Source organism: Adiantum capillus-veneris, chromosome 27, assembly GCF_014529385.1.
Source record: "Adiantum capillus-veneris isolate H3 chromosome 27, ASM1452938v2, whole genome shotgun sequence".
Taxonomy (NCBI): Eukaryota; Viridiplantae; Streptophyta; class Polypodiopsida; order Polypodiales; family Pteridaceae; genus Adiantum; species Adiantum capillus-veneris.
In genome coordinates, this window is record NC_140957.1 from 31,407,851 (window position 1) to 31,552,029 (window position 144,179).

At 42.5% G+C, this 144,179-nt stretch overlaps 1 protein-coding gene and 1 pseudogene across 1 annotated transcript; both read left to right on the forward strand.

The window, feature by feature from the left end:
• The first annotated feature begins 27,019 nt into the window (after positions 1-27,019).
• LOC147421731 (nodulin MtN21 /EamA-like transporter family protein) lies at positions 27,020-85,511 on the forward strand. Its single transcript, XM_086502775.1, has 7 exons — positions 27,020-27,921; positions 40,856-40,903; positions 62,562-62,684; positions 62,925-63,134; positions 84,126-84,297; positions 84,382-84,442; positions 84,896-85,511. The coding sequence occupies exons 1-7, from the start codon at positions 27,022-27,024 to the stop codon at positions 85,014-85,016; spliced, it is 1,635 nt and encodes a 544-aa protein (XP_086358901.1). The 5' UTR covers positions 27,020-27,021; the 3' UTR covers positions 85,017-85,511.
• Positions 85,512-144,128: 58,617 nt separating this feature from the next.
• LOC147421732 (BTB/POZ domain-containing protein At1g30440-like) overlaps positions 144,129-144,179 on the forward strand; it is an 887-nt pseudogene continuing 836 nt past the window's right edge.

A 144,179-nucleotide genomic window follows, 5' to 3' on the forward strand; every position in this document is an offset into this window, starting at 1 on the left:
CATAAGAGAGGGCAGCCCTTTTGGCCTATAAAAGGAGGCCATTTCTACACACATTTCATAGTGTGAAGTTGATGCAACAAGCTGAGTGTGAGGTGGTGAGAGTGAAGCAAGGCGGGAGCTCCATTAAGGGTATAATCCCTTTGTAAACTACTTCTTGTTTTGAACTACTAAAGCCATTGAGTGGCTGCTTTCCCGTGGACGTAGCCCACATTGGGTGAACCACGTATATCGTGTGTACTCTCTCTCTCTCTCTCTCTCTCTCTCTCTCTCTCTCTCCACTCTATAATCTCGTGTATATAAATCTGTCTCTCTCCATTAAGTAATCTACTCAATTATCTATTTAGCTACGTCTTATTTCCTAACAACTGGTATCAGAGCAAGGTTTGCTCATAGCTAAATTATCTCAAGGAAAGGATTCCTTGAATTGAGTGGGAGCTATGGCGGAGGAAGGGAAGCTCAAGATTGAGAAGTTCAATTGCAAAAACTACCAACATTGGAAGATGCAGATTGAAGACTATCTCTACCAGAAGGACCTCTATTTGCCACTAGGCGGTCTTGCGAAGAAGCCCGCAACAATGGCAGATGAAGCATGGATTGTCCTTGATCGAAAGGCACTGGGAACAATCCGGTTAAGCTTGGCGTCAACGGTGGCCTTCAATGTTTCGGAGATGAAGACCACGGAGGACTTGATGAAGTCACTTGACGACTTCTACGAGAAACCATCGGCATCCAATAAGGTATTTCTTATGAAGCGCTTGTTCAATCTAAATATGGCAGAGAATGGTTCAGTTGCAGAACACCTAAATGACTTTATCACAAACCTAAGTCAACTTCGATCAGTGAAAATCAATTTCGATGACGAAGTGCGAGCTCTCCTTATACTATCATCTCTACTGGATAGTTGGGACAACCTTGTGATGGCTGTAAGTAAGAAGCACAGGAGAATCATCAAGTGTTGCACTATCAGTGGAAACAAGAGAAAGGCTTAAGGAGAGGTTCAAAAACCAAAAGGGTCTTGATCGCTCAAGGCGGAGCAAGTCACGCACAAAGTCAGTTCTTTAATGTTGGAACTGCGGCAAGAAGGGCCACGTCAAGAAGGATTGCTGGTCCAAGAAGAAGAAGGAGACAGAGTCTCAAGACAACAAGCCAACATCGGAGGCCAATGTGGCAGGTAAAGTAGAGCAAGATGCTCTAATTCTCTCATTAGACAATGTGTCTAATTCCTGGATAGTAGATTCCGGGGCTTCATTCCATGCGACACCACACAAGCAACATTTCCAAGACTACACCAAAGGTAACTTTGGGTATGTATACTTGGGAGATGATGAAGCTTGTGAGATTGTCGGCAAAGGTACAGTTTCTGTCAAAACTGCTAACAGAAATGAATGGAAGCTTAAAGATGTTAGGCATGTTCCTTCTCTTCGCAAAAATTTGATCTCTACAGGACAATTGGACGATGAAGGTCACAACATTGCATTCGGAAACAAACGGTGGAAGATCTCAAAGGGATCTTTGGTGGTTGCCAAGGGTGAAAAAGTCGGTACACTTTACTTGTGTACTGTTAGCATGCAACCTTCAGCTTGTGCAACAACTACAGAAGTTGACAGTGCGGTGTGGCACTACCGACTTGGGCATATGAGTGCCAAAGGAATGCAAATCCTTCAAACAAAGAAGGTTTGAAAGAAGTGGACTTAGAGTTCTGTGAAGATTGTGTTTATGGTAAACAAAAGAGGGTAAAATTTCAAAAATCAGGAAATGAAAGAAAAAATAAAAAACTTGAGTTGGTTCATTCTGATGTTTGGGGTCCTGCAAGTACACCATCACTTGGTGGCTCATTGTACTATGTAACATTCATAGACGATGCGACTAGAAAAACATGGGTTTATGTCATGAAGAATAAATCCGATGTATTTTCCATATTTCAAAGGTGGAAAGCCTTTGTGGAGAATGAAACAGGTACCAAGGTTAAATGCCTCAGATCCGACAATGGAGGCGAATATTGCAGCCAAGCTTTTGAAAGCTTTTGTGCTAGCAATGGCATTCGGAAGCAAAGGACAACCCCAAGGACACCTCAACAAAATGGGATTTCGAAAAGGATGAACAGGACAATCATGGAACGAGCACAAAGCATGCGGCTACATGCAGGCCTACCGCTTGAGCTTTGGGCGGAAGCTGTAAGTACGTCTGTGTACTTAATCAATCGGTCACCCTCAACGACATTGGATGGGGGAGTTCCAAAACAGGCATGGACAGGTAAACCGGTGAATTATGCATTTCTCAAAGTGTTTGGGTGTGAGGCTTTCATGCACATAGATAAAAGCCTAAGATCAAAGTTAGATGCAAAGTCCAAAAAGTGTTTCTTCATTGGCTATGGAGAAGGAGACTTTGGGTATCGCCTATGGAATCCTGAAGATGGTAAAATCTTAAGGAGTAGGGATGTAATTTTTAACGAACAAAATATGTACAAAGATTACTTGGAAAGAAAACAAACAAAAGAAACAGGTGATGAGTACATGGAGCTTGAGGACGGTGAAGACTCAAGGACTGCAAACGGTGACAATGTGCAACAACGTCAACCAAATAAGGAGCCTCAACTTATTCCTCGAAGATCTACAAGAGCAAGTAGACCTCCAGAAAGGTTTGTTCCTTCCTTCAACCATCTCTTGATCTCAGATTCTGGAGAGCCGGAATCATATGAAGAAGCTATGCAACATGAATCCAAAGAAGAATGGACGAAGAGCATGCAAGTGAAAATGGACTCACTACATCGCAACCAAACATGGGAGTTGGTTGAGTTGCCTAAAGGTAAGCGGGCACTTCAAAACAAATGGGTGTACAAGCTAAAGGAAGAAGAAGGTGGGAAGAAAAGGTACAAGTCTAGGCTTGTGGTAAAAGGTTTTTCTCAAAAGAAAGGTATTGACTTCAATGAAATATTTTCTCCTGTTGTAAAAATGAACTCAATTAGGCTTGTCTTAAGCCTTGTGGCTGCTCATGATCTAAATCTCGAGCAAATGGATGTAAATACGGCATTCCCTCACGGTGACTTAGAGGAGGAAATCTACATGCTTCAACCAAAGGGGTATGAAGTAAAAGGTAAGGAGAAAATGGTTTGCAGATTAAAGAAGAGCTTGTATGGTTTAAAGCAAGCATCAAGACAATGGTACTTGAAGTTTGATCGATGGATGTTGGATCATGGATTCACAAGATGCAACTCGGATCACTGCGTCTACACGGAGAATTTGGGAGATGGGAAATTCATCATCCTAATGTTGTATGTTGATGACATGTTGATTGCAAGTGCTAACATGCAGGACATCAAAGACCTAAAAGAGGAGCTGTCCAAATATTTTTCAATGAAAGATTTAGGTGTTTCAAAGAGGGTACTTGGTATGAAAATATCAAGGGACGGGACGAAGAAGACAATAAAGCTATCTCAAGAAGATTACGTCAAGAAGGTACTAGAAAGGTTTGCAATGCAAAATGCAAAACCAGTTTCTACACCTTTGGCTGGTCATTTTAAACTAACAAAGGATATGTGTCCAAAGACACAAGAGGAGATAGCCTATATGTCTAAAGTTCCATATGCTGCAGCGGTAGGTTCTCTAATGTATGCTATGGTCTGGACAAGGCCAGACATTGCACATGCAGTGGGAGTTGTGAGCAGGTTCATGGACAACCCAGGTAAAGAGCATTGGCAAGCTGTGAAGTGGATACTTAGGTATCTAAAAGGGACAACAACAAATGCTTTGTATTTTGGAGGAACTGATATTTTTCTAGAAGGATATGCTGATGCAGATATGGCAGGTGACAAAGATACTCGAAGGAGCACTACTGGCTATGTGTGCACGGTTGGAGGCACAACAGTAAGCTGGGCTTCAAAGCTGCAGAAAGTGGTTTCACTTTCTACCACGGAAGCAGAGTATGTAGCAATGACGGAGGCAAGCAAAGAAATTCTGTGGCTTCACAGATTCTTAGAAGAGCTTGGATTCAAACAAGACAATTGTGTCTTGTACAGTGATAGCCAAAGTGCTATCCATCTTGCGAAGAACTCAGCCTTTCATTCAAGGATAAAGCACATTGAGGTGAGATATCACTTCATACGCACTCTTTTGGAAGAGGGACAACTAAAGCTAGGAAAGGTGCATACAAGTGAAAATCCTGCAGACATGTTTACAAAGGTGGTCAACAAGGAGAAGTTGAGCTTTTGCTCATCTTCAATCGGCATTCAAGGATAAGAAGCCAGAATGGAAAGCAGTCACAGGTTTGGTTTGGAGATCAGTTTCCAAGTGGGTGATTGTTAAGTATGGAGCCTGATTTACCCTTGTAGTTTTCTGTGGTAAAAGCGCACATTTGTAAGGCCCCCATTATGAGGAGAAGCCATTGTGCGTGAAGGAAAATCAGTCACCGGAAACCAAAATTTTCACGGACAAGAATCAGGGGCAATTTTAAAGACCTCGGGGGCCTCTGCCCTCGAGACTTTTTTTTTCGCCGGAATATTCTTTTTTGCCGGAATATTATGGCCGGACGGCGGCCAAAAAGTGGTCGGAAAACAACCGGTCGGTTGGCCGGTGGCCGGTGGTCGGAAGTCAATGGCCGATGGCCGGTGGCCGAATTCAAAAGCGGACTTATCTTCTCAAGGGCGGCCACACATGGGCGGATTGGAGGGTCCGATTTGGACTTATTCGCACAAGGGCGGCTACACATGGCTGTCTCTCATAAGAGAGGGAAGCCCTTTTGGCCTATAAAAGGAGGCCATTTCTACACACATTTCATAGTGTGAAGTTGATGCAACAAGCTGAGTGTGAGGTGGTGAGAGTGAAGCAAGGCGGGAGCTCCATTAAGGGTATAATCCCTTTGTAAACTACTTCTTGTTTTGAAGTACTAAAGCCATTGAGTGGCTGCTTTCCCACGGACGTAGCCCACATTGGGTGAACCACGTATATCGTGTGTACTCTCTCTCTCTTTCTCTCTCTCTCTCTCTCTCTCTCTCTCTCTCTCTCTCTCTCTCCTCTATAATCTCGTGTATATAAATTTGTCTCTCTCCATTAAGTAATCTACTCAATTATCTATTTAGCTACGTCTTATTTCCTAACACTTCGAAGGTGTGTGAGGTCTTAGGTCTGAGAGCGTGAGGGAATTGATGTTGTGTTTTATAAGTGTTTTGCTTAGTGTTGGAAGCTTTCATCTTCATTGCACTAGCTAGGATTGAAGGAACACAAAGAATTGTATTGTAAAATGTCTATCTTGATTGGAGAAACCATAATACAAAGCCTTTTAGAGGGGGGGACCGGCTCCATGTAAATCCGATCCTCAACTGTTGTCAATAGCTTAATTTTTCTCTCTCTTTTAAAGTATTGATCATGTTATCTAACTAGATGTTATGCTTTTTGTTTCTCTCTCCACTCAAGCACTCTTGTTATTCTCATTAGGAATCTATTCTAATGAAATGCTCACTATGTTCATGCTATTTTCCGCTACACACAAGTTACTAGGCCATTAAATGTTACATTGGTATCAAAGCACAAGATTTCTCTTTTCTTCCTCAAAAAGGGAGATCCTCAAGCTAGCTATAAATGGTTGTTATTATTAATTGCAAATGAGTAAGTAGAATAGGGATTTTTCAGCCTTGCAGTGCGCCTACCTTCATGCAGATAACAAGGCATCACCATCGAGATCTATGGTCTTAATAGTGGATTCCTACGAGGCTTGCCTATGGCTAAACCACTATTGAGCTATTAGAAGCTTGACAGGAGCCACTGATGTTTTAGTGTTGAACGACCCTCTCTTCTATTCCTTGCAATTAATGGTATTCGAGCCACGGGTATGGTAGCTTGGGTGCTTTTCTAAAGGGGTAAAGAGGAGTAGCAACTAGGGCTTGAAGTGCCAAAGTACACTTATAAAGTTTACACATAAAAGTTGTTAGAATGTCTGGCAATAGTACATAGAGTAAAATTAATGTTTATAACTTTGATTTTGCTAATGAGCAGGCTACTAATGATGCCCCTATGCTTGTTAATTATCTTGTTTCTAGGCTTCAACAAGCCACGGGCAATCCATCCCTCCAAGTGAAGTGCAACGGCAGCTTCGTGCTCATGGGATTTTCCAAGCTCCCCACATGACGAAAGAGTACCTAGGAAGCCTCCTCACAAAACTTCCAAAAGAGGCCTCTCTCCGATTCGTAAAGAAGAAGAGGATTCATACGAAGGGCTCAAAAGTTTGCTTCTTGAAGACGCATCTCCTTCTCAACGGAAAACTCAAGAGCCCCCACCAAAGGAACGAGAAAGAAGTGAGTCTCCTGCCACCTTGACGGAGATGGCTCCACAAAGACGGCAGACTAAACGCTCTCCATCACCTCCAAAACAGAGAATACCATCACACACTTCTCCATACCATAATTCAAAGAGGGATGACAAAAAGCAAGGAAGAAAAAGGCAAGAAAGAGGACACCCTCTTCTCCATCTTCTTCATCCTCTTCCTCTTATGAAAGTGACGGTGCAGACAAAGAAAATCAAGGCAAGAAAAAGGCGAGAAAGAGGTCACCCTCTTCTCCATCTTCCTCAAATTCTCCATCCTCTGAAGAAAGCGATGGTGCAACTTTTTAACCATAAAAAAGAAGAGGCCATAGGAAATCCTATGCCACGTGGAAGATGTCATCCAAGCTCAAGAAGTTCAAAGAGGGAGGGAAGAGCATCTCTTTCCTTACCTACAATGGTACCTTTGGTGCTACGGACAAAGTCTTGGCCTTTATCCAACAATTCGATGCGGCGTTTGGAGATGAGGGCTTCACGGAGTCCTCTAAGCTACACCATGTAGCTATGCACGTTCAAAAGTCTACCAGACAATGGTGGTCTAGCCTACAGGCCAACGGTGAAGCTCCACGAACATGGAAAGCTTTAAGAGCTTCCATCATGAAGCAGTTTTTGGCCACCAATGCCAAAGACAAAGTACTCACCGAATGGCGAAGCTTGAAGCTCTCTCCTTATGAACCTGCTCACAAATATGTAAACAAGTTTTGGGATTTACATCTCAAAGCCACTGTCTTCCAAAAGATGGATTTTGGAGAGCAAAAGCAGCAATTTTGTGCGGGCTTAACTGAAGAAATGGCACAGTATAACTCCCAAAGGCCACGCACCATATCGGTGGTTATACACCATACTATGGTTGCTTCTCAAATCAATTCCAAACAGGGGCTAAGAGAAATTCTAAGCCCACGGAAAACAAGGGTTCCAATGAGCCTAAGGGGAAGGACAATGTCCAAAAGTCTCCTAAGGGCAATTCCAACAAAGCTAAGGAGAAGGGAGTTTACAAAGGCAAAAACAACTTCTCTCCTAAAGATCTTGAGCATTATTGCAAGGACAACCGCTGTTTCAAGTGCGGCGAGCAAGGGTATGCGTACCGCACTTGTCCCCAAAAGAACACCCGCCATGAGCCTCCTAGAGCTACCTTGGTCGAAATCCAAGAGGAGGAAACTCACCACAAAGGATCTCCTCTATGCCATGCTTGCGCAAAGAGTTGGCCACCAAGCTAGGCATACAAGCTTACGAGATGGGAGATGTCCTACCCGCAGATGGTGCTTTCAAGGGGTAAGAAGCTTCAGTCACTCCCTGAATCGAGAAATTGAGACTCTATGTCCAAAGCTATGTGGATAAAGAGGACTTCTTTATCTCTCCTCTCAAGCACGAGGATGTATGTTGGGGTATAAAGCCCAATGTGGTCGCCCAGGTAAGTGGGCGGGCCGCTAGGTATGTACACATATTCTTTTGTAAAAACCTAATAAGAACTCACTATGCTCTACACATTACAGTAGAGCGAGTTCACCATATCGTCGTGCTCTTCTTCTCGCACTCTCTCTCGCGTCGCACTTCCGCTCGTACTCCTTCAACTGGTATCAGAGCTCAGATCGAGGCTCGGGGCAGCACTGCAGGAGGCTAGAGTCACCAACTCAGATTGGAGTGAAATTCGACAGGCGAAGACACGGCCCCAAATCCTGTGGGTGGCCCGAAGGGCTTGGTGTTCTCAGAATTTCATTCTGAGGTCATCTCGGCCACCGTTCGGCTTCGACAAAGATCTGTGTAGGCCATTTTCGACTACGTGGTCTCGACGGGTGCAGATCCGACTCTGCAAATTTGGGGTTTTCGGCCTATGACTGCAGGTGCTGAGGATATCGACACTCCCAGAGTGTTGATTTGTGGCTGTCTACACATCGAAGGACGGCTCACAGTTCTTGGAGGCGTGTCACATACGACACGGGCGCATCTACACACAGACTGTAGGCGACATCCACTAGTTCATCAGGTAGCTTGTGTTTGTTGCTTGATATTCCAGATTTCATCCTGACATTGCAGGTACTTCCACATGGGATGTATTGTCAGAGATGATGTATGTTTGTTGAGGGTTTGCTGGCTGTGAATCACGCAGCAAACAACCGCCGCAGCGGTTACAGCATATAGTGGGAAATTTGTGGATGTATGACTTTGTGGGAAGTCTATGTACTGTCAGATTTACTGCAGCCTTTGTTGAGGGTCGAGTGAGGTTTTATTGAGCTGGGGGATTCTCGAATGTTGAGATCCTTTCGGTGATACAGGTCTTGGAGCGATCCCTCGAGCACCCTTAGATAGGCAGCTAGGATGTATTGACTGTGAGTTAGACAGTTGGGATTGCATCTTTGCTTTACTGCCGTTGAGGCATTGTCACAGTCTATGCTTACAGGACAGTGAGAGACAGTACAGGTGCAGGACAGGTTTACCCGCAGCTTACAGTGTCAGAGAGACAATGTTTTTTGAGCTGTTTTTTGGTCTGTTTTTTGAGTACACCAGAGCCATTTTACAAAGGAGACTCAGCCGAAATTTATGCAAAATCTGAAGTTTTCTTGGTTCATTTGACAGGTTGATATTGGTTCAGAGGTCAATTTACAGGGGAAACTCTGCCGAATTTTTCCCAGGAAAGTAAACCACTGTGAAGCGTAGCTATGGCTGGATCATAGGACACTGCTCTTTACAATATCAAGAAGCTGGATGGAACCAATTTCCCATTGTGGAAGAAGCAGATTTGGCACGTGTTGGTACAAAAGAAGCAGATAAAACCTATAAAGCTCAAGGGGATAAAACCAGAAGATATGGACGAAGATGAATGGAGCGAAATGGATGAATTGGCACTTTCTACCATTATGCTGACTTTGGCAGAAAGCGTTTACTTCAATGTAGCAGACGAGATGTCGGCTTATCAAGCATGGTTAAAGCTGGGTGATCTTTATGAGAAGCAGAGTGCAGCTTCACAGGTATACTGGCTTAAGAAGCTCGTTGAATTGAAGATGAAAGAAGGGACACCTATGTCCAATCATCTGAATGAATTCAACACAATCTACAGTCAGTTGTCAGCTCAAGGTGTCAAGTTTGATGAACCTGTTAGAGCTATGTTCCTGTTGATCACATTGCCGGAAAGTTGGGACACTTTTCGCACAGCTTTGAGTAATTCTGCACCTCCAGATGGTTTGAACATAGCAGGTGTAGAAGGAAGTCTGCTTACTGAAGAAACCAATAGAAAGACAATGGACAAAGGCAAAGGAACAACCTTAGTTGTCAGGGGAAGGACAAAAGAAAAGTACAAAGGTGGAAAGAGGAATCAGTCTCGTAGCAAGTCCCGCAGTGCTAAAGGCAAGAGTGACATAGAATGCTACCATTGTGGCAAGAAGGGTCACATGAAAAGAGACTGCAGAGAATGGAAAGCAGAAAAAGGCAAAGAGAAAGCTGAAGACCATGGTGAGAAGAACAAGTCCTCAGTGAAGATTCAAGAAATAAATGTGACAAACTTTGTTGCAGTGGATGACAGTCTAGTGTCAGGAGACATCTACTTCTTGAAGAATACAATGGACTCAGCTCTTCTTATAGCATCTGATGGAAATGCACTGAGTGACTGGATTATAGACTCAGGGGCATCACTTCATGTGTCTCCAAACAAGGAGTGGTTTACCTCTTATGTGCCCACTAAAGATCATGTTCGGCTAGGCAATGGGTGTTGGAGATGTTCAATTGAAGTTTCAGAATGGCTCTTCTTTCACGCTGAAGAATGTGAGACATGTTCCCGCAATTACAAAGAGCTTGATCAGCACAGGTTTACTTGATGATGCTGGCTACGTCACCACTTTTGGACAGAACATGTGGAAGATATCCAAGGGTTCTATGACAGTAGCACATGGAGTAAAGTCTGGAGGACTTTACATGATTTATGTATCAAATGTCTCTAAAAATGTAATCAATGTAACCGAGCAGCCGAACGTTTCTTTGTGGCAGAGCCGGTTAGGACATATGTCCAAGAAGGGAATGGAAATCTTGTCTCGTTCTGGTTATTTGCCTGGCTTTTCATTTAATGATTTTGAATTCTGTGAACATTGTCTGTATGGTAAGCAAACACAACAGCCACATAAGCATAGAAGCAGTAGAAGAGATACACAGTTGGCACTTGTTCATAGTGATTTGTGTGGACCTATGCCGAACCTATCTCTAGGGGGAGCTTCTTACTTTATGACATTTATAGATGATTACTCGAGGAAAGTATGGGTTTACTTTCTCAAGCACAAGGATGAAGCGTTTAGTGTTTTCAAAACGTTTGTGACACTTGTGGAGAATCAGAGTGGCAAGAAGCTTAAATGCTTACGCACTGACAATGGTGGAGAGTATGTTTCAAAGGCCTTTCAGGACTTTTGTGAGTCAAAAGGTATAAAACGTGAACTTACTGCTCCTTACAATCCTCCTCAAAATGGTGTTGCTGAGAGGATGAATAGGACCATACAAGAGAAGGTCAGAAGTATGTTGTCTAATGCACAGCTGCCAAATGGGTTTTGGGCTGAAGCTGTATCAACAGCTGTTCATCTTGTAAATAGATCTCCTAGCAAGGTTTTGCAGAAGGATTCAGTGCCAGAGATGGTATGGTCAGGCAAAATGCCCTCATACAAACATCTCAGAGTCTTTGGCTGTGAGGCATATACTCACGTTCCAAAGGAATTTAGGAACAAACTTGAGCCAAAGAGTAGAAAGTGCATCTTTCTAGGCTATGGTAATTCTGGTGAGATGGGGTACAGACTTTGGGATCCTGAATCCAGAAAGGTTGTCCGCAGCAATGATGTTTACTTTAATGAATCCAAATATCATTCTAAACCAGAGAGGGTTGAGGAGATTAGAAGAGTTGTCTTCCAAGAAGATGGACCTGCACGTGCAAGACAAAATGTCAGGGCTCAAGAGGAGCAAGGACAGGATAGAGTGGAACCACAGGTTGTGGCTGAGCCTGAACTACCTATTGTGCGTAGATCTGGACGTGTCACGCGACCTCCTGATAGGTTTGTTCCATCTATGAATTATGTCATGTTGACTGATTGCAATGAGCCTTCATGTTACAAGGAAGCAGTGCAAATGAAGGACTCCGGGAATTGGCAATTGGCCATGCAGTCAGAGATGACAGCTCTGCATAAAAACCAGACATGGAAGCTAGTTAAATTACCACGGGGCAAAAAGGCTCTACCCTGTAAATGGGTTTACAGGTATAAGATCACCGCTCATGATAGTCAGCCAAAGTACAAAGCAAGGCTTGTTGCCAAGGGCTTTAAGCAAGAACAAGGCATTGACTTTGATGAAGTCTTCTCTTCGGTGGTCAAGATGACTACATTGAGATGCTTTCTTGCATTGGTTGCCATATTAGATTTGGTGTTGCACCAAATGGATGTCAAGACAGCGTTCTTGCATGGTGATTTAGATGTGGAAATTTACATGCAGCAGCCAGAAGGGTTTGTTGAGAAAGGCAAGGAAGATTGGGTATGCTAGTTGTTAAAGAGTCTTTATGGCTTAAAACAATCACCGAGGGCATGGTACCATAAATTCCACAAGTTTATGCTTTCTCAAGGCTACAAACGTAGTGAGTTCGATCACTGTCTATATACAAAGAAGGCTAAGGATGGCAGTTGGCTGATCCTTATTTTGTATGTGGATGACATGTTGATTGCTGGCAAGCACTTGGAAGAGATTTCAGCTTTGAAGTCAAAGATGGCAAAATCGTTTGACATGAAAGACATGGGTGAGGCAAGTCATATACTTGGTATGCGCATTGAGAGAGACAGATCAAAGAAGTTGATTTGGTTATCTCAAACAGAGTATATTGACAAGGTTTTGCAACGTTTCAATATGGAGAAGGGAAAGGCATTGAGTGTTCCATTGCCACCATATGTGAAACTTAGCAAACAAGATTGTCCTGTGTCTAAGGAAGAACAGGCTGAAATGGATAAGATTCCATATGCGTCTGCAGTGGGTAGTTTGATGTATGCAATGATTGCTACTCGCCCAGACATTGCATTTGTAGTGGGAGTAGTAAGTCGATACATGTCAAACCCAGGCAAGAAACATTGGGAGGCAGGGAAAGGAATGTTGAGATACCTGAAAGCTACAAAGAGTATGCGTATATGCTATGGGAGTCAGGAGCTAAGTGTAAAGGGTTTTACAGACTCAGATTATGCAGGTGACTTAGACAACCGAAGGTCTACGTCAGGGTATGTCTTTACATTGGCTGGTGGAGCAGTATCATGGCGTTCTAGATTACAAGATTGTGTTACTCAGTCTACTACAGAGGCTGAATATGTTGCAGCATCAGAGGCATGCAAAGAATCAATTTGGCTTAATCGACTAGTAACAGATTTGGGAATCAAAGAAGAGATACCTGTGTTATATTGTGATAGTCAAAGTGCTATACAATTGGCTCGCAGTCCAGTTTATCACTCAAAGACAAAGCATGTGGATGTGAAGTATCATTTCATCAGGGAAATGCTCGAGGATAAGCAACTTTAGCTTGTCAAAGTTCACACCACAGAAAATCCTGCTGATCTACTTACAAAAGGACTTCCCTCAGAGAGCTTTGCGCATTTTCGCAAGCAGTTAGGTGTAGGGTAGTACATCACTTCTCTACATCTCTTGTATATTAGCTTGTATAGTAGCTTCCCTCACACTTAAAGTACCACATTGGACTTTAAGTGGGAGGTTGTTGGGGTATAAAGCCCAATGTGGTCGCCCAGGTAAGTGGGCGGGCCGCCAGGTATGTACACATATTCTTTTGTAAAAACCTAATAAGAACTCACTATGCTCTACACATTACAGTAGAGCGAGTTCACCATATCGTCGTGCTCTTCTTCTCGCACTCTCTCTCGCGTCGCACTTCCGCTTGTACTCCTTCAATGTAATCCTAGGGGCACCATGGTTTGATCGCATGATTGCCAATGTTAAATTCCCTGAAAGAAAAATCTACTTTAGGTTTAGGGAAAAAGATATGTACATAGATGCTAAGGAAATGGGTAACACCATACCCATTGTACATACTCAAGCTTTCAATAAGTCAATAAAGAGCTCTCTTTCCGTGTATATAATTTTCGTTGAAGATTCTCAAAATGAACTTAAGGTTTTGGCAAAAGAAAATATACATACTCACAAGGAATTAAAGTTATCCAATTTCCTCAAGGGGTTTCAAGATGTTCTTATTGACGACATCCCTTGTGAACTACCTCCTAAGCAAGGCAATGATGACCATGCAATTGAACTTCTTCCAGGAAGTTCACCGCCTCATAAACCTCCTTATAGAGTTTCTCAAGCTCAACAAGAGAAGATCATGCGGCAAGTGTATGAGTTAGCTGAGAAGGGCATGGTAAGGCCTAGCTCATCTCCATTTTGCTCACCTTTGCTATTAGTGGAAAAGAAAGACGACACATATTGTATGTATGTCGACTATAGAGCACTAAATAGGGTCCCTATCAAGAATAGGTTTCCCGTTTCATGCGTAGAAGATCTATTTAATAATCTACAAGCGTCCACCTACTTCAGTAGGATTGACTTAAAAAGTGGCTATCATCAAATAAGGATAGTTGATCAAGACATTGGAAAGATCGCATTTTGCACTATGTTTGGTCTTTACGAATATATTGTCATGCCTTTTGGCATCACCAATGCACCAGCCACATTCAACCGCTTGATGGAGAAGCTATTTAGGCCTCACCGAACCTTTATTGGAGTGTTCTTTCATGATATTATCATCTACTCTAATTCACTTGATGAACACAAGCAACACCTCCAGGTAGTATTTCAAGTTCTAAGAGAGAATAAACTTGATGTTAATCGAAAGAAAACTGAAATTTTCTTGCAAGAGATTTAGTATTTAGGTCACATTATCTCTCAAGATGGAATCCAAATGGATCCATCAAAGTTAGAGGTAATAAAAGGATGGCCTAATACAAGGAATCTTCATGAACTAAGAAGCTATGCAGGACCATTACATGACCTAACAAAGAAAAACATTAGGTATACATGGTCTGCCAAGAAGAACAATGCTTTTGAAAAGCTTAAACCTGTGCTTACACTATCGGATCTCTCAAAGACATTTGAGGTCCAATGTGACGCTTTTGGTGATTGCCTTGGAGCTGTCCTACTCCAAGAAGGGCACGCCATAGGCTATGAAAGTCGAATGCTCGACCCTGTTGAGCAAGCTCTAGGCATATATGAAAAGGAACTCCTCGCAGTTCTACATGCCTTAGACTCATGGAAGCACTATTTATTGGGGACTCCTTTCATTCAGCGAGAATGGATCACCAAAGCCTTAAGTACTTCATGACGCAGACCAATCTCTCCAACAAACAATTGAGGTGGGAAAATTTCCTTTCGCAATTTCATTTTCATATTGCTAACATTGCTGGCAAGCATCATCAAGTAGCCGATGCACTCTCAAGACGGCCGAGAGTGAATGTGGTGTCCATAGCAAGTCAATGATCTATCTTCTATGATAGATGAGTATGCTATTGATCCCGATGTTAGAGATGTGATTTCAGCCCTTGCATTAGGGAAGAAAGAGGAACCATTTACTTTGTAACATTTAATGGCGTAGTAACTTATAAGTAGCGGAAAATAGCATGAACATAGTGAGCATTTCATTAGGATAGATTCCTAATGAGAATAACAAGAGTGGTTGGGTAGAGAGAGCAACAAAAAGCATCACACCTAGTTAGATAGCATGAACAATACTTCAAAAGAGAGAGAAACTAAGCAATTGACAACAGTTGAGGACCGGATTTGCATGGAGCCGATCCCCCCTCCAAAAGGCTTTGTATTATGGTTTCTCCCATCAAGAGAGACATTTTACAATACAATTATGTGTTCTTTCAAAACTAGCTAGTGCAATGAAGATGGAAACTTCATGCACTAAGCAAAACACTTATCAAACATAACATCAATTCCCTCACGGTCTCAGACCCAAGACCTCACACACCTTCGAAGATGGTGAGAGTTGGCGGGGTATGAGAGTAGATTGAGAGGAAGAAGGAGTATTCTTACGAGAAAGATGTACATCTCCTCACATAATCACTCATATTAGCATAGCTTAGCTTATTAATTAGCATGGTAGAGAAGATGAGCATGCATTAAAGCTTGGCTCTTGGTTGTATTTGCATCACAAAGCCAAGAGTTGTTGGTGTAGGCCTCCCTTCTCACAAGCTTGGAGTAGGTGGTAAGCTTTCCATTAAAGCTTGAGAAGGAGAGAGAGAGAGAGAGAGAGAGAGAGAGAGAGAGAGAGAGAGAGAGAGAGAGAGAGAGAGAGAGAGAGTCTTCTTACTTCACACATACATTGTGTGAGTGTGTAAGTGCATAATGCCTTGAGAAAATCAGCCCCCTCTCTCTCTTGGTCGACCCCCCTTGCTAATTGCTCATGCTACAGCCCTATTGGACCTCCCAGGCCTAGCCAATGGAAATTAAGTAGCATAAGTGATAGCCTTCTGACATGTGTCACCCTTTCCCCTTTTGTCAGAGCTTTTGCTAGTTAATTAATGCAACTAAACACTCACTGGACCCCTTTGTCTCTTGGCCAATAGGAATCAGGCAAGCCATTGGGCTGCTGAATGATCATTGGACCCCTTGGAGACTATCCAATAGTCTTTTAGAGAGCTTAATTACTATTGGTTCTTTTATTAAGTGATTTTAAATTAATTAAATTAGACTTACTCTAGTCTAATTCTCAGTGGTCCACCTCTAAGGCCATCCAATAGGATTTGAGTACACCTTGTGGGCATCTGGGCTAGGGAGGTGACATGTGTCCATCTTTCCCCTTGTGTACAAAGAAAGCTTGTGTGTGTGAGAGAGAGTTTCTCTCTCATCCCCTACTTCTTGGGCTTGCCCCCTCCTTTATAGGCTTTGAGAAAGACTTTTGGGACAATCCAAATTTCCTAATCTTTGGAAGTCTTAATGGGCTGAACCCTAAGGTCTTTGGAGCCGCCCATTGTTGCACATAGCTCTTTTGCAGATGGCCTCCCCTTTGAATCCCTATTTTGCCTCCTTTGGATCCCTACTGTGGCCGGTTTGCCAGCTTAACCAATATTCTAGCTTTTTCTCCTATGGCACTTCCCCATATTAAATGGTGAGTCTAACATGAGAGAATCATTTAGGAGAATTAGATATTAGTTATTATGACATAACCTCTCTCTTGAAATCATAGTCATCCTCAACTATGGGTTAGAGAAGATAAAGCATATTCATTAGTCCTTTTGCTAGCGGGTAGAGAATCCCTATGTTACCCTACGACATCGTTCCAGAATGGATGACTAGCCCAGTTGGCGCTTGAGAGCCTAAGCTGCTGTAAGCATGTGTGCACATTAGTCCTATCAGTCTTCCATAGTAGAGCGACAAGCTCTACTTGGTGTTCGGGAGATGTCATCTCCGCAAACTTGATCTAAGCATGCATACTACTTTACATTTGTGCACAATAAAGAAAAAGAGAGTCTTATAAGACAAAACTTTGTTCATTTTTAACATTTGTACATTTGCTTACTGTTGGGAAGCATTGTAAGCATTGACAAGGTTTAGGTTATTCTTTAATTGTATGCCTTGCATCCATCTAGCATCTTCAAAAGGATAATTTTTAAACTTAATAAGATATCGTTGGATAGTCTTACCGCCTCTTAGTACCTTGTCTTCATGTCGGAGAATGGACTCGGGCTGCAGCACCTCTTCTTGGTCCTCGATCTCCGGTGGGTCTTCAATAGTTGATTCTTGAGGTGGCTCTCCTTTGTAAGGCTTTAATAGGCTCACATGAAAAGCATTGTGTATGAGCCAATGGCTGGGCAACTTGAGTTGATAGGTCATCTCATTGATTGGCCTAAGAATTTGGAAGGGACCATAGTACCTTTTTGCTAACTTAGCATAGTACTTTTGGTGTCCCGTAGGATTCTTGCCTGTCGTGTGGCTTAATCGAGCCTTGGGAAATTTGAGTAAGACCCAATCATTTTCTTTGAAGGCTTGGGCTCTTCTGTACTTGTCAGCAACACCCTTTTGCCTTTGTTGTGAGATAGAGATAGCATCCTTAATCTTTTGGAAAGATTCTTGTAGGTCTTGGCTATACTCATTTGTAGCGAAGATCTTCACGTGTACCTTAAGTAGCAAAGGACTTTTTGATCTTCCCTCAATTACCTCAAAAGGTGCTTTTCCCGTGGAAGTATGTACAATGTTATTGTAGGCATACTCCACTATGGGTAAGTACTTCTCCCATTGGGATCTTTGATCTACTTCCGTTACATAGGCTTTTAGTAGATCGAGAATTTTCAGGTTAGCTATTTCACTTTGGCCATCCGTTTGCGGGTGATAGGCCCAAGAGAAGTTTAGCCTTGTCCCTAAATTCTCAAAGAGACCCTTCCAAAAATTATTCGTCATTCTAGGATCTCTATCCGACACTATGGACATTGGCAAGCCATGGTACTTTAATAGTTGTGACGACATCCCTTGTGAGCTACCTCCTAAACGTGGTAATGATGACCATGCAATTGAACTTCTTCTAGGAAGTTCACCACCTAACAAACCTCCTTATAGAGTTTCTCAAGCTCAACAAGAGGAGATTATGCGGCAAGTGCATGAGTTAGTTGAGAAGGGCATGGTTAGGCCTAGCTCATCTCCATTTTGTTCTCCTGTGCTATTAGTGCAAAAGAAAGACGACACATATCGCATGTGTGTCGACTATAGAGCACTAAATAGGATCACTATCAAAAGTAGGTTTCCCATTCCATGGGTAGAGGACCTATTTGATAAGCTACAAGGGTCCACCTACTTCAGTAGGATTGACCTAAAAAGTGGCTATCATCAAATAAGGATAGTTGATCAAGACATTGTAAAGACCGCATTTCGCACTACGTTTGGTCTTTACGAATACATTCTCATGCCTTTTGGCTTGACCAATGCACCGACCACATTCAACCGCTTGATGGAGAAGCTATTCATGCCTCACCGAACCTTTAATGGAGTGTTCTTTGATGATATCATCATCTACTCTAATTCATTAGATGAACACAAGCAACACCTCCACGTAATATTTAAAGTTCTAAGAGAGAATAAACTTGATATTAATCGAAAGAAAAGTGATTTTTTCTTATAAGAGATTCAGTATTTAGGTCACATTATCTCTCACTATGGCATCCAAATGGATCCATCAAAATCAGAGGTAATAAAAGGATGGCCTAAACCAAGGAATCTTCATGGACTAAGAAGCTTTATAGGTATGTGTGCAAACTATAGATGCTTCATAGAAAAGTTCTCACTAATCTTAAAGTACCATGGCTTGCCAATGTCCATAGTGTCGGATAGAGATCCTAGAATGACCAGTAATTTCTGGAAGGGTCTCTTTGAGAATTTAGGGACAAGGCTAAACTTCTCTTGGGCCTATCACCCGCAAACGGATGGCCAAAGTGAAATAGCTAACCTAACAATTCTTGATCTACTAAAAGCCTATGTAACGGAAGTAGGTCAAAGGTCCCAATGGGAGAAGTACTTACCCTTAGTGGAGTATGCCTACAATAACATTGTACATACTTCCACGGGAAAAGCACCTTTTGAGGTAATTGAGGGAAGATCAAAAGTCGCCTGCTACTTAAGGTACACGGGAAGATCTTCGCAGCAGGATGAGTATAGTCGAGACCTACGAGAATCTTTACAAAAGTTTAAGGATGCTATCTCTATCTCACTGCAAAGGCAAAAGGCTGCTCCTGATAAGCACAGAAGAGCCCAAGCCTTTAAAGAAAATGATTGGGTCTTACTCAAATTTCCCAAGGCTTGATTAAGGCACACCACGGGCAAGAATCCTACGGGACACCAAAAGTACTATGCTAAGTTAGCAAAAAGGTACTATGGTCCCTTCCAGATTCTTAGGCCAATCAATGAGATGGCCTATCAACTCAAGTTTCCCAGCCATTGGCTCATACACAATGCTTTCCATGTGAGCCTACAAAAGCCTTAAAAAGGAGATCCACCTCAAGAACCAACTTTGAAGACCCATCGGAGATCGAGGACCAAGAAGAGGTGCTGCATCCCTAGTCCATTCTCTGACATGAAGACGAGGTACTAAGAGGCGGTAAGACTATCCGACGATACCTTATTAAGTTTAAGAATTATCCTTTTGAAGATGCTAGATGGATGCAAGGCATATAATTAAAGGATAACCTAAACCTTGTCATTGCTTACAATGCTTCCCTAGAGTAAGCAATACAAATGTTAAAAATGAACAAAGTTTTTGTCTTATAAGACTCTCTTTTTCTTTATTGTGCACAAATGTTAAGTAGTATGCATGCTTAGATCAAGTTTGCGGAGACGACGTCTCCCAAACACCAAGTAGAGCTTGTCACTCTACTATGGAAGATTGATAGGCCTAATGTGCAGACATGCTTGCAATAGCTTAGGCTCTCAAGCGCCAAATGGACTAGTCATCCATTCTGGAAAGATGTCATAGGGTAACATAGGGATCCTCTACCCGCTAGAAAAAGGACTAATGAATAGGCTTTATCTTCTCTACCCCAGAGTCGAGGTCGACTATGATTTCAAGAGAGAGGTAATGTCATAATAACTAATATCTAATTCTCCTAAATGATTTTCTCATGTTAAACTAATCATTTAATATGGGGAAGTGCCAGGGGAGAAAAAGCTAGAATATTGGTTAAGCTGGCAGACCAGCCACAATAGGGATCCAAAGGGGGGGCATCTGCAAAAGAGCAAGGTGCAACAATGGGCTTTAAAGACCCTAAGGTTCAGTCCATTAAGACTTCCAAAATGCTAAGGTTCCAAAATTCAAAGGTTGTGTCCAAAGGTCAAACACTAGGGAATTTGGATGCTTTGTGTGTGTACCAAAAAGTCTTCACAACTCCCACAAAGGAGGGGGCAATCCTTGCAAGTAGGGGATGAGAGAGAAACACACACACACACACACACAAGCTCCCTTTACACAAAGGGAATGAGGGACATATGTCAGCTCCCTAGCCCAAGGTGTACTCAAATCCTATTGGATGACCATGGAGGTGGACCAATGAGAATTAGGCTAGAGTAAATCTAGTTTAATTAATTTAAAAACACTTAATAAAAGAGCCAATAAGAATTAAGCTCTCTAGAAGACTATTAGACAGTCTCCCAAGGGGTCCAATGAGCATTCAGTAGCCCAATGGCTTGCCTGATTCCTATTGGCCAAGAGACAAAGGGGTCCAATGAGAGTTTAAGTTTGATTAATTAATTACCTAAATCTCTCACGAAAGGGAAAAGGGGGACACATGTCAGAAGGCTATCACTTATGCTCATCAAATCCTATTGGCTAAGCCTTAGGAGGTCCAATGGGGTGGTAGCATGAGCAAATAGCAAGAGGGGTCGACCAAGAGAGAGAGGGCATTATCCACACACACTCACACTAACTCATGTGTGAAGCAAGAAGACTCTCTCTCTCTCTCTCTCTCTCTCTCTCTCTCTCTCTCTCTTCTCTCTCTCTCTCTCTCTCTCTCTCTCTCTCTCCCTCCTTTTCAAGCTTATGGAAAGCTTATTACCTACTCCAAGCTTGTGAGAAGGGAGGCCTACACCAACAACTCTTGGCTTTGTGATGCAAATCCAACCAAGAGCCAAGCTTCAATGCATGCTCATCTCCTCTACCATGCTAATTACTAAGCTACGCTATGCTAATATGAGTGATTATGTACATCTTTCTCGTAATACTACTCCTTCTTCCTCTCGATCTACTCTCACCCCCTGCTAGCTCTCACCATCTTCGAAGGTGTGTGAGGTCTTGGGTCTGAGACCGTGAGGGAATCGATGTTGTGTTTTATAAGTGTTCTGCTTAGTGCTTGAAGCTTCCATCTTCATTGCACTAGCTAGTTCTAAAGGAACACTCTCTTGATGGGAGAAACCAGAATACAAAGCCTTTTGGAGGGGGGGACCGTCTCCATGTAAATCCGGCCCTCAAGTGTTCTCAATAGCTTAATTTCTCTCTCTTTTGAAGTATTGTTATGCTTTTTGTTGCTCTCTCCACCCAAGCACTCTTGTTATTCTCATTAGGAATCTATTCTAATGAAATGCTCACTATGTTCATGCTATTTTCCACTACACACAAGTTACTAGGCCATTGAATGAGAGAATGTAGAATCAAGCCAAGAATGTAGTACCATCTATCAACACCACCACTATTACACTAATAACGAAGACTAAAAGCACAATATCTACATCAAAAGAATCGAAGAATACTCCTAGTAAATGCTTGAGCTTGTAGAAAATAGATAAGTTTAATCGAGTTGCTTACAATTAAATAGAGTTGACGATCAAGCAATTGACTACACAGGTGCAATAGCAAGAAGAAAACATACATGAATCTAAAAGATATGAAAAAACATAAAGGACCACACTATAAAGCAAAAATTTATAGATATCTTATGTTCAAGAAGAGATTAACAAGTAGAAGGCTAACAGTAACAGCCTACAATACCTCTTTGATGAACAAGAAGCACAAGAAACAACAATATTTGTGTAGCTTGAAGCAGTCCAAGATACTTGCTATGAGTAGCAAGATGAGTTGGCCAAGGTAGAGGCATGATTGGACAAGCAAGCCATTGAAAATTTGAGGTTGAAGATTTAATTGAGTCTAAACAATACTCAATTGGAGATGGCAGAAGATAGATTATATGCCCAAGGCTCCCTTCTCAAGAAAATCCGGGAGAGCCTTACAATAATAGACTTGTCTAGCAGAGACAAAGCTTATGGAGCCCTTGAGAAGAGGGATAAAGCACTAGAGGCCAAGCTAAAGCTTGAACAGAGGAGTTGAAGAGACCTCACCCTTCAACAAATGATTCGAGAGGAACAAATGCAAAAAGAGAAATCAAAGGCTACAAACTGTATTATGCAAAATGTTTTTTTTTGTGGAAGATGCAATTCAACCCTTGCTAGTATGTACCAAGGAGACAAAGTTGAGGCCACATAATATATGTGGTATGTGGTTGAATCTCTTTAAAGATTGAACTATGAATGGAAGTCCTAAGGTGTCCTACTAAGGTGGCAGCCTTGGGACTATGAATGGACATTCTAAAGTGCTTAAAATGATAAGGCTAGAGGTATGTCAAAACGGATGGTGGAAACATGGTGTGACATTAAATTGGGTGCAACTTTGTGTACGCATACTCACTCATGTTCTTAGCATGCCGCTTAAGCTTACTCCCCTTTGTGGTAGGATCACATAGGGTTTGTCACTCTCCTATACATGAGTGTCTAGTCATGTTCATCGCATCACTCCCAAGGGGGATTTGTTACCATGCATGTTATGGTGATGATGTGTGTGAACACTTAGGCTCCTATTGGGTCGCTATTTTCCCTCACTAGGTGTTTTTTTTTTCCTTTGTTTAGGAAAGCCTTATCTTTGAGCTTCCTATAATGTGTGCACTTGAGCTTCTCCTTCATCTTCTCCATCTTAGAGTGTATTCTTGCAACCATGTTTCCAACATTAATATCTCTAAGGATTGATTTTTGTGTGATTGAAGTAATTTTCCAATGAATCATCTTGTGAGTGTCTGGGTGGGAAAATGATCAATTTTTATGTGAGATTGATAGCATAAGCTCATCATGACCTGTTATTGTCATTGGTATCCTTTGATTACGGATTTGGTTCCTTGTAGCCCAAAAATAATTTTTTTGGGGCTCAAACAATAACAATTTTTTGAGAGTATCCTTGTGTGCCTCCGGACCTGATGAATGTATCCCATGAGTTTGATGGCAATCTAAGCTAGTTTGCTCATTGATTTGTCAATTGCTTGCCAAGGCTAGATTGTAGTTTAGACCTAGTAGGTCCTACACCATTCAGACGGTTGGTGACCTTGATGATAGTGCACACAGTTAGTGATCTACTTAGGTATCACAAACACGAATTGGCTCCATGCCCTAGTCGGGTCTACTTTTTGAGTATTGAGATCGTATGTTAGTTGTCATGACAATGACCTAATAAGAAGTTTTACCATCATCCGTTTTATCTTTGCCCTTTTCTCCTTTTCCTCCTTGAAGTTACCCTTCTTGATATTGACTTTGTAGTTGCAAAGGTAGAACTCAATGTTCTGGCATACATAGGACTTGCCATGAGACTTGTTGCTATTGTGTGTCTACCACTGTATGTCTCATGTCAAGAGCATTACCATTATGAATATTTGAGTTTTCTATTGTTCATTTCTTTTGTAAGAAAATTTCTTTATGCTTTTTTGCATTTTTCAAACAACTGGTCACTTATGGGTATGCAAAATGCATCCCACCTTTTCAACAAAGTTAGGTTTAGCCAATATGGACTTGAATTTATAGTATATTCTATTTGAATGAGCTCCACAATTTGTGACTTTGAATTGAAAGCCTTTCTTTTCTTACCATAGATATAGCTGACTATGCCTCCCAAACTTGAGCTCATCGAATCTAAATCCAAATCAACCCTCACTTTTAGACATTTCGCGATGTTTCATTTACATATGCATTGCACATGTGAACTACTATCCTCACTTCACCATCCTGCATCAACCATTGTCATTGCTTTCTCTATAGACATAACATCGATTGACTTGTAATCAATTATCATTCCATCTTCTATCTTACCATTTACAACCTCATATGCATAGCAACTCATGGCATACATGGATGTCATAACACACCCTAACAATGTAATCCTTGGTTTCATGTTGCCCTCCTTTTGTTGATCCATGCATATCCAAAACACCATGTTTGGTTTCACTTTCTTCCTATTGTTACAACCATATATCTAGCTGATGTGCACAACTCTCTACACCAAGGGTAGCCTCATGCGGGCCTCATGTTGACCAACATACCCAACTGACTCACTGATTCAAGAGTCTGTCAAATCATTTTGCTTCCCACTTGCAATACGTTCGATACCCAGCCATGCAACTACTGTTTCACCTCCCACATAATCCTTGCATCATGGCCCGCCACGATAATAGCCTATGATCCTTCAAAATTAAGCCCTAGGTAGGATGTAGGAGGCAACATTGCCCTTCACCTCTGACACCCACGTCTCCAATAACCCAGGTCCCTTTGTTGACAATCCCAAAACAAGCTCTATAAGTATGGTCCTATTATCTTAGGACAAGATCACCTTGTTAACACAAGGCATACCTTGCAATGATTACATTCTATGAAACTTCATCTCCAACAGGAAGCTCATCAAGAACTTAACATGCTTAAAAAAATGCACCACAATAAAAAAAGTGTTATGCTTTCGAAGGAAGTCTAGTTCCCTCCCACTATGGCTTGCAAAAGATCTTGTCTCCCACAATTTCCATCCTGCTGTGGGTCTCACTCAATCGCAACAGGTTCCTTAGCAATCCTCATGGCTATACACATTGTGGCCACTCTTCGAGCTTGGGCGCAACCAATCTTTCCTTCTGTTGTGTACCTTGTGCTAAATATTGCATATCTTGTGTTATTTCCCTAAACTAGTTTCTCCTATCACACATAAGATCTAGCTCTAACCAACTCAATTTTTAGCTTGTAAGTGGGAATTCTTTGCTCTTGCACTGATAACTTTGACCATTGGCCAAATGTGGGTGCCTTACCAAATGCATCCTTCTTCCACTCCTACATGTCATACGCAACAAATTTTGTGACCAATGAGATGTCGCTCTCTTGTTTCTAGCATGGGATGTTCCCAAGGACGATTCAGTTCCTCTGAGATGGAATCAAGCATGGTCTTGGTCGTGCTCCTACTAGTTGTACCCTCTTCCCTGCTCTTGAACGTCACACAGATTCGCTTGCGCTTTATTTTTTATAGCGCTGGCCTTTGGACAGCGTTTACCAAATGCATCCTTCTTCCACTCCTACATGTCATACGCAACAAATTTTGTGACCAATGAGATGTCGCTCTCTTGTTTCTAGCATGGGATGTTCCCAAGGACGATTCAGTTCCTCTGAGATGGAATCAAGCATGGTCTTGGTCGTGCTCCTACTAGTTGTACCCTCTTCCCGTGCTCTTGAACGTCACACAGATTCGCTTGCGGCTTTATTTTTTATGAGCGCTGGCCTTTGGACAGCGTTGAATTTCTTTGCATGTTGTGATTGCACCTTGTTTAATCATCAACCATCTCGACCTCCACCTCCTCAACACGTAAGCATGGGCCTTACTAGCGTTGTTATATTAGTGCTTTATTTGCATTGGCTTTTTTTTATCATCAACCCTCTTCACCTCCACCTACAAGCATTACCGGCATTGGTTTATCAGTGCTTTATTTAGCCCTCCTTTCTATTTGGGATTTTAGTGTCAGCTTCGTCTCTTCGACATGCAATCACCACAACCTTTATTCATAGCTCTTGCTTTTAGTTGCAGACTTGCAATCTGTGGCAATAGTTACGCCTTCTCTCCAATCTCATTGGCTTGACTTTTCCTACGAACGAGGAGAGAAGCTGCTTAGCAGGATAACAACTTATCCCCTCCATTTCTTGTAGCACTACACTTCTCTTTCGATTTTCAAGGATGAGCTTTTGGCCTTTTTGCTTCAAATGTAAATGCGGGCAATTTGTAAATTCGGACCGTGGGATCTTGTAAATTCAGGTCGCACGATCACATGGCCTACAATGCATGTGCCACACCATTTTCACCTCCACCTTTGATCCCATTAGAACATGCCCGTGCCATATAGGGCGTTTTGCACGCCATGGCGATGGGGGTAAAGATTACATAGGCAAAGTTGGAGGGAAGCGTCTGACGAGTGTTGCAAAGTTGACAGAACGCTTGCTTTGTGTGCTAGGTAAAGCAAGGTCGCACCAAAACTTTGTCAAACGTGGCAGAGTTGAGGGAGTTTGTCTTTGTTTTGCTTACGTACGCTAGGCAGGGGTAGCACTCTCGCTTGCGGCACGGGCATGTTCAAATGGGATCAGCCGCGCACTAGGGTAAAGGGGCCAATAGCGAAACAGATAACTTTCGATCCCTCAAGCTCATGGCCTCTTGCACAGATTCATGTGGAAACAGATTCAATGGATGCGCATTGATATGAGATAGCTGCAATTCGTTGCGTTGCCAAAACTGCGGCCAATTTAATTTCGCCAGGTTAGCACGATCTCCCATGCAAAATGACCTTCCCGGCGTATTAGAGACGATACGGTGCCAATCGAGAGACAAAAAGCATCCAAATTTGAACCTGGAACCTGCAAATCAATGCTCTCTACATCAACTACCATAAACCATCTACTCATGCTGGGTAGTGACACTATTGGCGTGGGGTGCAACCTACTAAAGGGGAGCGTACACTTAGGCTGGGTTCAGACTAAGCGACGGCAATTCTACGCACAGGGCGTCGAGTTTGGATGGCGAAGGGTGATTGGCTACAATTTAGGTAGTCTTCCTCCGGGCCCGCCAATCTTCTTCCCGCCCCCGCCCCCCCCCCGCGGGAAGAGCTGCTGGCTGCTCTCAACTCTCTCTTTTTCGAGGTTCCTCCTCCAACATCGTTCAGATGGGGCGGCGGCAGGCTTGCACCCAGCGTCTCTTCCGCTGCCCCCTCTAGGCTATAGCAAGTTCAAATGGGATTAAAGGGTGAGGTCAAAATGGGGACTGCCCGATCTTTTAGGCTAGGTGTCTGTAGTTTTGTGTGCCCAAAATCAAATGCACGTTTGATCCTTTACGTCATAGGGTCATTCTCTGCAGGAGGGAGGCATGGTCTCCGGGACGTGGGGAAGTCACGGCACCTGCTCGATGAGGCTGTTGTACGTAACATCAAGCTCGACCTTTCTACCCGCAGCGCAACCTCCTTCTGCCTTCGCCGTGACCAGTTGCTCTTCCCCGTGCTGTTCTTCAGTGGAGCTCACCTTCCGCTGCTTCAAAAGAAGACGAAGATGGAGTTGCAAGCTCCCTGGTGCCATAACCTGTATGCAAAAGAAGCATAATCGTGGTCAGGAGCTTTCAAAGTTGGAACTTCAAAGAGCTGCATTACGACCCGATGCCACTCTCAGCACCGGAGCTTCTTCCAAGGATACTTCTCAGACTTCTGAGACGGAGCTTCAATGCATCGGAACTGGTCTCGATGTAGAGTGTGTTGTCTCAGAAGCAGATCCCAAGAATTCTGCTTCAGATAGCACTGCATCTGCAAGGTCGAACAGAATGCCCTTCAGTTATGATCAGGAGCAGAGACCAGACATGGAATGCATTGGCACTGGCACAGATGTTGAATGTGTCATTCCTGATACCAATGGAAGTCTTAGTTCAAACACGAAAATTGCTGCAAGAGCTGCTACATTCATGAAAAGCAAGGCAGCTGCCATAGATTTGGCCGGTGACTCATCATCTGAGACCCCCTTTCTGGTGAATGATGATGATAAGCAGCAGCAACTGCAGTTGTCATCTTTCTCCATTCTTAAAGACACCTGGGAGTATCTAGTCCTCATTTCTCCTTTTTTCTTTTGGGGCACAGCGATGGTTGCAATGAAAGGGGTTTTGCCAAAGGCTGGGCCACTTTTTGTTGCAGCCACTCGGCTCATTCCATCAGGTTTCCTTCTAATCGCATTTGCAAGATTTCAAAATCGGAAACAACCATCAGGCCTTAGAGCATGGCTTGCCATTGCCCTCTTTGCTCTTGTGGACGCCTCTTGTTTTCAGGTCCACATTTAACTTGTTGTGGATATGTTTTACTGATCTATTTTTTGGCTAGTTTGCATAGAATTTGACAATATGTCATGTGGGTACCAGTGGTATTTTTTTAAAAGAAAGTGTTAGGTAATAAATGAAAGGTGAGAAGCATAAATGGTGATGTCGTTCCTTTTTCGCATCTTAGTCAGCGGCAACTGAATATATTTGTTCCATGCTCATGTGGCTGTTGTGAAACTTGCTCAGTTACATTCTCTTACATGTTCTAGTAAATTCTTTGTTGGCTCTGATTTTGCAACGTAAGCTTGAGGTAGACACGTGTGGGCACGGGTTTGAGGTGTCTAGGGTTGTAGTGGTAGGACACTTGCCCAGCAAATTCCCAAAGGAGGTAGCAGTAGCAGGAAGCGTAAGTGGAGGCACTAGGAATTCACATGAAATGCATAACTTTAACACCCTCTGTAGCTCATAGTGGACATATGTAGGAAGACCAAGTCAAAGAAGAAGCTACCATAGACACCCCACGAGTATGTCTGCTACTGGATACACCTCAGATTCGCAATTGTCAACTTGTAACCAAAATGAAGATGCCATCTTGAGCACTAGTTGCCTCATAGGAATTTGAACCATAGACCACACTACGTCCAAGAATATTTATTCGTAAACTATGAACACCATGTCCAAGATTCTTGAAGACTATAAACTTTGGAAGATGTCGGGAGTGGCAACGAAAGATGGACGGATACAGCTGAAAACAGCGGCAACAGGTGCACCATCTCAACTATTTGATAGCGGACAACAACAATCTCCAAATGTGGAATCTCTGAGCAACCCCGTCGATGTGATCTCCTAGATGTACAAGGTACGTGTAGTTGGAGAGTCGCCTAGGGCAAGAGAAGGCACAAAAGGTGAGATGTGCAATAATGCGAAGGTAGAGAGGAGGGAGGGCGAGCTCGTACAAAAAGGCTATATATAGAAAAACGTTGTAGAGGAAACACGGAGAGAGAGAGAGAGAGAGAGAGAGAGAGAGAGAGAGAGAGAGAGAGAGCTGCATGTGGTGGGCCTTGGACAGAATGAATTGATTTTCCAGAATGGATTGATTTTCCATTGTGACGAACGGCTTCCCACCTTAAGCAACCACCGTACGTTTAACTACGGTGGTCGCTTAAGGTTTACAGAACCACAAGTGCTCTACTTGCCCATAGTTAATGGGGAACGGGGAACGGCAACATGCAAAAATGCCATTTCCATGTTTAGCTTGCTTGCTTGGATACACCTTATTTCTTTTGTATGCAATGCTTGTGCTTGTGGATGTGCATGTGCTTGGGGTGAGTGCGTTCTGCATGATTGCTTGTGGTTGAGGTGTGTGTGCGTGTATGTTTGCCTCTTCTGCTTGTTTATTGCTTGGTCTTTTTTGACGTGGCACTGTACGGATTTTTGCAATCTGCGCTACTGCTTTTTACTGGCAGATTTTGAATTTAATGCTTTTAGGACTCAAATTGCTTGTGAGTTTAATGCTTTTGGGGCTCTGCTTTTGGCATCCTTTTGTAATCTTTATAAGTGACCCTGGGGGGACTCACTTTGCATCTGGACGCAGAGTCTGAGAGTGAGCACCCGCGGGTCGGCAGTACTTTGCTCAAAGATTAATGTAAAAAGAAATACGGAAAGGGGCACCAGTCTTTGGGGCTAATATCTCTTGGCACGGAACTACGTCGGACCGTGTCGATCTCTTTTGATCTGTGAAGTATTTTGATGTGAATCTCTGTTGTGTCACGGTAGAATCTTGACTTGGGGTGTCCAAGTTTGTTACAGTGGTATTGCAGCACGTTCAATTTCTCTTCTACCGGGAAAACCGATCCCTTTTCTCGCGACACTTATGGATTCCGAAAAGAATCAGTCGACTTCTTTAGCAACCGCTGAGGCGGGAGGAGACAACGAAGAAGATTTAAACGAATTAACAGAAGATGAGTATGGGCCACCATCGGCCTACACAATATGAACTCAAGAGATGCAACGTTGACAACAGGTTGATGAGTGCACTAAGCAGATGCTTAAGCTTGCTAAGATCCTCAGTTTGCAAAATTTTTGTCTCATCAATCTATCGCTGAAGTGTACTGAGTGGCAGAAAGCCACCGAACCACCAATCAAACCGGCAATCAAGAAACCTCCTTCTTTGAGGATGTTTACAGAACAAGAACTTCAAAAGGTGGTTCAGACTGAGATTAGTAAGCTTTTGGACACAGAATAATTCGAAAAAGCAATTGAAAAAGCGCAAGAAGGGGATTGACTACCTTGGTTACTTGGGCCGTCAATCTTCTTTTGCATCTGCAAGAAAGCAGAAGAAGCGTGTGCATTTTGAAGGACTAACCAGTTCTTCTTCTTCCTCTTCTTCTGACAGTGCTTCTAGCTCTTCCGACTCGAGTGAGGAGGATAGAAAGGGCAAAAAGTGAAGCTTTGAGCAAGAAAAAGGCAAAGAAACTCGGATTCTGACCAGTTTCTGATAGCTCTACGGAGTAGTCATCCTCTGATAGTTCGGACTCCGATGACCACATGTTTTATGCGAAGAACAAGTACTTCTATAGAGCCAACCAATGTGACTTCCTCGAAGACGAGCAAGAAACAATGGAATTTAAAGAAGGTGGACAATCGATAAAAGTTGAATCCTTTTCTAGATCGAGATGCTCTGAGGGCTTTGGCCTTTTGATCCAACAATTTGACATAGAGGGCACTACTCAGAGCACTCCAAGATTAGGAGGGTTGCATCTTTTCCCAAAAGAAATGCTCGAACATGGTGGTCCAGTCTTCTTCTGAGGAAAGAAGCTCCAGTCAAGTGGTTGAAATTCAAACGGCTCTTTATTCCTTCTTGGTTGACTTGGGAGTACGAATGGATGTAAGAACCTCGCTTGGAACCATCTTGGGATGACCAAGGGAGATTCTTTGGACGCTTATTGCGAGAGGTTTTGGAACTCTTTTCTACCGACCTCTTCATTTAAGAAGGTCATTTTTAAGGATCAGATTGAGCGGTTTTACTGCGGACTCCCTACAGAGATTCGAGATTACTACCTTGAACAAAAGTCGGATTCTATTCAAGAATTAATGGGTCATGCAAAACGGGGTTTCTCGATACATTCGGGGAATTTGACTTACCCCGTGGTGAATGAGATCTTGACTCAAAGGACCAGACAGACCTCCAACAATGAAAGTAGAAAGAAAAAGAGTTCCCATGAAAAGAAGGATACACGACCCCGACTGACTCTTCGAGAAAGGCTAACTATCTCAAAGAGGGGAAGGGTTTTGGTTGCGGGGAACAAGGGCACATCTTTGCAAAGTGCCCAAAAAAGGCACAACAAGCACAGAGTGAAGTCGGGCAAGAGAGTTCTAGAGCAGCAGAGGAATTGACAGAAAAGGCAAGATGAAAGCATGACTGGTACCAGATTGCATGGGTACTGATCCAAGCCAGATAGATGAAAGTAGAGAACTTTGCCGAGCTTGGGGCAAAGTGACGATCAAGAAGCCCTTATCTTTTTTGATGGAGGAGCCAAGGGCAACTTCATTTCAACTGAATTGGCGGCGTGGCTCTAGATTACACCCGAGAGGATGGGACTTCCAGCAGAGGCAGTTCTAGCGGCGCCCAGACGAGATACAGCTACTACGCCTGTCTTTGGGGTATTTAGGGCACGAGGAGGACTTTTATATCATGCCTTTGGAAGGGTGTCACGCGATGGGCGTTACGGAGTATGCTGGAGAGAGAAGGAGTATATAAGACAGGGAAGGAGAAGGGGGAAGGGGATGAAGCACAACAGAGTGGGTTAGTGGAGAGGAAAGCGAGAGAGTGGTCAACTCTCTCAATTTCTTCTTTCTATATTGATTAGGGAAAAAAGTAAGGGTGGTTTCCCATGGCCACCAGGCCTACATCCCAACAACCTTCCACTTGAAGGTCATGGTGGCCAATAGTGGCATCAATATAGTTAGTCTATACAAAGTTGATGAAGCATCCCCTAGGCTTCATCCTATACTCATAAGTTCTATGCAATTTGTAAATCGCTCCGAGGCTAGGCTCTTCGTGAGAGCATGTGCGGGGTTGTCGTCAGTGTGAACCTTGACAAGCTCGATGCGCTTGCCAGCCAATGCATCTCGTATGACATGGTATCTGACCTCTATGTGTTTCGAATTTGAGTGAAACACCGAATTCTTTGCCAAAGCAATGGCACTCTGACTATCACAATGCAGTACTGGAACCTTGTGAATGTCCAAATCTCCCATTAGACGAGCTAACTATATGGCTTCTTGCTTGCGTCAGACGTAGCAACAGATTTTGCCTTAGTGGTAGATGAAGACGTGCAGTCTTGGAGACACGATCTAGAGTGTAGATAATTCTGGACTCTCGTAGTCCAGAGGAAACTAGTGACAAAAGCGTCTGCCTTCGGTTTCTGGGTGCATAGTCCTGGTCGTTCTTCTTGTATACTTTTTTGGTGTATGAGGGGAGCGGCCCGGCGTGCCGTACTCCACTCCGAAAACAAAAAATGTCCAAGAGATAGCTGCTCCAACAAACATGAACACATAGCCAACTGTGGATATTTTACGATCCACACAACCCTCATAATCCGCATCCGTGTAACCTACAATAGATGCATCGTTGTTTCCGACGCATAAACACTTGCTAGTTGTACCCTTCAAGTATCTGAGGATTTTCTTCACTGCTTCCCAATGCTTCTTGTCAGGGTTTGCCATGTATTTACTAACCACTCCCACTGTATGTGCAATGTTTGGTCTTCAGGCTACCATAGCGTACATCAAACTGCCAACTGCTGAAGTATATGGCAATTTCCTCTTTCTCAGCCATTGTGTTGGAAGAATCTTCCTTGCTAAGTTTGGAGTATGCTTACATTGAGGTACTCAATGACTACCCCCCCTCCATACTAAAACGCTGCAAGACTTTGTACCTTTCTTGAGATAATTCAAGAATTCCATGTTGGGTGTCTCTCTTGATTTGCATACCAAGAAAGTGATTCGCATTTCCCAAATCTTTCATGAAGAACTAAGTGTTTAGCATCTTTTTCAACTGATTGATCTCATCAATTGATTTGCCTGCCATCAGCATATAATCTACATACAAGATCAAGGTGATTAAATAACCATCGTTCAAGCTCTTTGTGTATAAGCAATGATCCTCTTGACTTCTTATGTAACCCTGAGACTGCATGAATTTGTCGAATTTTTGATACCATTGCCTTGAACCTTGCTTGAGGCCATAGAGTGCCTTTTTAAGTCTACCTACCAATTCTGGCCTAGTTGGCTTTTGGCTTTCACATACGAAACCCTCTGGTTGTTTCATGTAGACATCTTCATCTAGATCCCCGTGAAGAAATGCTGTGTTCTCGTCAATTTGGACAAGTTCCATGTCTTGGATAGCAACCAAGCCCAGCATGGTACTTTTGCCTTTGCTAGAATTATCCTTTTGTATGTTTTTCTAATCTCTTAGGAAACTGCGACAATCCTTTTTGTAATGGCCCTTTTTGTGGCAATAGTAAGACTCGACATTTCTGGTACTACGGTCTCTACTTGAGTTCGTGTGTCTGCTAGGACTACGAGGATTTCGCTCTCTACTTTTGCTTTTGTATTTGTTCCTGTCACGGCCTCTTGCCTTCGTTGAACTACCAACTATATATGCATCTCCATGACTAGCACCTTCGAGAGATTTACGTCGAATTTCTTCAGTGAGCAACGTATCTGTGACAACATTGAATACTAACTTTCCATTCAGAGCCGAATTGCTAATGGCTGTGCAAAAGATGTCCCATGAACTGGGTAGAGAGCATAACAAGAATATAGACTTGAGTTTGTCGTCAAACTCCTTAAAGCCTTGAGATGTCAACTGACTGAACAAGGAGTTGACCTCATTTAAGTGACCAGAAACTGTGCTACCTTCTTTTATGTTGAGCTTCATAAGCTTTTTCATGAGAAAAACTTTGTTGGATGCACTTTTGCTCTCCCATGCTGAACATAAGCTATCCCAAAGTTCCTTGGTTGTTGTCTTCCCTATGATAGTGAAGAACATTGACTCGGCTAGATGTAGACGTATCGTAGCCATGGCTCTCGCATTCAAAAGCTCCCTCCGAGCTTGCGTATAGTCATCAGGCCTTTGTTTGTCGAAACATCTTTCAGACACTCTTTCCACATGGTGAAGTTGCTGCCATTGAACTCGCGAATGAAATTCTTCCATTTTCCTGAAGAAGAAACAATTGCTGACAAGAGGGTTTGAGAGGTGTCAAACTATGGTGAGAAGCTGTAGAAATTTGGGCAGTCTCCTTTGTACGATGGGTCAAAACTCAACTCAAAATATGCATAAATGTGTCAACTTCACTAACTGGGCATTGACTGCACAAAACCATTGTTGTGTGGCAGCCAACTCGGCGTCAAGAGCACAAAAAACCTTCCAGATACATATCCTATGGCGAGGGTACCGTAAAGGGAAACTCCAACTACCTGTATCACCGAAGGTGTCTTGACATTCGAGCACACCCAAGCTCAAAGAAAACCTCACGCTATCGAGCCTTCAAAGGCTAATGCAAACACAAACGGACTAGCCATAGTCTCAGAAAGGGCTCTTTCGGTCCGAGTCTCAGAAACGGCCGAGAAAAACTGTCAAAATAGCCAAAAATGGCTCCACACGTAGTATAGTGAGCAATGTTCGCAACTCAACGTACATGAGTAAACCGCGCTCAAACTGACGCTAAGAACTGCTGCATGCAGTAAAAGTGATCCCTGCGAGGATATGTGCTCTCAAAAGAGCTCAGGTAGCACTAGGTGTGCTCACAGCAAAAGCAAAATGCATTTGTGAACGCATCTGTCCGCAGAGAATCTGCTGTCGAAATGATTGCCAAATTGTCTGTGAAAGCGTTGTGTCTGGTAATTTGGAGAATCTGTGTGTGAACAGGGTGAAAACCCCCCTGTAACCTGTAACTTGCGTGTCGGTGTCGCCATGTGCCGATTTCTGCCGACGGACAGAAATGCGCTAGTCGAATAGCCGCCAAAGGTGTCGTAACCGTACCGTACAGCGCGATTGATGCGCTCGGTGCCGATGCCGGGTCACTCCTCTATGCTAGAGGTACCTCACCTGTGTGTGTGGCAAGTACAAGTGTCGATCGCCGAAAAATGTCGTCCGCGTGAAACCGGTGTTGGGTCAGATATCAAGAAATTCGCCGCAGGTGCCTAAACGGGAGACGGTGTCGAAACGGCTCTAATCGCCGATGTCGAAGTCGTGTTGTGTCGCCGGACGGGAGTGGCTAGCCGAATAGCCGTAGACGATGCTTGAAGCTGCCGTCGACGCTCTCTCTCTCTCTTTCTCAATGCCTGAGATCGAGTTGATGTCAAAGGTCGAGAAGTGCACACACACTGTGTGTGTTGAAATTGGAGAGTCTAGAGCCGATGTCGAAGAAACTGTGGAGTCTCTGCTCTGCTCTCTCTCTCTCTCGCGATGCCCAAGAGTGGTGTCGAAGTCGAAACTGTAGGTCCCAACTTTTCCTTTCTTATTTAGAGTTGCTGCACACACAGATGTAGCTGGGACCGAGGATCGAGTCGCCTATTCTCTGATACCAATTGATGGGCGCTATGGAGTGGGCATGAGAGGGAAGGAGTGTACAAGAGAGGGAAGGAGAAGGGGGAAGGGGATGAAGCACATCACAGTGGGTTAGTGGAGAGGAAAGTGAGAGAGTGGTCAACTCTCTCACTTTCTCTCCCTATATTTATTAGGAAAAAAAGTAAGTAAGGGTGGTTTCCCATGGCCACTTGGCCTATACCCCAACATGATGTCCTCCTAGGAGTCCCTTGGTACCATAAGAACAACGTCATGGTCGATATGTAAAATTGAAGGGCGAGTCCATCCCTATTGTAATGGCTTCGGCCATTTCCAAATAAATGAAATCGAGTCTCTTTGTTTACTCAAACTATTTGAAAGAGTTGAATGATGAACAGAGAATCAACATGTCTTAACTTGACAAAGAACGCCAAGATTTTCTCCACAAACATGCTGGCTGTTTCTCTGAAGGCCTGCCAGGCGAGTTACCCCTATCTCGTCCTGAGGATCACACTATTGATCTGATTCCTGGAAGCACATCACCGAACCGGCCACCTTACCGAGTTAGCCGAGCCCAGAATGAAGAGATCATGAACCAAGTGAAAGTCCCTCCTGAAAAGGGTCTTATCCAGTCGAGTACTTCACCCTACTGCTCTCCGGTATTGTGTGGTATTAAAGAAAAACGTATCTTGGAGAATGTGCATTGATCACAGAGCTCGCAATAAAAGCACTATCAAGAATAGATTTTCGATTCCAAGGATCGATGATACTTTTGACCGACTTCAGGGATCCTCTTGTTTCAGTAGGATTGATTTGAAAAGCGGATATCATCAGATCAAAATGGCTGCGGGCGATGTCTACATGACAGCCTTTCGTACAAGTTTTAGTTTCTATGAATTTTTGGTGATGCCGTTTGGCCTTACCAATGCTCCAACAACTTTCAACCGAATGATGGATAGGATTTTTCGAGAGTATCGATCTTTTGTCGGCACTTTCTTTGATGACATTATAATCTTCTCCAAGGATGAGGCAGAACATTGACACCATGTGCTACAGGTCTTTCAGGCGTTGCGTGATCACAAAGTAGTTATCAATGCCAAAAAGAGTGAATTTTTCTTGTCGAAAATACACTTTCCACAGTTTCTATTCAGGGTGTGTCTTTCGACAACATGAAGAACCAGTATGCGGATTCCGAGTTTGGTAAGCAATGGTTGCAGGCTCTTGCTTCCCAAGGGCCAAGCAACTATCTCATTCGTAATGGATTGTTGTATTTTCGTCAACATCTATGTGTGTTGCTCTCTCTCAGGCCAACCATGCATGATGCACATGATTCTCTCACGGGTGGGCACAGAGGAATGAACACCACTTTGGAAAAAATAGAAAGATTCTTTTATTCGCCTAAAATGCGAAAAGATGTGTTTCGTTATGTCACACAGTGTACTATATGTCAAAAGGTAAAAGCGCCTCAAGGTAAGCAGCAAGGCCTCTTGCTTCTGTTGCCTATTCCTGATGGACCTTTTCAAGATATTTCCATGGATTTTGTGACTACCCTTCCACCTAGTTTGCATTCAAGGAACACTCAATGTTTGACAATTGTTGATCGTTTCAACAAGTTTTGTAGGTTGATCCTTGTAAGGTCACAATCACCGCACAAGATGTGGCACGGTTGTTCATAAAGCATTTGTACCCCCTCTGTGGTTTGCCAAAATTGATTGTTTTCGATCAGGATGTTAAGTTCACGTTCAATTTTTGGCGCGTACTCTTTGAAAATTTTGGCACTAAGTTGAATTTTTCATCAGCTTTTCATCCACAATCAGATGGTTAGACAGAGATTTACAATCAGTTGGCTTTTGATGTTTTAAAGTCATATGTGCATGATCAACAGTCTCATTGAGAGCTCTATCTCCCATTGGTTCAAGGTTATTTGAATGACTCTTATTCCTCTGCCATTGGTCGAACTCCGTATGAGGCAGCTTTTGGCCGTTCGTTCCAGTCACTTTTGACTTGCTCGGTCAGTCAAATGCCTGATGCCAATGCTGAAAGTCAATCATTGGATGAGATTTCTGAGAGTGTGAAGCTTCGGCTAAGCAAGGCTCAGGAATCTTATTCACGGCAGGCTAATAAGCATCATCAGGATGTTTCGATCAAGGAAGGAGATTGGGTGTATTTAAGAATCATGAAGCGTCTTAAGTAAGTTGGAAAGAAGTGTCCAAAGTTGTCTTTTCGAATGTATGGTCCTTTTCCTATCCTTAAAAAGATAAATGAGGTTTCGATGAAATTACAATTGCCTAACTTATGGTCAATGCACAACGTTTTCCATGTTTCTTGGTTGAAAGTGTTTTAGGGCACACCTCCGAAGGACATTTCCGAAGAAGAAGAACTGGAGATCATTGATGAAGCAGAAGTCATGGAGCCGGAGCAAGTGTTGTTGCATCGGGTTTCGACATTGTTCAAAGAAGCAAGTGAGACAGTACTTTTTGAAGTTCAAAGATCGAGGAACCTACGAAGCAGTGTGGGTAGACGAAGAGTTTTTCACAGATTTCCCAGAGTTGTTGGCAGACCACAAGGAAGCCATGCAGCTCGGTACGAGTACCTCATTTTAAAAAGGAGGGGATGTCACGTGCACATCTAACCCTATGTGCATGTGGACAAGCTACTTCATGACAAGGGTTTAGTTAGCCTAGCTTAGGAAGTGTTCTGGCACTTTTGTGAGTCTATTCGCAGATCATGCATGCCCAGGCACTTAGAGTAGATGCATATTCTTTTGTTGCACACAACATGATCTTCAGCATTATCATTAGAATCCATCAGGAGCATTTTCCAGTGCACAGAACCTATTTTCCCTAATTTAGCCATTTTTCACTTATTATTTTAAGTGACTTTTGTTGGGAACTGGGTAGTGCAATTGAGCCAAGCAAATATAAAAGAAAACCTAGCGCTAGTGGAATCTGGTAGAAGAGGAAGGAGAGCACAGGCACCGAGTGCAGCAGGTCCTCTGGAAAGCTTCTCAAGCAAGAACCCTCCCAGAAACCTTGGCGTTTTCAGCCTTAACGTTGGCGTCTTCAGCCCTGGACTATCAACGTTTTCAAGCAAGCCAATCAGTGATTCAAAGCCAGCAGGTTAGCGTTTTTCCAAGCCAGCCACCAGCGTTTTTCAGCCAGCAAAACAGCGTTTTTCAGCCAGCCAATCAGCGTTTTTGCACAACATGAAGATCAACGTTTCAGCAACATAGACAGCAACAGATTCAGCAATTCCAACAGTTAGAGAAACAGCCAGCAAATAGCAATTTCAGCCATACATCGTGGCCGCTCTCGTCGTCGCTGTCGTCTCCAAACTTAGATCCACATTGCATCATAGCCTCACGAACTTGCATCAGCATCTTGTACCAGATTTGTGCAATCAATAGCATAGACCTCTCTCGCCATCGAGAGAGGGGCCCTTGGAGGAGGGTTTGACAGCTTGTCTGGTGTCGTATTCTTCTCTCTCTATCTCTCATTCTCAGCACCTTCATTCACAGTGTTTATCCACTTTGTTTGTGATCACTTGCACTTATCATTAAAGGAACGGAAGGCTCTCCCTTCCGTAAGTAAAAGGAACCTTGAGCACAGTTCGGAGCACTCATCTTGAGCAAAGTTCAACATTCACTTCCGTTGCACCTTACACGAAATGTGCTCAAGATGAGTGCTCCGAGACATCAGGATGGGCGCGTGCAATTATGTCTAGCCAGTGTGAACATGACCCTTTGGTTATGAAGTCCTTTAAATAGGACATGAGCCTCATTTCTGAGACATCTTGTGTGATCACCACACTTGGACTCTTGGCCCTTGGCTTGGCTTGTGCCATGTCATGTGTGCAGGATTGGATCTGGCAAGGGACTAATAGGCTAGCTTGTTGGCCACAGGCTCCCTGAACCAATATTGGCTCTATGGTTGGGAGGCGAGCCTGATGTTCACTCTCTACGCTCGGTTATGTGTAACTATCGCTTGCGTCATGTGACATGTCAAGTGTGCAAGATGGATCGGGCGAGGGACTAACATATAGCCTGGCAACCAAATGCATGCATATGTTTGGGTAAAAGGGTCAGAGCGGAAGGGTGAAGAGATGGAGATCTCTTCAAGTGCTCTAGTCTCTCAACTTGTAGGTTTTTGATAAGCTTGAAGTGTGAATGTAGTTTGGACGAGTGCAAGATGAGGCCCGTGGTCTTGATTTTTAGGCATGGAATGGCGAGGTTGATTTGTCATACCAAGAACACCTCACATTATAAAGTCATGTTAGAACATAAATAAATAATGGAAAATAAGGTAGAGGAGGCGTACAATGTAAATGCCGTGCAACAATTGTTGGCCGGCCCGAAGGGCCTATGCACATGAAAAGCAAACATAGGCATGATGGTGGGTGCATCTGGAATGATGATGGAGGACAACCTAAAAACAAGGGCCTATACACAAGAATTAGAAAACATAGAAATCAAGGTAAATGCTTGATACTTTCTTGCCTCTTATGCTTGGTCGAATAGATTTTCGTAAAGTCTCTTGAATAAGAGCTCTTGGATTATTGGTAGGCTTTTATTTTCAATGTTTATGACAATTTGTAGATATTTGTCGTCTTAAAGGTCCTTTTCTTGAAGGTTCACTTACAAATTAAATATTGGGGACTCGTCTAGAAATTTCCTGTAGTTCCAGGCTTTTGCTATGTGTCAAACAAAGCAATTACTTACAGGTCTATTATTATTTATGTAATCAAAGTAATGTAAGTTTATCTTTGTGTCTTGCCATTAAGTGCAATAGATAACCATGTCAGTGTCATAAGATTCATAAAAAATAGGAGAGATCATTAGCCCCATGTGTCTCAAGTTGCTTACCTTGGGGTAATACTTTTTTAGACACTCTGCATTGTCTCTAACTTGTTCGTGTCTAGTTGTTTTTCTTTACTTTATCATAGCATATTACTTTTCCTTTGGACTCTATGTAAGGGGGAACAGGGAAAACTCAATTATCTTATATTGACTTTGGTTAGGTTGGCTGCTCAGCGATCATTCTGAAGCATTGTATTGTTATCCCACTTGCCAACCTGGCTTAATGAGTATGACCATGACCTGTTCGAACTCACATGAGCTAATGCAGTGCGATGAGATAGTATGAACGAGTGCAACAGACATCCTTAGGAGAGTTTTGGGCAGGAGTACCGACTAAAGCTACACCACATGAAACCACAAGGCTATTGTGGAGATTCCTAATTTTTCTGTTTGGAAAAAGGGTGCTAAGCAACATTTCTGGTCAACTGCTTTCTGGGTGTCAACTGTTGGCTTTTACATATTATGTTATCAAGCTGATTTTTAGTTTTAAGCTTCAGTAACTCTCCTAAATAATGCAGGGTTTTTTGGCTGAGGGGTTGAAAAGAACAAGTGCTGGCCTTGGCAGTGTAAGCATAGTTTGCCTTTCATTATGGTCAATGTTTACTGTATTTTATGTGGGCATTTTGCAATTTTAGCAGCATAACAATGCATTGTGCATCACTGTTCATTAATTGTGCAGAAGAGTGACAAATAGTTTGCTGGTCATCTACGATAGCGATTGATATTCAGGTTTTCAAGTTTGAATTACAAAACAGGGCAACATGGCAATCTCAATAAAGCTTTGATTAAATCTTATTTGCCATAGACTCTCTCACACACGTACAGATCGAGCAATATTGAACGAGGGTTAATGAAGGTCGGTCTAATCAAACGAAGGCTTTTGATTATCCTATGTACACACACACACACACACACACAAAATTGAATACAGTGCAAGATGACAAGGGGAAGAAAGTAAATATGGGGAAATTTATACAATAAGTAGGATAATCAGGGACCCAATCAAATGAGCTAATGATGTCCAATTAGAACACACTTTAACTCGATCGCAACTTGAGAAATGCAATGCACACACAGTAATTAGGGCTTGCAATGGCAAATGTTTTTGCAAGCAATTTATTGATGCAAAGTAGAGAGAAATTGGAAAAATTTAAGTGCTTAATCAATGACCATGCACACAATTAATCTATTGCTTAATTTAACTCAAATTGAGAAGAGTGGCTCAAGGCATAAAACAAAGAACATAGCTTACAAACTTGAGTAGTTAGGCAAGAGAATTAGTATGTGAGAGGCTTATAAAAATAGAGCTAATGAGAGAGAGGGTAGTGAAAGATACTAATTAGGATCTAGCAGTGATTACGAAATGGTAGTCGCCCTAGGGCTCTGATACCCATTGTTTGTATTAGGGAGGACACGCGAGTAGCATTCATAATGACAAAGAGAGGAAAGCTTTTATTAACTCGAAAAGTGTGTGCATAGTAGTAGCCTCTTATATAGGCATATGATTTGACATCAAGAGGTACATCATGTTGTGTTACATCAGCCAAAGGATCATCATCCTAGGTGGAGAAAGCATATGGCTATTGCATAGTACATGGTGACTGGGTTGCAAAGGAGGCTAAAGGGGATTCACACGAGGCAAAAGCTGGCTGGCCCTATCAGATCTTGCATTTTGAAATTTGTAGACCTATCTGGCTGAGATCTGGGATTCTTTGGCTGTTGGTTATGGCTGATTGTAGCTTTTTCTTGTTACCATATATACATGTGGTAGTGATGTGTGTGAGCACATTTAGGACCGCCGGGGCATTTTTCCCCTCACTAGGAGGTTTTTTCCCCGGTGCATTGTATATACGCCCATCATTCTAGGGCTATCTATTTTTCCATTGCAAACTAAGTAATACACTCTCTGTTGTGTACCTTGAGCTTCCTTTGTCTTCTCCAAGCTGTGTGTGTTTTGCTGCAACCCTAATTCCAACAATTGGTATCGGAGCAAGTTGCGTCCTCCAGGGCATAGTCGCCAGCAGCTTCAGCACACGTCTGCTCACTTTCTCCAATTTCAGTGAGCATTGGCGAGCGTTCGTCTCCACTACAGGCAGTACTGCGCAAGCTATTTCGTCATTTGTGCAGAAATTCTGTTAGTGTCGTTTTCTGTATAATAGGTCCCTTACGGTCTTCCACGGTTTGTGCTATATAGCACATATTGTTCTCGCTTTCCTTCTCCTCTTTTCGGGAAGTTTTCACATCAGGTCTATCATATACCATGGCTGACAACAACACAAATGTGTTAAAGATGTTTGCTGCTGAGGACAGATTGGATGGGGACAATTACCCTATGTGGGCTTATGCAACATGTTCGTGTGTTGAAGGGCGTTTGCAACATTGTGCAGGACATTGATGTACGTCCTGGTTCTGAGGATACAGGCGATGTTGAGGGCGTTGCAGGTCTTGCTGCAAGGATTGTTGTTGTTAGAGCTCGTTGGGATGTAAAAGATGCACATGCTCATGCATTGATTGCGTTGTCTGTGAAGCGCACTATTACTCCCCATATTCGTCAACAAAATCTACAAAATAGGCTTGGGATATTGTGGTTGGTCAAGTCGCAATGAGACAATAATTGCATTGCTGCGTAAAGAGTGGAGTCGAAGATTATGCATGAGGAAGATGATATGAGCACTTTCCTTGCTGATGTCAAGGATATCAATGAGCAACTTATTTCTGCAAGTGAAGTCATTTCAGACAGTTCCCTTGTGCAGATTGTTCTTGATGCCTTGCCAGATTCTTACTAGACTTTTGCTAGTTCTTCGAGAGTTATGACCCAAGGAAATCTTGAAGTTGTCAAGTTTGATGCATTGTGCACATTGCTGTTACATTTCACTTTCCAGAAAAAATAGGACTAGGTAGCGTGCAGTTGAACAGGCTTTTATTGCTGCTCAAAGAAAAGGTGGTAACAACAATGCAACCACTTATGGTTCTTCTGCGAGTGGAAAAACACATGTTCCTAATGCTTCTGTTGGTAGCAATTCGTTTGCAAATTCTGGTGATAAGGACAAAAAGAAGATGCGTTGTCATTATTGTAAAGCTAATGATTACTTGATCAAGCAGTGTCCCAAGTTGAAGGCAAAAGAGGCTAAGAAGAAAGAGGTTGGTTCCACTACTAATGCTAGTTACACCACAAATGAAGCTATTGTTGAGTCTTGTGAAAGGAGATTGTGATGCAAATGTTGATGCAGAATGGGCTTTTAGTGCAGAGTGCACTTATAATCTTGCTGTTCATGATGCATGCATGTCAGTTGTTGCAGATTCACATGTGTGGTATTTTGACAGTGGTGCTACAAAGCACATTACCTCACATCGTGATTTGTTCACCTCTCTTGACCTGTCCCTCATGGAAATTTAGTTACTTGTGCCAACAATGTCTCTTATTCGGTTTAGGGAGTTGGAAAGATTGTGCTTATTACTGCAAATGGTAGTTCTTTCACACCTGTTGGTGCACTTTATGTACGTGGGATCAAGAAGAATCTTTTGTCTGTATCTGCACTTGCTAGACTTGGTCTTGTAGTCAAATTTGTGGATGACAGATGTACAGTACGTGATCTCAGTTTCGGTGATGAAATTGTTGCATTTGGTATTTTATGTCGTGGGCTGTATAAGCTCACTTTGTATGAAAAGTGTGGGCAGAATTTTACAAATGTAGTTGTGGATTCTAAGGCTATTTTAGATGCAAAACTTTGGCATGCACGTTTTGATTATTTGAATTTTGCGAATTTGTTGCGTTTGTAGAAATCTGATATGGTTGCTTCTTGCCGCCTCTTGAAGCACCTGTCTAACATGTTTGTGAAGACTGTATTGGGTAAGATGCAGCGTTCGAAGTTTCCAAAAGATGGTTCAATTAGGGTCACATGCAGGTTGCAGCTTCTGCATGGTGATGTTTGTGGGCCCATGCAAACTCCATCCTTCGGCAATTCACTTTACTTCATTGATGATTACTCCAGGTGTGCGTGGGTATTTCTGTAAAGCGAAGTCCGAAGTATTTATATGCTTCAAACAATTTTTGGCTATGGTTGAAAATGTCTCGAAATGTACTTTGGGCAGCCTGTGTTCCGATCGAGGGGAGGAGTATATGTTTCATGAATTCAATGCATTTCTAGCTAGTCGTGGGATGAAACACAAATGTATAGGGCCGTATACACCTCAACAAAATGGTGTTATTGAGAGGAAAAACAGGTTTCTTATGGAAATGGCACGATGTATGGTCAAAAGTCAAGCTTTATCAGATTCGTTTTGGCTTGAGGCTATTATGTGTGCTACTTATGTACTTAACAGGTGTCCTAGGAAAGCTTTGCAGTAAATTTAGTTGTTCTGGATTTATTGAAGTCTTACATCTCTGATCAAAAGACTCAATGGGAATTTTTTTTGCCTTCGGTGGAATTTGCCTACAACAACACGGTTTACTCTTCGACGGGGAAGGCGCCATTTGAGATAATTGAAGGTGCTCCGAAGGTTCCACCCTTTTTTAGCACTAAAGACAAGAATTTTGAAATTTGGAGCCGACCAGGACACGAGGGACTTGGGACACTGCTTTTGCCAAGGTCCGGGAGGCTTTAGAGAAATCTCAAGAACGACTTAAGAATGTAGCAGATGGACATCGACGAGATTTGAAATTAAAGGAAGACGATTGGGTGCTCTTATGTTTTGAGAAGGCACGCCTAAGGAAACGAAAAGGAAAGGAGCGGCTTTTTCCAAACTTAGCATGAGGTGTTATGGTCCTTTCCAGATTAAAGAAAAGATAAATGATGTCTCCTTTCGAGTCGAGCTGCCCGGTACTTGGAAGATTCACAATGCATTCCATGTGAGTCTCTTGAAACCTTTTAAAGGTGATGTGCCAGTTGATGGGGAGCCTGATGAGCAACCCAAAGTGGAAGAAAGCGAGGAGATATTCGTTCCATAACAGATTTTGGCACACAAGGAAAGAAAGATGAAAGGTAAAGTGATTCGGCTGTTCTTGGTGAAATTCAAGAACTATCAGGCATTGGATGTGAAGTGGATGGAGGAGGCGGACCTAGCAGATACTTCCTAGGTTATAGGGTTCTACATGCTTTAGCCAAATCGACCTGAAAAGTGGCTATCATCAAATCAGGATCGCTCCTAGAGATGTATACAAGACCGTCTTTAGGATGTCCTTTGGATTGTATGAGTATTTGGTGATGCCTTTTGGTCTCACTAATGCTCTTGCAACGTTCAATAGGATGATGGACAGGATTTTTAAAGAGTACCTGTCATTTGTGAACACCTTTTTCAACGACATCATTGTATTCTCCAAGAGTGAGACAGAGCACAAACACCATCTATCACAGGTTTTCGAGGCTCTACGCCAACATAGATGTCCTCTAAGTTGGTAAACTTCTTCTGTCTCTTTTGTTGAGGTTTAGACCCCCTTCTGTCCTTTAGGCCATGCCACATCATCACTTTGTGACATCAAGCCCTATTGCAGGTTGTCTGTTCGATGGATGGTACTCTGTAGGAGGTCGACTCTGAGGAGACATGTCCGGATAGATTCGAGATCTGATTGCTGCCCGGTTCTGAGAGCAGGTTTGCTACGGACGAGATCACCACTTGATTCACCCTTTTCCGTTGCACCTTTGACATACTATCAAATAATCAGACACAACGAGCTCTCGAGGCGCATTGATAATCTCTGCGAGTTTTTGGTGCTAAAATTTCACAACAAAAAGAGACGGTTTGTTGTTTGTCACTCGTTTGGAGTTGATCTTAGTTGTAGTGGACAGATGGGCATATTTGAAGGTTTCCCTTCATCTACCTCGACCTAGCCTTGTCACATGTCCAGACTCTCTGATGATATGGAGAGAGGTGACGGTGTAACTCGGTCCATGATAAAGAAGTAACTTGAGGAAGTTAATGATGGAGCCTTTGTCAATGAGGAGTGGGGAGATTGATCCTAGTTCTACTCCGGCGTAGGTGATAAACCAATCAAGATACCTACCCTTCCTACCTTTCCCACGGATCAACAATTGAATGGCAACAAGTATGCCATTTGGAAAGCGACCGTCGACGGTCTTCGACTCTTACAAGCCTCGAGGCTTTGTTACCAACAACTTGCTAAAGCCAAGGGATCTTGCGGGAGCATGCCAATGCTCGAATTCGATCATTTATTGTCCTCAATAAGACACTATCTCTCATCAATCACATCCGATTGATGAAGGACGCGAAGCAGATTTTGGATCGGCTTTTATGATCGAGTTTCTCCCATGATGCAGATAGCTTTGGAGGTGCAATTGAGGAACCGTGGTTACGAAGCACTCACCCATGCGGGATCACATCAATAAGATGCACGAACTCCAGCAAGAGATATTGCATGTGGGAAAACTGATCAATTCACAGGACATGGCCCAGTTACCTCCTCAATATTCCAATTTCTATTCTTTGCTTATTATGAGTGCCACGCTGAATACTATTTCTTGGGACGAGATTGTTCCAATGATGTTGGACCAAGAGGAGCAGTTCACTATGGGAAAAAAGCCAGGCTCCGAATCCTTGCCCGGTTCTTCCAACAACAAGAAGCAGAAGGGTAAGAAGAAAAGCAACAACAATCCAGAGAAGAGAGATGCTGAAAAGGAAGCCTTGAAGGAAGATTGGCATTGCAATTATTGTGGGAAAAAAAGGCCATTATTGACGGAAGTGTTCAAAGCGGGTTGGAGATGATTCAACTTCTACGGTTGCGGTACAGTCACTGGCCTTTGTTCATTTGGAAATTATTCCCTTAGCTCTTTGGAACTCTCTTAGTCATTATCTATCGTTCTTTTCGTTCTCTGATGATGCCATGCCAGTCGTGATGACATCTTCTTCATATTCTTCTGTTAACAATGCAGAAGTGAAAATTCTCTTGAATTTTATTCACTTCTTAGGTGCTTTTGTGTGCAACAAAAGAGTAGACCACCATGTCTGTGCATTTCCTTTCAGATAAGACGTCGCCCTTGGTACCTTGGAGCGTTCCGAGAAACAACCTCCCGAAAAGGCAATGTCAAACTGTTGTATGAATTCAAGGGCTCGATGGGTGTCCTGATAGCCTGAAAACATGTCAGACTTGAGTGCTTGACCCATCCATGAACTCCTTGGGTGACTGGCTCTTCTTTCTCTTTTTCTCACTGTCAGAATGTCACGATTGTGACTGTGTTACAGTATTACATCTACTCCTAGTTGCAGATACGCAAAGTGCCAAGCCAAGGAGGACCCCCGAAAAGGCAATGTCAAACTGTTGTATGAATTCAAGGGCTCGATGGGTGTCCTGATAGCCTGAAAACATGTCAGACTTGACTGCTTGACCCATCCATGAACTCCTTGGGTGACTGGCTCTTCTTTCTCTTTTTCTCACTGTCAGAATGTCATGATTGTGACTATGTTACAGTATTACATCTACTCCTAGTTGCAGATACGCAAAGTGCCAAGCCAAGGAGGACCCCTACGCTTCGATGGTCAGGACCTTTCACTCAAGAGACATGCGTCTTCGCCAAAAGCCACACTCCTTCGACGATTGGTCACACCCCCTCGCTCTACGGTTGCGACTCTTCGTCCAATGGTTGCAGCTCTTCGTCGAAAGGATGTGTCTTTGCGTCTAAAGTCATTCTCTTCACCATGAGACACGTCTTTTCATTTGTGTCTCTTCGTCTCCTATATAAGGAGCCTATTGTACTTAGTTTTCAAGCATTCATTCAATCAATCAAACATCATTGTTCTCATCTCTCGAGTCTCAATTTAATCTTAAGTATGAAGTTTTAATCTTATGTATAGGATTAGCATCACTAATCCTCATAGTGGTATTAGAGCAAATTTTTTCCCGAGAGCCGAAGGTTGTGAGCCTCTCACCCTCGCCGCATATGCACTAATCCTTTCCCAAAGTTCTATGGAAGCAGAAGAAAGATGGAATGCAATTTTTCTCCCGATGGTATGAGGTAACATTGGTATTTGTTTATTACTTACTACTACTAACCATATTGTAACAGTGGTGTGCGTGTGCCGCATACCTGGAGAACCTCGTGCACCTTTGCTCGGGTGACATCCTTTCAAACTCGCTCCCCTTGCTTGCACCCTTTTCATGCATCATTGGACTTGCCTTTGAGTTTCTCTTGAGGCGTAACCATGCCGACTTCTTAGGACGGAGAAGGTCAATCTGAAGATCCCCTTACTCTTATCAAGGAGCAGATGGCCACACTTTCCACAAGCCTCGCATCACTTCACACTCGCTTGGATCAGATGTAGAGGCAAGACACTTCTTGAAGTCGTCCTACAACTTCTCGGACGACTAGTGCTGCTTCTCCGCCAAATTCTTTTGAAGCTTCAGTGGATGAACAAAACGAACCAGATCAAACTGATGAGGTCGACAATCGTGAACTTCAATTACTTTATAAAATTTTTAATGGTGCACAGAAGAAGAAACTGGATGTTAAACTGCCTGAGCCTTATAATGGTCACCGCGACAAGCGCGTGTTAGACCAATGTCTATTCAAAATGGAGGTCTACTTGTCTAACACGGACTTAGTAGAAAGTAAAAAAGCCGCGCTTGCTAGTTCTCTGCTCAAGGACACAATATTTCTTTGGTGGCAATGACAGGTTGTTGACGGTAAGCGCACACCTTCTTGGGATAATTTCTGACGTGCTATTCACAAAGCGTTCGAACCTGCTAATGCGGATTTTCATGCCGGGTCCTCTCTTCGCCGCTTGAGCCAAATAGGTTCCTTGGCCGCGTACATCACAGAGTTTCAGAAACTAATTCTAGAGATCGAGAATCTTAGCCCCTCTGATAAACTACACAGTTTCATACACGGGCTTGAACCAACCCTGAAGGACGATATGCACAAATACAACCCTACCACCTTGGATGCTGCAATTGCCTATGTGGAGCGGCTTGGCGATAATCGGTGCCCTATACGGAATTTTCTCCTTGGTAACAAATCTTCAAATAGCGCGCGCTTTTTATAGCGCGATAGCAGAGAAAGATATGGCCAAAGTCAACAGCACCAGTCTTAGTTCAGACAACAAGCCACATTACCTTATTCAACTTCAAGGTTCTATTCTCAAGATCGACAATCTCAAAGCAAACCTCCTTCAAATGCTCCACTTGATCGTGGTAAAGGACGTGATTTTTCTCAAGATCTGTGCTCTAATCCTTAGCAAGGCCTCTTCGTCAAATGCTTCTTCGACTTCGAAGAAAGATGGATTATGTACAATTTGTGGTGGTGACCATAGATGGTATCAATGTTCAAAGAAACCAAATCCGTCTAATTTAAAAAGAAATTCCAATGCGGAAGCATCATCAAATTCCAAGCAACCAGCTTTTGCTAAAGACAAAAATCTGTGATCAACACAATTCGTGCTTAGAGGATACGACTATTCTTATGAAGCATACTCAATGTGATTCTTCAGCTTTGGAGTCTCTTTCAAAGCAAGGTTTGAGCCTTCTTGGAACTCTGAATGGTCGCTCCATTAATATTTTGGTGGATACCGAATGCTCGAATAATTTTGTCAGCACTCAGATAGTTTTAACAGTTTGGCTTGCCAACTTAGAAGACATCTCGCTTATATGATGTGGAGTTAGCAGATGGATCAATTTTAACTTGTTATGAGTGTGATGAGACAGTTCGACAATTGTAGTTCGGTATTAAAAATTATATAGATCAACTGGATTTTGAGGTCATGCCTTTATCTTATGATTCAGCAATTAGCTTTCTGGACATACTATCTGTAACAAACTTGGACACCCCAAGTCAAGATTTTACCGCGACACAACAGAAATTCAATTCAGATTAATTAACAAAACAAAAGAGATTCGACACGGCCCGGCGTAGTTTGGTGCCAAGAGATATTGGCGCCCCTTTCGGTATTTATTTTAATAATAATCTTTGAGCAAAGTACAACGAGCCCGCGGGTGCTCACTCTTAGACTCTACGTCCAAATGCTCTGAGAAGTGAGCCCCTAAGGCGGCTTATAAAGATTACATGAGATGCCAAAAGCAGAGCCCTAAAATCTTTTCAAACTCAAAAGCAGGAGGCCCCAAAAGCAGCTAGTGCGATTTGTAACATTTAATGGTCTAGTAACTTGTGTGTAGCGGAAAATAGCATGAAAATAGTGAGCATTTCATTAGAATAGCTGCCTAATGAGAATAACAAGAGTGCTTGGGTGGAGAGAGCAACAAAAAGCATAACACCTAGTTAGATAGCATGAACAATACTTCAAAAGAGAGAGAAATTAAGCAATTGACAACAGTTGAGGACCGGATTTTCCTGGAGCCGGTCCTCCCTCCAAAAGGCTTTGTATTATGGTTTCTCCCATCAAGAGAGACATTTTACAATACAATTCTTTGTGTTCCTTCAATACTAGCTAGTGCAATGAAGATGGAAACTTCATGCACTAAGCAAAACACTTATCAAACACAACACTCAATTCCCTCACGGTCTCAGACCCAAGACCTCACACACCTTTGAAGATGGTGAGAGCTAGTGGGGTATGAGAGTAGATTGAGAGGAAGGAGGAGTATTCTTACGAGAAAGATGTACATCTCCTCACATAATCACTCATATTAGCATAGCTTAGCTTAGTAATTAGCATGGTAGAGAAGATGAGCATGCATTGAAGCTTGGCTCTTGGTTGGAATTGTATCACAAAGCCAAGAGTTGTTGGTGTAGACCTCCCTTCTCACAAGCTTGGAGTAGGTGGTAAGCTTTTCATTAAAGCTTGAGAAGGAGAGAGAGTCTTCTTTGCTTCACACATGAGATTGTGTGAGTGTGTGTGTGATAATGCCTTGCAAAAATCAACCCCCTCTCTCACTTGGTCGACGTCCCTTGCTAATTACTCATGCTACAGCCCTATTGGACCTCCTCGGCCTCAGCCAATGGAAATTAAGCAACATAAGTGATAGCCTTCTGACATGTGTCCCCCTTTCCCCTTTTGTGAGAGCTTTAGGTAATTAATAAATGCAACTAAACTCTGATTGAACCCCTTTGTCTCTTGGCCAATAGGAATCAGGCAAGCCATTGGGCTGCTGAATGCTCATTGGTCCCCTTGGGAGACTATCCAATAGTCTTCTAGAGAGCTTAATTCTTATTGGTTCTTTTATTAAGTGTTTTTAAATTAATTAAACTAGATTTACTCAAGCCTAATTCTCATTGGTCCACCTACATGGCCATCCTATAGGATTTGAGTACACCTTGTGGGCAACTGGCCTAGGGAGCTGACATGTCTCTCTCTTTCCCCTTGTGTACAAATTAAGCTTGTGTGTGGGTGTTTCTCTCTCATCCCCTACTTCTTGGGCTTGCCCCCTCCTATGTAGGGCTTGACAAAGACTTTTTGGGACACGCTCAATGCGTCCAATTCCCCTAATGTTTGACCTTTGGGCACACCCTTTGAATTTTGGAACCTTAGCATTTTGGAAGTCTTAATGGGCTGAACCTTAGGGTCTTTTGAGCCCATTGTTGCACATAGCTCTTTTGCAAATGGCCCTCCCTTTGGATCCCTATTTTCCCTCCTTTGGATCCCTACTGTGGCCAGTCTGCTAGCTTAACCAATATTCTAGCTTTTTCTCCAGTGGCACTTCCCCATATTAAATGATCAGTTTAACATGAGAAAATCATTTAAGAGAATTAGATATTGATTATTATGACATTACCTCTCTCTTGAAATCATAGTCTTCCATAGTAGAGTGACAAGCTCTACTTGGTGTTCGGGAGACGTCGTCTCCGCAAACTTGATTTAAGTATGCATACTACTTCATTTTTGTGTACAATAAAGAAAAAGAGAGTCTTATAAGACAAAAACTTTATTCATTTTAAACATTTGTACATTTGCTTACTCTAGGGAAGCATTGTAAGCATTGACAAGGTTTAGGTTATCCTTTAATTGTATGCCTTGCATCCATCTAGCATCTTCAAAAGGATAATTCTTAAACTTAATAAGATATCGTCGGATAGTCTTACCGCCTCTTAGTACCTTGTCTTCATGTCGGAGAATGGACTCGGGCTGCAACACCTCTTCTTCGTCCTCGGTCTCCGGTGGGTCTTCAATAGTTGGTTCTTGAGGTGGCTCTCCTTTGTAAGGCTTTAATAGGCTCACACGGAAAGCATTGTGTATGAGCCAATGGTTGGGTAACTTGAGTTGATAGACCATTTCATTGATTGGCCTAAGAATTTGGAAGAGACCATAGTACCTTTTTGCTAACTTAGCATAGTACTTTTGGTGTCCCGTAGGATTCTTGCCTGTCGTGTGTCTTAATCAAGCCTTGGGAAATTTGAGTAAGACCGAATCATTTTCTTTAAAGGCTGGGGCTCGTCTGTGCTTGTCAGCAGCAACCTTTTGCCTTTGCTGTGAGATAGAGATAGCATCCTTAATCTTTTGGAAAGATTCTTTTAAGTCTCGGCTATACTCATCTGCAACGAAGATCTTCCTGTGTACCTTAAGTAGCAAGGGACTTTTTGATCTTCCCTCTATTACCTCAAAAGGTGCTTTTCCCTTGGAAGTATGTACAGTGTTATTGTAGGTATACTCCACTAAGGGTAAGTATTTCTCCCATTGGGATCTTTGATCTACTTCCGTTACATAGGCTTTTAGTAGATCAAGAATTGTTAGGTTAGCTATTTCACTTTGGCCATCCGTTTGCGGGTGATAGGTCGAAGAGAAGTTTAGCCTTGTCCCTAAATTCTCAAAGAGACCCTTCCAGAAATTACTGGTCATACTAGGATCTCTATCCGACACTATGGACATTGGCAAGCCATGGTACTTGAAGATTTGTGAAATGAAGAGGGTTGCCATTTGATGGGCTTTGATAGTCTTTTTGACAGGTATAAAATGAGCTTGTTTACCGAACCTGTCCACTATCGTCCCATTCCCGTATTCCCATGGATAGACTTAGGCAATCCAAAGATAAAATCCATGGATATGCTCTCCCATGGTGAATTAGGGGTTGGCAAAGGTTGAAGCAATCCGGGTTGCTTCCCTCTATCAAACTTCGTCTTTTGGCATACCACACATTTAGAAACATACTCTTGTATGTTTGCTTTCATGGTAGGCCAATAGAAATATGTTTCAATCCCCTTTAGGGTAGACTGAATCCCTCTATGCCCTGCATAAGGAGGAGCATGAGATTCATACATTACTTTGTCACGTAGGGAGCTAGTAACGCATAGTCTATTGCCGTAGAGAAGATAACGATCTTGTAAAGTAAATGGTTCCTCTTTCTTCCCTAGTGCAAGGGCTCAAATCACATGTCTAAAATCGGGATCAATAGCATACTCATTTATCATAGAAGATAGATCATCGTGAGTTGCTATGAAAACCGCATTGACTCTCGGCCGTCTTGAGAGTGCATCGGCTATTTGATTATGCTGAGCAATATGAAAATGAAATTGCGAAAGGAAATTTGCCCACCTCATTTGTTTGTCGGAGAGCTTGGTCTACGTCATGAAGTACTTAAGACTTTGGTGATCCGTTCGTAGAATGAAAGGAGTCTCCAATAAATAGTGCTTCCATGAGTCTAAGGCATGTAGAACTGCAAGGAGTTCCTTTTCGTATATGCGTAGAGCTTGCTCAACAGGGTTGAGCCTTCGACTTTCATAGCCTATGGCGTGCCCTTCTTGAAGCAAAACAGCTTCAAGGCAATCACCACAAGCATCACATTGGACCTCAAATGGCTTTGAGAGATCCAGTAGTGTAAGCACAGGTTGAGAGAGAAGCTTTTCTTTAAGCTTTTCAAAAGCATTGTTCTCCTTGGCACACCGTGTGTACCCAACGTTTTTCTTTGTTAGGTCATGTAATGGTCCTGCTATTAGTGAGAACTTTTCTATGAAGCGTCTATAGTATGCGCACATACCTATAAAGCTTCTTAACTCATGAAGATTCCTTGGTTTAGGCCATCCTTTTATTACCTCTAATTTTGATGGATCCATTTGGATGCCATCTTGAGAGATAATGTGACCTAAATACTGAATCTCTTACAAGAAAAATTCACTTTTCTTTTGATTAACATAAAGTTTATTCTCTCTTAAAACTTGAAATATTACTCGAGGTGTTACTTGTGTTTGTGTAATGAATTAGAGTAGATGATGATATCATCAAAGAACACTCTAGTAAAGGTTCGGCGAGGCTTGAATAGCTTCTCCATCAAGCGATTGAATGTGGTTGGTGCATTGGTCGAGCCAAAAGGCATGACAATGTATTCATAAAGACCAAACGTAGTGCGAAATGCGGTCTTTACAATGTCTTGATCAACTATCCTTATTTGATGATAGCCACTTTTTAGGTCAATCCTACTGAAGTAGGTGGACCCTTGTAGCTTATCAAATAGGTCTTTTACTCGTGGAACGGAAAACCTATTTTTGATAGTGAATTTATTTAGTGCTCTATAGTCGACACACATACGATATGTGCCGTCTTTCTTTTGCACTAGTAGCACAGGAGAACAAAATGGAGATGAGCTAGGCCTAACCATGTCCTTCTCAACTAACTCATGCACTTGTCGCATAATCTCCTCTTGTTGAGCTTGAGAACCTCTATAAGGAGGTTTGTTAGGCGGTGAACTTCCTGGAAGAAGTTTAATTGCATGGTCATCATTACCTCGTTTAGGAGGTAGCTCACAAGGGATGTCGTCAATAAAGACATCCTGAAACCCCTTGAGAAAATTGGATAACTCTAATTCCTTTTGATTGTGTATATTTTCTTTTGCTAAAACATTAGGTTCATTTTGAGAATCTTTAACAAAAATCATGTACACAGAAATAGAGCTCTTTATTGACTTGTTGAAAGCTTGTGTATGTACAATGGGTATAGTGTTACCCATTTCCTTAGCATCTACATACATATCTTTTTCCCTGAACTAAAAAGAGATTCTCCTTTCAGGGAATTTAACATTGGCAGCCATGCGATCAAAGCATGGTGCCCCTAGGATTACATCCTCATGCTTGAGAGGAGAGATAAAGAAGTCCTCTTTGTCCACATAGCTTTTGACATGGAGCTTCAATTTCCCGATTAAGGGAGTGCCTGAAGCTTCTTGCCCCTTGAAAGCACCGTCTGCAGGTAGGACATTTCTCATCTTGTAGGCTTGTATGCTTAGCTTGGTGGCGAACTCTATAGATATAAAATTGTGAGTAGAACTAGGGTCAAAGAGAATAAAAGCATCATGTTCTCTTACCTTTCCCCAAGCATGGCATAGAGGAGATCTTTTGTGGTGAATTTCCTCCTCCTGGATTTCGACCAAGGTAGCTCTAGGAGATTCATGGCGGGTGTTCTTTTGGGGACAAGCGTGGTACACATGCCCTTGCTCGCCGCACTTGAAACAACGGTTATCCTTGCGATAACGCTCAAGCTCTTCAGGAGAGAGTTTATTTTTGCCTTTGTAAACTCCCTTCTCTTTAGCTTTGTTGGAGTTGCCCTTAGGAGACTTTTGGACATTGTCCTTCCCCTTAGGCTCATTGGAACCCTCGTTTTCCGTGGGCTTAGTCTCTTAGCCTCCGTTTGGAAATTGATTCGGGAGGCCATCATAGTATGGTGTATAACGGCCGATATGGTGCGTGGCCTTTGGGAGTTGACATACTCCGCCATTTCTTCAGTTAAGCCCGCACAAAATTGTTGCTTTTGCTCTCCAAAATCCAACTTTTTGAAGACAGTGGCTTTGAGTTGTAGGTCCCAAAACTTGTCTACATATTTGTGAACGGATTCGTAAGGAGAGAGCTTTAAGCTTCGCCATTCGGTGAGTACTTTGTCTTTGGCATCAGTGGCCAAAAACTGCTTCATAATGGAAGCTCTTAAAGCTTTCCATGTTCGTGGAGCTTCATCGTTGGCCCGTAGGCTAGACCACCATTGCCTAGCGGACTTTTGAAAGTGCATAGCTACATGGCGTACTTAGAGGACTCCATGAAGCCCTCATCTCTAAACGCCGCATCGAATTGTTGGATAAAGGCCAAGACGTTGTCCGTAGCACCAAAAAGTGCCATTGTAGGTAAGAAAAGAGATGCTCTTCCCTCCCTCTTTGAACTTCTTGAGCTTGGATGACCTCTTCCACGCGGCATAGGATTTCTTATGGCCTCTTCTTTTTGATGGTTGAAAGGTTGCACCATCACTTCAGAAGATGAAATATTTGAGGAAGATGGAGAAGAGGGTGACCTCTTTCTCGCCTTTTTCTTGCCTTGATCTTTGTTGTCTTCACCATCACTTTCATAAGAGGAAGAGGATGAAGAAGATGGAGAAGAGGGTGTCCTCTTTCTCGCCTTTTTCTTCTCCTGCTTTTTGTCATCCCTCTTTGAAGTATGTTGTGGAGAAGTATGCAATGGTTTTCTCTATTTTGGAGGTGATGGAGAGCGTTTAGCCTGTCGTCTTCGTGGAGCCATCCCCGCGGAGGTGGCGGGAGAGACACTTCTTTCTCGTTCCTTCGATGGAGGCTCTTGAGTTCTCCTTTGAGAAGCTGGTGCGTTATCCAGGAGCAAATTTTTGAGCCCTTCATAGGGATCCTCTTCTTCTTCCCGAATCGGAGAGAGACCTCTTTTGGAAGTCTCGCAACAGGGCTTCCTAGGTGCTCTCTCGTCATGGTGGGGAGCTTGGAGAATCCCATGAGCACTAAGCTGCCGTTGCACTTCACTTTGGAGGGATGGATTGCCTATGGCTTGTTGAAGCCTAGAAACAAGATAGTTAACAAGCATCGGGGCATCATTAGTAGTCTGCTCATTAGCAAAATCAAAGTTATAAACATTAATTTCACTCTCTTTACTATTGTCAGTCATTCTAACAACTTTTAGGTGTAAACTTTTTTAGGTTTACTTTGGCACTTCAAGCCCTAGTTGCTACTCCTCTTTACCCCTTTAGAAAAAGCACTCAAGCTACTGTACCCGTGGGTCGAATACCATTAATTGCAAGGAATAGTAGAGAGGGTCATTCAACACCAAAACAACACCGGCTCCTGTCAAGCTTCTAATAGCTCAATAGTGGTTAAGCCGTAGGCAAGCCCCGTAGGACTCCACTATTAAGACCATAGCTCTCGACGGTGATGCCCCGTTAACTGCACAAAGGCAGGCGCATTGCAAGGCTGAAAAATCCCTATTCTACTTACTCACATGCAATTGATAGTACCAACCATTTATAGCTAGCTTGAGGACCTCCCTTCTTGAGCAAAAAAGAGAAACCTTGTGCTCTGATACCAATGTAATATTTAATGGTCTAGTAACTTGTGTGTAGCGGAAAATAGCATGAACATAGTGAGCATTTCATTAGAATAGCTTCCTAATGAGAATAACAAGAGTGCTTGGGTGGAGAGAGCAACAAAAAGCATAACACCTAGTTAGATAGCACGAACAATACTTCAAAAGAGAGAAATTAAGCAATTGACAACAGTTGAGGACCGGATTTGCTTGGAGCCGGTCCCGCCTCCAAAAGGCTTTGTATTATGGTTTCTCCCATCAAGAGAGACATTTTACAATACAATTCTTTGTGTTCCTTCAATACTAGCTAGTGCAATGAAGATAGAAACTTCATGCACTAGGCAAAACACTTATCAAACACAACACTCAATTCCCTCACGGTCTCAGACCCAAGACCTCACACACCTTCGAAGATGGTGAGAGCTAGTGGGGTATGAGAGTAGATTGAGAGGAAGGAGGAGTATTCTTACGAGAAAGATGTACATCTCCTCACATAATCACTCATATTAGCATAGCTTAGCTTAGTAATTAGCATGGTAGAGAAGATGAGCATGCATTGAAGCTTGGATCTTGGTTGGATTTGATTCACAAAGCCAAGAGTTGTTGGTGTAGACTTCCCTTCTCACAAGCTTGGAGTAGGTGGTAAGCTTTCCATTAAAGCTTGAGAAGGAGAGAGAGTCTTCTTTGCTTCACCCATGAGATTGTGTGAGTGTGTGTGTGATAATGCCTTGCAAAAATCAACCCCCTCTCTCTCTTGGTTGACCTCTCTTGCTAATTACTCATGCTACAACCCTATTGGACCTCCCCAGCCTCGGCCAATGGAAATTAAGCAACATAAGTGATAGCCTTCTGACATGTGTCCCCCTTTCCCTTTTGTGAGAGCTTTAGGTAATTAATAAATGCAACTAAACTCTGATTGGACCCCTTTGTCTCTTGGCCAATAGGAATCAGGCAAGCCATTGGGCTGCTGAATGCTCATTGGTCCCCTTGGGAGACCGTCCAATAGTCTTCTAGAGAGCTTAATTCTTATTGGTTCTTTTATTAAGTGTTTTTAAATTAATTAAACTAGATTTACTCAAGCCTAATTCTCATTGGTCCACCTACATGGCCATCCTATAGGATTTGAGTACACCTTGTGGGCAACTGGCCTAGGGAGCTGACATGTCTCTCTCTTTCCCCTTGTGTACAAATTAAGCTTGTGTGTGGGTGTTTCTCTCTCATCCCCTACTTCTTGGGCTTGCCCCCTCCTATGTAGGGCTTGACAAAGACTTTTTGGGACACACTCAAAGCATCCAATTCCCCTAATGTTTGACCTTTGGGCACACCCTTTGAATTTTGGAACCTTAGCATTTTGGAAGTCTTAATGGGCTGAACCTTAGGGTCTTTGGAGCCCATTGTTGCACATAGTTCTTTTGCAAATGGCCCCCCTTTTGGATCCCTATTTTCCCTCCTTTGGATCCCTACTGTGGCCGGTCTGGTAGCTTAATCAATATTCTAGCTTTTTCTCCCCTGGCACTTCCCCATATTAAATGATCAGTTTGACATGAGGAAATCATTTAAGAGAATTAGATATTGATTATTATGACACGATTTCTGAAAATCGATACTGTCAACGCTTATTTCGGAGATCCGTACAATGCCACGTCAGCATGTCAGTGCGAAGAGCAGGCGTCCATACAGTCTGTCCGCACACTACCACGTCAACAATCAACGCGTTTTCCGGTGGCCACTCGTCACGTCAGCAGTTGCATGAGTGTGTCCGGGTGGCTTTGCCATGTGACCAGTTTTTGACATACTCCCCTCTTAAAAGAATTGTAAATTCCCTCGATTACGCTTGCAAAACAGATAGAGGCCATAAGCTGTCTTAGTAGACACTCACTGTTAGTACTGACGCACTAGACACGACACATCAAGCACTTGTACAAAACGACAGTCACATCAAAGGACATCACTTGACATCACATGACAAATCACAGAAAAATTCATTCCAAATCTCAGACCATGATTGTCGGCAATGTATTTAGTAAACGCATCTAGATTCATTCCGAACCTCACGGATGGCCGATTAACTAATCCTTATTGCAATCATGCCTATAGAGATTTATGAGACCGAAATGCTGCAGTCATTTCGTCTTTCAATAGCTGCACTCAAAGAAGTGAAGTACAACCAATCATATTCATTTTCGGGAATTCCTGTCATAAAGCCCCTGGAAGATTCTGTTCAGCCCCTTTTGTCATGTACTAGAAATAGTAATGTTAGCTCATACGACATTTATGATAGTTTGTCGCCTCTTTTCAGTGGAGGAAGTTCAAATGTAAATTCCAATGAGGCAAATATACAGCCTATGGGGGTTTCTGAAAATGTTACAGATCAGCCTATAAGTGATACAAATGAAGTGATACAGATGTACATGATGTACTTGATGAGGAAAGGGCTGAGAATGAGCAGGCTAGAGGTATGCCTAAATGGCTGGTGCATACTTTGCGTAACAGTAAATTGGATGCACCTTTGTCTAGTCGTACTCGTTCAAGTTCTCGCCATGCAATCAGAATATGATACACTTCTAGAAAATGACACATGGACTTTATGTGATTTGCCTCTTGGCAAAAAAAGGCCATTGGTACAAAGTGGGTTTACAAGTTGAAACGCAAGCTGAATGGTGAGATTGATCGCCATAAGGCTTGACTTGCAAAAAGGCATAGATTATGAAGAGACTTTTGCTCCCACTTGTCGTATGACTACTGTGTGTTTTCTATGTGCATTGGTAGCTCATTTTGGTTGGGATGTACATCAATCCGAAGTTGTTACTGCTTTCTTGAATGGTGACATATTGAGGAAGTTTATGTAACGTAGCCTCGCGGTTTTGTCAAGAAAGGACAAGAGGATAAAGTGTACAGATGTAAGAAAGCTTTGTATGGGTTGAAGCAATCTCCTTGTGCTTGGTATGAGAAGGGTGACACTCATTTGGTCAAACGAGGCTTTCGTAACAGTCCAACAGAAAGCACATTGTATGTAAAGCGTGAGGGTGATGTACTTCTTATTGTGGTTCTTTATGCGGATGATTTGCTGATCACTGGACCAAATGAGAGACATATTGCTGAATTTAAGATTGATTTGAATGCTACTTTCAAGATGAAAGATTTGGGGTTGTTGCATCATTACTTGGGTATACAGTTTAAGCAGTGTGATGGTGGTATTGCCTTCTGTCAGAAAAGTTACATAGAGACATTGCTATGTAAATTTGGACTTGAGGATTGCAAACCTATTGCCACTCCCATGGAAATAGGTTTGAAATTAAGTCTTCATGATAGTGGTGATCCTGTAGATGTCACTCTTTACCAAACTGTTGTTGGATGCCTCATTTATGTATGCAACACGAGGCCGGATTCAGTTTGCAGTCTCACAGGTCAGCAGATTTATGCATAGCCCAAGGTCTAAGCATTGGCAGGCTGTCAAGAGGATTTTTTGCTACTTGAGTGGCACTTTGCATCTTGGATTATTTTATCCCAAGGGAGGATCATTGCCGCCAGACTTGCATGCTTTTTCGGACTCAGATTGGGCTGGTTGTTTTGAAATGCGAGTGTCCATAAGTGGTTTTTGTTGTATGCTTGGCAGTTCATGTATATCATGGTTGAGCAAGAAGCAACCTACTGTGGCCACTTCTAGTTGTGAGGTTGAGTACAGGGTTGTGTGTATGGCTCAGATGCCTTATGGCTGATTTGGGTGTTGGACAGGACTCTGCCACTGACATTCTGAGCGCATTGGCAGTTGCGAGGAACCCAGTTTTTCATGCTCGCACAAAGCACATTGAGGTGCATTACCACTATGTCAGGGAGAGGCTCTCAGCAAGAGAGAGAGCTTGGCTTTTGTGCCAACACAGGACAATCTTGTGGGAAGTTCGAAGCTTTCCAAAAAGCTTTGGGCTTACTCCCCTTGGTGGATTGATTATGTCCTCAGGGCATGGCACTTCCCTTTATGCTATGTACCAGCTCTCGTTCACCGCATCACTCCGGAGGGGATTTGTTACCATATACATGTAGTAGTGATGTGTCTGAACACACTTAGGATTGCCGAGGCATTTTTTCCCTCACTAAGAGGTTTTTCCCCCCGTGCATTGTATATACGCCCATCATTCTAGGGCTATCTATCTTTCCATTGCACACTAAGTAATACACTCTCTGTTGTGTGCCTTGAGCTTCCTTTGTCTTCTCCAAGCTGTGTGTGTTTTCCTGCAACCCTAATTCCAACATTGCCAAAACGCAGGAGGCTCGCTGTGTTTGTGTTGCTTTGAGGCCTGCAGTGCAGGCTGAGATTTTTCCCTTCTGTGATGGTGAATCTGATGCTTTGGAGCCCCTTTGAAATGGCTCTGATCTGGGGGATTTCACTGACTTCACACCAAAGGGTGACTGCTATGGAAGCACCTCTGGAGGCTAATTTTCTGCTAATTAGAACTGCCTTTGAACAAGCAAGGAGGAATATCTTTATGGCTGCAAAGTGCAGCCAGGGCAGATTGAAGATGGGCCAAACTGCCAGAGGCAAGAGGGCTGCCAGGTCTAAGAGTGTCCACCAATTTTGTCAATTTAATTAAAACCCATGTACATGCATGCACACATCATGCTATGCGATTCTGGCTGGTATGTGACTGAGAACATGTGAACTACTAGTCCTATGCTACGTGCTAAAGCTGCCAGTTGCTCGACCACACCGTGTACAATCAGTTTTTTCTTGGTTGAGCCGGTTAGGAGGTGTTGAATCTTTATGAGATTACGGGCACTATTTTTTGAGACAAGGCATCAGAAATTGTATGTATCTATTCACATATGTCAAGGGAGCATGCCTTACCATGATCTCCTTGTGAGCAGAGGTATTTGTTGCTCAGAGTACTTTATCTTACGTTTTCTGCTGTTGTTAGGGCATGGACTTTAGAGAGAGACTGCAAATCAAGTTAAAATTTATTTTGTTTTGTTAGTCCTGTATGATACGTATCCACACATTGTGGCATGGCTGACTTTCTTTCTTTTTAGGTGAATGCAGGTTATTATTGACTCCCAACCACTCACTGTGGCAGTATTGGCATCCATTTTCTTTGGAGAAACTATTGGAGCTCTGGGTATTTTGGGACTGGCAACAGGTGTCATTGGTCTTCTTTTATTGGAGGTTTTGGCTTCATCTTATTTATGAGTTGAAACAAACTTAGTTTGTGATCTCAATGGCAGTGGAAGCCTTGAAATGTGGAATGCCTAGTTGATTTGAACAACGTTTCTGGCCTCTTTTGAAATATAATTAAGGCAAACAGAGAAAGCACTCATTAAATGGTTGTAGCTGAGACGTTGTCTTTTTTTGAATGCGATTTGGGCTTAGATTACTTATCTTTGTCTTTTTGAATGTGTGCTGCAGGTCCCTACCCAAGTAATTGAGGACTTTTTTAAAGGACATGGACCAACTTTGATCGAAGAATCTAGTGCTATTTCCACTTCATTCAATAGCTGGAGCATATGGGATAGTGGTGAGTGGTGGATGCTGCTTGCTGCTCAAAGTATGGCAGTTGGAACAGTGATGGTTCGGTGGCTTTGCCAGTTCGCTGATCCAGTGATGGCCACAGGATGGGTAAGCCTCATTATTGTGAGCAATTTTGCAAGACAGGAAATATTGAGTTCTTTTGAGTTTTCAATGAGCAGCTCTTGCAAAAATTTCTTTAGGTTCATGTTTAGACATGATACCAGGCTAGAGAGGCCCATCCGTTGGATGAAGGTAGAGCATTGTGCTATTCTAATAGATGAGATAGGGCATAGACCTCTCTTTTCTGGGTGAGGGTCTTGCAGCAAGAGTGAGATTTCTTGGTCTTCTCCCTGAGTATTTACCACGATTGTCAGAAATTGCAACTAGTCTTGGAGTAGTTGGGGTTACTGCTTTGTCTGCGGCAGAGAGGAACGTATGGCAGCACACCTGCTGTTAGGGCACCTCTGGAGTCAGATGGTAGGCATGTGATTAGGAAAGATGAAAGACTCCTCATGAGTCTTCAGCAAGAAAAAGATCAGAATAAGGAAAGCTAGAAGAATATGGATAAAGAGGAGGAGGTGCAGAAGATGGTAGCAGAGGGAGAAGCTGACAGAGGCAGATTTGTTTCTGTGTGTTCTGCCTGCTGTTCATGTGGATATCGTGTGTGCCTGTGTGAGGTGTGGTTGTGCATGTGCGCGCGCTTGTGTGTGGTTGGTGTCTGTCTGTTTTTGCTGTTTGTTTCTTTGTTGTGGAGTAGTTTTGGACTGTGGGTGGATGGGTTGGCAGTGTTGGTGGCGGTCCTCTCCCTCTCCATGTCTTGTCCTGCAGGGTTGAAGATGTTTATCGAAGGTTGGATTTTTATTGACTTGTGGAGAAGCTTATGCAAGTCAGAGGATAGTTTTTATAATTTTTAACAGGTTTTGCAAGATGTTTGGAACAGGCTGCTCTTTGTGGTGTGGGTAATGGATTTGGCTTTATGTCGTCCTGCTAGTTTAGGTACCGATTAGTTGGGGAAGATCCACACAAAGTCGCCGTTTTCTTCAGAGTGCTACATCACTGGGTATTAAAGAAGTTTCTGTGTCTAGGCAGATTTATGTGGTTCCTTCGCAGATCTTCATCTCTCGACTTCCAGCCAGCTCCATTTTCATATATCTTTACCTCTTTCCTTGAGGGGTTTTTTGTTCCCCTTAGCTTTATTTTCCTCGAGAATCTTAAGCGGTTTTTGTACGTTTGGTTGTATGTCCTAAACTGAGAGAGAGAGAGAGAGAGAGAGAGAGAGAGAGAGAGAGAGAGAGAGAGAGAGAGAGAGAGAGAGAGAGAGAGAGAGAGAGATGAAATATTAACGTCTTCAAAAGGCCAAAGTGACCTATGAGACCAGAAAGTTACAATGCGGTGTATCCGATACGAAGTCAGATTAACAAAATAAATTAAACTAGGATAACAAAATATAAATACTGCAGAATCCTAAACTAAGCTGATAGGTGTGATAGGTGAAAGGCGTGAAATGTGTGAACTAAGCAGTACAATGTGTAGACAATATGGGAGGGAAGTAGAGATCCATCTTCATCTGCACTCTGGACGACGAAAAAGTATGGCTCGAATCCTTTGCTGTAGCCTCCTTTGAAACTGTGTAGCTCCTCTTCTCCATCAGGGTCGTGTAGACCTCCCTAGCATTAATGGTGGGTCTATGAGAATGCCAATATTGCGGGCAGACCTCTCCACTGTTGGCTGCTCCTTTGTCTGTTCTTCTGGGTGTCCGATATCTAGTGGAAAGAAATCTGTGATCTGTCTTTGGGGTTGTCTCTCTTCAGCTCTCCTTAGTAAAGTTTCTCTATGCTTGTGTAACTCAAGTAGATATAGCCCAAGACATCTGTGATCCTCATAACTCATGACCCTAGATAGAGGCCCAAAACCTTCTCTGAATAGACAGGGACAACGGCCTCATATCTCATAGTACACTGTGCAATGACATATGTAATGTACCTTTGTCTCTGGCTCTAGATGGCTTAAGCGGCATATCCTGCTATTTGCTGGTGTCCCTCTGAATCTGCCAGTCTCAATCTCGAGCTGATGTGAGGACGTGCGTATCTGGCCAATGGCACAACGCAAACCATGAGAAAGATGCGTGTCCATATAGCTAGGTCGAATCACAAACCCATCCCCCGTGAGGTGGAGAAGATGCTCTCTATAGAAAGCCATCTTTGTACCCAACTCCTAAAATCGGCTCTATCCATGTCCTCCTCGTGTCCAGCTGGATCAGATGCTGACGAATGAGTCTATTAATCTCCACCCGCGTCAGAGACCTCAAGGGTGCCTGTAGAGAGTATTGAAAAGGAGGCAACCTGTCCATGGTGAAACCATGTGTCTGAAACCATGATGCCATGTGTGCATACCAGCATGATGTATCCCCATTAAGAGCTAATTGTGTGGAGGACTCTAGAGCCACCTTGGCATATCTATCTCTGGTAGTATCCCACAGACTGTTACAAAGGAGACTGATCTGGTAAGCGCTTCAATCTCCATAGGGGGGGCATCTAATTCCGCTCGAATGATATCATGCGGTACGGAAGCCTTGGCTCTAATCAGCCGAGAGATCATAGGTACCAGGGGCTTCTCCATACGCCTCCAACCATCCTGGCCTACAGAAGGTCCCAGTCTGTGCTGCTCTTCTCAAAGAAAATCTCGGCCCAATAAAGACTACCCCTAGGTAAGTGTATGCATCTGTATACTCCACAATCTCCTGACCATATTTGAAAGTAGGTACTGATCTCCTGACCCATTGCGGTGTGGTGTTAAACACCATAACCTTGGTTTTACCTAGGTTTACGCACAATCCACCATCCTCTTCAAATCTGCGTAGTGCATCCAAACGTCGTTGCATACCTTCTGGTGAGTCAGATATCAACACAATATCATCAGCATATAGCAACAATGGGATCCACGTCCCTGCCAACTGGGCACCCGTGTCACCCTCTCTGTCAATGTAATCAGACAGCTCATCAACATACATACCAAATAGAGCAGGAGACAATGGGCAGCCCTGTTTCACTCCAATAGTAGAGTGAACAAAATCAGATACCCCTGTCGGAGTGTGTACATGTCCCATCATTAATCTATACAAAGCCATAATCCCCCAAATCACCTCTATGGGCACCCCCATCTCCTGTAGTCTGCGCATCAATCGAGCTCTTGGTACCATGTCAAATGCTTTGCGAGAATCCACAAAGCTACAATAGATCCGTCTCCCATGTGCTCTGCCCTCCTCAATGACGGCCCTGAGTGTCAGAATATGATCAAGAGTGGAGAAACCCCTCCTGAAGCCGGCCTGACCCTTTGCTCGTACACCCTCACCCTCTGCCCAATTACTCAAGTGTTGCTCCAGAATAGATGCATACAACTGTGCCAATGTGTGTCCAACCATAATAGTGCGGTAGGGTCACCAGCCTTGAAGATTACATAGTCACCAGCCTTGAAGATGGGCACAATATTAGACAATCTCCAAGTCTCAGGTAATCCCTCACACATGGCACGGTTGAACAACACTGCGAGAACGTCCATCAACATATCCTTGGCATGTATAAAGTGCTCGGCTACTAGACCGCCATGATCATATGCCTTCCCGGTCCTCATCCTGTCGATGGCCCTTTGTACCATCTCAGGTGTAAAGAAAGTGCTCGTAGCTGGGCAAGGCTTGGTAGGGTGTGGAAGGGGTTCTTGTCCAGGAACCGTATATAATGATGTCGCATATTGGCCCCACACATCAGGTGAAGTAATCAATGGCGGAGGGGAGTGCTCATGGAAGAGTCGCCATGCCTCTGCTGAGTCCCTACTCAAGAATATTTGATATAAGTCTCGCTCCATCTGAGCTAGGTAAGCTCGCTTCTTCCGTCGCACAAGGCGTCGGAAAGCAATCTGAGACTGTCTGTAAGTGATGACTCCTAAAAGAAGATCCCTCTGAAGCTGGGCTCTCATCTCTCTGCACTCCTCATCATACCAACTATTCTGGGGCATGCTCCCAGAATGTCGTCTCTTGCCCGGTTGAGTATGTTGGTATGCCACTGATGCAGCCCCATGCACTGTCTGTAAGTGGTGCACTCCTCTACTTAGAGGCCTGTACCATTTGTGCCAGGTGTGCCTTCCAATAGACGGTCCTAGATCTTCTCTATATAAGCAAAATCAGTCTATGGTGTAAATGTATAGCGGGTGTGTGACCTGCCTCCTGATGTCTGGGTTGTACTATACTGAAATTTAATGGACAATGTCAAGAGAGCATGATCTACTGCTTTGCCCACTGGTCTGGCTCCCACTGTGAAATTCTGAATGCAGGGGGCAAAGCTCGGTTGTGTCATAACATAATCCACTGTACTGGCCCTATGTCTGTGTGGAAAGCATGCGAAATCGGCTGCTCCAGGAAATCGCTGTAAGCCATTAAGTATGGCTAATCCATGTGTAGTCGTCATTTCCATGAGGTATCTCCCATACTCCGTCTGCTCTCTGTCATCTGAGCATCTGTCAAGTCCCAACTCACCAACATCCAACTCTCTAAGCATCTCATCTGAAGTGTCGTAGAAGACTGTCTGCGAGTTGCCCGTTCGGGCATTGAAGTCCCCTAGGAGAATGATATCACCATCCCTAGAAAACTCCCAAATGTCATTATCTAGAATAGAGAAAGGCGACTGCCCTCTGGATGCAGCATACACTGATGTACTGGGAGGAAAGTAACATATGGCAATATATAGGAATCGACCTGTGTCAGCTCTCAGTCTCACCCACATATATCTAGCATGATCATCTCTTTGTACAATATGCAATAATATTTGTAGTTCCTCTTTGAATAGCACTGCTGCTACTCCTGAACCTCCACTCCCATGCTAAGATCTCGCATTTGTCCTGTGAGCTGTTTCCCATCTGTATCCCACCACATGTGGCATTACCTGTCCAGGGGCCTAATGAGTCTCTGAGAAGAATACAATATCCTTGTCTTTGAAACTGTCCTCAAATGCACCCACGTCCAACCTCATAGACCCATTACAATTCCAGGTAGCCATCTTCAGTGTGGTCCCATAGGTCTCACACCGTCATGTAGTGCGCCTCTCTAAAATCACCACCCGTCCATCTCTGTAGAAGGCTATCTTTCCCTTCTCCCTTGCCGCTGTAATCTCTGGCATTACCTCTCTCATATGTGCGAGCTGTGAGAGAGTCAGGTCATCACCGAGCAAAATACCTGTCTTTTTGAGAGTAGGGCTCTTCCTCAAGAATTCCTTCTTCTCTTCCAACGAGGGGAAGCGTAGTATGAGAGCTCTCCCCTTTGAAGACTCTCCCGTGCCATCACTTTTCTTACCTACCCTCCATGCCTTTGTGTGCAAAGGCTTCTCCATCCCCATCATGGATGTAAGGCTTGTGACCTCTTTCTCCACATTGTTTATGTCCTTGAGACCGGTCACTCTCACATGCAGTGCTTGCATCCGTCTTCTTTGTTCCTCTTCGAGGGTCATGTTGATAAGCGTCGGTTGTTGGTTGTTTTAGGGTTTTCTGCTACTGTTTTAAGGTTAATAGGTGCTGAATTAGGGTTTGCAAGTGCTGATTAGAGGGTTTTCAATTGCTGAATGAGGGTTTACAGCTGCTGTTTTAGGGTTTATTGCTACCGATTTAGGATTTGTAGGTGCTGCTTTAGGGTTTGCATGTGCTGATTTAGGGGCTGCAGCTTTTGTTTTTGGCTTTTGTGTTTTTTGAAACAGAGTGTGTGGGTGTGCTCTTCTGGTTTCCTAATTCTTTGTTACATAACTATGCTAAAGGCCATGCTTTGGAAGTTGATGGATGTGAAGAAGATGCTGTTCTACACGCTTCAATTGATACAAAAGAGGCGCTTCGTGCCTTTGCAGGCTTCACTAATAAGGCTTGTATTCTGTTCTTTATAGGGAGGCTTCCCCATGTCTTCCTCATACAGCGGTGGCTTGATAATCTCTTTAATAAAGATCTTGTGGAAGAAATTTTTGACGGGCGGAGGGGGTTTGATGAACTGCTTTTTCGAGTTGTGCAAAGCTCGCGACCTTGTGTTGCAATGCATACCCTTTTTGTACGAGGGACAAATGGTGCATACGGTGTCGGGTTGTGTGCGTTTTACCTGGGAAGGTGTGGAACCTATGGATGTGAGAGTTTGTGATGAGAATCACAAACACTTTAGTGCTTATGGAGAATCACCAACCCTCTTCTTAGAGACGGTTTAAATTCTAAGAGCGTTCGTGACAGAAAAGTCACAAACCCTCCCTATCGTGCTTGGAATCTGCTTTTTTTTGTAGTCGAGATTATGATGAAAGGATCACCAAATCACATCCAATTTTACTTAAAAAGAGCAATTAAGAACACTAAACTTTCATCCATGAAACCTCAATGCTCATACAAGTACAAATTCCAATTAAAACCCAAACCTCTTTCATGGTATCATGTAGCCTCGCCCCCCAATTACATAGTCGTAACATCACATAGTTGACAGGAATACACGAACTTCCACCACGACGACCATTTTCTGATTTTGCAGAGATTTAAGAGCTTCTAAATTGAAATCCACACACCATTTTGATAAGGGGAAACCCTAATTCACTCCTTTACAAGCTCATATACAAAATTGGAAAGAGGTGGGACTGCACTACACATAGATTGAGCAACCATGGAAGCAATTGCATTAGAGTGGAAAATTGCAGGTTTTTTTCTCTTAAAAGCAGCCTTTTCTCTCTTCTCCACAGCATTTTCAATTAAGGTGTAAGGTGCAGCGGAAGTGAATGTTGAACTTTGCTCAAGATGAGTGCTCCGAACTGTGCTCAAGGGTTCCTTTACTTACGGAAGAAAGAGCCTTCCGTTCCTTTAGTGAGAGAGTAACACTGTGAATGAAGGTGCTGAGATTGAGAGATAGAGAGAGAAGAAAATACGACACCGGAATGTTGTCAAACCCTCCTCCGAAGGCCCCACTCTCTCTGGCGAGAGCGGTCTACTATTGATTGCACAAATCTCTACAATGCTTGGACTTGCCGACGATGTCAACGACGATGAGGACGACAATGAGGCTGAAATCTGAGAATGCTAAGGGCTGAAATCTGCAAATCTTTATCTGCTGAATTCTGACTCTATGTCGGTGACGATGTTGATGACGACGATGCGACGACTGCGCGTTGAAAACGCAGATGCTGAAATCTGCGTTTTCCGGGCTGAATCTGCAAACTTCGCGGGATCTGACCGTGCGGCGAGGATCTGCTGCGGGAAGGTGAGATCTGCGAGGTTCGGGACTTGTTCTGCGATGTCTAAGTGCTGAAAACTGAAAACGCTGGTGCTTGTGTTGGTTCCGTTGCGGTAGATCTGCAAAACGCTGAAATGCCTAGCATATGCAAAAACGCTAGGGCTGAAAATCTGACTTGCGATGGAAATTTGCTAACGCTAGGGCTGATCTGATGTCGTCAAGTGGATCTGCTATGTCTGCTAATGCCGAAGCTGCTCTGCAATGCAAAAACACCAAGGCTGATCTGTCTTGCAAAAAAACGCTAGCTTGATGCTGTTGCAAAAACGCTAGGCCATGCTGTTCTGGTCCTGCTGAGAAGTTGCCTGTTGAGCCAGGTGCTCCTGCTGCCTCTTCTGCCAGAAAGTGCTAGTGCTAGGTTTCTACTTATACAAACTTAGTAAATTTGCCCTACCTAGTTTTCAACAAAAGTCACTTAATAAATAAGTGGAAAATAGGTTTAATGCACTGGAAAATTCCCCTGATGGATTTTGATTGGAATGTTGATGATCATGTTGTGTGCAACCGGAGGATATGCATCTAATCTAAGTGATTGGTCATGCACGGTTTGCGAATAGACTCACAAAAGTGCCAGATCAGTTCCTATTCTAGAGTGACTTGACTGAACTGGACCGTGGTCATGCTGTAGCTTGTCCACGGACACATAGGGTTGGATGTGTCATGTGACATCCCCTCCTTTTCAAAGTAAGGTACTGGTACCGAATTGTATGGCGTCCAGGGAGATCGCCAACAACATCCGAAATCCTCGAAAGGACTTTTCGTCGGGCCACTCTGAAGCGTGGGTCGTGCGATACTTGAACTTCTTTAAGGTCTGCGATGCTTGCTTCTTTGGGCCGCGTTGCAAGCAACAAAGTCTTCTGTGGCTCCTTCAATGCTTCAACTTCGTTGATAGCCATGCTTCTTCCTTCGTCAAGAATCTCCATGGCTGAAATTTCTTGAAACCACTTCCAACACAAAAACATGAACATACCTATTCCATGTAAAGTGACTGGAAAAAATCTCGTTTTCCTCAAAGACTGTGCATGCAATGTAGATGAACAAATAGACGGAGTGCCAAACCGTTCACCACACACACGCAAACAATGAGATCTAATCTTGTCTTTCTGATCCAAATCAATCCAGTGTGGCAATTCACAATGGAAATGCCCATGCTTGGTGCTCATACTTTCTTGTGCTCTTTCTACAACTGTGTCGTGCCAAGGAAGAGACATGGAATGTGACTTCCTTGAATGCAAACATTTCATCTTTCATTAGAAATCCGCATACATCCGTGCTCATCCATGAGTGAATTGTGCTCAATGTACAATGTGTCATGCCTAGGAAAAGGGATTACATAAAGACGCTGACTAAAATACAGGAAACGATCACGAATGAAACACTCGTACAATGCGTGCTGACTAATCATACGAACACATAGTACTTCTTGTGAGGGTTCTTTGAACCTAGGCTCGAGAGCCAAGATCGGTTCTTCCTGTTTGATCGAATCTTTCTGTGGGGGTTTTGTGGACCTCGACTCGAGAGCCAAGATCGGTTCTTCGTGATTGATCGAATCTGCAATGAGGTTAGCTTCACTAGAGAAAGTATCAACTAACACATCATCCTTGTGAGCAATCACATCATCTTCATGCAAATCATCATGCTTGTGAGAAATCACATTTTGATCATGCAAATCATCATGCTTGTCATTGTCATCCAAATCATCATGCTTATCATTATCATTCAAATCATCATGCTTATCATCATGCAAATCTTCATGTTTGCCATGCTTTTGAAAAGAAGAGATTGAGAGAGTCTCCTTTTCCTGAATATCTTGCATCTGTGCTTGAACTTGAGAAAAGAGTCGCAACATCTCTTGCATTCTTGCTTTGTTCTCACGATCAAATTTTTCTTCTCTTTCACCGTGCTCACGCGCTATGGTTGCCATTCTTTCTTGGTACTTACGATCAATTTTTGCCATTCTTTTTGATGTTTTTGCTTCACGTTCTATCTTCCTGTCCATCATCATCTTGTCGAAAGCTGCCATAGGATCTGGTGCAATCTTTGGCGTAGATGGGGAAGGGTCGGAAAAAACTGCTGGTGAGGAAAACTCTTCTTCGCCACTCCCATGCTTACCACCTCCAAGCGATGTATCCATTCCGCTTTGAGTGATGACCATCCGCTGAAGTCTTGGGTTCTTAAGTTCACAAGGAACTTGGGTTCTTGTGGTTCTTGGGTTCCTGAGGGTCTTGTTTCTTGGGTTCTTGAGGTTCTTCTTTAGCTTGCAATCTGTGTTAGAGAAGGATCTTCTCTTTACCCGAGCTCTTCTCTTTTCCGCGGGCACACCCCTTGGCGGGCTTGCGCTCACACCAAGGTTGCTTTTTCCCACCTCACGTTGATTGGCCGGCCGCTAAGTGCACGGTCCGCTCTCAATGAGTGAAAAGAGAAACAAGGGGAGGTTGGACAAGCCCTTCTTTCTTCGGTTTCCTGTCACTCTTCAAAAACACGATTAGGAATCGACACGCCCAAGAGGACTTGGGTTACGTGCGACCGCAACAAGCAAAAAAAATTCTATGTGGTTCTTGTGGTTCTTTCCTTGAGTGATACAGAACACTGCCAAAGCTCTGATACCAAGGTAAGGTGCAGTGGAAGTGAATGTTGAACTTTGCTCAAGATGAGTGCTCCGAACTGTGCTCAAGGGTTCCTTTATTTACGGAAGGGAGAGCCTTCCGTTCCTTTGGTGAGAGAGTGCAATGGACACAAACAAAGTGGTGAACACTGTGAATGAAGGTGCTGAGACTGAGAGATAGAGAGAGAAGAGAATACGACACCGGAATGCTGCCAAACCCTCCTTCGAAGGCCCCACTCTATGGCGAGAGCGGTCTACTATTGATTGCACAAATCTCTACAATGCTTGGACTTGCCGATGATGTCGACGACGATGAGGACGATGACGAGACGGGGCTGAAATCTGCAAATCTTTATTTGCTGAATTCTGACTCTATGTCGGTGGTGATGTTGATGACGACGATGCGACGACGATGCGCTGAAAACACAGATGCTGAAATCTGCGTTTTCTGGGACTGAATCTGCAAACATCGCGGGATCTGACCGTGCGGCGAGGATCTACTGCGGGAAGGTGAGATTTGCGAGGTTTGGGACTTGTTCTGCGATGTCTAAGTGCTGAAAACTGAAAACGCTGGTGCTTGTGTTGGTTCCGTCGCGGTAGATCTGCAAAACACTGAAATGCCTGGCAGATGCAAGAAACGCTAGGGCTGAAAATCTGACTTGCGGTGGAAATCTTCTAACGCTAGGGCTGATCTGCTGTCATCAAGTGGATCTGCTATGTTTGCTAATGCCGAAGTTGCTCTACAATTCAAAAACGCCAAGGCTGATCTGTCTTGCAAAAAACGCTAGCTTGATGCTGTTGCAAAAACGCTAGGCCACGCTGTTTCGGTCCTGCTGAGAAGTCGCATGTTGAGCAAGGTGCTGCTGCTGCCAGAAAGTGCTAGCGCTAGGTTTCTATTTATACAAACTTAGTAAATTTGCCCTACTTAGTTCCCAACAAAAGTCACTTAATAAATACGTGAAAAATGTCAAAAATAGGGAAGATAGGTTTAATGCAATGGAAAATTCCCCTGAAGGATTCTGATGGGAATGCTGATGATCATGCTGTGTGCAACCGGAGGATATGCATCTAATCTAAGTGACTGGTCATGCACGGTCTGCAAACACTCACAAAAGTGCCAGATCACTTCCTATTCTAGACTGACTTGACCAAACTGAACCTTGGTTATGCTGTAGCTTGTCCACGGACACATAGGGTTGGATGTGTCGCGTGACATGAGGTGTCAATTTTTGGGCCATTAGACCTAAACAAGGCATTTTCAGCTTATTTTTGAATAAAAAAAGGCCATTTTGAACGCCAAAAAATCCCAAACAAAGTCATAAAAATCCCTAAATTTGTGTGATCACTCGTATAAGCATAAAAAGCTTAGATATTCATCATTTTTCATCAAAATTCCATTTTGGGTCACTTTCCTACGACGACGCTTGTTAGCTACTATTTTCGGTAATTTTTGCCCGCATCAATCTTTATAGGCGAAATGAGTGTGCTACCATGAAACGCTTGGAATATGTACATCACAAAACCAAATTAAGCATCTTATCAAGTAGAAAAACACGCAACAACGCCACAGCTAGGGCGAGGACTCCCCAGATAGATATGTACATGATAGTGACCGTAGTAGCCGGTCTAGCATATATCACAATATGTACATGATTGCTTTTATTCCCATGCATTAAAAGGTGTCAAAAGTGGGGTTAATGTTTTTATTTCACATTGTGCACGTGCCACAACACGACATCTACCCCCTTTGAACCTGCACATCCTTCGACATTTGCCAATATTTTAGTTATATGTGTTTAATCTTCATTAAGATGCATAAATATTTGGATGTCATTTTTATCTTCTGCAAAGTCTGGAAGATCATCCTTCGCTTCTTCATCCTCATCCATGGCAATGTCATTATGTTCTTCATCATCATTTTGTTGTGAATCAAAAGGAGCATTATCATGTCTCCTCTTGAAAATCTTAATTCTTTTGCCTGCTATGGGAACATTGAGCTTTGTTCCATTGAGCTCCCCGAAGGTATATGTAGCATTTCCATGCACATGTTTGACCACAAATGGACCAAACCACCTTTTTGCAAACTTTTTTGTGTGGTGTGCTTGTTGTGAAGGCTACTATTATACATTAGGACCCAATCACTCTCTTCAATAGGCTTTGGTTGAAGCCTATGTCTTTTATCAAACCTTCTTTATTCTTTGCATCCTTCATTCGAGCTTTTGCAATCTCTATGTCTTCATGTCTTATTTTCAATTGCCTTACGCGCAATGCAAGTAGATTTTCTCTACTTGTGCCATCTTCACAAGGTAATATGTTCCAAGTAGGAACGACATCCTCAATCGGCATGATTGGCTTCTGACCATACATTAATTTAGTAGGCATGTAACCAATCAGTGAGCTATGAGTTGTACGGTCGGTCCATAAAGCATATGGTAGCAACCTTGGCCGTTCACGCATTTTACCTTTGCATGCCTTAGTCAAAGCTTTGACGATAGGAGGATGTCCTCTTTCACTTTTCCCATTTTCCTGTGGATTTATAGCACATGTCAAGGCTAGCTTGATACCAATTCTTGTAGAGAAATCCCTTGCTTCATCTGCTTCCAACTCACCTCTATCAGCAACTATCTTTCCCACATAGGCGTAGCGGCAAATTGCATCTTGAAGCAAAAATTTACAAACAGTTTCGGTTGTTTTTGTCCTCAATGCATGTCCTTCCACTTGATTTGTCAAGTCTTCTCGTGCAAATACCACGTATCTCATTTGCCAAAGTTCAAAAAAGGCATTATAACTAGATCAACAACCCATTTATAGTGCATAGCTAATGGGTACGTAAGATGCAATCCATCACGATGGCATACATTAGAATACGTTTGGCATGTGACACAAGACTCCACAAAATCTGCTACATCCTTATACATGCCTTTCCACCAATATCTTTCTTTCGCTTGGCAAAAGTAGCCCATACACCTCGATGTCCGGCATATAGGCTTTCATGAAGCTCTTTGATAGTTTTAAGCTGAGTAGGCTTATCACATACTACTCGCAATGAAGTCCCATCTCTTCTTTTAGGATGTTTCCATAAGTGGCCATCCCTCAAGAAGTATCCATATGCTTTCTTTTTGATCCTTTTGAATTCTGCTTCAGTCCAATCAGCTTGCTTTTGTAAAGTACTCAGGTAGCGACCTATGAACAACCATTTTTCCTCGTAAAACTCCTCTGAGAAGGACCCAAGTGAAGATACAATGCATATATTATCACATTTTGTATGAGAAGTTGTGTAGAATTTTGTGCCCACATGTTCTTCCTCATCAATCATATCATCCTCATCTTCATACCTTGCCCTTCAAAGCATATCTGCCATTGGATTATCTTTTCTTGCAATGTGATTCAATTTTGGGTTCAGGGACTTTATATAAGCAATCCACCTAAGCATAGCTACGTCAGTAGTAGAGCAACTTGCAATCATTCCTAGAAGTGGTAAGCAATCAATCTCCACACCTACGGATGCTCTAATGAAGTACTCTTTGTCACACTTTAATACAGTAACCACTCCCCATAACTCCCTTTTTACTTGTGGATATGCTCTTTGGCGAGAGCTTAAAACCTTGGCCCCAAACCTCACCACATACGTGTGTTTCTCTTCATCGTCTTGTCCTATTGCCCATCGTATCCCTGTTGGACTAGTGTCCACTGGCACAATCACTGGTCTTCCACACTCATAGTTGACCTTCTTTCAAGTTTGCGAAGACAACAACAATTGCTTCAACTTTCTCATAGCTTTTACGTGTACATCATTCCATTGAAACCTGGGTTTTTCCTCAACAATTGATAAAGAGGATCTGCAACATGTGCATAATGTGGAATCCATATGAGATAGAAGACACATGCGCCTAGAGATCTTCTCACCTTCGTGATATTTATGCATAATTTTTTCATCCTCTGTATTGCATCCACTATAGTTGGACAAGATCGGCGGCGATGAGGACTACAAAGATGTCCCAGTATCAATATTGCTTCAACTGTAAACATTGACTTTTGCCCAGATAATGTAAGGTTCACTTCTTCTAGCCTTGTTAAAGTTTTGTCACAATCATTGATGTGGTTTGCCACACATTTGTGGCACCCCCTCGAATCTAGAGCCTCATCTTTTTTGGCTATGGCGCATCCTTTGATTGACATCAAGAAAGGGCATTGTAATTTGAGGTATGAAGTCACATAGGACTTTGATCATACCATTCATCATGTGAGCAACATCGTTGGTTGCTCGCTGCGGTAAGGTGCACATCCTTACCAAACCCAAGGGTGTTCTCATGGTAGTCAAGTCCGTGCTTTCCATTGCTAGTTGGAATTGATCATACCCTGAGTAAAAATCTCCCATAGAGTATATTGCTTTTCCAGCAAATGCCTCTTTAAACTCATCTACAATTGGCCGTGTACCCATATTCCTGATTGTGACTTTGTTGACAAGCTGCATGTCTTGAATGAAGAGTAGAGCTCTATGTTTCTTTGGTACTGTGAACCATTTGCTTGAGTGGGAAGCACACAAAGGCTCCAAAATCCCCATCTTTATCTTTTCATTGAGTAAGCCTATAAGCTTTGGCAAGAGTGCTTTTGGCACTGGAATTGGTCGTAGATTCCAAGGCACATGAGGTATAGTGAATATTACCATTGGTTCGACTATAGAAGGATCCACACACCCTATCCCATGTGGCTAAAATGCAAAAGTTTTTCCATGCTTGGAGAGTATCTCTTCAAAGCATTTCCTTTCAACCTGTGTCAAGTAATCATTGCTTCCAACCTTTAACATCTTCAATGACTCTTGCATAAACTTGTGCCCAATTCTTTTTGGATCTCGGAGACTAGGTTGCAAAGAAGCTTGATCCATCTTTTCCTTGCAATGTATAGGCAAAGGCAATGCCACTGGTTTCACCTTCTTTGCTACAGTCTTGTACTTTATCTCCACTTGCACTTCTAGATCTTTTTGCGCATTGAAGCACTCCCCATCTTTGGAAGCTTCAATGATTCTATACATGTCCATAGAAGTTACTTTTACCTGGTCATTTTCATGTTGAAACCTAGAACTGCTATAGCATTGAGATCACCCATAGTATCTACAAAAGAAACCTGAAATGTACTCATCCTCATCTAGCAAATCATGGTTTTTGTATTTTCTTTGTACACTATTTACATGTTGTTTATGTCCTTTCTTTAAATCTCGAAGGATCGTAAAAGATACCGATCCATCCTTTGCTACTAGGGCACCTATAGAAAAAGCTTCGTCTCCCTATGAATCAGGCGAGAACCTTTTTCTTTCTGTACCATTGCACTCTTGCTTACAATGGTACTCAGCCAAAACCCCTCATTTCCCTTTGATCTCGAAACTCCTTGCTTGGTTTTGGTAGAGAATGGTCCCTTAAGCTGTCACTATTTCTCTCATGGTCACACACGTAGTCTGTCAAGAATTGAACAATTCGTTCTCCATCTTTGCTTTTGACCCTGGCATAGGCAAATCCATCATCCAGTACTTTTGTCTCCATTCGCACTGCGGTGATGTATGGTTGTCTAAGGATTAGAGGATAACTTGATGTCTCTTGAACAAAGAAATTTTGCTCACCTTGCACATCCTCTATGGTTACATGAACATTTGGACAAGCATCATAGAGATCCCCAGATGAGTTGTTTGCAACCCTAATCATCCACCCGTGGTCAGTATCAATCGGTCACTTTCCCTTTATATAGAGACTCTTGTATATGAGGTTAATCTCCGAACCATGGTCTATCAAGGCCACATAAGGCTCCTCGAGATCTCCCACCTTAACCAAGGTTTTTGTTGTAGCCCTTGCCCAATGGTTTCTAGAATAGTGGCTCTTATGAATGGCTTCCTCCTCATCTTCATCTTCAAACTTAACAGGCCTATTTTTGCCGTCCGAAGATTGGTAGCAGCTTGCAACATTCTCATCTTCATCCCTTTGTTGTACTCGTATCACATGCGTCTCTGAAGCACTCTCTTCAGCCTCTGATTGGATAGACTCCGTTAAAGCTTGTGGCTTTCTTCTTATGATATTAATAATTTCCTCATGGAACTCTCTCTTTGCAATGCCAAGGACTTCTTCCAATGTAAACTCCACTTTGCTTTTTAAGATCCTTTTCTCTAAAACTTTCTTTTAATTTGTGGCAGCTTCAATATCGGATTGCTGCTTGTATGATGGGCTTTTTCCTTTGCTCTTCTCTTTATCTTGCTTTTCCTTTGGTGCAACATCCCTCATTGATTCTTCTTGTGATGGAGGTTTCTTTGACATGGGATCTTGAGAGGGACGTGGATCCTTTCTTCCTCCACCTCTAGTAGACCTCTTTGAGGGACTTTCATCGCTATTTGCTCTCCTACGTTTTTCTTCATCAAGTGCCTTGTTGGCTTAACACTTTGCAATATAGGCATTCACTAACAAGGCATCTACAGGTTCATTCCACCCGGATTCCACTCTGTCTCAAGACGGATATAATCTCCTGCTTCATACAAGATTTCTTTTGTTAACTTTCCCTTTATAGCTAACTCCATCGCAGATGGCCAAACATCTTTACCATCCTCACTCACATCTTCAATAAATTTTGATCCTTTGAGCATGACCTAACCAACTGTCAAGCCAAATGCTGCTGCTTTAACCATTGAGATAGCATGACTGGTTGCCATGTCCTCAACTAGTTTTTTCATCCCTCCTTTGCCGAAGCTGGTTGCCAAGGGCTCTCTTGTTTCACTAAGATGTATCTTTTCCTCTTTGAAGAAAATAAGATCTTTGCCCAAGGCATCTATGACGCTTTCACAATCCCTTCTTGGATGGTCTGGGCTGTCACGCCATATGCACCTATTTACAAACCCCTCTCTATTTTGAGGTCTTTGACTTAACGGCTGTCTAGATGTTTGCCCTTTTCTCTCAAGCCTTGCTAGCTTTAATTTTAGCTCACGTATGCCCTTCACAAGCTCTTCAAGCATAGATCCATCACCCTTAGAAGCTGCAATAGTAGGTTTTGGTTGGCTTTCAGAAATAACAGAAACCGGAGTACCGTTGTTCACCACCATCTTGTCTCTTCTTCGTTGCCTTTTTGCCAATAGGGAGACTGCATCTTGTGCAGTAGTGCACCCGGTCTTCAAACCTTGGTCTGTATCTTTGTCTTCCAAGAAGCTCTATTTTTTCTTCGATTTCTTTGTCCGTTGCTTGTAGGAAGAGTTCTACCTTCTCTCTGTTTAAGGAAGCTTGTTCAGTTTGTGATAATTGAGCATAGTGTTGCTCAAACTCTCTGAGAAGCTCTGTAGCAGAAATCCCTTCTTTAGGCTTAGCGATTGAGACTAAGAAAGTTCTTTTGGTGATCCTCTCAGAGTTCTCCATAAAGTAGTCTTCTTTTAGAGCAAGCTTGAATTGCTCCCAATTTCTTCCATGAGCATTTTGGATTGCCCTAATATGGTCTCTGATCTTTGTGACACAACTAGCTCAAAACTTTGGACCATGTCTTCCTCACACACTTGGTTCAACTCCATTTCCTTCTTATAATGTCGTAGATACTTTGTGATGTCCTTGCCATTAAATTGGTCAATTCTCTTCACAATGGATTGCACTGCTTTGGTGGTTGAAATTTGGCTTCTTGCTACCGCTTGTTGCTGCTGCTGCATATACATGGCAAATGCTTGAAACATCTCCATGATTGCAGGATCACAGTGTATCCCGTGTGTCTTTGGATTTTCATCCATCGCTAACAAAGTGTGTAGATCAATTTGCAAACTCCCACCCGAGCAGCTTCACGTCGGGTTAACCAAAAATGTCGGGTTGTGTGCGGTTTAGCTAGAAAGGTGTAGAACCTATGGTTGTGAGAGTTCGTGATGAGAGTCACAAACACTTTGTGAAAAGGTGTTTATGGAGAATCACTGGCCCTCTTCCTAAGATGGTTTAAATTCTAAGAGCGTTCATGACAGAAAAGTCACAAACCCTCCCTATCGTGCTTGGAATTTGCTTTTTTTCGTAGTCGAGATTATGATGAAAGGTCACCAAATCACATCCAATTTTACTTAAAAAGAGCAATTAAAAACACTAAACTTTCATCCATGAAACCTCAATGCTCATACAAGTACAAATTCCAATCAAAACCCACACCTCTTTCATGGTATTATGTAGCCTCGCCCCCCAATTACATAGTCGTAACATCACATAGTTGACAGGAATACACGAACTTCCACCACGACGACCATTTTCTGATTTTGCAGAGATTTAAGAGTTTCTAAATTGAAACCCACACACCATTTTGATAAGGGGAAACCCTGATTCACTCCCTTACAAGCTCAGATACAAGATTGGAAAGAGGCGGGACTGCACTACACATAGATTGAGCAACTATGGAAGCAATTGCACAGTAGTGGAAAATTGCAGGTCTTTTCTCTTAAAAGCAGCCTTTTCTCTCTTCTCCACAGCATTTTCAGTTGAGGTGTCAATTTTTGGGCCATTTTACCAATTTAGACCTAAACTAGGTCATTTTCAGCTCATTTTTGACCCAAAAAAGGCCATTTTTAATGCTAAAAAATCCCAAACAGAGTTAGAAAAATCCCTAAATTTGTGTGATCACTCGCATAAGCATAAAAAGCATAGATATGCATCATTTTTGCTCAATATTCCATTATGGGTCACTTTCCATGCAATTTTGCGACGACGCTTGTTAGCTGCTATTTTTCGGCAGTTTTTGCCCGCATCAGTCTTTATAGGCTAGATGAGTATGCCACCATGAAACACTTTGAGTATGTACATCACAAAACCAAATTAGGCATCTTATCAAGTAGAAAAACATGCAACAACGCCACATCTAGGGCCACGACTCCCCGGATAGGTATGTACATGATATCGACCGCAGTAGCCGCTCTAGCTATATCACTATGTACATGACTACGTTTATTCCCATGCATCAAAAGGTGTCAAAAGTGGGACGAATGTTTTTATTTCACATTGTGCACGTGCCACAACACGACAACGATTGCATGGTGTCCGCCGTCATCCGACTGAATTTGAAACAATCTTTACGTGAGAATGTCCCATGTGGGTAGAAGTGCAGAATTGCCCGCCTATGTATCGGCAGCTATTGTATCCCACTATGCAGCGTTTTGATAAGGTGCTTGTGCCACTTCGTGTACGAACAATGAACATGAATAGTTTATGTATGCTTAGGGATACTTCCAAAAAGAGGCCTAATTGGTTACTCATTGCCCCACCGGGTTTGCCTCGAACGTATTTCAATTTTAAATGGGCTGCTTTTGTTGGTTATTCCTTTAATATGGTCAATTGGGTCATTTTATAGTAGAAAGTAAAGAGTTGGATGCTGATATTTCTGGGCATTTATCAACTCAAGATGTTTCTTTGTCGTAGCAACTTCTTGCTCGCAATGATCTTCACATGAATATACGAGGAGATTAACAACCAAGCAATCAATTGCATGCGTCAATTACATCCAATGACAAAGGCAAACAGTCTGTGCGAGAAGAGGATCAATGGCTAGAAGTGGGCTCCCGGAGGCGTTGCAATAGTGATAAGAGGGGAGAAAGATGGGATAGCAGGCACAAAGGAGAAAGTGGTCCTTCAAACAAACCTTTCACTTCATTTAATCCTGACATTTGTGCTATCTATAAAGGTGGCTACCACCACATCCAGTCTTTCCAGACATGATCACATTTGAGTGGAAAGGGGTGTTACAGTTGCAGAGGACTGTGGTTACGGGCAGATCAAACCAGTACCTTAAATGTCATGAGATGGGGCATTCGGTGAGGAATTTCCCTAGAGGGCGACAACGGAGACAGACTAGTCGCAGGAGGAGATAGCCCTCAGAGGCACATCAGACCCAGCAGAGTTCCGCACAGCAGTAGAGACTTGCGCTACAACACGATAGAGATCAAAACGGTCAGAGCTAGGTAGTAGGAGCAACACGCTAGAGATCACAGGGGTCAGAGCCAGGAGCAGCAGTGTGCCCAACAACTACTCAGTGAAGATTCGACACAGAGACAGGGACATACATAGGCAGGTAGATAGGTTCAGGCACAACCTATCCTTGTTTACAGACAAGTTGTGAGATAGAGGCTGGCTGAGGTGGGGTAGCCCCAAGGCAGAACTCCCAAGGAGAGGTTATTAGACCAGGATCGAGAGGAGGTACTAGAGCAGCTGGACAAAGGTGTAGAGCATGAGGATCAGCACTCAACTGAGGTTTAGGAGCAGCGTGAGTTGCCCTAGGATAGGCTAGTTCAACAAGCTTTGGATCTCTTGGAGATTCAGTCGCAGCTTCCTCTTACAGTAGGCACTATTGAGGGGGAGTGGGAGAGTGGCTCTTCTCAGTTTGCAGAGGAGTTTGACTACTCAGCAGGTTTTGCGTCACCAGTAGATGTCCCATTATCTGATATATTTCGTGCACAGTTCTTTGCAGCTTCATGGGGATTTCTAGACGTCTCTTTGAGGAATGGGCCATTATGTGTCGACATGTTTTTCCTGCAGTGGTAGGAACACGTCACATTTTCCTCGGTCCAGAGAGAGAGCTCTCGTGATCAGATTCACAGAAAGATTTGCGTCTTGGTACCTCCCCTTAGCTTTTGAGGTGGAGGACGAGTGGGTCTCTCTTGCCTCTGCTACAGTTTGGTTGTGGATGATTTTGGAGGCCCCACCTAGGGTTTTCACAGTCCCTTGGTTTTTGTGAGCTGCTACAAGAGGTTTTTACAGCGGATGCTTTATATAAGGCAGATACAGAGCACTGGACTTTGTGGTTTTAGCTACATCCCCTGAGGTGGACAGAGCTTTGGGCAGATTTGTATAGACTTGATCACACTCCAGATAGCTACAGCCTACATTTCACCACCTGATTAGAGTATCTTTTTCCCTAGATGTTTCTTGTGGTTTGATTTGGGGTTTTTCCCCATGATCTCATTGTATATCCTTCAGGGTTTTTCCCACGTTTCTTGTATATGGACCTATGGTTGATTTTATGTAATGCGAAGGGTCAAAGCCCCACTTTTGTTGGGGCGTGCACGCGCGCACACACACACACACACACACACACACACACACACACAGAGAGAGAGAGAGAGAGAGAGAGAGAGAGAGAGAGAGAGAGAGAGAGAGAGAGAGAGAGAGAGAGAGAGAGAGAGAGAGAGAGAGAGAGAGAGTTGAAAGTGGTGTTTGGTTTTGCATGTCAGCACTTGGTCCTTGGTGGGATACCTCTTCTTACTTTGGCAGGTATTCAGCATGATCCTGCTCTAGCTGGACACATTGGAGACCTTCAGCTTGTTGATTGGTTAGCACTTTTCTACACATCCCTATTTGGTAGTGCAGTGAGCTATGGTGTCTTCTTTTACAATGCGTCACGAGGTTGGTCTGAATATCTCATCAGCTGAATTTGGCTTTTATGTGGTAGTGTACACTTTCTATTTTAACACAGTCCCAAATTTGCAGGCAGCCTCACCAAACTGAGCTCATTGACTTTTCTTACACCAATGTTTGCTGCCCTCTTTGGGTAAGTGTAAAAGCTGTTTTGGCTGATTATTTGGTAAGCATAGCGCTATAGTCGTGCAAATCATTTGCTCTTTTAAGCGTTGGTGTCAGAAGTGCTGTAATAAATGTGAATCTGCTTTTGTTATTTCCATGGCAATGTACATTTGTATTTATAGTTCAAGAGGGTTCAATCAGGTCGATAGGGCTGGGGTCAGATCAGCCCAAATTACCTTCCAACTGTTAAACCAATTGGGATGGGATAGTTTTTGTTTTCTGGGCTAAAAATGTAGTCATTGATTACTCGGCTTGGAAGACACAGAGCTTGGAAAACGATTATGTATAATTTCACTTTTAATGTTACAATGGGCTGTTTTTGGATGTGTCTGTGGTCTAAAGGTTCATTGTTTACGAGTCATCTCTCAATAGTTGGCATTCAATATTTGATTGTGATAACACGCTTCTATGGACCTTGCAGGTACCTTTTACTTCAGGAGACGTTGAATGAACCTCAACTTGTGGGTGCTTGCATAACCTTGGCTTCGATTTACTTGATAAATGTAAAGACCTCATCTAATGACAAAGATGATATAGTTTGATTTCTATTATTAGATGGGTTTGGATACGTTAATTCTCCAATTGGGTTATGTTCTCCAATCATCGACACCCTTAGCTTTAGCCTATACATTGATGTTTATCTTTGAACGGGGCTAGGCGTACTGACTGTCTACACTGTTAGCTTTTAGCTGATCCATTGTACATACATATTAAGGGCTTTGCCATTTAGCAAACAGGCTATTCACCTGCAGACAATGTGTTCATATGTAGTGCTTCTATACCGTGGTTTCGAATGTATTTGGCAATGGAAATGCTACAATTGAACTCACTTCAAGCTTTCTAGACCACCAATTTGTGTGGTGTGGATAGCCTACAGGAGCAGCTTGCCTGATCCGAGGATGAGTGCCCTTTCAGTGCCCTTTCGGAAATTTGGCTGTAGAAATGGCTATTTTTAATGACAAACTATGGCTGGTCTTCAGAATGTGGAAAACTTATACAATTATCAGCTTAATATGTTAGTTCTAATATGTTAACTGGGTTGTGACTTTTAAAGGTGATCTTTATGTTAAATTTGTAGTAATAATTAAGCAAGTGTTGCAGTTGACTACCACTACAGGACTCCAAGAGTGCACAAAATACTTGTATAGCTTAAAAGTGAATGTTTTTTTGAGCTTGACAAATTATGACTCGCATTTATTTTACGTACTCACAAATGTAGACACTTGAGCAGTTGGCAATGCTTTTGAACGTGACATGAGGCAACCGTTGAGAAGTGTCAGTGCAATGCTGAGATGGGGTGGAAGATGGCCTTTGAGTTCTCTACATGGAGGATGAGGATGACATTGTCTCAGTAATTGATACAAAGGGTAAAGCTTGGGCATGGCTTTGAGTCTTTTTAGTACGTAAGCTGTTGTACATTATGAAATCAAACATGGAACTTGCACTATTGCACTAACTCATTATATATAAAGGTGGATTGAGCTAATATATGACTTTGTATTGCACTAGAAGTCTAGAATGTTGTTGAAAACAGTGGGAATTTCAAGAAGATAGCAAAAAGTGGGTACAAGTAATGTGATGGCTAAGCACCAAGGATGTCATCTACAATCTCCTCAAATGTGAACTCATACCTTTTGCCGTTGCTATGGCATTCTCTTCATCAGAAGGTTGTTTGTACTTCGAGGCGTAACTTGCTAGCTTTAGTTGTAATTGCTTCACCTTGTTCTCTAGCTCTTGTACATGGCCCCTAAGCCTTGTGACTTTGTGGCCTTAGCTAGCCAGATTCACTCTTCATTGTCCATTTCCACTATTGTATTGAGCTCACTGAGTTTCTCAACATGTCTTTTCATCACAGGTTTTGCGACTAGAAGCTACGGGTTTGCATCTTGTTGGCAATGTGAACCTTTCCCACACTAGTATTTTGTGGACGCTCGGCCCAATTGATGCACATGTTAGGTTAGACTGGATACACAAGAAAATCATTCCTAATAGAATGATTAACCTAGATACAAAAAGATCTACACTGAGTTTTTATAAAGGCATAGAGATAGAGTCCTCATCATGCCACACATGCTTACAACAAGGCATGTATGTAGCTTCTCATGAAGATCTTTATGGGATATTCTTTACACATCTTTCTACATATAAGAGGAAATTCACACAAGAGATATGAGATAGAGCCCATCCTCAATAATCCTGCCCTTGGCTTTGAGTCGTGAGTCATGACATAGTAAAGTTTTAGGTTTACTCTTAACAAACCATCATTTTGTGATTTCTCATACCATGAGTTTTAAATTTAAGGCACAATTAACGGTTTCAAGCAACCCAGTTCTACAAGAGATGCCCCCTTAAGCTAGGTTGTAGATTAAGTAGTCACCAACTTTAGTGTTTTCGGTATACTCTCAAACCCTAGAGCTTTTTGGTGCTATCTAGCTAACCTTGGATTTTAGGTTTACTCAAAACCTTGAATTGAGAACAAGGGACGATCTTACACTTTATGTCAAGGAGTGTCTATCTCTTATACCATGCCCATGGTAACAACATGACAATATTCACCAACATACCTTGGATCTTTTCTCCTCAAATTTCTATTTTGCCTTAAAAAGAAAAAAAGGATCATGGTGTGTAGGCATGAGCTGGCCAACGTGGGTCTGGGTAGGTTATAACAAAAAGTAGCTTGCAAGGTCTTTGCAGGCTCACAAACAAGCATGTACAATTGCTAGAGAATGCTTCATTTGTTGATACAAGAAAAACTTAACTAATTAGATGAAATATTTAAATTATTTAGGTGTAAGTACACACACACACACACACACACACACACACTCTCTCTTTCTAATTACTCCCAATTACTTCAAGAAGGGTAGTGGCCCAAGGATTAGATCCAAAGACAAAGCCCAAATCTTAAGTAATAGATCTGGCTCATTAGAGTGTGCTTACTTAATAGTATGAGAGAGGATACTTGAGGGAGAGTAAGGATCATAATGATAAGATTTCTTGATAGCTTTACTATGATCTCTGAAAAGACATAGAGACAGAGTTATCCTCATGACACATAGGGTTACAACAAGGCATGTATGTGGCTTCTCAACACTAGCTTTATAGAATATGTTGTAGACGTTTATTTATATATAAGTGGAGGTTGACACGTGGTATGAGGCAAAGCCCATACCCAAAAGCATCTACCTATAGGACATAGTGATTGGAACAATGGGGCACAAAGGAGAGCATGACCTAGTTGTCGTTGGACATGTATCACCCTTGTCAGGTAAATCTTTATGAAGGACACTTGCTAGGTTAGTGGGCTACAAATATGCTAGCTTCAGTGGGGTCGAATGTTTGACAGTCCATTAAAGGCCATTAACGATTAACAAGATATGAGCATGGAAATGGGCAAAATCTCTTACAGTCTCTCTTTAAGCTTTGTTTATCGTTCTGCTTCCCTACTATAAATCACTATTGGACGGATACGCCGCGACGGACGCCAGCACAACGAGAACTCACCTAACAAGATTTGTCAGCTAAGGACGAAACTCGACCCGTAGGTGCGTGGAAGCAAGCATAGGGTGTCAACCTACACTCGACCGACTCCTAACTAATTCCTATAGAGGTCTCTACCCAATGTCTAAGTCACAGCCTTCAAGAGTGCATAAGAGAAAAATTCCTACAATGCTTTCTAGAGCTGAGCACCCATCAAACAATCTCGAAACACCACAGAACTTGAAGGAGACCCTACTAACACCAATAGGCTGCTCTCCCTAAGGTTTATGAACCAAAACCCCAACCCAAAACACCTGGTGCAGAATCACGTAGGATGTCTCGCCGAAATTTGTAGGTCATCGTTTCCGAAATCTAAAATGCTTAATGTGTAGCTCTACTCAATGCGAATGCGTGGATATGCTGCAATGCAAAATCTGACAATGTATGCTCACCGAATCACCAGATGAAGCTCGTAGATGGAGCTCGCAAAACCGAACCGTACGCGCGCAATGTAGGTATTGGCGCGTAGCTCTCGTCGGGGGCAACACATTGCACTTCTCCGCACTCGATTCCGACCACCGGTACGCTGGTAGCGTCAAGATAAAGCTCTCACTCTCTCTCGTACACAGTACGCTCACTCACAGACTTCAAACTTTTTAAAATGACAAAAGGTTTTTTCATTAAGGTCAAAAAGTGGTATAAATACCTTACAATTCTTAAACCCTAAAGTTCCAAATCAACCATCTACTCAATCTAAATGTCAAAACTAGGATACAATCTGGAAACTTCTGTAAGTCCCAATATTTACAAGGTGAAATGTCTGGTTTTCTCCATAAATGAATAATTACAAAAAATGATAATCTGCTGAGCCGTCATTTTTCGTAGGGTGTGTCCAGCTTCTACACTCCCCCTCTCCTTGCTCATGTCGTCCCCGACATGGCTGTGGAGGCTGTGGAGCTGCTTCTTCATCCTTTGGTTTCTCGCATCTTGAGCAGCGACTCGTATCTTGCATGTAAATCCAATAGTGTTGGGCCGAATATGTCGGTGCTAATGGTGAAGAAGCCGGTATAGAAAGCTTCTTCAAAGGCCTGGAGGTGATAGGATGACAGAAACATGATCCTTTGATACAATGCATGTATCACCTCCTTGGAAGGCTGACTAGACAGATCGTATGCACATCTGTAAGTATCTTGAAAGAAGAAGATACTGTCTGTCGCCTGGCCCGGTATGAACGTCTCGAAGACTGCCAAAAGGGTTTTGCAGATCTTTCTCAACATAATGCAAGAAAGGTCAGGCGAGCCAGTGAACAATTTGATGGCGCCCGTTAGGGTTTTCACCATGTATTGAACACTTATTCTCTCGCCTGCCTTCAAGCCTGATAGCTTCAGATAGTTTAGCCAAGTGGGTTGGCTTCTTTGTAGTAGCTCCTGGGCCTTCCACATCCGCATCCTTGGTAGAGGACATAAGCTTAGGTTATCTCTGATGATTTTGGGTGCCTCTACCAAATGGATTAGGTACTGTGGATACTTCGTCAGCCATGCCTTTCTCCACCTGGACTGGGAGTCGACTATCAACTTTACCCCTTCAGGCTTGGAGATATCTGATGTATAGAGTGGCACTGTTTGCTCTTCTCTGATTTTCTTGTTGATTGTGGCGGCTTCGTACCTTAGCAAAGGATATGGGAGAGAGTGCTGTAGCCATTCATGCCGAAGGTTGCTGGAGTCTATCTTCTGAATGGTCATGGATTTAAAAACCCTCTCCTCCCATTCCAAGGCTTCCTTGGCCGTTTCTCTGATTTCTGCTTCTATGGCCTTGCGCAGCTTCTCATTGTCTTCCTGTGTCAGATCTTGTGGCTCTTGAGAGGGTCCTATTAGGATTTCCTCTTGCATGGGTGTGTCCACAGGATCTGCCACAATATGTAGGTCTGTGCCTTCCATGTCTGCTGGCCCTGTGCTTGCCTGCTCTTCTGCCTGTTGGCCTCTCAGCTCTTCTATCTACTTTTGGAATGTCTGTTTCTCTGCTTCAGCTTGTTCTCACATGTTCACGAGGAGGTCCTTCAAATCGGCGTTTATCTTCTCCGCCTCCTCGAGCTTTCTCTTGATATTTTCTAGCTCATCTTGCATTGCCTTCTGCTCTTCTTCCATGCGTGTTTGCATAACCATCGACCCTTCTGCCATCATCAACCTTTGCTTCTTCTCTAAGGTCAACTCTTTCTAGAGCTCTTTCATTTGTTCTTCATAGATCTGGCTCTCTGAAGTGGTGTGAGTCGAGCTAGTAGCTTTGACTCTGGCAAGAGATGCCCGTAGCCGCTAGATGGTTTGATCTTTAACTTTAAGCTGGTCCTTGAGCTCAAGGACCTCATCCTGGCTAGAGTCTCCTGCTCTATTTCTGCCTCAGTCAGTCGTTCTGTGATGGAGGGTCGGGCAATCTTCCCTTGGCGTGCAATGCCCCATAAATCACTTTCGTGATTAACTCACCCGACACGATGTATGTGGGGTTCTTGTTGCCCATCTTCACCAGATTATCATGTATATAAGCTGCATAATTGATTACCTTCGGCCTGCTTTTCTGCATTGCCCAGGTGAATGTTGTGGCAATTACTCCAGGCGGCATTCTGTACTTTTGTGGCCGCTTTGTACACATATGGAAATAGTGATTGTACAGCTGACTCATGATTGCCACTTCAGGGCTGGCAATGTCTTCAAAGGTGTAGTTGCCTTTCTTTTCTGTGTACACCTTTACTTCGTCTCTTCTTTTGGTTACACTATCCCCTTTGTTTGAGAGGTCTAGTGAAGCTGCCACTACTCTCTCTGTGATTGTTATCTCCGTGCCTGGCTTGCTGTGCAGATCCGTAACTCGGGCCACTCCATCTTCTTTGATTGTCGTCACAAATTTCCATACTCTTTTTATGTCGATTCCTACTGGCAGAGCTTCAAAATAATTGTGGAGATCAATCTTCTCCAGATACTCTGCCATCTTGCTTCTGACGAACTCATTGAGATCCCGCGGTAGCATTGGTAGCTCTATCACATTTCCTTCGGTGTCTTTGAATACGCTTTGGTAGATCTTTAGATCATTCGACTCTAGCAAGTCCTCTTGGATCCACGTGCTGGTTTGCTTTAGAGTTCCTTCTGGTATGATGAAGGGCTCTACTTCTTCCAAATAATCCTTTATGGTCATCCTTTTCTTCTTTGCTAGTGACGTTGCGGCTGCCATAGATCCTGTTGCACTCAGTAGTCCGTAGTTAGCGTTTTTTCCATATCAGCTAAGAAACTGAGTTTTAACTATTCAAATGACTTGAAAATTGAAAATAAAACTTAAAAGAAACTTGTGAAACTGTGCATGTGCTCACAGTACAATTCTGGCAAAAATTTATCATCTACACATCCTACGCGTAGGATGTCTTTTTCATTAGATTTTGGTGATACTTGACATGCTGGTGGTCCTTGGCCTGTACAACATGGCTATGTGATTGGATTTGGATTTGGGCATCAAAAAGTGGATTTTTGGGTAGAATTAGGCTTTAGGCTCACAAATTGGGTAGAATCTCCACAACAGGTAGCAAATGATATCCAAATGGGTTGAAAATTGATATATGGGCTCCTTGCACCATGGTAATGGCTCCCATGATGTCATTCTTTGCACAGAAGGTCAAAAACATGCTTGAGACATCCTACGTGTAGGATGTCTATTTCATCAAAATGGCTTGGGATTTTGTTCTATGGGCAGTCCTTGGCATGTGGAACATGGCCATGCCCTTGGATTTGGATTTGGACAAGAATTGATGTTGGTAAGACCCTGTGTAGTGTTTTTGGGCTCAAAAAGTGTATCTTTGAGGTGTTGGGGGTCAAAAATGATTAGAATGGCTTCAAACTCGATATATGAGCTCTTGAAGGTGATATGATAAGATTTGGAATGTGAAAATACCCTATGTAGGCCAAAAATGTCAAATAGACATCCTACGTGTAGGATGTCTACTTCATCATTTTTTGCAAGTGACCACACAAATTGATTGGCTATGTGCTCATGAATGTGTTGTGCAAGTTTCATGTGATTTGGACAAGTTTTGGTAGGTTTATGGCCCATTATTGCCTCTGTGCCCTGACTTTGCGTTTTTTTCCTGCATATGGGGTCAATTTTGGTCCAAATGTGATGAAACTTGGTGGCTAGCATGAAAAGGCTATTCAGAAAATGTGTATGATGAGAGTTGTTGGGTTCTGTGTCCAAAAATGGCCTTGAGACATCCTACACGTAGGATGTCTCCTGATGATTTTTTTATGGAAACTGCTACTGGTGCCTGCCCTTAGTCCCCCTGAGTCCCTTTTAAGCCTCATTTCAACAAAAAAGTCAAATGGATAGAAAGTAACTCCCTGTGTGGATTTCAGAGCCTCTGAGCCATTTTATGACTTTTGGAGTGCTTTTCGGCGATGAAGTTTCTTGATGTTGGTCTCCATAGCTTCCTGATCCCTTGGGGATCCTTGCCGTATGGTTTTTGTCGACTTTGGCTTCACCGGATCTCCATTTGGTAATTTGTCGCTCTAGAAGCACCCGTGGTTACGTTAACATGTTTTTGATGACTTATGGTGGTCTACCACCATAGGACTTGGTTGTTGATGGTTTAGAAAAGCTGCTCGTGAAGTTTGGTGGCAAACAGACATGCGGTTTGGCCGCGAAAGCTATTTGACGCTTTGTGTGTCTGATGCCGTTTCTCAAGTTTAGTGCCGTTTCGGTTCACCTTTTGGTCATGTGGGCTATATAGACTTGTCGAGCATGTCGAGGTGCTCCTACCCATGAATTTTGGTAGCATTTGGGCGCCCCGCCGATTTCCCATTTGGTGGCCTCTTGCGGGATTTTAGAAATTAGGGTTTTTCCCGATGGTTTTCTACCGCCTTTCAACATCCAAGACTGGTCTCCTATGCTAGGGTAAGCTGCCGATGAAGTCTCGTTGCTTTTGGGTTAGCCGCCGTTAGGTGGCCACTTCTACTTGTAGGTCTCTACTGCGCGCTTTGTGTGTGAACCCTACGCTAGTTTTCCGACAAAATGACAAACATGCGCGAAAAGCTCAAGGTAGTGAGTCTACCTCTCATGTCTGAAGCCCGTCGGGTAGTCGTGCGCGTCGTAGAAGCTGTTGGAAGTTCCGTTCGCTCTAGGTGGCAGAAGCTCTCTCTCAAAGGTCAATAGTGGAAATGAGCTAAAAATGAAGTGAAAATTTCTTATAATGGAGGTCCCCGAACCACTTTTCATGAAATTTGACATGTGCTCCCAACTTCTTGCGAGATGCGGTTTAGGCTCAAAAATTTCTTGATTTGGACTTCATTTGCGCTGTTTACTAGAAATTTGGCATTTCGGTCAAAATCTGGCCAAAACACGCTTTCCGCTCCAGTCTCATAATTGCACTCCCATTGTACCATAGGTTTTCCTATAGTCACTGATCATCCCCATATTTTTTGTTTTTCATTACGACCGTTTTTCATCTGCTTTTTGTATTTTGAAGTTTTTATGCCGAAAATTAGCAAAATTAAAAGGAAAATAGCAAATCAAACCCAGAAAATCCCCAAAAATCATAATAAATCAAAACCATCACCGCAAAACATTATATACACTCGCATGCAATTTTTATGGTCGGATTTCTTTGTTTTACCAATATTTTACCAAAAAAATGGCTATTTCTACTTATATACACACACCTAGGGGCTTGATTTGGCGTTTGGCCCCATATACCTGTAGATTCATGCTGTATAAGGGCATATGTACTTGGGTTAGTCCAAAAAATTTCGCAATCAAACAACAACCCTTAAAAATAGTCGAAAATCATGCCCTTTTTTGCTCTTTTTGCCATTGGGTCCGCATTTGAGAATGCCTCCCCCCCTCCTATCCGGAGTCCTCCCGGACAACAAGGTATCGCCTCGAAGTATTTGCCGTGCACGGGTTGATAAAATTGTGCTAATGCTTGGCCGTGTAATGTAGCCCTATAGTATGCAGACTCGGTCAATGCATGGAAAAATTTATGCTGTGCAAGAGAAGGGTATAAGCAAGATGCTTATTGGCATTTGCCGTTGAGGTTTTGTGTTTTCTTTGCAAGTAAAAGCTGTATCTCTATGGCTCTTTGTTTGATTGTCTTTCTTGCAAAAGTCGGTTGCTTTGCCGCTACTGTTGATATGTCCGTAGTCGTCTCCTTGGAGAGAATCGGCTTGGCTGGAATGGCCGTAGACCTTATCTCTTTTGATTTCCATTTGTATCTTTGTTTTGTCGGTCTTTGTAGGTTTCTTTCTACGTCTTTGGTTGCCATTGTTTTGTTGCTGATTGGCACCCACATAAATCGGTTGTTGGTTTCATATGCAATTGTCTGCCTTCCGATGTTGCTTGTACTGAAGGGAGGTCCTTTTGCTTCGGTTTTGGAATCCAAATGCGAGTCGCATTTGAGTTATTGCTAAGCATTTTCTTTGGGATCCATATCTTTTTTATTACCTTGGGTTTTGGTTGAACTATCCGTCTTTGTTGAATCCTTCCGTTGTATTGTGTTTGTCTGCCATGTCACTTCTATCCTTCCGCACCCATACTTGTTTTTCTCGTGTTGCTAACTCTGATCTGTTCACTGCGGTAGGTGACTTCTTATTCATGTAGTGAGCATGGTTGGTAGTTCCCTGTTTGCTTTTTAGTGGTACCCTTCCTTTTGGCTTTTTATCCGGTGATTGCATTGCTGGCAGCTGATTATTCCGGGGTTGTTGAGCAAAGGATATCAACTGTTGTTCTTGTGCATGCTGAATTTTGAATGCATTTGCATTCCAATCTATCTGCACATTGTACTCTTTTTGCCAAGGTTGTCCCAACAACATGGGGTTGTGTGCGAATCCTTGATCACATAGAATTTGTGTGGGTAAATATATTGATGTACTTGTACATGCAATATCGTTCACCCCAATGTTTTCAGTGAATGTGATGTACTACTTTCCAACACTTGTGGATTATGATGAAGTTGACCTGTGGGCTTGAGCTGTTTGTATAATCCGTAAGAGATCAAATTTGCTTGAGCTCCAGAATCAAGCAATGCCGTCGATTCAACTTGATTGCTACCCACTTTGACTGCGATTATTGGCTCCACTATGTCTTCATCAAAATTCGTTAGTCAAATGGCATTGATTCGCAATGGTGCTCCACATTGTTGTTGTTGTCGCAGAAGCCTTCTTTTTGCAATGCGTTCTTTTGCTTCTGCTTGAGCTTCTTGTTGTACCCTCTGTTTCTCCTTCATTCGTTGTTTTCCTTGATGGAGTTGTTGAAACATATCCCGTGTTAGTGGTAAATGATATTTCTTCAATCGACACCCACTAATCCAAAATTTGGCATTTCTTCACCTGCTAATGTAGCAAGCTTGACAGCTCCGCTTTGTGATAGATCACTAATCACAAAGGGTCCCATCCCTCGCATTTTAAGTTTCTTGGCATGTTGCTTCAAGGTATAAACAAGTACATAATCACCTGTTTTGAACTCTTTCGTGCGCACATGCTTATCAAAAAACTCCTTTTGCCTTCTCTTTTCAGCATAGATCGAAGCTACAGTTCTCAAGCGAAGTTCATCTAGCTTTTCAAGGTCATCTATTCTTGAAGAGAGCTCATGCCCTGTCCATTCTAAGCGTTTCGCTACTCGTAGAGTTGGAATTAAAAACTCTATGGATAATATAGCATTTAGGCCAAACACCATGTTGTACGGTGTCGTTCCTATCGATGTTTTGTAAGCTACCCTGTATGCCCAGAGTGTTGAGTGTAATTGCTGATCCCAATCTGTTCTTGTCTTTGATACAATTTTAGTGAGAACCTTACATAGTGTTTTATTTGTGGCCTCAGCTTGTCCATTTGCCTGTGGATGGTATGGAACAGATTTCCTATGTATGACCATGAATTCCTCTAGCAGATATTCAATGACTTCATTAAGAAAATGTGTTCCACAATCACTGACAATTTCTATTGGTAAACCGTATCTTACAAAAGCATTCTCATACAGAAATTGTGTAGTGGTTTGTGCATCTGCTTTTTGTGTTGCCTTGGCTCCCGCCCATTTTGTGAGATAGTCCGTAGCCACAATGATATATTGGGTACGGGTGCGATATGAAGGGGGTGAAATAGGTCCCACAAAATCAATGCCCCATTTTGCAAATGCCCTTGCTCCCATCATTGGCCGTAGTGGCATCTCATCTCTCTTTATCAGCACCTTGGTGCGCTGACATGCGTCACAACGCTTTACAAACTCTTCAGTATCCATATGTAATGTAGGCCACCATATTCCTGCGGTTAAGACAATTTTTGCCGTCTTATCGCCTGAAAAATGGCCTCCACTTATTCTGCTATGTGCATGTTTTAGAATCAGCAGGTATTCATTTTCACTTGCACAGATTCTAAGTTGATTGTCCTTTCCTTGCTTATAGAGTTGGTTCCCAATTAACTAAAAGTCACGAGCCTCCAGCTCTATAGCCCTTTTCCGTGCTCTTGTTATGTTTCCAGGAAACATCCTTGTGGTTAATAAATCAATGATATATTGACTCCATGCAGGTGCAATGTTTACCTGAAACAATGTCGCGTGATCCACTGGTCGTTTGACACTACATATAGTACAACTGGTAACATAAGCATGTGTATCGGCATACATAGTTGGCCAATAAATCCCTAACTGTCTCAGTCTCTGGTGTGTTTTCACTGTTGAACAATGAAATACACAATCCTGGACATGCGCTTCTTCTAGGTAACACTCGAATTCCTCCGGATTTATACATAGTCGTAGAATTTGGTCCGATCCTAGATGATACAGCCGTCCTGCAATCAACTGGAAGTTTTTTGTTTGTCGAATTGTTTGTTGTTTGGATCTGTCTTCCGTGTTATCAAACCTTCCTCCAAAGGAAAGAATGCTAACAATTTCCTGAGACCATTTGGGTATCATTTCAATATTAAAAAGATAAGTATCTGGTATGTCATCATCTACTCCTTCAGGAGCTTTCCTGTTATGTAGCCTTGAAAGATGATCCGCCCGTAGATGAGTTTTACCCTTTTTTACCACCATTGTGAAATCAAACTCTAGCAATATAATAAACCAGCTTACAATCCTCCCTGTATTACATGGTTTATTGACCAGATACAAAAGAGCTTGATGATATGTGAAGAACACAAATTTGTTTGCGAGCAATAATGCCAAAATTTCTTTACAACATAAATCATCCCTAACCCCTCTCTTTCGGTGGTTGTGTAGTTCTTTTCCGCACTATTTAACTGTCGGCTGACATAACAAACTGGAAAATCCATTGTTCCGTCTCCAGGTTGAGCCAGAATACTCCTGATTGCATATGCAGAAGCATCAATGTGAACATGGAATATCTTTTCCCAATCCGGTGCTTTAAGTACAGGTGCTGATACAAGGTTTTCCTTCAGCTTTTGGAATGAAGTTTCACACTCCTCAGTCCAGTCGAAATTGACTAACAAACGATACAGAGGTTGTGCGATGACTGCATACATATATATAAATCTTCGATAATACCCGCAGTGTCCCATGAAGGATTGCACTTGTTTTGCATTAGTAGGCCTGGGCAGGTCTACTATGACTTTGACTTTGTATAGGTATGTGGTTATGCCATTTCTTGAGACAATATGTCCTAAGATGCGGCCTTGCCTAACCATAAAAATTCACTTTTCCAGGTTAATATAGATTCGATATGTTCTGCATTTTTCAAATACCTTTTGCAAATGATCAATATGTTCCTCTCGTAGAAGAGAGTGTACACAAAGATCATCCATGTATATTTCTAAGAATATTCTCAGGTATTCTTTGAACGCGTGCACCATTAACCTTTGAAAGGTAGCTGGGGCATTAGTTAAGCCAAAAGGCATAACTCGATACGCATAAATTCCCCATTCTGTGGCAAACGCTGTTTTGTGTTGATCCTCTATTGCAATTGCCAATTGGTTGTATCCCAAAAACCCATCTAGAAAGAAATAAGCCCGTTTCCTGGCCACCCTCTCATGTACATGTTCTGTGATTGGCAAGGGATAATTATCCCTTATGGTGGCTGCATTTACCTTTTTGAGGTTTACACACACTTGCAGTTTTTCGTTCGTTTTGGGGACTACCACAATGGGTGACACGCAATCTGTATGTTCGATTTCATAGATGAATTCAGCATCCATCAGCTTGTCAATCTCGTCTTTTATTCGTTTAGCAAATGTGTCATTATATGTATAAGGACGCTGTTTGCTAGGTTTTGCATCTGATTTCAAAGGAATTGTATGTTAATATATCGATGGATCAACTCCTTTGAGATCTTTGTAGGACCATGCAAACACATCTTCATACTTCTTGAGAAGTTGTGTTAACCGTTCTTCTTCTTCAGGCTCTAAATCGGTTGCTATATAGACCGGATGAGGCTTCTCACCTGGTCCCGCGAGGTCTATCCGTTTTGCATTTTCTGGCCCATCGTAAGATTCTCGGTTTGTTCTTTCCTTGACTGGTGGTGTCATTATGATTTTTCTGTCCTGGATGGTGAATTTCCTATAGTGTGATGGTACATTCATGTTTCCTTTTTCTAACTCCCCTTTACCATCACTATCTCCCTCAGTAGTCCATTCCTCTCATAAAGACCGTTTCAATTCTTAGTATTTTTGTTTACGCTCTAGTTTGGTCCACTCTTGGTCTTTCGTTGTTTCTTTATTTGATTTTTGAGATTTTTGTGATTTTGTTTTTGTTTTAGCTTTCCGTACTTGTCTTATTTCCTCTCGCGTTCCTTCCCCTCGAACTTTTGAGAATCTTTCTGATATTTGATCTTTTACACAATCCCCTGCTTTTACAAGCATCAGATAGTGAGTTTTACGTTTTATCCTGGGCATCAGGTTCTCTCTCGCTTTGTTTTCTGCTCGTTTTCTCCTATAGCATTCCTGGCGTTTAGGGTGCTGATTAGAAAAATCATAAACCTTGATATTCTCTATTTCCCCCCCACGCTCACTTGAGCTGTCTGAACACTCATTATCTGCATCGTTATTGACCTCCAGATACTCAGAGGAGTTATAAAACTCTTCTTGTTCTGGTGGTTCTACCATCTCATCTCCTCCTGGTATAATGCGTACCATGTAATAGGGTAGCACATCATAGCCATCCTTATCGCAAAATTTTGTTGTTGGACTATCTGTAATGATATATACATCCAATGTTGCTAGTATGTGTTCCCATTCTAGAGGTTCCAAGGCATCTTCAAGAAAAGGTTTCGAAATATACTCCTTGTCCTCAATCGCTCTTTCTAAGACTCATTCCTCTCTTTTCAATCTCCCACAATGTGAAGCTCCGCACATCCATAGCTCTTATTGTTGCCCTAACCATGCTGGGAGTTCCGATCCTGCGAGGACTGTAGCTGAATCAAACTCTTCCACTGGTGTCTGGTTCACATCCTTGTAACTATGGTCTTTTAGGTGTATTTTGGTTTTTGTCTCGCCATGTCTGAGCTATATGTGGTTGTAACCCCAATCCTGGACCATCTTCAATTGTCTCATGAATGGTCTTCCAAAAATGATCTCGTAATTGTTCTTTTTGTCGAAATCGACTATTGCAAATGTATGCTCATACTCGATTCCGCATGAAGTGACAATCACTTTTTTTAAGAGCCCTAGAGGCTTTTCCATGAACCCATCTGCCAATTGTATTTTCATTCTGGTAGCTTTCAAAGCTGGTTTTCCCATTTTTTTCCAGATTTCCTTGGTGGCTATAGCAACTCCCGCTACACTGTCAAGAATAGCTTTGAAAACTACTCCTTGGAATTCTACCGGTAGCGTGGTGTTTCCATCTTCTCCCTTGCAATACTCTCCAACCTTGTTTAAAGGTACTGGCATAGTGTTTAGTTGAGGCCTGTCCAATTCTCTGATCCCTTCCTGAAGCTTCGAAGTGGGGTCTTTTACTTCAAATTTTTCTAGGCATTTGCCTACTGTGGTCCACATGTTTGGTCATAACCTTATGAGTTCGGCTAATGTGATTGTGCATGCCACCGGGGTGGACAACAACTCAATCAACCCTTGTGAATCCATAACTTTGTTAGAAGAAAGCCTTTGAGATGGGATTGCTCTCACTTCAGACTTGGCTTCATACTCTCCTAGGTAAGAGGGTAGAGTTTTCAGCAAGTCTGGTTGGTTGTGCCCCGAGCTAATTGATCCCTGGTCTCCCCTTTGTGAATGTATATCAAATTTCATTTGCGACCTTGCCTCAAATTCTTCAATAGGAGGTAAGATCTTATTTTTCTCTTTTCTCGTGCTATTCATGTGGGAACTTGCCCTGTTAGCTTTGTTGGCCTCAGGGATTTGCTTCCACAGATCATCTAGACCGTTACAATCCTTACCCATTTCTACCAATGTTTTAGGATGGAACCCTTCACTTGCCTCATCTGTTGTATTTGGCACTATGATAGGCTCTCCCCTGGACTCATAGGCGTTCGTGAGTCTTTCCTTCGTTTCTACTTGTTCCTCTAAAGTTGGTTTGATAGGGGTTGGAGCTGGTACTTCACGCCCATTTGCAGGTTTACCAAGCGGGTCTTCTATCAAAGATTGAGCTGTTTCAATCATCTTTCTACACATTTCCTGCCTCTGTTTTTCTATTTCAGCATATGGATAAGTCATCCATCTTTGCTCTTGGGTTTGGTTCTTTTTGAGTCTGGCTTCATAAGCTTTTAGAAGTGCATCTAACTACTCATTTACCTTGTCTGCCAGTACTGATCCTCATGATCCTGCACTTTTGGGTTCTGCTATTTCCTTGGGTGCTATGGTTGTCTCGCAGTGTGTGAGCTTAGGCTAGCTAGATCCTCTAACCGCTCTAATCTATCCTTTGTGTGTTTTAACTCCTCGGATAGAGCTGTTTGCTCTCGTTCTTTCCTGGCTTTCATACGCGCCTTTCTAGCTTTCCAAGTGCTTCTCTGATTTTTCGTTTCTGAACTTGGGACATCGGTTTTTGGCTCTTCAATTATGGGTTCGTTCGTCATTCTTTGAGGTTGGGCTCGTGTCACTGCCTGAATAGGTATGATCGTCTCGTTTTCTAACCCTCCACTGGAAGACACTGCTTCCAGCATGTTCAAGGTAGTTTTTGCTCCTTTGCTCGGGTTCTTAGGGCAATCAAGAATCAAATGAGTAACTCCATACTCGGTGCAATATGCGTTGACTCTAATGATTTCATCATGAGGACAATCTCTTAGCCAATGGTCTCCACCACACTTGTAGCAGGGTCCTTTAGGTTGTTGAGGTGCTCCTTGGGCTCCTCTTTGTTGGTATGCATGTCTCTGTCCGCCCACACCTCCATTGGCTATGAACAACAATGTTCATTCATCTAAGCTATATCTTCCTTCTCCTGCTGCCTGTGCAGCTATAGGTGGTCCTGCACCGCCCATCATCCTCCATGGCTCTGGTGTTGAGGGTTCTTCCGGTGGATAATAGACAAGATTTGCTTCATATCCATTGGGATCTTCATAATATTCATGCATAGGCACCAAAGCCTTCTCTTCTGATTCGATTACGGTGGGTGTGTATTTTATGCCGACTGGTTGTAATCCTGGTAGGGGTGGTTGTTGCCCCAACACTGGTTGTGGTCTTTCTACACCTACAGGTCCTGGTAGGTTGCCTGCTTGATACCTAGGCATCGGTGGAACTTGAGGAGATGCTACCTGAGCTTGGGGAGCATAAGGTCTCTCTCTCACATATCCCTTGTTATAATAACATTCCTCCGTCCCATGGTTTGTCCATTTTTGTTCAATAGCATACCACTTGGGCTGTTTAGCCTGGGGTTTGGCGTACAAGTTAATCTTTTTTAGCACTTCCTCTACAAGCTGCTCCTGGTTTACAGCTACTTCTTCTTTTGGTGCTGTCTTAGAAGACTTGCTTCCACTTTGTTATGAGGATGAATCGTCGTCAAGATCCTTGAACTCACCCTCTTTGTAGACCGTACAATTGTCTACAAGGTAAAGAGCCTTCTTAGTTAACTCATTTAACGTCGTGCTCCTCTTCATATGCAAGTCCTTCTGGAGATCTGCATTCCTTAGTCCTTGGATAAATATAAGCATAAGTCTGGACTGAGTTGGCAGTTCTTCCACAGGGCATAACTTAACATATCTTTTTAGTCTTAGGGCTGCCTTTCGCACAGATTCTCCATCTTTCTGTTTGAATTTATAGATTTGTGAAACTGTATTAAGAGCTATCCCCCTTTGTGAGAATTCCTCGATAAAGTCGTCAAACACCTCCTCCATAGACTCAAAGTCTCTACGCTCCACAGAGTCAAACCAAGTAGCAGCGTCATCCTCTAGGGTTAGTCCAAACCCTGAAAATTGGGTAGGGAAGTCTAACACCTCTTCCGCTCTAATTACACGCACAAAGGTTGCTACATGATCTCTTGGATCTCTGTTTCTTGTGTATTTCTTGTTTACCCATTTTTGCACTTGAAAAGGTCTAATTCTTCGATGGTCTACAAACCTCATCATTGGATCTCCACGTCCTAATCGATATACCTCCTCTGGTCTTCTGTAGTAGGCTGGTTGCTCTCCTAGTGGTGCTCCTAAGCCATAATTTCTAACAGTTCTTGCAAGAGATGGTTCATCTTTTTGAACTCGTTCTATGGGTGGTCTTCCAGGCTCTATTGACCCTTGAGTTTTTGGCTTACTCTCTCCTCGATACCTTGAATAGAGTGGTGGTTCTTGCAAATCCCTTAGCTCTCGTGAGGCTTGATAACCATCTCGGTTGCGGTCCTGTTCCAATGTTGCACTCTGTCGAAGCCATGCCTGCAATGATGGTTGAGTTGCGGGTTAATTTTGGTTATTGAATGTCTACGGTCCGGTGGAATGTGAGGTTGCATCATACTCCTCTCAGAAGGGATTTGTCGACTTGCTAGGGGTGTAGGTGGCTCTTGGTACTTCATCGGGGGCATATGTTGATGGTCCTGGAACTGTTGTCTTTTCTACCTCCTCTGGGAGAATAAGTTGGTATTTTCGCCCGTACCTATCAACAAAAACTATATCCTTCCCCATAGCAGTTTGATAAGAGAATAAGTAAAGAACCTTATCTTTGCTTAACTCGTTTGGTTATGGTTCTTTGCAGCAAAAGTAAGAGACTATTCTCTCGCTCTCATGCTTGTAGATTCCCACGTTCTCATTATAAGTTGAAACCCTGGTTGTTTTCTTATCATACATAAAAATTGCTCCAGGTCGATCAATGTTTGGAGGCGGTTCTTGAGTTTCTGAAACCATTTTCCCCTTCGCCACGTTATCTCCATATCTGTTGTAATCTTCAGGGTTAGTAACTATCAGATAGTGGTTCCCCTTTTCGTCTCGGAATCTATCTCCATCATCATAGACTCGAATTATCTCCAGTCTCTGAGCCGGCCTTTCTTCAATACAAATACACTTGCGTCCTCAACAATCAGAATAAACTAGGGCTCCCCTCGAGTTTGTTCCTTCTAAGAAGATCACAGTGAACTTGGAATCATTCAAAGGATTTAGGGAGGTGCTTCCTCCTGGCATTGGTCCGTCATGGGTGAAACCTCCTGGCTGTTGACTACCCATCATGAAGAAGGATTTGTCTGATGAAGTGTCAGTATCACTACCCTCCTCAATAATTGGTGCTAGTGGATCTAGCCTTGCCTGAGTTACACTCTCCTCGGTGGACACTAAGCTACCTTGATCACCTGCCACCTTTTGGTCTCTAAAAATGTATCTTCCTGGTCTTAAATTCATCAAACTTATCAATGCAATTTATTACAAATCCAACCACTCACCTGGCAAAGGATCAGTCTCCGCACAACTTCTTGCTTTGTTGCTGAATATACCTGTACACAAGCGTTTAAATTCGGCAATCGAATAAAAACATTTAACCGCTAGAGGTTATCTTAGTAATGATTGGTATAACTGGAGAGTTAATCTCAACCACTACTGTATTTTATAGACTGCTGATGTTCTGGATTAGGTCTGCTAATGTGGAACTGTACTTCTTTCGGATGTTGGTCAATTTACGTGGAAAAGTCTGAATTCAGTCTTTGCTCCGTCAAATGGAGAAACAAGGTCCAAATTCACTTCTGAAAGAAGTTTTGGAACCCTTAAGCCAAATGGAACCTCACTGTCTAAGCCCAGTCAAATTTCTCTTCACTAAGCCCCAGTAGACATCCTACGCGTAGGATGTCTCCTACTCTATTTTGCCTGGATTCTTGCACTATGAATTCCGCTTGATGTGCTGAGTACACAGCTGTTTTTACTTTTTGATTTGGACACCTATAAGCTGGTCAATGGATCAGAAATATGTTCTGACAGCCTGCTGTTAGTTTTGATCAGTCTAATCAACTCCAATTTGGACCAAAATTGACTAGGAGGCTTGCCTCAGGCTATACAACACCCTGCTAGGCCTACAGTCAGTATCTGGCTTCAATTTCTTGCTTTAGACATCCTATGCGTAGAATGTCTTTTTGATCTGAATGGCTTCAAATGCAAAGCACAGTCTCCCCTTGAGGTGCTGATCACTTTGGTATGCTCAAAATTAAGTTTGGAGTGCAAAATCACATAGATGACATCCTACACGTAGGATGTCTTTTTGGCCTGTTTGACCCCAGGCTTGACCCACAGCTTCCCCTTGATGTCAGCAAACCTAGTGGTATGCTTAGATTTTGGTTTGGATTTCAAAAGTCCCCAATTTTAGCTGTTCTAGCCTTTTTCAGTCAAAAGTGCTAAAGTCTGCTTAGAACCCAATTTTCTCACCCAAATGAGATGAAACCTCTCTCAGTCACTCAATATATCATGCAGATCATGCTTATGCAGTCATCCTATGGGTTTGGTCTTAAAATAATGCCTTGGCACAATTTGCGTAGGAGTCTGGCAATTTCAGTCTATCTGGCCTTATCTTGACAAGATATGGTCAAATTTCGACTTTCCAGGTGAAAATAGGGTAAAACCTACCTTCTGAACACACTGGTAAACTCAAAATTCCAAAATTCCCACTAGATTAGCATGTAGATATCCTACATGTAGGATGTCTCCTGGCTTAAAATTAATTTTTTTTTCTAACAGAAATGCTCTTGATGCTTTGCAGCTCTATCAGAAACACTCACAGTAACTTTTAGACTTCACTTCAGCTTTCAAACACACTTTTGCATCTTTTTGCGTCTTTTACAACCTTGTGATGAATCCAACAAGAAAGTATACATGCATGAAGAGCTCTAGATCCTGCATCATGATGTCCTACTTACTCTACTCCTACTCATCATGTGAAATGGTGATAATGGTGTCTTGGTAGCTTTCTGGCCTCTCTGGACTCTCAAGCTCTCCTCTCACCGCTTCTACCACTCCATCTCCTACTCTTCTAATACCTAAAACTATCTCAGTCTACCTAAATCTACCTAAGTCGAAGGATCTAGGCCAGACACACGCTCCCTAGACTCCCTCTAAGACCTAGAGAGTCCTCCACCCTCTGATCCTATCTAAATGTAAAACGAGACTCTTGGCAAGCCAAAGAATCCCTATCCTCAAGGACTAGTCTCGGTCACCTACCTAAGGTTTTCGTCCCCGGCAGCGGCGCCAATGTTGGACGGATACACCGCGACGGACGTCAGCACAACGAGAACTCACCTAACAAGGTTTGTCAGCGTGGAAGCAAGCATAGGGTGTCAACCTACACTCGACTGACTCCTAACTAATTCCTACAGAGGTCTCTACCCAATGTCTAAGTCACAGCCTTCAAGAGTGCATAAGAGGAAACTTCCTACAACGCTTTCTAGAGCGGAACACCCATCAAACAATCTCGAAACACCACAGAACTTGAAGGAGACCCCACTAACACCAATAGGTCGCTCTCCCTAAGGTCTATGAACCAAAACCCCAACCCAAAACATGTGTTTACAAGATCTATATTAAAGAACATGTGTTTACAATCTATTTAGAATTTTTACAACTTACAAGCCCCTTCTTATCATATTGTTTAAACCCCTTATCATAATTGCATTCAATTTATTTAGTTGATGGAAGGGTAAGCCCAACTTGTGGCTCCATATGGGAAAGCCCTCTAGCCACCTAGGAAAAAATAAATGAAGACATGGTCCAATAGCAAGAGGATGCAACCTCTCTAGCCAATAACTGTAAAGCACTAAGTCTTTATAGAGGCTACTTTCTAATCAATCAATTTCACTTTGAGTTCTATCATTGTGTCTATACTCTCTCTCTATGCTTTTGCTTTTGGCATAAACTAACCCCTAATCACCATCTCTCTAACTATAACCCTTACACCATGATTAATCTAAGGCTTCACCCTCCATAGCTTAATGCTAATCATTGGTGATTAGGGAGTACATTTTCGCATCTACTAACCCATCAAGTGGTATTAAAGCCGACGGTTTATGCCTAGGCCTAATTAATTCCTCTCTCTCCCTCTCCCTAATCATTTCTCTAATTAAGCTTGAGCATGTTCTTGGCAATACCAATGAACCACTACCCTTCTTGATTAGTGAGCTTTTAATTAGTGACACTCTAATAATCATATTTGTGTGTGCAATTCTCAATTATTGTGCTTCTTTTTGTTCATTTTTAGCTTGCTTTATCGCACAGTTATTCTCATTATAGACATCATTGACTTGTGCAATTTATGTGCAAAGATTTCTTCATGAGATTCGCAAAGCATTAATCCAATTTATGAGTGTGCAAAGATCTCTTCATGAGGTTCGTAAAGCATTAATCCACATTTGATTTGGATTAGTAATGAGATATTAATGCCTTGATTAAAGTCATCAATTTTTCATCAAGAGTTCCATAGTTTTTTGCTTGATGAAGCGTGAAAAATTGCTAAAATTTGGTGTGTGCAAAACAATATTGAGCTTGTTGAAGCATTATCCAAATAGGATGTGTGTGAGAGTATTGTCAACCATGTGAAGATACTCTTAATAATAGGAGCTGACCACCATTTTTGAGGGGCCACACCTAGAAACATTCCCTAAAGGAAAGCGCCCACAGGGCGGATTCTAGTGAGCGGTCAACTTGAATTGATGAGCGTGGCGGGTCCGCCATTGGCCCCGACCAAAAACTTCAGAGCACATTGTTTGGCGGCCGTGGTTGCAGCTCTTAGTCGACCGACCGAATAAATGGAGCATTGAGCAACCCTTGTTTGGAAACTCTACCAGTCTCGCTGCTTGCCCAAAGGCCCTGTCCTACTGCTTGCGCATGCCTTGAGCTCTGCCCGAGTTGCCCGCTGCCCGATGCCCGCCAATTATCCATGGCCTCTATCCCACGGCTAGTCTTCCCGAAAAGGTTTTTCTTTTGAATGATTCCCATTCAAGGGGCCTCTCCGACGGGGTAGCACCATCAAATGGAGCCTCAAACTCCAACCTTTAAAGGTCTTTCCCACACCTTGGCCCCATTCGTATTAACACTATTCTTGATGTGTATGATTTTACCCAATCTCAAGATTGTGCACAAAGCTCTTTGCGAAATGTATGCAACACATGTGTGTAGAGGCGCCACACACATAAACACAGGACTAGACACTGCCAAATATGGTAAGACCTTCCCTACAAGATGCACACACATGAGCATGAATGCACACAGAAGCGCACAAAATGTAATGTATGTGTGCATTTCAACATCAGCCATGAAGGATACATCCTCAACGAATCGGACCCAAAAGAGGAAGACAACAACATGAAGATGGAAACTTATGAAGCCAACAAAATGAAGATGAAGATGACGACCAACAACGACGACAAAGACATGAAGACAAATTTTGGAGGGGATACACATGATTACTCCTTGACACAAAATGAATGAATGAAATTTCTTGTACTACCTAGAACTACTAGTGGACCTACTAAGTCTCACTTGTGAACCATAGTGATGTATCCAATTGAGAACGCTATGATGTATCATGAGACATTGAACCATGGTGATGAATCAAATTGAACCACCATGATGAATCAAGTAGATGAATCATGTTAGCCTAGGAGTACACCATGACATGAATCCACGAGCCAAATACATGACGTCTTTGTAAAACCCCAAGTTTGGCTTAAGGGGGCGATTGTAAGGGTAAATGGGAAAGCATGATGTGAAATACATTCAAAGGTTCACTTTTTGACTCAGAAGGGTTTTTTTGGTTATGGTATCACTGATGTTTCTTTTGATTTGGCATAATACAACTTGATTTTAGCTCCATTGTAGACTCCATGCAATAGTAATTCAGACAAGTCTCCTAGTCTAACTATTCCATTGAAGAATACCCAATCCACTTCATAGGGTCCAAACAGTGAAATCTTCAGATTCGGCTTCTTTGGCCCCAATTTTGACTGATAAAGGAGCACGAAATCACCCTTCTTGAATTATCTGACCTTAATTTTACTATCATGCCAATGTTCCTTATTTTTTGTACTACTTCCTATTCTAGCATGGCCCTTTATCTAGCTGTATTAGCTTATTCAATCCTTGTTTCATAATTTGGTTAAAGTCCATACCATGTTCAACGGCCAGCCTCAGACTGGGAGTGGCAAACGTCATTGGGAGTAATGCCTCTGTTCCATACATAAGTCTGAAGGGTGTCATGCTAGTAGTAACCTTGTAGGCAGTTCTATAAGCCCACAATGTTGTTTGAAGCTTGGTGTCCCACTTGTGTGGTACCTTCTGAACTATCTTTGTGAGATAGTCTTGATGGTTTTATTGCTGCTCTCTGCTTGACCATTGCACTTGGGATAATAAGGCATGGATTTTTGGTGCTTTACTGAAAATATCTTAGTCAATATCTGTATGGTTTCATTAATAAAGTGTGTCCCGTGATGTGCAATAAAATCTTTTGGACGTCCATATCCGTAGATAATGTTTTCATACCAAAATGTAGCTATTAGTGTTATCTAGTAAGGCCTTGGCTTCAACCCACTTGCTAGATAACACTATTCAACTCTATTTTGAAATAACTCACCAAACTACTCGCTAACATAACATGTGACCATAATAACATACTTGTTCTTCCTTGAAGTGACTTTCTTAAATGGTCCCATAAAATCCACCACCCATTTCATAAATCTTCCCAGTGGGGATGTACTGGAGTCCGTGGTGTCATATCAGCTGCATTTGGCCTTCCCATTCTCTAGCAAATATCACTTATTTTTACAAAAAACTCCGACATCAGCCATCATAATTTGCCACCATAATCTTATATGTGATATCAATTGAAAACTCTCCTCTTGCATCTCCATTATGAGCTTGAGTAATCACTTGCATTCGTCCTCTCATTGGCACACATCTTTGAACTACACCATCAATGCCTGATTAGTGCCTTTTTCTTATTCTGGGACCAATCTTTTGGGAATTTCCCGAGTTGGAGAAAATCATAATCATCTTTCCATTCTGGTTATGGTTCTTCAACTCTATTTTGAAATAACTCACCAAACTACTCGCTCTTCTCTTAACGATGTTTTTGAACAACCTATGTGCTTTTAAAAAGGAAGTCTACCCCACAATGTGTTTTTCCTGGCTTATGGAAAAATGTTAAATCCAAATTCCATTAAAAATATCATCCATCTGATTAGACTTCCTTGTATAATAGCTTTGTTGATAAAAAAACAACAGAGCTTGATGGTCTACATAGAAGTGAAATAGTTTACCTAGTAGATAGTTTCTGAAATTGGTAGCACTGAATACCATTCCTAGTGCTTCTCTTTCAGTGGTTGAGTATCCCTGTTTAGTTGTACTGAACCTGTGACTGGCAAAGTAGACTGGGTAGTCTGTCTTCCCATCAAGATGCTGGACCAATAGAGCTCCTATCGTGATTCTAGAAGCATCTACATGTACATGGAAAATTACATCCCAATTTGGTTGGCAAAGGATTGGCTTCTTGCTGATAGCATCATTTAAATACTAGAAATGCTGATCACATTCTTCAGTCCAAATAAACTTGTGCCCTTTTTTGGTGAGTTCATATAGAGGTAATGCCTTAACTGCAAACATATGAACAATACTCCTATAAAAGTTGATATATCCCCAAAAGGAACTTGATTTAAATACTATTGTTGGTGCTCTAGCTTGTTGAATGCACTTGAATTTTTCATTTGCCATTTCAATCCCATTTTTGGACACTATATGTCCCAGAAGCTGTCCTTCCCAGACCATGATTATTGACTTGAAGGGGTTTAGATAGAACCTCTTCTTTTGCACCTCTTGAATACCATTTTCAAAAATAATAAGTTCATCACTTCAGTGGAGAAGACAGTGAAGTAATCCACGAATATGGCAAGAAACTTATGAAAAAACTCATTGACATTTCTATCATACATCTCTGAAAGGTTGTTGGAGCACTACACAACCCAAATGGCTTCACCAGATACATGAATGCTCCCCATTCAATGATAAATGTAGTTTTGGCCCTATCCTCAAGTGCATTCTTCACTTGATTGTAGCCACTATATGCATCGATAAACTTATACATTTCATGGCTTGCAATCTCATCTAGCATCATATCTATAAAAGGTAATGGAAAAGGATCCTTAATTGTCTAGGCATTTGGCTTCCTATAGTTCACAAACACTCTCAGTTTCCCATTCTTTTTTAGGACTACCACACTTGGGAATAACCATCCACTCACTATTTGCTACTTTTGTGATGAACCCTGCTTTGAGAAGATTATCAATCTTCTCCTTGACTTTCTTGTCATAGTTAGGGTTCATCCTATACCTTTGCAATTTGATTGGTCTCACATGTGGCTTCACTGGAATTTGATGTTGATACACTTCTAGATCTACTCCTTTCATATCAGTATGTTCCCATGCAAATACATCCTTGTATTTTTGGAGATGTACCTTTGCATTTTCTTTGTGTAAAGTGTGAGCTTTGTTCTAAAATGTGAGTCAAGGAGAGAAGAGTGTAATTATCCACATGCTGTGGTGAAAGTCTCTAGAGCTAATTAAAGCTCATTTCATGAATTAATAAGCACAAGCCTATTTTACATTACATCTCTCCCTTGTTTATGGTGAGCTTGTGATGGCTTAGCAACAACTCAAGATCGTGTTTATGAGTCCAAGTTAATTGATCTTGGAACCTAATTCGTTTGAGTGACAATCTACAAAACACACACTCATTTGTGTGCACGATGTTTCTCTTTCATCCTCACTAGCTAGCACAATCCCATTCCCTTCAAGTGGTATCAGAGCTCCAAGTTGTGCTAGCTAGGAATACAACTATGTTTTTGTGTGCTATGGTAGGATTAGCATTCCTTTGCATTGCATAATTTCCTTTGGTTTAATCACATCCTAATCACTCTTTTGAAGCTAATCAACGATGGGATACGCACCCTTGCAAGGATGTGCCACTACCCACGTTCATTAAGATGATGAAGGAAAATTAGTCATCATTGATACCAATATGAAATTTCACATTAGCAATTGCACTAACTTGCATTCTAGGCCGCACTTGTGTTGTGTTTTGTCTCTATTTTTTGTTAGTTTGCCTCTTCAATCAATTTCATTGAGTTCAGTTCCTCCCTGAATTGCTCACATTATCTTGAAGATCCCATTGCAATCTTCCCATAGAGCCCTCAAACACTACAATTGGACATCGAGAGCTTCCTCAAATGATTGTCCATTTTGTGCTATTATCAGGTGTGTGTATGTGAATTTATGTGTGGTTTCCTGCATATTCGAAGTCAAGATATTGATTTTCAGAGGTTTCACACAAGCAAATGGTTTGGCTCACATGGCTAGCTCCTAGATAAGCGTGTTGACTTTGTGGGGTCCAAGGCTCAACTCCTGTCGTGATGAGAAGGGGAGGCCGTGGACGGACTTTTAAGCCTTGCGGTCAAATCTGGCTGAAGAATCCAATCGGGTCCGCTAGCGGGCATGCACACACACACCTTTTTGCTCCACGAGTGGCGGATGCCAAGCGAATCCCAAATCGCCCTATAACTAGGTCGGCTCCATAAGCAGCAGATCTCGCGTGCCGTGCCTGTCCATGCCGAGCACCCTTACGGGGCCCCGCTTCCCACGACCCTATTGCATCAAGATAAACCCCTAAGAGGAGCTCATTCAAGCGAGCCAGTTGCCTCAAGATTTTTGAGACCCTTTAAGGGCCTGCTCCCACCAAGCTACAACAAAGCACCTTGCTAAGCTTCAAAGGAAAATAAACCAAATCTTTCAAATCCATTAAGGGGCAACTTCCCATCAAGTGGACACCAAACACTTCCCAGGGCAAGGAACAACCTCGAGCACACAAAGAGAGCTTCACAAGCGTGCATACAAGATTTTACATCTCGAGATCGAACATCAAAGGGAATCCAATATATCAAAGGAACTATTGTGAAGAGGGGCTTCACTCCGATGAAGAGGAGCTTCACAAAGGTCAAAGAGAATCTCTCTCTCTCTCTCTCTCTCTCTCTCTCTAAAAAACTTCAAAATCTTGCAGCCAAGCACAATAAAATTGCAAAATAAATTTCCTATAATCTCATAAGGAGAATTTGTGCTCGTGTAAACATGTAGACACTGGTTAGGAGAGTCTCCTAAGCTAAGACCCCTCTATTAGCGTAATGGAAGAGAAGGGGCTTGGAAAATTTAACGGGAGGGCTTTCATACTTGACAAACCAAGTTGAAAGGCTATTTAATGGAAAAACAATTGTGGGCAATAATCAAGCCGACGCTCATTGGTATGACATCTAGTACTGTGCACAAGTTCTTACGCGAGCTATGAGTGCAAAAAATCAAGACAAACAAGAGAAGGCATTAGGAATCATAATCACTGCACTGCATGACAATTATGTATATTTTATTGATGCTTGTGATACCTCATCAGCTACAGGGGAAGCACTAGAAAAAAACTTTGAAGCTAGGAAAAAGAAAAGCAAAGTAAGCTTAAAGAAAGGTATATACAAATTGCAAATGGAAAATAACGAAGATATTGCAAGCTTGGTGAATCGCCTCAAAAGCATGACCACACAACTAGCTTATGTAAACAGTGCAATACTAGAGGAGGAAAAAATCACGGTTCTTCTAGAAACGTTACCACCTAGCTTTGACCAGATCATGACCATCATTGAGGAGAAGGATCCAACAACAAATTTTCAAGATGTCATCAACTCTTTAATGTCCTAGGAGAAGAAGAAAGGGAGGAAAGCTACTTCAGGGGGAGGAGCTTTTTTAGTTAGCTCTAGCAACAAAACTTGTGTCACGTGTGGCAAAGAAGGGCACATAGCAAAGGATTGTCTAGCATCAAAAACTAGCAACGAAGATGAAGAAGAAGCTGGCAATAGCCTTCTAGTCTACGACGAAATTCTCTAGCTTTTGTTTTAGCATTTCCACTTCAGTTGTATTTGTTTGGAGATAGCTTGGACTAACTTGGTCTCACTTTCATACATCTGTTTTAGGGGAGGTGTTTGAGTGTCTCTTGGATTAGAGATAGTTTGTCTTTGGGATGGTCTCCTAGACTGGAGATGTTCTTTTGCTCCTAGATTGGAGTGTGCCAAAGATGTCAGTTTTCTTCAATTTCTTCCTACTCCAAACCTCAAGGGGAGGATTGTAAAGTGTGAGCTTTGTCTTAAAGTGTGAGTCAAGGAGAGAAAAGTGTAATTATCCCACATGCTGTGATGCAAGTCTGTAGAGCTATTTAAAGCTCATTTCATGAATGAATAAAGACAAGTCTATTTTGCATTACATATCTTCGTTGTTTATGGTGAGCCTTTGTGATGGCTTAGCAACAACTCAAGATCGTGTTTATGAGTCCAAGTTAATTGATCTTGGAACCTAATTCACTTGAGTGATAATCTAGACAACACACACTCACTTGTGTGCATGATGTTTCTCTTTCATCCTCCCTAGCTAGCACGATCCCATTCCCTTCACTTTGATCTCAGCCTTCAAATGTTTGTTGATTTTGATCATTATAGGATTTTACTGTAAGCCGAGATTCCACTCCTCTACCTCTTAGTCATCTAGAAGAAACCAATTTGGACCTCCTCTCTTTTGTTTGGCCATTGACTCCGCTTCCTTTTTAGTCCAAATGCCAGCAGTGTAATCGTTGAAAGGATTACTCAATTCCAGAAGACCATTCTAAATCTTTGGTTCTTCAACTGGGTTTCCTTCATTAGAATTTACTAAACTACTTTTCCCTTTTGGCCTGAAATTAAACTTATTTGATGCTGGTTGTTCTAGTATTCGTCCATCTATCTGAATTGTTCTTTCTTAGGAATTCAGCTTAGTGAACTACTCTGGATATTGTTTCCTCTATCTCTTAGCTTGCTCTTTATCCATACGCATAGCACTCAAATCTATTTATATCAAAAGGAAAATGTTCATGGAGACAAGCATCCTTTCAATTTTCTTTGTCCCAAATTTCTTGCATAATTTATGAGGCCTCAGAGCCTTCTTTTAACTTCTAGTGTTGTCAGTCTTGGTCTGAATCATTCTGTTGGAGCCTTGAATGGCCAAAGTCTGGTTTGCACAATAATGAATGGCACCATCATTTCTGAGCCAAGGTCTACCTAGAAGCATTCCATAGGCTCCTTGCACATCTAATACCAAGAAGTTGGTTTTAAACTTCTCCTTGCCCACTTTGATTTGCATATTCTCAATAAGTCCAATAGCTTGGACTACTTTGGGTCAACCATTTTGACTTTGAATGGGGTTGGTTTCATTTTAGTTATCCCCAAATTTTACCTTAGATGCTCCCCAATGATGTGGACTCCAACACCCCCATCCAAGATCACCCCAGACAATGGTTCCCATTGCTTTCTGAGCTCGTAGTCAATCAAAATCACTAGAACTCTATCATCCCAAATGGATGCCAAGTCCACTGCTCTCGCTTCACCTCAACTTTTCTCTTATGTTTGATCAACTTTGCAGCTGCTGGTAATGTTCGTCAGATATTGTGTGGTTCAATTGTCAATTTCTATCTTCTTTTGCAAACTTTGATATAGATCTCATCTTTCTCTTTACCATAGCTATTTTTTGAATTGGAAGATTTTTCCTCCTGAGTATCTTCACAGTTTCATTTTGCTAGTTCTAATTGGATGGCTTCTGTTGGCTAAATTTGAGATGACAAACCTCTTGATTGGGCCTCTATCAATCCAGTTGATCCTGTGTTAGTTAAGTTTGCTCATTGGCCAGGCTTTGCATTGCATTGCGGTAGCTTTTGAATCATGTGAGCTTCAAAAAATTCTTGTTGTTCTGACAACTGTTTGGCCATATTTTTCAGTAATTTTTGTTGCAAGCTCTCTCCTCTCGTTCCATTCCTCCACTACCTTCTCCTTACCTTTATTCTTCTAGACTTCTCTCTGCTAAGCCCACTTTTTAGCTTTAGCATTATGCTTGTCTTCCTCATTTGTAATCTCTTGAATGACTTCCCCCTTGCTTCTACTAACCACCCTGACTAGCACTTGTTTTGGTGCCTTCCGATTTCTTGCTTGGATGCATCTGGGATCTAGGATGCAATGTGACCATACTTCCAACATGTCTAGAAATCTAGGCTTCTCTTTGCAAAGCCTCCTCGGCCCTTCCCCTTGCCAGTTCCACTATGATACCTTCTCCTACTAGTACCATTACTTGTGATGGATTCATTCTCCTTGGACCCAGTGAACCCATCTACCGTAGCTGCTTCAGGGTTGGTCAGTGCAATCATTGATAGGTCCTTACCTTTCTTAAAATAATGAATTTTGATTCCAAAAGTATTGCATACATGATCATAAGATTTATAGTAAGTGAAATGAGAACATTCATCAGTCCTATGATCCTTGGATCTACACTTGGAGCACCAAATTTCCATTCTCTTGACTAAAGGTCTTGTCTTTGCGATTTTAGCGATCTATTTTGACATTTTCTCAAGTCTTCTGGTCCATGATCCTTTCTTCTTCCCTTTACCCTTATCATCTGACTCACTTTCAGCTGAACTTGAGTTGGAATTGGAACTGGAACTCTCTTTAGTAGAAGACTCACTATCACTGGATTGTCTCTTCTTATGACCCTTTTCTTTCTTTGCCTATTGCTCTAGTTTTAGAGATCTTTGCACCAGCTCATTGAACTTCTTTATTGGTGCTGGAACTTCTTGCTCCTTTAATTTCTTACTTTTGAAACCATTCAGGAACCATGCTCTCATCCTCGTCTTAGAAGGGGGTTCCTTCTTTCAGCCTGCTCAGCTTGTCTTCTCCTGGCATGAGTCAAATGTTTAGAATCCCTTGATTTGACAGCTCTGCCTGGTCTTGAGGCCACATATGTCTCATTGCCAAGTTCTTGTTCAGGGGCACCACCTAGCTTCAGCGGCTAGGACGCAAAAAACACACCACCATAACAAAGTTTTCATCCAAGAGAGATGGATGCTTGGGAGTAATGATGAAGAGGAAAGGGAATGAGGTCAAGTGAGAGAGAGAGAGAGAGAGAGAGAGAGAGAGAGAGAGAGAGAGAGTGAGGGAGGGGGTATAGTGGCTTAGTACTTAGGTACCACAAAAGGATGGCGAATCCGCACACCCTTCACACATACACAAGCTCACTCCAAACACAAGACTAGGTGGCGATTCCGCACACCTCACATGGGCAAAACATTGCAAGAAAACATACTCACAAAACCTCAAGCTTTATTTAGAGAATAAGGTGATGAAATGGGGAGAGGGAGCATAGGGTAGGGGAATGAGAAGGGAGAGAGTGGTAGAGCACATGGCGGATAGGTGGGAGTTGATGGCGAAGACTCGCATGAGGGTTATGGCCATCATCCTTCATTTAGTTGCCCTTCATCTTCCATAGCCAAGGGTGTAGAGGTCATGCTCAAGACAAGCATGGTGATTGCGGTGATGGTGATGGTGTGGGTGTGTGTGTGTGCACTAGGCACACACAGTGCATAGTGTGTTCTTTGGTGATGTTGTGTGTGTCCTTAGTGTGATGGTGACCCCTCTTTATATAGGGGAGGAGGGGGGAGAATTCTAGAATTTAGAAATGAAGAAATCATTATCTACATAGGCCATGTGACTGTGGGCCCTACTTGTCTGGCTGTGTGTATATGTGCCAGAACAGTAGTCTCATGAGAGAGAGACTAAGAGAGAGAGGTGGGTTGATGAAAAAAAGTGAGAGGTGACATGGAGAATAAAGTAATTACAAGAGGGGAGAGAGGGGAGTGTGTTCAGAGGTGAATCTGTGTGCAGATGTGTGTAAAAACAAGAAAAATCACGTAACCACCAGGTGGGGATGGGTCTGTGGGCACCTTTTTCAGTGAAACTGAGTGTGTGTGAGTGTGGGGGAGGTTATTTAGCTACAAGACAAGAGACATGGCACCCTTTAGAGAGAGAGGGGGGTATTTGGGTCATGGGATATGATAGGAGAGAGAAAGAGGGGGTGGGGTATACTATTTTGGAAGATAGGGTAAGTTGCATGTGAGTTAGGGTGAATTATTGGTGAGTTATAATGCATTATTGGTGAGAGGTGGGGTAGCTTGAGGGGAGAGAGAAAGGAGAAAGGACAAGGGGAAGAGAGAGGGGGTTGACCTTTTGAGTGGAGGAGAGGAAAAGGGACACCCGACGGGGCAACAGTGAAGAAAAAGGAGGCAAGGTGGGGATGGGCTACCCCGCAGGCATGAGGTGGCCTATTTTACCTTTCTTATATATTTACATAATCATACTTTATTTTTTTCTTACTTTTTCCAATGCCTTTTATCACTCCCTCCATAAGAGGGGGTTTTCATGGGGTGGGGACGAGAGAAGAGGGGTATGGGAGCTTGGCTTGTGAAAAGCCCCCATCATTAGCCCTCCCCTTTTGGCTAGAGGCATTCATGTCTCTAGCTCATCTGTTTGATCATTATAGTCGGAGGTGGCGGCTGATGGTGTGTCCTCATCTGGAATGTCAATAGGTGGAGCCTGGTCAAATCGAAGAAAATAAGGTTTAAATCGCCAACCATTTACCCTGGTTTTATGAAGTTTTCCATCAGCCTCCATAAGCTGGTAGCTTCCATTGGCATACTTTTTCCTGACGATGAAAGGACCTTCCCATCGGAGTAGGAGTTTCTTATCCTTGCGCGTGTCGAAGCGATTGTCGTAGCGGAGCACCAACATTCCTTTCTTCAATTCTTTTTTCCGGAGATGCTCGTTAAAGCTAAGCCGTCTATGCTCTGCTTGTGCTGCATAATAATTTATTGCTTCTTCTCTGTCCAGCTGCAGTCTTTCCAAGTTGATGATGTGATCTCTCAAATGCATCTTGGGTTGTTGAAGTTGGCTTGCCATTACTCTGAGACTTTGTAGTTGCACTTCAATGGGCAAGATTGCTTCCTTACCAAATACTAGATGATACGGTGTGAATCCCAAGGATGTACGAAATGAAGTTCTGTAGGCCCATAAAGCTGGTAGTAGATACTTATCCCAATCTCCGGGATGATTGTTTACCTGCTTGGTAATAATTTTAGAAACCATTCCATTTACCTTTTCAACTAGGCCATTACATTGAGGGTAATATGGTGAAGAGTGCCTCCTTGTAATGCCCAGTTTTTGCATTAATTCTCCTACCAAGTCTGCTCTGAAACCTGGCCCTCTATCAGAGATGATCTCTAAAGGTGTGCCAAACCTACAACATATGTGCTCGTAGATAAATTTAGCTACCTCTACCGCTGTGATTCTAGTGGTGACTGTAGCCTCTGTCCATCTAGTCATGTAGTCGACCCCCATGATAATGTAGAATTTTCCTGAGTTGGCCCTAGGTAATGGCCCAATGGCATCGATACCCCATTTTTCAAATGGGCCATATGAGAGAATAGGTGTCTGTGGTTCAGGCATAAGTGACCTAGTGCCGGCCTTTTGACACAACTTACACTTTTTGCACCAATGGTGTACATCACGGTTGAGGCTAGGCCATATGAAGCCTGCCTGCAAGATTTTCCTACTTGTTATGTTTAGGGAAAAGTGACCACCACAATCCCCGTCGTGACAGCTAGCAATTACTCCCGTGATTTCGTGAGAGAGAGGGACCTTCCTGAGTATTTGGTCCTTACCCTTACAATACAAACCATCATTGATGAGTCGATACCTTGTGGCCTTCTGCGTCAGCCATTGCTTCTGTACCTTTGTTAAATCTGATGGGCATTCCCCTGTTTCCAAAAAATGCATGATGTCAGGCAAGGCATCACTGCCTTGAAATAGAGGGAGCTTTAGTTTTATTGCTCCAACCACCACTTCCTGTAGTCTTTCACTTGCTAGGGCATCTGCTTCTTGGTTTTGAGCCCTTGGGATATGATGTATTTAAACTTCTTCAAACTTACCCAACAAGGTTTTTACACCACTTAAGTGAGTCCTTAAACTAGGATTCTTGCATGTCCATGCTCCATTTACTTGCCTTACCAGAAGTAGAGCATCCCCAAATACATTAAGGCGTTGTACACCTTGTGAGACGCACCATTGTAGACCCTTGGTTAGTGCTGCATACTCAGCTTCATTGTTAGAATGTGAATCTAACAATTGGCCCAACGAAAATACCTTTGTCCCTTTGTCATCAAAGACCACTATGCCTGCAGTTGCTTTGTCGGACGCTCGCTTGTAGGCTCCATCAAAGTAGAGAGAGTATGCTCCTTCTACCATCGGTGGTACTGGAGGTAATCGGACTTCTCCTTCCTTAGATTGCTTCTCCTTCCCTTCAAAGACTTGGTAGGTCATGAGTCCCCCCAAACTTGCCCTTGTCGTTCTTTCTACCTGTACCGTGTAGTCAAACTCTTGCAGACGAACTAGCCATTTAGTAATTCTAGCAGACACATCCATGTGTTGTACAACATAGGGAAATATTTCATCCGTGGTTAGAATCACAAATTTCTTAGGCAGCAAATATGACCTAAACTTTGTAGTTGCAAATCTAAGAGCTAGGACTAAGTGTTCCACATGGGTGAAACCTTTCTCTCATGCTGTCATCATTCTACTAGAGAAGTAGATTGGCCTCATGAAAGATGTCGTCGTATCCTTTTGGAGTAGCACAGCCCCCAATGAGTCATCACCAACACTTGAGGTGACATAGAATTTTTCATCCCACTTAGGTGGTGAGATAGTTGGCAGAGTGGCTAAGACCTCCTTTACCTTGTTGTAGTGATGTTCGCTTTCCTCGTCCCAAGTGAAAGTTGATCTTTGAGTGAGTTGTTGCAGTGGTAGAACAAGTTGTGATAGTAGATGTATGAATCTACTTAAATACCTCACCTTCTGTAGAAAAGAGACCAGTTGACGTGCGGTCGTTGGTGAAGGTAGGGCAATGAGTGCGGACACCTTACTTGGGTCGGCGTTGATACCTCTTGCTGAAATTTCATGGCCTAGTAGAATGACTTTACTCTCCCCAATGTGACATTTATCCACATTTAATTGCCCACCTAGGCTCTGCAACCTGGCCAAACCTTCAGTTACCTTTTCTAAATGTGAAATACGGGAGCTATATATACAAAAATCATCAATGAACACTCTTATGGATGTTCCAAAGAACGGTTGAAAAACATATGTGACATATCTTTGGAATGTGGTAGGTGCATTTGTGAGACCAAATGGCATAACCCTGTATGCAAAACAAACCCATGGCGTGATAAAAGTGGTTTTTAGCTGATCTTCCAAGGCTATGCGTATTTAAAGTATCCTGAATAACCATCACAGACGGTATAGCATTCAAAACCCGCTACTTCATTCAGAATTTCATCCAAGAAAGGGAGAGGAAAGTGGTCTCTCTTTGTAGCTGAATTTAGTGGTTTGTAGTCAACACAGACCCTCCACTTACCATTCTTTTTAGGCGTCACCACTACGGGTGACACCCATTCTGAGTTTTCTACAGGATAGATGAATCCCGCCTCCAGCAGTTTCCTTACCTCGGCCAAGAGTGCCTTTTCTTGTATGACCCCCAGTCGTCGTAGCTTTTGCACAACTGGTTTTACCCCTTCCTTCAGCTTAATATGATGTTCCACCACTGTAATGCCTGTGATTCTTTCATAGTTGTCAATGAACAGGTTAGGAAATCCCATCAACATTTGCAAAAAACTATCTTTCTCCTCAAGTGTTAATTCCGTAGACAACATACCCTTCAACCTACTTTCTCCTAGGCCAGGTGATTTTCTCTCCTCTTCATTGGGTTGCCCTTTTGGTGATGGATCACCAGTTGTGCTTACCCTTTGTGGATCCTTCATAATGATACCCATCACATCAATGGAACTGTCACTTTCGTTGGTGGATGTGGTCTCCTCCTCAGAACTGGAAGATTCACTAGTGGTTTCATCTGCCGATGTTTCCAGATTCATTTGCTTCTGCTTGCCAATCCTCATGTCGTAGTAGATTGTCTCCCCTTTCTTACCGGTCATGCGTAGAAGGCCAGTACCCCAGTCTTGTTTTGCCTTCATGGCCATCAACCATGGCCTTCCCAAAATTAGTCGATAGCCCTCCCCCTTAGTAGGCATTACAAAAACATCTACCTCTACCTCAGTGTTGAAAGCTTTGATTTTCACGGCACTTACCACACCCACACACTTTACTTTTGCGTTGTTTGCCATTTTTGCCTTGCATGGAGAAGGCCTGTCAACCTCGAGCCCTAATTGAAGCATCATAGCTTCGCTCATTACACAGATTTGTGCACCTCCATCAATGTAGGTGTTTCCAACCCTCTTTCCTTTTATGTTTACGTCGATAATTGGAAGGATGTCATCCATGTTGCATCCCGAAATTGCTCCGGCTACCTTTGTTTTGGAGCGTCTTGTACTTACCATTTTAGACCATTGTCGTCTTACTTTAGGTACAAGATGTAGCAGCTGTGGCCATGTAATTTTCGGTCCTTGCTCTGCCACATCCAATGTTAGATCATAGGGCTTTGAACTTTCCCTTAGCTGGAAGTTGGTGATGCCCAATTTCCGTCGTGGCCTGGATGGCCTCTTGCTAGTTTCTCCTCTCATGCTTCTCTCATCATCTGATTGTGTAGCTTTCTCCCTCCTAACTCTTTTCACAGTCATGGCTTCAAGTGGTTCTAGAAAGGTTACCTTCTCCTTACCCTTGTCCCTCTCCTTTGATCTGGGTGGATCCACTACTACGGCTTTTCCTTTCTCTTCTAGCCTTATGATGTTTACAGGGCGATCAGGTGGTGGGGCTGGTGGAAGAGGTGGGATGGATGCTTGTAGTGGTGTCTGGGGTGGACGTAGAATTTGTGTTGGTGGGGGTGGTGCTGGGGGTGGGGGTGTTCTTTCTCTAGGGGGTGACAATTGGTTCCTCCTACCTCCTCTATTATAGTTTTGTCGTGGTTTGGGAGAGTAGTACATACCGTGACTGTCTTCTCCGCAGTTGTAGCAATGATACTCCCTGTTTTGTCGTCGTGCTCTTCCAGGGTCTTGATCTCTTTCTTGACTCCTCCCTTGCTGTATTAAGTGGACAGACAAATTCTGCAGTTGGTCAGTAATATGGGCCAACATATCTTGTTGGTCATATCTTACCCCAAGAGCCGGTGGTGGTGGTATGGTGGTTGTCGTAGTTGCTGGTCGACGCGATGTTCCTGCTTCTGTTGACTTGGTTTCTTTGGCTTTCATTCGCAGCTTCTTGTCCTTAAGGCGAGCAATCTCAACGGCTAACTCGTACGTAGCCGGGAATCTACCTTTCACCTTCTCCTTGAGAAGCGGCCATAAGCCATGCGTGAACCGATCTTTTTTTAGGAAATCGGGTGCATCTTCCCCCCTTGCCAGTGACTCAACCCACCGTTCCCACAAATCCACAAATTTGGACTCATAGGTGGCATATTCTAAAAGACCCTCCTGCTTCAAGTCTCTCAACTTGTCCCACAACTTTTCTGAAGTGGTACCTCCCCCAAAGCGCCTCTTAAAAGCGGTTTTTAAGGGTTCCCAGTCATCCTTGGTTGCTTGTGGAAGTGCATTGTACCATGATCTAGCTTCTAGCTTCATGAGATGCTTAAAGATTCTAACCCGGGATTCATCCGTATCTTTGTTGCTCACTACACATGCTACTTCAAAGTCATCTAGGAAGTCTGTTACCAAATCCTCCCCCTTCTTTCCTTTAAATGTTGGAAATGCTACACTTGCCATGATTACTGAGAGAGAGCTAGAAAGACACACTGCTTAACTTGCAAAAGTTTTTTTCTTCTTTACGAGGAGGCATGTATACCCTCTTATACTAGGACATAGATTAAAACTTCAAACGGTACATTGCCTTGTACCAAAGGTAAGACAAATGGTTGATCTGATGCCAGAACGTCAAAAAATCGCTCCCCACCCAGCATGGTGTCAATGATGTGCTGGTAGTGAGCCTTCAAATCCAGTATTACCTTGATTGAGCGTACACGTGTTGGTATGTGTGATCTGTCTTGAGGTAGGTTGTACTGATTCATGTGAAGCTTAGAGGTGCTTAGTCACTGTCCAAGCTTGTGGGAGGGAGTGGTGTTCTTTCCTGAAACAAACTCAGTAGATCCCTAGTTTCTCTAGTGAGAGTGTGAGCCAATGATTCCGTTATCTGTGCTACAGCATCAGGTGCGACTTGAAAACTGACTGTGATAATTACCTCGGTGACTTGAGTTACCCGATTCTCAAAGTAGAATAGTGTTGATTCTCTATTGTGTAGAGCTCCTTCCATTTTGTTGTTGTGGGTTGGTTGTAGGTTGCGGACATGGTTTCGACCTTCTCCTTCTTCTTCTTGGAACTTGGACTATGTATATCCACTGGGTTTTGCGTGTTGGTTGACTCTCCCACTGCAAATCGATTACCGTTACGCCTGGCACTCGAGCTTCGATGGAGATGCGGAGTTCGTCTAGTTGTGCTTGGAGCTCTTCTTCTTCTGTCGTCCAATTAGCAAATCCTGCTAGCCATTCATCCATTCACAATAGTTTAGGGGTTTCAGTCTTGTAAACTGAAGGGTTTCATGAAAAGATCCTCAGTGGGGGCACCAAATGACGGGAGCAAAGCGAACCCCGAACCCCGACGGCCTCTAAAACACCGGGGACCGAATGGCGCGCCTCGAGCCTGTCATAGTAAAACAAACAGGGGCACCACCTAGCTTCAGCGGCTAGGACGCAAACAACACACCACCATAACAAAGTTTTCATCCAAGAGAGATGGATGCTTGGGAGTAATGATGAAGAGGAAAGGGAATGAGATCAAGTGAGAGAGAGAGAGAGAGAGAGAGAGAGAGAGAGAAAGAGAGAGAGAGAGAGAGAGAGAGAGAGAGAGAGAGAGAGAGTGAGTGAGGGGGTATAGCGGCTTAGTACTTAGGCACCACAAAAGGATGGCGAATCCGCACACCCTTCACACATACACAAGCTCACTCCAAACACAAGACTAGGTGGCGATTCCGCACACCTCACATGGGCAAAACATTCCAAGAAAACATACTCACAAAACCTCAAGCTTTATTTAGAGAATAAGGCGATGAAATGGGGAGCATAGGGTAGGGGCATGAGAAGGGAGAGAGTGGTAGAGCACATGGCGGATAGGTGGGAGTTGATGGCGAAGACTCGCATAAGGGTTATGGCCATCATCCTTCATTTAGTTGCCCTTCATCTTCCATAGCCAAGGGTGTAGAGGTCATGCTCAAGACAAGCATGGTGATTGCGGTGATGGTGATGGTGTGGGTGTGTGTGTGTGCACTAGGCACACACAGTGCATAGTGTGTTCTTTGGTGATGTTGTGTGTGTCCTTAGTGTGATGGTGACCCCTCTTTATATAGGGGAGGAGGGGGGAGAATTCTAGAATTTAGAAATGAAGAAATCATTATCTACATAGGCCATGTGACTGTGGGCCCCACTTGTCTGGCTGTGTGTATATGTGCCAGAACAGTAGTCTCATGAGAGAGAGACTAAGAGAGAGAGGTGGGTTGATGAAAAAAAGTGAGAGGTGACATGGAGAATAAAGTAATTACAAGAGGGGAGAGAGGGGAGTGTGTTCAGAGGTGAATCTGTGTGCAGATGTGTGTAAAAACAAGAAAAATCACGTAACCACCGGGTGGGGATGGGTCTGTGGGCACCTTTTTCAGTGAAACTGAGTGTGTGTGAGTGTGGGGGAGGTTATTTAGCTACAAGACAAGAGACATGGCACCCTTTAGAGAGAGAGGGGGGTATTTGGGTCATGGGATATGATAGGAGAGAGAAAGAGGGGGTGGGGTATACTATTTTGGAAGATAGGGTAAGTTGCATGTGAGTTAGGGTGCATTATTGGTGAGTTATAATGCATTATTGGTGAGAGGTGGGGTAGCTTGAGGGGAGAGAGAAAGGAGAAAGGACAAGGGGAAGAGAGAGAGGGGGTTGACCTTTTGAGTGGAGGAGAGGAAAAGGGACACCCGGCGGGGCAACAGTGAAGAAAAAGGAGGCAAGGTGGGGATGGGCTACCCCGCAGGCATGAGGTGGCCTATTTTACCTTTCTTATATATTTACATAATCATACTTTATTTTTTTCTTACTTTTTCCAATGCCTTTTATCACTCCCTCCATAAGAGGGGGTTTTCATGGGGTGGGGATGAGAGAAGAGGGGTATGGAAGCTTGGCTTGTGAAAAGCCCCCATCACAAGATACAAAGATATTAGGCTTGGAATTGGGAACTTAGGAGTATGAACTCCAAAAATAAAGTAATGGGTTCTATTTATACCCTTCTTCCCTGTGTTCGTGATTTTAATAACTAATATGGTAATTACCAGTCTAGGCGCTTAAGTCTGGCGGTTGTTCCCACCGTTAAAATTCTTCACTAACTTGTACACTAGCGCATACTTCAGAGCTGACACTAGAACTACTTGGACTCCCTTCTTCCGTTCTTAAAGGCTTCAACATCTTCATGCAAGAATTTGATGAGTTCTTTTGAAGTGCATGCTTTGGCTTTTGCATGGTAAGGCATCCCAAGAAGATGCCCTAGCATTGCTGCTGTGATATGAATTTCTATGCCATTAATTTCATCAAAGCTCTGAGCTGAGTCAAATGTTTCTATAACATTCTTGGCTATTTTGGCATCAAAGTCCATTATGGAGGCTTCAAGGACTACCTCTAGATCTTAGACCTTGAGAAGTGCTCCTTCATTTAGATATAAAACATACTTGCCAATGTTTGTACGAGGGACATATTCCTCAACCTCTGTTTGTTCCCCATGCTTAACAATGAATTGTTTAGCTGCGTCTACGATCTCCTCCATCTGTACGGATGCTTTCTTTGTCTTCACCATGGAATTGTATTTTGTGTAGTCTTGTGAGAATGAAGAAACTGCTTTGGTTGTTGAAAAGGGAAAGGCTAAGAGATTTGGGTGTCGGGTTTCTAATGGAAAGGTGTACCAATAGATGGTAACGAGTGTGAGGGTTTGGAGCTCATTGTGTGTGTTGTAGATGAAGAAGTCAAAGGCTTGTATGCAGAGGAAGCAAGGTACACACCAACTTGAGACAACAATGCAAGCTTACATATCTTTCGCATAGTAATCCTTATACATGCCATGAATACTCCACGATCTTGCTCTCTCAGTTTTAGTAACATTGTTGGCCATGCATCACTCATGCATTTGTCCAGCCACCTACTCAAGACCTCACAGATTTTGACTTGGGTTAATGGCTGCTTATAACCATTAGGGTTGTCAGATTTTATTGGTTCTTGTTGTGATTGATTTAGAGCAATACTAAAATCCTGAGCAAGTTTAGTGTATGTCTGACAGTGCAGTTGGATTGGACTAATGTGAAATAAATTCAAACATTCACTTTCGGACCCAGAAGGGTTTTCGAGGTTTGGTATCACTAGGATTTCTTCTAATGGGCATAGTACAACTTGATTTTAGCTCCATTGATGGTAAATTTTAGACTTTTTATGATCAATGTCTTTTTCTTATTATGGGACCAATCGTTTGGGAATTTCCCCAATTGGAGAAAATCATAAACATCTTGCCATTTTGGATCTGGTTTCTCTTCAACTGTATTGTGAAACATCTCGATGGTGAGGGATGACACAATCACCAATTTTTTGTCCTTAGCAAGCCTAATGGTAAAGTAATGGCAATCGTGCACGGCCTCCCCGATGAGATGACAATGGATGGCCATGAAACTTTAAAAGGGTAGAGGAAGCACCCTAGTCTCCACCCCAACAAAGTTTCATGGCCATCGCAACTCATCTCAATGGTCATTGGTACCCTAAACCACCATAATTTTCCCGTTGGGCCCTTTGTGAGCCCAATGACAAAAAATTGGTGATTAGGCAACGCCTGACCAACCAGATGACAATAGATGACCATTGAACTTTGCAAGGTTGGGAAAATCATCTTCATCCCCACCCTTGCAAAATTTCATGGCCATCACAAGCAATCTCAATGGTCATTAGTGGGACAATCACCTTTTTTTTTGCCGTGGGGCCCTTGGCAAAAAAATGGTGAGATTGTGTGGGGCCTGATTGATGAGATAGAAATAGTAGATGGCCAAGAAACTTTGTAGGGATGGGGGGAGCACTCTATTCCCTATCCTTGCAAAGTTTCATGGACATCGCAAACCTTCTCGATGGTTATGGACATCACAAATTTCTTGTCGTTGGGCCCTTGACGAGCCCAATGGCAAAAAATTGGCAACCAATTGTGCAAGGCCTTACCGACAAGATGCCAATGGATAGACATGAAACTTTTCAAGGGCAATGTAATCACCCTACTCCCTACTTTAGTAAATTTTGATGGCCATCACAAGTTGTTTCAATGGTCATTATATGACAACACGTGGCCATTAAAATTTATAGGGACATGGAAAACACCCTACTCCCCATTCTTGCATAATTTTGCAAAGTTTCATGGACATCTCTTGTTGTCTTGTTGTGGTCAGGCCCTACACAATCGCCAATTTTTTGCCATTGGGCTCGGCCAAGGGCCCAACGACAAAAAAAATGGTGATTGTGCCACCCTTGACCATCAAAACAGGTTGCGATGGCCATGAAACCTTGCAAGGGCATGGATTAGGGTGCTCCCCCCACTCTTAAAAAGTTTCATGGCCATCCATTGCCATCTCATCAGTTACGTCCTGCACAATCACCAATTTTTTGCCATTGAGCTAGCCAAGGGCCCCAACGATAAAAAAAAGGAGATTATGCCAATGACTTGTGATGGTCATGAAACTTTGCAAGGGCATGGAGTAGAGTACTTTCCTTGCCCCTACAAAGTTTCATAGTGTTATAATAACTAATATCTAATTCTCTTAACTCATGTTAAACTGATCATTTAATATGGGGAAGTACCAGGTGAGAAAAAGCTAGAATATTGGTTAAGCTAGCAAACCGGCCACAATAGGGATCCAAAAGGGGGGGCCATCTGCAAAAGATCAATGTGCAACAATGGGCTTTATAGACCCTAAGGTTCAACCATTAAGACTTCCATAAATGCTAAGGTTCCAAAATTCAAAGGTTGCGTCCAAAGGTCAAACACTAGAGAAATTGGATGCTTTGTGTGTGTACCAAAAAGTCTTCAAAGCTCCTACAAAGGAGGGGGCGAGCCTTGCAAGTAGGGTATGAGAGAGAAAAACACACACACACACACACACACACACACACACACACACACACACACACACACACACACACACACACACACACACACACACACACACACACACACACACACAAGCTCCCTTACACAAAAGGGAATAATGGACACATGTTAGCTCCCTAGGCCAATTGCCCACAAGGTGCACTCAAATCCTATTGGATGGCCATGGAGGTGGACCAATGAGAATTAGGCTAGAGTAAATCTAGTTTAATTCATTTAAAAAAACTTGATAAATAACCAATAAGAATTAAGGACAGTCTCCAAAGGGGTCCAATGAGCATTCAGCAGCCAAATGTCTTGCCTGATTCCTATTGGCCAAAAGACAAAGGGGTCCAATGAGAGTTTAGTTGCATTATTTAATTAGCTGAAGCTCTCACAAAAGGGGAAAGGGGGACACATGTCAGAGGGCTATCACTTATGCTACTTAATTCTTACTGACTAAGCCTGGCATGAGCCAATCGGGTGCCATCAAGAGTAATTTGCAAGAGGGGTCGACCAAGAGAGAGAGGGGGATTGAATTTGTCAAGTCATTAATCCACACACATTCACACTAGCTCAAGTGTGAAGCAAGAAGACTCTCTCTCTGTCTCTCTCTCCTTCTCAAGCTTTAATGGAAAGAGTATCACCTACTCCAAGCTTGTGAGAAGGGAGACCTACACCAACAACTCTTGGCTTTGTGATGCAAATCCAACCAAGAGCCAAGCTTCAATGCATGCTCATCTCCTCTACCATGCTAATTACTAAGCTATGTTATGCTAATATGAGTGATTATGTGAGGATATGTACTTCTTTCTCGTAAGACTACTCCTTCCTCTCAATCTACTCTCATACCCCGCTAGCTCTCACCATCTTCAAAGGTGTGTGAGGTCTTGGGTCTGAGACCGTGAGGGAATTTATGTTGTGTTATAAAGTTTTTGCTAGTGCTTGAAGCTTCCATCTTCATTGCACTAGCTAGTTATTGAAGGAACACGAAGAATTGTATTGTAAAATGTCTCCCTTGATGGGGGAAACCTATAATACAAATCCTTTTGGAGGGGGGACCGGCTCCATATAAATCCGGTCCTCTACTATTGCCAATAGCTTAATTTCTCTCTCTCTTGAATTATTGTTCATGCCTATCTAGCTAGGTGTTATACTTTTTGTTGCTCTCTCCACCCAAGCACTCTTTTTATGCTCATTAGGAATCTATCCTAATGAAATACTCACTATGTTCATGCTATTTTCCGGTACACACAAGTTACTAGGCCATTAAATGTTACATTGGTATTAGGGCACAAGGTTTCTCTTTTATTGCTCAGGAAGGGAAGTCCTCAAGCTAGCTATAAATGGTTGGTATTATTTATTGCAATTAAATAAATAGAATAGAGAATTTTCACCCTTGCAATGCGCCTTCCTTTGTGCAGATAACGGGGCATCACCGTCGAGAGCTATGGTCTTAATAGTGAAGTCCTACGGGGCTTGCCTACGGCTTAACCCCACTACTGTGTTATTAGAATCTTGACAGGAGCCGGTGCTGTTTTGGTGTTGAAAGACCCTCTCTTCTATTCCTTGCAATTAATGGTATTCGAGCCACAGGTACAGTAGCTTGAGTGCTTTTCTAAAGGGATAAAGAGGAGCAAAATCAGGGCTTGAAGTGCCAAAGTACACCTAAAAATATTACACCTAAAAAAATTGTTAGAATGGCTGACAATAGTAAAGAGAGTGAAATGAATGTTGATAACTTTGATTTTGCTAATGAGTAGGCCACTGATGAGGCCCCTATGCTTGTTAACTAGGTTGTTTCTAGGCTTCAACAAGCCATGGGAAATCCATCCCTCCAAAGTGAAGTGCAACGGAAGCTTCGTGCTCATGGGATTCTCCAAACTCCCCACCATGACAAGAGAGTACCTAGGAAGCCTCCTTGCGAGACTTCCAAAAGAGGCCTCTCTCCGATTCGTGAAGAAGAAGAGGATCCATATGAAGGGCTTAAAAATTTACTTCTTGATGACACATCTACTTCCCAAAGGAGAACTCAAGATCCCCCACCAAAGGAATGAGAAAGAAATGAGTCTCCTGCCACCTCAATGGAGAGATGGCTCCACGAAGACGGAGGGCAAAACACTCTCCATCACCTCCAAAATGGAGAAGACCATCGCACACTTCTCCACACCATAATTCAAAGAGGGATGACAAAAAGAAAGAGAAGAAAAAGGCGAGAAAGACGATACCCTCTTCTCCATGTTCTTCATCCGCTTCCTCTTATGAAGAAAGCGATGGTGCAGACAAGGAGGACAAAGGCAAGAAAAAGGAGAGAAAGAGGTCACCCTCTTCTCCATCTTCCTCAAATTCTTCATCTTCTGAAGAAAGCAATTGTGCAACTTTTTAACCATAAAAAAAAAGAGACCATAGGAAATCCTATGCCGCATGGAAAACATTGTCCAAGCTCAAGAAATTCAAAGAGGGAGGAAAGAGCATCTCTTTCCTTACCTACGATGGCACCTTTGGTGCTACGGACAACGTCTTGGCTTTCATCCAAAAATTTGATGCGGCGTTTGGAGATGAGGACTTCACAGAGTCCTATAAGCTACACCATGTAGCTATGCACTTTCAAAAGTCCGCTAGGCAATGGTGTTCTAGCCTATGGGCCAATGGTGAAGCTCCACGAACATGGAAAGCTTTAAGAGCTTCCATCATGAAGTAGTTTTTGGCCACCGATGCCAAAGACAAAGTACTCACCGAATGGCGAAGCTTGAAGCTCTCTCCCTACAAACCCATTCACAAATATGTAGACAAGTTTTGTGACTTACATCTCAAAGACACTGTCTTCAAAAAGATGGATTTTGGAGAGCAAAAATAAATTTTGTGCGGACTTAACTGAAGAAATGGCGGAGTATGTCAACTCCCAAAGGCCACGCACCATATCTGAGGTTATACACCATAGTATGGTGGCTTCTCGAATCAATTTCCAAACAAGGGCTAAGAGAAATCTTAAGCCCACGGAAAACAGGGTTCCAATGACCCTAAGGGGAAGGACAATGTCCAAAAGTCTCCTAAGGGCAATGCTAATAACAACAAAGCCAAGGAGAAGGGAGTTTACAAAGGCAAAAACAAACTCTCTCTTGAAGAGCTTGAGCATTATGGCAAGGATAACCGTTATTTCAAGTGCGGCAAGCAAGGGCATGCGTACCATGCTTGTCCCCAAAAGAACACCTTCCATGAGCCTCCTAGAGCTACCTTGGTTGAAATCCAAGAAGAGGAAGCTCACCACAAAGGATCTCCTCTATGCCATGCTTGGGGAAAGATAAGAGAACATGATGCTTTTATTCTCTTTGATTCTAGTTCTACTCACAATTTCATATCCACAGAGTTGGCCACCAAGCTAGGCATCCAAGTCTATGAGATGGGAGATGTCCTACCCGCAGATGGTGCTTTCAAGGGGCAAGACAATTCAGTCGCATTATTTAATTAGTTGAAGCTCTCGCAAAAGAGGAAAGGGGGACACATGTCAGAAGGCTATCACTTATGCTACTTAATTCTTACTGGCTAAGCCTGTCATGTGCCAATGGGGTGCCAACAAGAGTAATTTGCAAGAGGGGTCGACCAAGAGAGAGGGGGACTGAACTTGTCAAGTCATTAATCCACACACTCAAGCTTTAATGGAAAGCGTATCACCTACTCCAAGCTTGTCAGAAGGGAGACCTACACCAACGACTCTTGGCTTTGTGATGCAAATCCAACCAAGAGCCAAGCTTCAATGCATGCTCATCTCCTCTACCATGCTAATTACTAAGCTATTCTATGCTAATATGAGTGATTATGTGAGGATATGTACTTCTTTCTCGTAAGACTACTCCTTCCTCTCAATCTACTCTCATACCCCGCTAGCTCTCACCATCTTCAAAGGTGTGTGAGGTCTTGGGTCTGAGACCGTGAGGGAATTTATGTTGTGTTATAAAGTTTTTGCTAGTGCTTGAAGCTTCCATCTTCATTGCACTAGCTAGTTATTGAAGGAACACGAAGAATTGTATTGTAAAATGTCTCCCTTGATGGGGTAAACCTATAATAGAAAGCCTTTTGGAGGGGGGACCGGCTCCTTATAAATCAGGTCCTCAATTGTTGTCAATAGCTCAAGTTCTCTCTCTTTTGAAGTATTGTTCATGCCTATCTAACTAGGTGTTATACTTTTTGTTGCTCTCGCCACCCAAGTACTCTTGTTATGCTCATTAGGAATCTATTCTAATGAAATGCTCACTATGTTCATGCTATTTTCCGCTACGCACAAGTTACTAGGCCATTAAATGTTACACATAGACATCTATTGTTGTCACATTGGTCAGGCACTGCAAAATCTCCAATTTTTTTCCATTGGGCTCGCCAAGGGCCAACCACAAAAATTGGGATTGTGCCACTCTTGACCGTTGAGACGGCTTGTGATGGCCGCAAAAGTTTGCAAGGGTAGAGAGTAGGGTTCTTCGTCCACACTTGCAAAGTTTCATGGCCATTTTTGGACATCTCCTTTGTCAAGCCTCACACAATCACCCATTTTTTGCCATTGGGCTTGTTCCAAGGGCCCATCGGCAAAAAATGGTAAATGTGCCACTAATGACCCTCAAGATGGCTTCCGATGGCCATGAAATTGTGCAAGAGTGGTGAGCTGGGTGCTTGCCCCACCCCATTCATTGCTATCTCGTTGGTCAGGCCCTACGTAATCATCGCCAATTTTTCGCCATTAGGCTCGCTAAGGATCGAATGGCAAAAAAATGGTGATTGTTCCACTAATGATCGTTGAGACGGATTGAGATGGCCATGAAACTTTGTAGGGATGGGGAGTATGGTGCTTTCCCCACCCCTGCAAAGTATCATAGACGTCCATCGTTGTCTCATTGGTCAGGTGCTACATCTAATCACCAATGTTTTGCATTGAGCTTGCAATGGACCCAATGACAAAAGAATGGCGATTGTGCCTCTAATGATTGTTGAGACGGTTTGTGATGGCCACAAAACTTTGTAGCGGTGTTGGAGTAGGGTGCTTCCCCTACCCATACAAAGTTTCATGGCAATCCGTTGTCCTCTCGTCAATCAGGTCTTGCACATTTGCCAATTTTTTGCTAGCGGGCTCACCAACGTCAAAAAAATGGTGATTGTGCCACTAATGATCGTCGAGAGGACGTGCGATGACCATGAAACTTTGCAGGGGCGATAGGGAGTAGGGTGCTTTCTCCACCCCTACAAAGTTTAATGTCCATCTGTATGCCATCTCATCAGTCAGGCCCTATACAATCACCAATCTTTTGTCATTACCTACCCCTGCAAGGCCATCAATTACCGTCTCGTAGGTGTGGCATGCCACAAGAACCTCAAAAAACCTTCCTCTCTTTCTTACCTTTTGTAGCCAGTTCTTTTAAGTTGATCAAAGGCTCCTTTTGCTTTACAACCAAAGCATTTGCGATTGACTTTTTTCGAGTATCCTTTCTCGGCCTTCCAAATTTCTTGTTGTGGTTGGAGGCCGTCATTAATGCAAATGTGGTTGGAGTTCACACACACACACACACACACACACACACACACACACACACACACACACACACACACACACACACACGACCTTCCCCCCCCCCCCCCCCCCCCCCCCCCCCCCCCGCCCCTCTCTCTCTCAAGTGTAGATGGTAGAGCCGCCGCCGAGCACACTGTGTATGCTACAATAGCTTTGATAAAATTGAGTGCTCTCTGTTAATGGCTTAACTATCCTCTCCGAGGTAATCTGGATATTTTAGGGGTTGCATGGTCATTGGTGTGAAAGGGAATTATTCGCTATTTGAAGAGCTTGAAGTTCGTGCACTTTTAGTATATCTTTTTTCTAGGTGGTAGATGGGTGCTCCTGGCGATGGTGGCAGATGGGCAAGGGGAGAAGCGGGGCTAATCAAGTTGCAAATAAAAGAAAGAAGAGGTCAATCTCCGAAGGTTCTATACAGTGAAATATGGTAATAGACCAAGTAGAGTATGCTGGCAAAATATCAAAGCTATGTAATATAAATAAGTAACAAAACTAAAGAGGTAATGCGACGAGTTATCTCTTTAGGGACACTGATTCTATAAATAAGCAGCAAATCTAAAGGGTGCCACGACGAGCTACTTTTGAAAAAAACAATGGCAATAATTATTCAACTTGTTTAAAGTAACACTACGAGTTACATTATTTTTAAAAAAAAAAAGAATAATTCAATGTTTTTAAGTAGCTCATCGAGTTACACCTCAAAAGCATGATTGCATGTCCTCCATGGCTAGTGTCGGTAGTTGAGGTAGCAGTGACATGGGCCACGTGGAGTCGCCATGTAACTCATTGAGTTATGTGGTGGCTCCAATGTGTAACTCGGTGAGTTTGGAGCAAGGCCATGCGACAAAAGCAAGAGTATCTTGTCGAGTTATCCGTATCGCATATGATACGCTTCGGGAGGAACTGCAAAAAGTGAGTATGCTTGATCATGCATACACCCTAGAAGATAGAGACTATATAGCTATTATGGCTAACCTAGAGAACAACAAGATCCATGAACCTTTCTCACTAAAGTATGGATTTCTATTCCATGGTTCACCACTATACATAACAAAGAATCTCCTTATGTAGGGCACCATGAAATTCAATCCATATCCCAAGCAATAAATACTTCCAGATAGCTTAAAGAGCTAAGCCTCCTCATAATTTTCATCAGGGCTCATTTTGGCATCGCATACATGTGGTAGTGATGTGTGTGAACACACTTAAGACCATCGAGGCATTTTTTTCCTCATTAGGAGCGTTTTTTCTCGTGCATTATATGTATGCCCATCACTCTAGGGCTATCTTATCTTTCCATTGCACAGTAAGTAATACATTCTCTTTTGTGTGCCTAGAGCTTCCCTTGTCTTCTTATCTTCTCTAGGGTGTGTGTGTTTTCTTGCAGCCTTGTTTTTAACAAACATTTGAAGTGTTTTGTAGTTTTTTTTTACTAGAGGGCGTTGTTGCGACTAAAGCCAAAGTGCTAAACATGCTCTCCTAGTGGGATTTATAGTAAGAAATGTATGCTATATAGGGTCTTTTCAGACCTAAATGGTTGATTTTAGTGCTATTTATTTGGAAGACTTGAAGCTAGTCAAGGTGCAAGTTTTGGTGTGTTTTTTTTGGTGCCATTTGATGCACTCTCCAGCCCTTTCTTTATAGCTTGTCAAATGGAGCTACATTCATTAACTTATGGCAATTGAACATTAAAAGTGTTTTGAAGTTTTTTACTAGAGGGTGTTGTTGCGATTAAAGCCAAAATGCTAGTTAAAGCTCGTGATTTGTGGAGTTAAACCTGCTCTTCTAGTGGGATTTATAGACTCAAATCAGAGTTCAAAAGGAGAAGATATGGCCATTTGAAATTTTCCCAGGTTTCAGGTTAGGGGATATTGAAAGAGGAGAGGAAGTTCAAGATCTAGAGGAGTTTTTTTAATAATTTTTTTGCGGTTTGGAATCAAGAGGAAGGCAAAAGAAGCTTAAAATAGAGACCAAGAAGAACAAGATTTTATGAAGAAATCTCCATCAATTTCAGTGGCCAATCAATGTAAATCAACATTCCATATCTCTCAATTTTGCTCAATTGTGTCATATGAAGTTTTCTCTCTGTCTATTATCCGTTTTTGTGCAAATGAATGAGAGAGAGAGAGAGAGAGAGGGAGAGAGAGAGAGAGAGAGTATGAATGTTTGGTGTGTGTAAACAACAACAACAACAAACCTAACACCCCCCCCCCCCCCCCCCCCCCACCACCACCACCATGTGCAAAGGAAAGAGAAGTTGTGAGAGAGTGGGAGAGTACTAGGAAAATTGTGTCTACTAAATGGTGTTGAATTGCTTAATTGTGAGTGGTTCTGCATTGTGTGAGAGGAATTGTGAATTTGGCGTGTGTTTGCAGGTAAATGGAGGTGTAGTGCATATCCTAATCTATAGAGAGACATTTGCATGTATTTTGGGTGTGTTTTTTATCGCTCTTTCCATCTTCTAGTGCTCTCTGTAAGGATCATCATTTAATTTCTCCTTGGTCAAAGAAAAATCGGTTTGTGAATTCAGGGGAGATGGTAGCACAAAGCTATGGGCCTATTTTCAAGGGTGAAGAGAACCCACACAAATGGATATCCGTGTTTGAGCTTTACATGTTTTCCCTATGCAAGAGAAATGATCAAAGCAAGCTATAGACTATGCATCTCATGATGAGAAGTAAAGCAAAAGCATAGTACGATGGGTTGGATGGAGGACCTAAAAAAGCATGGATCGCTTTGCGAATGTTATTTCGTTAAAATTTTAGAAAAGAATTCCCTCCATTTACATGGATGCAAAGCTAAAGGACCTCAAACAAGATGTAATTGAAGATTTCAATACTTTTATTGATAGATTTTAAGAGTGGTGGTATAGTGTTTCACAAAGTTGGTGATATGATAGATTTGAAGAGTGGTGGTATAGTGTTTGACAAAGTTGGTGATAGCTATGCAATTGGCCAATGGCAAGAATCCCTTTAGAAGTTCAAGAAAAGGAGGTTTTCAAGAGTCCAAAGAACTACAATGGTGATGTGGAGATTGCTTGGTCAAAGAATTGCAAGATAAACAAGTGATAAAATCACAAGGTCTGCCAAGTATGATAAAAATTTCTTTTTGACATGCAATTTTTCAAGCCCCCTTTCATATGCTTTGTGTAATGCAATCAACTTATATAATTTGCCATATATAACGTTAACTTAAAGATATAAATACAAAAAATGACAGGCAATTTTGAGATTGTTTTGATAGGCAAAATAGCCCTTGACAAAAAAAATAGGCGTCAATTTTAGGCCTTGATCTGAGACTAGATCCCACTTTAAAATCACTACATCTCTAAGCTTTAAAAAAACATAAGCACATAGAATTGAATTAAAAAAAGCACCCTAAGCTTTAGATCCCTATGCTCTAGACCCCACTTTAAAAATTCTATATTTTTAAGTTGTAGAGCCTTTTTTACAAATTTAAAATTGTAGATCCCTAAGTTGTAAATCCCACTTTAAAAGCTTTAAAGTTCTAAGTCCTAAAACTCTATCGTCTCGGGGTGACCCTCCCCCTACTTGTGGATCCATGTAACAATTTCACTTTCTTTAATTCAAAGTTTTACCTTCTAATAAAAAAAAACTCTAGGTCCTCATTGGATCATTGAAACCTTACTTTGAAAGTTCTAAATCTTTAAGTTCTAAACTTAGCTTTAAAATCTCTAAAAATAGAAATAAAAGGTCTTTAAAGGTTAAAGCCCTTTCAATCCGTCAACATTTTTTACCTATCAAAAAATGCTTAAAAATACAACTCAACCTTTTTCCTATTTTAGTCAGCAAAAAGAGAAGGCAACACTATAGCCTTGCCCTTTGGGCAGGCTAAAAAAACAAGATAAGATACATTAGGCTACGATGTGGTGGCCTCCATACAACCATATAATCTACATGACAAAGGCCAAGAAAAAATCCAAGGCTCAAGCTAAAAGGTATGGCAATCATTCTATGACAATGGGTACATACTCTACAAGAATTTTTACACTATGAAAATCTCTAATTGTTTACCGCGGCCTTTTATCGCATTTTCTAAAGAGAAGGTCCAAAATCAGCTGGAGAGAGAAGAGAGAGGAGGATGGTCGGATATTTTTTTTCATTTCACAATATTATGGCGTTTATTTTTGCGCTTATTACCATAATAGTTACCTATGTTATTGCCGCAAAAATTACCACATTGATTCTCAAAGCCCAATTTAGCGCATAAACCTTTCAATTTTTGCTTAAACATTCCCTCCCCCTCATATTTTGGTGTTTCCCTCCCCCTTAATAAAAATTAAAGTACATTATATAAAATTTTCAAAAAAAAGAAAGATTTAAAAACATGGACAACAGTTAGCTATGTGGGATTATACTTGATTACAACTAAACTAATCACTATCACTTGATTAACATAATTTAGCATGCTTCACAAAAATTAGAGAGAGGAAGAGGGAGGAGAGGAGGATGAAACAACCAAAAAATTTCATAACTTGAAGTATACAAAATGTTTACGAATCATCTTCTAAAAGATATCTACAAGAAGGGTCATCCAATTCTAAGCCCATGGCTCCTAAATCAATAAAGAGAGAAATATTATTGTCGTTTGTGGGATGCGTTGGCTTCATCATCTTTGAATTTGTCATCCTCCATCTCATCAGCATCATCATCATCATGACAATCATCCTTGCTAAGGCTTGAGGCCGCCGGACTTGAATCATCGATCTCCCTCTGCTTTGTCTCCCCCTCATCCAAAGTAGGAGGTGGAAGAGGGTCAAAGATGGTCTTCACTTCATTACTGGCAAAAATGGTTCTCTCTCAAGGTATTACGGGAATTATGAACCAAAGTTTTGGTTGTTGGATTGCTAGGATATAGATGACCTATAGAAGAGAATCTCAAAGTGAGTAATATTTGTATAATCAATGTTACAAGCAAATAAAAATAAAAAAGGTAGTCACTCACCTACTCACAATTGCGTGGCAAAACTAAATCGTCATACCTCCCTGTGTGATGCACACTAGAATCCACCATGTAGAGGCCATTCTCATGCACATTTGAAAACCACTTGCACTCAAAGATGAAGGTATGAATGGTTCTAAAATTAACCTTTAGTATCCTTTCAATAATTCCATAGTACCTGGCTTACCATCTGTGTCAAAGTTGCCCATGATGCCACAGTCCATGGTAGTTCTATGATCGTCAATGTGGCGTGTACAAAAGTGACGACCCTTTGACCACATAGAGTTAAAGGAAAGGCACTACAAAATAGGAAAATATCTTTTATCAATTACAAAGATAAAATCAAGAAAAACTATACAATATGGTTTAGGTATATGGATACTCTACCTTTGGTACGCAGCCTCGTGCATACTCCCTTTCTTTGTCGGTGATGTCTTCTTTGTGCTCTTTTGCTTCAGTCATTCTCTCTTGAATCCGTTCCGCACTAATGAGATCTAGAAAACATGCAAGGTGTCTAGGCATTAGGGGTGCCCTCCTTCCTCCACGCACTTGTTTCCATGCTTCTCTCTCTTGCAAACACCTTGCCTTTCCATTGTCCACAAGTCCACCCACTTGGTCATTACCTTTGCATTGAGAATACAAAAGTTATTGATCACTCGAGATAGATTCATATCCATGTTAAATAATTTTCCCTTTCCACCTGGCAAGTGTGAAGTCATCCTTGCATCCTCCTCATCCGACTACATGCGAGGCATTGAAGGATCAACTTGTGCCAAATACTCTGAGATGTAAAAAAATGCCTCTTGCATAATCCACCCTTTGACCATACATGCCTCTAGTTGCGAGCCGCACAAAATCTTTGAGAGTCTTAAAAAACCTCTCTAAGTAACATCCATCGTGCGTGCACTACTCCACATATAGCGATCTCCTCAACCACGTGAACCAAGAGGTGGTTTTGACTAAGAAGAATCGATGGAGGATATGCATCCTCAATGGCACACAGAGTTTTTGCTACAAGTGTTTGAGCAACAGGGATAACATCTATTTCAATTTCCTTAGAGCTCACAAATCTACAAGAAAACACACAAGAATACACTAAGTGCTAGTTGAGGTTATTGTGTATATAAAAAAGTGTAATTGAGTGGAGTTTTGTGGTGTATATTACTAGCTCTCCAAGTTTAAAAATAGCATCCCTGGCTTTCTTGTCCTGGCATATGCACATACTCACTAGCAGAATAAACTACAATGTAAATTAGAGGAAGGAAAAGTGAGACAAAGTCATACACACAAATCATATGTGTCCTAAAAAACAAACAATAAAGAGAATAGAGAAAAGGACATTACCAGAAGCATCCTTTGCCAATCATGGGACTTCAACCCATACAATTGAACGCTTGTACCTTTCTTTGCTTTTGTGAAAGCTCCCTTTAACAACCTCATGTATCCTATTGGTGTGCGAATAGACGCAATGTACCCTTCACTTGGTCCAATTCTTCTTTAGCTAGCATCCATGGGGCATCCATGGCACTTTAGGAAGCACAATCTTCCCATTGGGGGCATGTCATGGAGTAGCAGAGGCAGGGAGATGTTTCAAGACCCTCAAATCCTCCCTTGCTCCCAATGAGTCCTTCTTGCCAATAATGTGGTCCCACAAGAGGGTGTGGGATACATTCTTTAATATGTGCATGGGATCCAAGAGTTCTTGTATTTTTAAGTCCTTCCAACATGGAAGCCTTAAAAATATGGAATACTTTGACATACTTTTGGTGGAGTACTCGGAGCCGGATTGTTATTGTAGTGCTCTTCCCAAATAGTTGCCCAATTTTCCATCGTGAGCTTTAGAGGCGTCTTACCATTTGTTGGAACGTTGTGCTTGATATAATGTTGGGATAAAAAATGATGGTTGTTTGGATAGATTACCTTGTGCAAGGCATTTGGCCTCTCTGTCACCAATGATGGCCCACAAGTAGGACATGCATTGTGGCCCGATGTGGACAACCCTGCATGCATATCATATTACTAGAGAGAAGCTTCAAACTAAAGGGAGATAAATAGAGAGAGAAGGGAGAGGGAGATACCAAAAATCTCTCTAAGCTTAGGATAGTCGTGCATAGCTCGCAAAAGGATTCCCCTCACAATGGATTCTCTCTCCCCCCTTTGCAAGTGAGACATCTACAATAGGGATGCCTCTCCATAATTCCTCCAACTCCTCGATGAGGGACTCGAAATAGACATCAATATTCACCACTTTGTACTTCCCTGACACAAGCAAGGAAAGAAGTATATTGCCCTTCTTGGTTGTCTCCCATGGTGGAATATTGTAGTTGACAATCACCACAAGCCAAGTGCTCCATGAAGTAGACTTAGTGCCTGTTAGTAGCAGCAAGCTAACCCATGTAGCATTTTTTGGGAGATTTATTGTAAAAACATTTATTCTTTTGATAAATTGGGAATATTTTAACTCCTATTTGCCAAGTGGATATTGTAATCTATGAGCCGAAGCTATAAGCTTCCAGATTGTATCAATTTATCCTTAGTTAGAGCTCCCAAAAGATTAGTTTTTGACCAAAGAAACCTTGGCTAAGGTATAAAATCCAACTTTGTAAAGTTAATTCTAAGTTTTGGATAGAAATACACAACGTGGGCTAACAGTGCTCACTTCTCTCGTTCTCATGCTTCCTTGTCGATTGTCACATTGTAGTGCTGTCTGCTGCATTGCAACCACATGTAAGAGCTCTACGCATTGATGTAAACATATCATGGTAAATCGTAGCTTTTGGCGTCGGCAACGCACGGTCTAATTTCATCATAAGTAGGAATTTAAGCTAGGAAATTACAGTAAGCATAGGCGGGGTATTGGGGCATCATTGCTAAGAATTTAGATGCATTCGGGGTCAGAAACGACTAGGTCAAAATCTCACTGTTGTTAATAATCGCGTTTTTTGCACTCCATTAAAAGTGAAATTTGAGACCATAAGCATGTGAGCTTAGGTCTCATATATTTGTCCTAGAAGTTTCATAACATTCGAAGGTCGTTTGATGCTATAAGGGTCATGTTTTGTTTGCCGATTAGTGACTAGCTTTTGATGACTTAAGTCATTTGAGTGTAGCTTGTGTTAGATGCGAGTTGTATGTTGTTTTACAAGAGATTGACACCCTCTTGTAGCCTCTATGCACAAGTTGAGTCAGCTTCGTCCCATGGATTGACAATTATGTTCGTGGTTCTCCCTATGTCTGCAACAATAAAATAAGAGTGAGGTTAGGAAATCCATCCACATTTGGCACCGTTGATGGGGACAAATATACCTAAACTAGGAAAAACAAGAGCGTCTTGTGTAGTTTCCTTTAACTTCCTCTATGATCACCTAGTGTAAAACTTTCTCTTTAAAACCGCATAGCTTAAGAGTGTCGTCTTTTGCTATGTAGAGGTAACTTGGGAGTAGATTGTATTTGCTAAGTACCTTGTAGGATTGTAGGATTAGGTTAGGATTTTGAGAATGACTGATGTACAAGACAAGTCTTAACATCAAGACTCAAAAAATCATAAAAAATAAAAATAAAAGTGTTTGTGAACACCTTCCACAACCCAATTGCAGTAGAACCTAGGAGTAGGATAAGTAGAATCCGAGGTAGGATCTCAAATCATTGCTCACTCCAAAGGAATTGTCTGTGAGTTGTTTATGTGAAGCTGCAAAATATCATGTCTACGGCCTAAAATAGCACCAAAAGACTGCCAACCATTAAATCAGACTGGAGATTATGCTCCTAAAAGTTGTATGAACCAGTGGGTAAGCTTAAAGATGCATTTGAGGTAAATTTTCAAGAGTTTGCAAAAACTCAGATTGTTTACATTTTCTTGAGAATTTAGGCCAAATTAAGTTTTGAATTGACTGAGAGGCTTAAAACATGTCACAAAAAGACCGACCATTGAAAAAAATGCAAAAAGTGTTCATTTTAGGCCAAAAGTAAATAATCACGATTATTTACTTTTAGCTCAAAATTGACCAAGGGTGATACCAAAGACTCTATGCATGATTACAAACATCTTTTGTGAAGGCTCATAGAATTTGGATCACAAAATAGACCAAAAACTTGATAAAAATTGAAATCTGTATTGATTGTCAAGAAATTGAGTTTGACTTGATAAATCTTGCTCAAATTTAGTGAAACTTAACTCAGAGGATTTGTTTAAAGTGTTTAACATGTGTGTATGCTCAGATGATAAAAAATATGCTAAAATTTGCAAGAAGTAAATAATCTATACTAATAGATAATGGGGGAGGGGATTCCGGCCCCTTCCCCCGCCACGGGGCACAATATGCTTGATCTGGCCACTCCAGGCGCACTGATGGTGAGACAGTGAGGGTGTTTCTTGCAGCTCGGCTAACGCAACACAGGAACAACGTGACGAGAGAGAGAGAGAGAGAGAGAGAGAGAGAGAGAGAGAGAGAGAGAGAGAGAGAGAGAGAGAGAGAGAGAGAGAGAAAGAGAAGGGAGAAACTGCAGGTCAAATCAAATCAAATCGTGCGGCCTGCCTTTCCTCACACAGTCCCAGACAGGACTGGGTATTTCTAAAGCCTCGCGCGTTGACTCTTGAGTACTCACCAGTGCTCGAAAAACTCTCTAGCTCGAGGCACCAGATCAGACGATAGCAGCGGCGGTGGCCTAAGCAGGGTCTCTTCTCTCTCTCTCTCTCTCTCTCTCTCTCTCTCTCTCTCTCTCTCTCTCAACCTGTAGCTCAACCTGTAGCGGAGGTGGCCTGGACAAGATAGACGCAGGTTGCTCGCAACGGCGTGGTTATGAGATTAAACTTCTCCAGAGATTTAAAAAAATTGTAACTTTCCATAAGAAAGCTGATCGTCGATTCGTCTATCAGTAGGTACAAGATAGAATTTACTTCTGGTTATGTAGGCTTTGGAGATAAATTGCGTTATTATTTTTAGACATGACTGCCTTTTGTTTTGAGATAATTTGTGACACAATACATGCTAAGCACTCAGAAACGCATCTTAATTGTCACAAAAGAATAAAGATTAAAAAATATTGAACAATCCAACCAAAATAGATACTAGCATGGCTTCTCGGAGCTAGCACATATGGAGACGAGTGTGAATGTAGAGCAATAGCAAGCCTGAAGACTTTGAGACACTGCCTTGAAATGGTGGTGCACCTTGGCGTGCAGGATCTGAGTGAGGACATCATGGAAATTAGCACGACAGTGGATGTGCATGAGTGTCGATAAGGCCGATGCTTCTCTATGGGAAGAAGGATCATCCTGTGGGCTGCACCAGTACAAAA

Coding starts and splice junctions, on each gene's coding strand:
- LOC147421731 (XM_086502775.1), top strand. CDS start 27,022: ATGAGGCTGTTGTACGTAACATCAAGCTCGACCTTTCTACCCGCAGCG. Junction 62,685..62,924: donor TTGGTCTTCTTTTATTGGAG/GTTTTGGCTTCA, acceptor TGTGTGCTGCAG/GTCCCTACCCAAGTAATTGA. Junction 63,135..84,125: donor CAGTGATGGCCACAGGATGG/GTAAGCCTCATT, acceptor TTTGCATGTCAG/CACTTGGTCCTTGGTGGGAT.